This window comes from Eulemur rufifrons, chromosome 21 (assembly GCF_041146395.1).
Source record: "Eulemur rufifrons isolate Redbay chromosome 21, OSU_ERuf_1, whole genome shotgun sequence".
Taxonomy (NCBI): domain Eukaryota; kingdom Metazoa; phylum Chordata; class Mammalia; order Primates; family Lemuridae; genus Eulemur; species Eulemur rufifrons.
In genome coordinates, this window is record NC_091003.1 from 22710385 (window position 1) to 22852421 (window position 142037).

Consider the following 142037-nt stretch of genomic DNA (forward strand, 5'->3'; position numbering starts at 1 on the left):
GGTCCCATTCCAAGAGGGCCCCACACCCTGCAGCATCCCCTGTGCTGAGCTGAAGGTCAGGGCCAGGCTGATCCCTGGTGCTGTGGGGCTGAGCCTGGGGCAGCACCTGTGCAGAGAGTGAGCAGGGGGAGCAGGAGAGGGGTCCAGGCCATGGTGACACCCCAGAGCTCTGCCTCTGAGCCACAGCTGGGCAGGGACCTGCAGAGCTGTCTTATCACAGGAGGGGAGTCTCTTCATGCAAATCTACTTCCTTCCCTCTTGTCAACTGTTGGGTGGCTCGCTGGTGAGTAGAGGATGCAAATCCTTCTTTATTTTCCAAAGTGTCAGAGATCTTGTCATATCCCTGAGCCTGAGGGACTCACACTGGTAATTTCTCAAGTTTATTAAAGGGCCATGTGGGTGTCAGGAATGGAGAGTGGATTTCACCTAATAGAAGGGCCTGGAAGGAACCATCAGTCATGCTCTTTGCACCTGAGCTTTATCAGGGGACTTGGAACTCTTCAGGTCCCCAAAGCAAGGCCCACAGTGCCCCCTGGTGCCCACAGGAGAAATGCCATCGTACATGTGTCACTGGATCATGCACAATGTCTGCTTCTGAGCACTTACTGTGTGCCATGCACTGGTGAGTGACTTACAAGTGTGACCTCAGGAAGATTTTCACAGTGTGTGAGAGGAGGACTAGGAGCCCTGTGCCCAGGGCCCAACATTCATTGTGGATCAGTGTTGGGAGGTGAAATATTTTTCCCCAGGTGCCCCAGTCAGCAGAGAGTGGAGCCAGGATCCCTCCAGAAGACTCACCTGGGAGCCTGACCTTCCACCCTCCCTGCCCTGCCCCCACTGGAGCCCCGACTTCTCGTCCCCCTCATCCCAGGCCTCAGGGTCCCTCTAGATGTCCTTTGCTAGTGCTGCCATCACAGAGTACCGAACACCCAGTGGCCTAAACAGCAGAACTTACCTCCTGGCAGTTCTGAAGCTGGAAATCCAACATAAGGGTGTCTGTATGTTGGTTTCTTCTGAGGCCTCTCTCCCTGGCTTGCAGAGGGCGACCTTGCCATGACCTCACAGAGTCTCTGCTCTGCACAATTTTCTCTGCTGTCTCATTTCTGTGTGCCAAAAGTATCTTTTCTTAAGAAGACACCTGTCTGATGGATGTCCTCCTTGTCACTTAATCACCTCTTTAAAGACCCTGTGTCCAAAATTCAGTCCCACACTGTGGGTAGGAGCTTCATCATATGAATCTGAGGGGGTCACCATTCCCCAATAACCTTCTCCCTGTGGGCTCCCCAGAATCAGGTCTGTCTCACTTGTGAAATACATGCACCCCCACCCTAACTGCCCCAAAACCTTCACTAACTCAGCATCCACTGTGAGACCCAAATCTCATCTGAATATCATCTAAATAAAGTGTGGGTGGGACCCCAGGTCTGATTTAACCTATGGCTTTTAATAATAACAGTTCTGTGTAGTTTCACTTGCCCTCCCTGTTATCATGTGGGTTGTTTGGAAAAGTCAAAGCTCCCACTGTATTTGCTAAAATTGAAAGACATGGAGCAAGTAAGTTTCAGTATCTTATGTGAGTTAGATGCGGGGTCATTGTGTGTGTGCTCGCTTGATCTCATTACAGTAATAATCCAATGCCCGTGAAATTGATTTTCATAAGCAGTCACCATGGTATATCTTGGCAGTGTATGGAAAAGAGCCACAGTTGATACAGAAAATGAAATTTAAAATACCCAAAATTAAATTATTTGAAGGGGATAATTTGTCCCAATTAACTAAGACAAATCCTAGTCAGAAGCAGTAGAGTCAAAAGAGGGTGAATCCCCCATGTGCCTGTGAAACTCCGACTTCCAATTCTAGCCTTGAGCGTCAACGTGATGATGTGCAAATAAAGAAACCCGGCAATGGTCACGCAAACGCGCAGTGTTTACCTGGCTGACCTTGAGGTTTCCTTGTGGGCCGAGGGTGCCCTTGATAGGAAGGAAGGAGGGTGCACAATGACATGTCCTCATAACGAGGAGCAAGGGGGAGATTCTGTGTTCCTGCAAATGATGACTTGCAACATAAGCACATGCATGGAATGTCCTGCAGCCTTGTCATGAATAATGCCTGGGATATCCTGACAAAGATGTGCTAGAAATGGTGCATGTGACAATCTTACACGTGGAGCACCAGGACGGGGCCTCATCCTTCACTCCATCCTATGCACAGTCTCTAGGAAGCAGGGCTACACATTGGAACTTGGGCCTATATGATTTATTCAGGAATGTTCTCCAAAGAAACCAGAAAAGGAAAATGAGGAAGAAATGAGGAAGGGACAGAGGTGAAGTCTGGCTGCAGCCTGCTCCTCTAGGGAACTCTGAATGACGACTGCACCCAGCCTGTGTCCACCTTGGAGGGCAGGGAGTAGGGCTTGTGTCCCCTGTACCAGGCGCTCATTTGCTCTGGGTGGTGGTGGTTGAAGGTGTAACTTCCAGACACTCCTTCATGAGCCAACGTCAATTGAGAACCCCCGGCTCACCTCCAGGGGAGGCTGCTGGCTGGGAGACAGGCACGCCAGCTATACGATGGCACCAACAGCACAGCGAGTATTTTTGCATCAAGAAATGAGTACAGGTCGGACGTGGTGGCTCACGCCTGTAATCCTAGCACTCTGGGAGGCCGAGGTGGGCAGATCGTTTGAGCTCAGGAGTTCAAGACCAGCCTGAGCAAGAGTGAGACCCCCGTCTCTACTAAAAATAGAAAGAAATTATATGGACAACTAAAAATATATATATAAAAAATTAGCCAGGCATGGTGGCACATGCCTGTAGTCCCAGCTACTCGGGAGGCTGAGGCAGAGGATTGCTTGAGCCCAGGAGTTTGAGGTTGCTGTGAGCTAGACTGACGCCACGGCACTCTAGCCGGGGCAACAGAGTGAGACTCTGTCTCAAAAAAAAAAAAAAAAGAAAAAGAAAAAGAAATGATAATTTGCACAAGACATAACATTACCTTATAAAGCCAAAGTGAATATACTGGATAATACTCAAAAATAATTTCCTGACTACCCAAGATTTACCAGTGAAAACCCGAGCATGATTGCCCCGTGGGACTCCAAGCATGTCCACAGGAGACCCTTCTCTTCTTTTTGGGGCGACTTGTTTTTGCTTGCCTGCTTCTTTCTGGTGACTTTTGCAGTGCTCCAAGATCTGTGCCCCAAGCGCACGGGAATCCGCCCAGCTGCTGCGTGCAGGCCCTTTTTTCCTTTGAGGGGCACTGTCTTTGTACATTTATGCCTGGACTGCTGGGTTACCTTTGTCATTTCCCGCCCTGCTCACTCGAGGTCCTGGAGTTGCTCCTGAGTGTCGCCCCCGGGATGCAATGCAGACCTCGCGGGGCTGCGGGCTGCACCAAAGCCCTTCTCGCTGCCCACTGCGCTCTGGCGTCCCAGGCCATCGGCAGCCGGAGGCCACTGCTCTGTCCCCGATCCCCACTAGAGCAGGGATCCCGAGCCCAAGGGCGTCCTGAGAGCAGACCAAGGGCTTGTTACACCCTGACTTTTTTTCTCAGCCACGCAGATTTTGTCTTTGATCACTCCCTCTCCACCAGTCTAAGGCGGCGCCGTCTTAGCGCCAGGGACAGGGCAGCTGTGCTCCAGCCCTGCTTGGTGTCACTTTGCAGCGTGGACTCTGCTTGCAGGACATGGGCAGCCGGTCCCAGCCTCTGCAGCTCAAGCCCCATAAATGTGATTTTAAAATTTATTTTTGCTCACTTCTGCATTTATTGAATTTTTATTTATTTATTTGTCTTCTAAGACCTACTAAGTACTTACTGAAAGTGAATTTTTTTTTTTTTTTTTTTTTTTAAGACAGAGTCTCACTCTGTTGCCCGGGCTACAGTGCCGTGGTGTCAGCCTAGCTCACAGCAACCTCAAACTCCTAGGCTCAAGCGATCCTCCTGCCTCAGCCTCCCGAGTGGCTGGGACTATAGGCATGCATCACCATGCCCGGCTAATTTTTTCTGTATATTTTTAGTTGTCCATATAATTTCTTTCTATTTTTAGTAGAGACGGGGGTCTCACTCTTGCTCAGGCTGGTCTCGAACTCCTGAGCTTCAAACTATCCACCCGCCTCGGCCTCCCAGAGTGCTAGCTAGGATTACAGGCGTGAGCCACCACACCTGGCCTGAAAGTGAAATTTTTTAAATTTTTAATTAAAAGTGTAATGTGGGGATGCCTACTTTGGGTTTTGCTGTTGTTTTTGAGACAAGGTCTTGCTCTGTCTCCCAGGGTAGAGTGCCCTGGAGAAATCAACTCTGTTCACATCTCCTTCTCCTTTTCTGTCCTCAAATCTCCCTCTGCCTCCCTCTTATAAGGACACCTGGACACCTGTGATTATGTTCAGGGCCCACTGGATAATCCGGGATAATGTCCCCATCTCAAGATACTTAACCAGGCCAGGTGTGGTGGCTCATGCCTGTAATTCTAGCACTCTGGGAGATCGAGGCAGGATGATCACTTGAGCTTGGGAGTTCAAGACCAGCCTGGGTGAGACCCCCATCTCTACCAAAAAAAAAAGAAAAAAGTTAGCCAGGCCTGTAGTCCCAGCTACTCGGGAGGCTGAGGCAGAAGGGTCACTTGAGCCCAGGAGTTTGAAGTTACAGTGAGCTACAATACTGCCACTGCTCTCTAGCCTGGGTGACAACAAGACTCTGTCTCAAAAAAAAAAAAAAAAAAAAAAAGATACTTAATCACATCTGCAAAATCCCTTTTGCCATATAAGGTAACATCCACGATTTCCAGGGATTAGGGTCTGGATGCCACTGGGGGCCATGACTCAGGCTGTCACACCAGCCTTCAAGTCTTCCTGAGGCCCCCCCCAGGAAACACGGAGGGGTTGTTCCCAGGATGCTCTGCACAGCAGCACACTGACATGTTTCAGAAACAAAAGCTGTCCACATCTAATTTTTGAAAGCCGCTAAATACAACCTTCTTCCTTTTCTTAAAATAATGTTATGGACTGAATATTTGTGTCCTCCCCAAATTCATATGTTGAATCCTAACCCCCAATGCGATGGTGTTTGGAGGTGGGGCCCTTACAAGTGACTAGGTCATGAGACCAACGTTCGAGAGCACTGATCTACGAAAGATATTTACAAAAAAAGAAAGTAATGGTTTTTCCCAAGTGGTGAGATGTTCGGCTTATTCTTTCCCCTTTGTATGGTTATGTTGTTCTTGAATCTTGCCCATGCCACCCTAACTCACCTGGTATCTGCCACTGGTAACGGTTAGTACGCGGCCCCCACCACTCTCCCTCTGCTCATTCTCAGATGATTCTCTTACTTTTAACAGCTAAATCAGTCATGAGCACAAGTATTTATTTCTCTTCCATTGTAAAACTTTGTCCCTTTTATTGTTTTCTGTCTTTCTTGTCATAGTTTGCCAGAATAACTTTTGAATCATGATGTCAGTGTGCATCATGCTATCCACTGCAAATGAGCAAAAATGCAGAGAAATACAAGACACAGATAACACTGAAGTGTGTTTTTAGTCGGATGAGTCAAACCAAGCAGAGAACATGGGGCCCGACAGGGAATGAGGAGGGCTATGGGGGTGGTAGGGTTTGCCCGGAGGGGGGGGGACCTCTTCACAGTGGAGACCGAGAGACCTGGATCCATCCCCTGATTACAAACCCAGGCCTGCACCCCCAGCTAATGGTATTTGAACTGTCGTCAGCTCTGCCATTTCATTATTGTGGCTTATGTCTGGAAGATCTGCTTTCCAGAACACCACCAAAATCTATGAATAAAATAACAGACTGTCTTGAAAAGTAAAGGATGTCCTCTTAACTTCTGAACAGAATGCACAAGGCTTGTGTCTCAATAACTAGAGTCTCCTCTCCTAGTCCTCGTTATATACACAGTTACTGAGGATGCATCCTATGGTGACCTCGAATGACTCATACTCTTGTATAATCTTTTCTCCTTGAATTCAGAAAGAACCCGTAATTTTTTTTTTTTTTTTTTTTTTGAGACGGAGTCTTGCTCTGTCACCTGGACCAGAGTGCTGTGGTGTCAGCCTAGCTCACAGCAACCTCAAACTCCTGAGCTCAGGCAATCCTCCTGCCTCAGCCTCCCAAGTTGCTGGGACTACAGGCACCCACCACCACGCCCAGCTAATTTTTTTCTATTTTTAGTAGAGATGGGGTCTCGATCTTATTCAGGCTGGTCTCTAACTCCTGACCTCAAGCAAACCTCCTGCCTCAGCCTCCCAGAGTGTTAGGATTACACAGGCGTGAGCCACTATGCCTGGCCCCGTAATTCTCTTTTAACCAATCAATACGGCAAAGGTGATCAGTGTCTCTCCCTTGATTAGCACCTTGAGGAGCTCTGGGAGCTAAGAGTACTGACAGCCAACAGCCCCCCGAAAGCCAGTGCTTCAGTTATACAGCAGCAAGGAAGTGGATTCTGCTTGGAAGCAAGAGTCCTCCTCAGTTTAGCCTCCAGATGAGAACACAGCCAAGCCAACACTCTGATTTCAGCTTGGGAAGACCCTGAGCAGAGGACCCAGCTAAGTTGGGCCCAGACTCCTGATCCAGAGAAACCAAGAGATAGTAAATGGGTGTTATTTTAAGGTGCTAGATTTGTGGGAATTGGGTCAGATGGAGGTGGAGACAAGGTAGGAAGGAAAGGAAAAGAAGGTAGCAAGGAAAAAAGTCTGGATCACGGAGGATAGGAGTACCTGCACCCACACTGAGGAGCAGAAGGACATCTCCAGGTGAGGTAGCCCCTCAACTGTCTCAATGTGACGAGAAGCTGTTCTGCACACCCCAACCTTGCCACTGAAGAGGGAGACCGAGTCCGCAACCAGAAGCCACTGCACAGAGGAACTAGGGGGCTCTTATCTTCATTTTTGCAAAGCCAAGTCCCCTGGGAGTTGGTTTCTCCTTCCCACATCATTATAAAGAGCAACGTGAGTTGTGCAGGGTCCTGTTCCTACAATCCTGGGATGATGAGCGAAATGACAGCAAATGCCACCATCTGACCGCCTGACTGGGATGAAGCCCCAAAACACAGGTAGCTCATGGCAGGTTTGGCCTCTGTTCCTTGCGGGCTTGGAGCACCGTGGGTAAATGCTCCGGCTGTCCCAGGATGAACAGTGAATGCAGACCCTTTCTCAGGCTGCAGCCCAGGTCAGGGAGGCCCTGTTGCCAGACTTGGTGCCAGAGAACCAAGCTGGGACTCCTGAGAACTGACATCATAAATCAGGAGTGGGGGCAGTTCCTGGGTGTTGTTGGTACCAAGACATATGGTTATAATTCCCAATGTCACGGCTACTTCCAGTACAGGAGATGGTGACTGTTTGTCCCAAAGTCCCAGACATTATAGGAGGTTGAGTCAGGGCTGAGCCCAGGCCTCTGGGAGGAGAGAGAAATTCAGAGAAAGATGAGGTCAGAGTATGACCCCAGGTGAACCAGGGTGGAAGATGGAGGAAGGCTCAGCCCAGGCACCCAGGTGATCCCTTCTTTGGGGACACTGACTTGTGCTCTGAGTGAGGAGTGTGAGGGGACTGGAGTCCAGTCCGTGGTGGAGACGCCCCAGAGCCACCTCCTGAGACCCCAGCACTGGGACAGGACACTCAAGGCTCTCTTAGCCCCTCCCATGTCCTGAGATGCAGGAGGGGCCTCCATGCAAATCTGCCTCAGGAGCTCTGACAATTCTCAGCTGCTCTTTTGCTCCAAGCCCTTAAGGCATGGCACCCGAGGGAGTGTGCAGATGCCCTGGCGCAGGCTGGAAGGGTGTGGGGGGCATAAATCCCTTCCCCAAATTTTTTTGAGGCTGGATTAGAGGGACACAAGCTGCCAAGGCACCATCTGTTAGTGAGCACCTGGCTTTCTGGTGAGTTCCCCGACCTGCACACCCAGCCTTGCCTTCCCCTCCCGCACCTAGGTAGGGCCGTCCTGTGCTCTGTGTGCCCAGCGACTGCAGAAGGCCCAGGTCTGGGATGGAACGCTGCCACCCGCTGCCCGAAGGCTGCTTCCTTTCCCTCTGCGCTCCTTCACAGCTACCACAAAAGAATTTTAAAGTGGCAATTTCCCCCATCAGGACACACAGCCATGGGAACATAAACCAGCCACCCTGAATTCTCCCGAAGACCTTGCTCTCTGATGACTTGTGCATCTGCTTAATCCTGAGTCAGATTGGGGTTCAGAGGCCACTTCAGGCACATCCAGCCAGAGTAGCCCCACACTGGGGACAAGGGCCCTGCACCAGGACTTGACAGCCCCAAACTGCTTCTTGACCATTTTGTCTTGGGCCAGTGATTTGACGTTTCTACTGTCAGTGTCTTCATCTGAAAAAAAACCAAGACAGCATTAAGGTTCATGGACACCGTGCATTAGTCTGACTAGAAAATCAAAAGGCAAAGTGTTTCTGTTGGCTGGGCGTGGTGGTCAAGCCTGTAATCCTAGCACTCTGGGAGGCCGAGGCAGGAGGATCACTCAACGTCAGGAGTTCAAGACCAGCCTGAGCAAGAGCAAGACCCCGTCTCTACTAAAAATAGAAAGAAATGACCTGGACAGCTAAAATATATATATATAAAAAAAATTAGCTGGGCATGGTGGCACATGCCTGTAGTCCCAGCTACTCGGAAGGCTGAGGCAGGAGGATCACTTGAGCTCAGGAGTTCAAGACCAGCCTGAGCAAGATCGAGACCCCGTCTCTACTAAAAATAGAAAGAAATTAGCCAAACAACTAAACATAGAAAAAATTAGCTGGGCATGGTAGTGCATGCCTGTAGTCCCAGCTACCCAGGAGGCTGAGGCAGGAGGATTTCTTGAGCCCAGGAGGTTGAGGTTGCTGTGAGCTAGGCTGATGCCACAGCACTTTAGTCCAGGCAACAGAGCAAGACTCTGTCTAAAAAAAAAAAAAAAAAAAAAAAAAAAAAGTGTTTCTGTTAATTGACAAGGTCTCTATGATTTTTATACCCAGCATGGTTAGGTTGAGAGTTCTGGCTTCTTTAGCTTCAGTTTTATTTTAAGTGATCATAGAAAGAAAAAGAAAAAAGAAAATACAGAGGATGTTGTTACTTTGAGACAGGAGTCTGCCAACCTCCTCATTTGCTGGCAAATTAATAAACTCCTTGGCCGGGCGCAGTGGCTTACACCTGTTATCCTAGCACTCTGGGAGGCCGAGGCAGGAGGATTGCTTGGGGTCAGGAGTTCGAGACCACCCTGAGCAATAGCGAGACCCCATCTCTACTAAAAATAGAAAGAAATTAGCCAAACAACTAAAAATAGAAAAAATTAGCAGGGCATGGTGGTGCGTGCTGTAGTCCCAGCTACCTGGGAGGCTGAGGCAGGAGGATTTCTTGAGCCCAGGAGTTTGAGGTTGCTGTGAGCTAGGCTGACGCCACAGCACTCTAGCCCAGGCAAGAGGGTGAGACTCTGACTCAAAATAATAAATAAATAAACTCCTCTTTCCTTCTCCAAAAAAAAAAAAAAAAAATACATTTTGCTCTCTGCAGGGGTCAGCCCAGACTCAGCCTCTCTCAGTCCCAGGTGACCCTTTCAAATGCATCCCCCTCCCCTTCTTCTCTCGTTGAAGGCTTTTAAAGTGCCTGTCATCATCACTCTAATTCAGTTCACATTGACTCTCACTTTTCCAAAATGAAGATACCACTATTTTCATTTCTAGTAAAGGGAAAAAAAAACATAGTATGTTATAAACATAGTATGTTTGTGCCGCTCCCCCCAAATTCATGTGTTGAAGCCCGAATCTCCAATGTGACTATATTTGGAGATGGGGCCCCTAAGGAAGTAATTAAGGTTAAATGAAGTATTTAAGGTTAAAATAAGGGTGAGGTCCTGATCAGATAGGATCAGTGTCCTTATAAGAAGAGACACTGGGCTGGCGGAGGTGGCTCATACCTGTAATCTTAGCACTGCAGGAAGTTGAGGCAGGAGGATTGATGGGGCCAGGTGTTCAAGACCAGCCTGAGCAAGAGTGAGACCCTGTCTCTACAAAACATAGAAAAATTAGACATACGTGGTGGTGCACACCTACAGTCCCAGCTACTTGGGAAGCTGAGGCAGGAGGATCACTTGAGTCCAGGAGTTTGGGGCTGCAGTGAGCTACAATGATGCCACTGCCCTCTAGCACGAGTGACAGAACAAAACAATGTCAAAAAAAAGAGAGAGAGAGAGAGAGACAGACACCCAAGAGCTTGCCGGGCTCTCTCTCCACACAAGCACACAAAACACACAGAGGCCATGTGAGCACACCGCTAGATGGCAGCCTCCTATAAGCCAAGAAAAACGCCTTCAGCAGGACACCTTGACCTTGGACTTCCCAGCTTCCAGAACTGTGAGAAACAAACTTCTGCTGTTTAAGCCACCCAGACTATGATATTTTGTTATGGCAGCCCATGCAGACTAATACTAATACATGATAGAAAAAGTTCAAGAGAATACAGAAAAGCATTTTATGATAAACAATGTTTTCATTTTAGTGACCATCTTCTGGACATCTTGGCCCGCTTATCTAAGACGTTCACAAAAAGAAATACATATATCCCAGGAGAGTGTGGCCCTTGTAATCTTTACTCCCCATTCCAGGCCCAGCAGAGCCCCAGGAATATGGTGTAAGATTGTGAAGAACTCGAAGCAATGGATGAATGAATGTTATATTCATATACAATTTCACATGACTAGAATTACCTTAGATAATCATTCATGTGACCTGCATTTTGCTTCCAAATATTGCAGGCAGACATCATCGCTCGTAGAAAAGAAGGAAATCCTGCCATTTTCAACAACACAGATGAACCTGGAGGGAATTATGCTAGGTGAAATAAGCCAGACACAGAAAGACAAATACTATACGATCTAGTATGTGGAGTCTAAAAAAGCGCAACTTGTAGAAACAGAGAGGAGAATGGAGGTTGCTAGGGGCTGGGGGTCGGGGGGATGGAGAGATGCTGGTCAAAGGGTACAAAATTTTAGTTATAAGATGCTAAGTCCTGGGGATCTAATGTACAGCATGGTGACTATGGTTAATAACACTTTATTATTTTCTTGAAATTTGCTACGAGTGGGCATCTGAAGTGTCCTCACCCCCCCCACACCCAATGCTAACTATGAGTGGTGAAGGCTGTGTTAACTAATTTGATTGTAGCAATCATCAAACAATGTATATGTGCATTAAATCATCACGTTGTACACCTTGAATACATACAATTTTTATTTGTCATTATACCTCAATAAAGCTGGGAAAAAGTTAAATATTACAGGCATCTTACTGCTATCTGTGTGTCCTGTCCAAAAAAGCACCAGGAGCTTAGCAAATCACTTTATGTTTGCCCTCACACTGTTGCTCTTCAGTTCCAACTGCCAACGAAAAAGAACCACCGAGAGAAAAAATATCTTCAAATATGTTGAATTTATTCAGGAATTAGCAAAGAAGATTGTAACTCGAGATTCACAGCTATGGCAAGGCACAGACGCACGTGAGGAGGGGAGGATAAAGGGAAGCTTTTATTGGCAAAAGGAGAAGTTCACATAAGCTGCTTGGAAACAGAGATGACTGGTTTTGGAAACGCAAAGCTGGTCTCAGTTCATTGGTGGAGACGCTGTTACGGGGCAGGTCCCTTTTGAGAGCATCTTACCTGAATTACTGCAGTCCTGAAGAAAGAATTTCTGCTGGCAGGGTTATTTTAAAAAGTCCCTGATACAGTCTTTATCTCAGACATGTAAACATGAGCTCCCACTTTGTGCTCTCCGGGCTCTAGTTTACTAGGGTTTGACAAAAAGTAAGTTCATCCTGGGATCTGCAGTTTTCACACACCCATCACCATAAAGGAAAGGACCAGCTCCCTCTGGCTGAGTTGACGCCCTGAAGTCATCCTCCACCCTCTTCTCTCCCTCATCCCCTGCAACTTGCCCACGCCATGACTGCTTCCCATCTGTCCTCCTCTGCGGACCTCTACGACCATGCTTTGTCCTATGAGCCAGAATCAAGGTCCTGCTCACTCACTTCTCTCCCCTCCTCCACTTTTGCCCCCCTCCAGCTTGTGGTCCGCACATTAATTGTAGTGGAGCGACGGCAATCAGATCGTGAAAATAACAATGTACACTATTTAAATGGATCTCCTTCTCAAACCCCACACGATGCAATCCATCCGTTGCCTTCTCATCAGCCTCCCCTCCGCCTGATCAGCATTTCACTACATCAGGATTTGTGCAGCTTGCCCCCCTGCCCTGAGCTCAATCCCTTCAAGCTTCTATGGCTGCTTCCTGCTGGGGTCTCAGAAAAGGGGTCTCAAGCAACCCTGCCTGGAGTCCCCCTGCCTTTGTAACTTTCCTACCAGCCTCTCCTATTTCTGCAGAGAATCAGTTACAATTGCCACTTTAAAACAAGGGTCTTGTTGTTTTGTGGGTTTTTGTTTCATTTTGTTTTCACCCTAAACCTTGTAAGGCCACAGATTGCTAAATCCTTGAGTGTTGCATGCACTGCCCACTCAAGAACAAATGTTTGTTGAATGCATCAAGTAGAGAGGAGAGTGGGGGAGGCTGATAGTCTCCATTTCCAAGGTGAAAAAAACAGTTTTATATCAGCCCTGTGCTATGTGACAATCCCAGGTCCAAGAGGGATCCATGCAATGACTTCATTTGTATGTACCTATGTATTCATTAGTTCGTTCTTTCATCTGTGCAGCTGGGAACCTGAAGCTCTGTTAGTTCACAGCCGTGAGGATGTCTGGGGCAATGGCAGGGCAGATCTCCTCTTGCTCTTAGCTACCGTGGCCTGTGGCAGGAGACTTGGGGTCATTTAGATGACAGGGACACAGTATCACACCCCACTCCACGCCCTACCCCTTTTAGAAAACACAGTGTGTGGTGGCTGAGTACTACCCAGGCCTGACTGACAAAGCTAAATTCAAGGATTCCAAAAGATCCCCGGCCTCCCCCACCGAGGATGACCTTGAATAGGGCCTCCCTCCTCCCTTCACCAGGGAAGATCCTCCCCACCTCTCCAGAAACCTGACTTCCTCCCCCTAGAGGGAAGGGGCGGAAATGGGCGCCAAAACCTGGGCCTTGCAACAGTCACTGCTCATGCCAGGCTTCGGTGCCCCCTGCTGGCCCGGGACACAAGCTCGGGACTGGATCACAGTCTCAGCCCTGGTCGACCCTGCGCTTTGCGGGACCTCCCGGACCTCCAGGACTTCCCCGACCCGCTCCCTAGGCGGGACTTGTCCAAGGTATTGGTTGGTGACAAAGAGGAGAAGCCGTGAATTTGGGAAAAGCGAAGGCTGAAGTTCTTGGAAGGCTTGGGGGAGGGGAGCGGCACAAACACATTTATCTTCCGTGTAATCTCACGGACTGGGGGAGTGAGGAGCGCGGGAGGACTTAGAAAGTTCTAGAAAACCAAACCCCAGGGGAAGACCTTTGAGGAAAGCACACTTTAGGGAGAGGGCGATGTTAGCTGGGCGGAGTCTCTTTCAGCTCCTGGGGTTACATAAGTGGGTCAGGTCCAGAAGGTAGGGAACTTTGGGCTGGCCAAGCAGCGTCTTTTCTAGACGAGGGAGGTGGGGTGGGCCAGGACCCTAGCTCAGGGGACCCCGGGGCTAGCCCCTGCACCCCGAGTCCCGCGTCCCGCCAAGGGTAAGGGGACGCCGGAAGCACAGGCTCTGCCAGGAGGCGGGGGGGGGGGGGGGGGGGGGGGAGTCCAGGCCTTGATCTCTCCGTCCCCATCCCAGCCCCGCAATCCCCATCCCTGCAATCTGCATCCCACCCCTCCAACTTTTCGCCATCCTCCACCCCCACCCTCACCCCCACCCCCTTATGTTCCCTGGTGTAGCCATAGGCGCCACCCCTCTCCTGTCCCCTCCCCCTCTCCCCGTGTCCCCAACCTGTCCCCCCTTCCCCCTCCCTCTCTCTCCACCCTTCCCAGTCCTTGAAAACCCCCTTCCGCACTCCGTGGTCGATCCCCCTGGATCTCGTGAGATTTGGCCGGGAAGGAAAGCGAAGCCCGGATTGGTCGATGAGGTTGTCCCCCGCGAACCCCCCTCCCGCAGAGCCCGGGGAAAGTGCTGAATCACCATCTGGTTCTTTCCACCCAGCGGCGGCGAGAGCACGTGGCGGCGAGGTGCGCGGTTCGGGCAAAGACGTGAGTGCAAACCCCTGTTTTTCCACTTTCTCGCGGGGTGACCTTGGACTCCTCGCTGGTTACCACCCCCTTCCCAGAGCCCCAGTTTTCCATCTGAAAATGGGTTATCGCAGGATAGAGTGGAAGTGAAGACCGAACGAAAGAATCGTGCGCGCTGCGCGACTCGGCTCAGCCCGGGCGACCTGCTCCGAGGAACTGGCCACAGTTACGGGTTTTAGAGTTAATAATTCCGCAGACAGAGGCGTCTTTATGGTTTGATCTGAGCCGACTGGGTGTGCATTTGAAATGGGGAAACTGATCTAGGAATCGGCCCCCACGGGAGGTGCCGGCAGGTGGGGGCGGCGGCTCGGCAGCCAAGGTCTGGGCTTCCCGGACGGGGGCAGAAATGTAGCTGCGGGACAGTGGTCAGTGTCCTTGGAGGCAGGGCACTTGTGACCGGGCACTGATGCTCAGGTTTGGAGATAAAAAGATTCCGCCTAAAAGAGCAGGATCGAATCTCCAGTTTTCCGTTTCCCAGCAGTATGTGCAGAGGTTTGCACAGGAGGCCGCTGCTTCATAAATACGTATGTTAAAACAGTCTCCTTGTTTGGAGAGCATTTTGGTTATTGCTCTCAGATGTGTGTGGAAACGGGTGACTGAGAGCCGCAAAACCAAGTATTGGAGGGCCTGAGGCCAGACTAGATTGGACCAGAGTGGACGGAAGCCATCATCAGGTAAGGTGGTCCCCTGAGCCCTCTCGGGCACGCCGAGAAGCCCTGTCGCCTTCTGTCCTTGTTACCGAGGAACCACAGGGAACTGCAATCCTGAGATTCCTCACGGGAGAAGGAAGAAGCAGGAGCCGCCTTTATTTTCTCAAGCCATTTTCCGAAAGAGTATTTCATTTGTCCTGCTGTCTTTTTGTAAGAATCAACTAAGGTTGGATGTGGGGCCATGCGCAGGTGCTGTTGGTACTAGGACACCTGGTTATCACTCTCTGTGTTGCTACTGCCTCCAGAGCAGCAAATGGTGACTTTATGTCTCAAAGCCCCACATTCTGAGAATGGCCATGTCAGGGCATGCAGACAGCGGAGGTCAGGGTCATGGCCTCAGAGGAGCTTGGGAAGATTGAGAAGGGTCGGCCCTGGTCTGCCAGAAGGTCCCCTCCTTAGGATTTCTCCCCTGTGCAGAGAGCAAGGAGGATGAGGTGCCCCAGGGCTCCGCCTCCCATGGCCCCGGGGCTGGGCTGGGCTCCCCCCCCCCCTTCTCGTCCCTGCCTCAGGTGCCGGAGGGGGTCCCATGCAGACCCTGGGGGTGAGGCCTCACCAGAGAATTGGCTTCCTTGTTCCTGGCAAGGGGATGCAGGCTGGGGAGGTGTTTTCCCCCGGGGAGTTGCTCTGAGTCTGGTGCTGCAGGGAGACAGAGCAGCTGAGTGGAGATGCCTCAAGGCAGTGAGCGCAGGCCTTTCAGGATTTCCCGCTGGGAATATCGTGTCCCCTTCCCCATCCTCCTGGAACACCGGGCAGGGCCCACGGAACTCGGCTGAACTCAGACCTGCTGCACCCTTGGACTGCAGCCTTGAGGGACTTCACCTAAATGAAGCCTGCTGCTCTCATGCCTGACTTTTTCCATGGTGGCCACACACAGACTGAGAGTGAGGTGTCCCCGTTCTAACTTAGCTTCTCCAGGCACACGCACAGCAGGCTGGCACAAGTGCATGGCTGTAGGGAGCCCTGGACCAGGGGTCAGGGGCTGTGTTCCTGTGTCACCCTCCCATGGCCTACTTGGTGATTCAGGTCATGTGATTCACCCTTCTGAGCATCAGTTACTGCACCCGGAAAGGACGAATCAATGGAAACCCACTACCAGTGCTACACGTCTTGAGAGAACTAGTGATACCAGGAAAGCAAAATGTTTGGGTCACTTTTTTGGCTCTGCCAGACATGAGGAATTGTTTTACTCCGTCACTGTGATACGGAGTCCAGCTCCACCAGCTTCATGCTCACATCTGCCATCTCTCAGAGAAGAGTAAAGAAAGAAAAGTTATGATGAAGAGGATGAAGATGTCCCAGAGGAAGTGGCAGTGGCAAAAATCTTCACGTTAAAGGCACGCTCAGCTGGGCGCAGTGGCTCACGCCTGTAATCCCAGCACTTTGGGAGGCCGAAGACCAGCCTGGACAACACATCAAGACCACATCTCTACAAAAAATAGGGAAAATTAGCTGGGCATGGTGGGGCACGCCTGTAATCCCAGCTACCCAGGAGGCTGAGGTGGGAGGATCGCCTGAGCCCAGGAGTTCTAGGCTGCAGTGAGCTGTGATCCTGCCATTGTACCCCCAACCTGAGTGACAGAGCAAGACCCTGTCTCTAAAAAAAAATAACAATAAAAATAATTTTTAAATGGCAGTCTCAGAGTACTTTTTTTATGTCACAGCATAGCACAAAGGGTAAATTGTTGGAAGGTGATCCAAACTTAGAAAGCAGTGTAACAATTCACCAAGGCATAGAAAATGTACTCACTTCGACTTCGTATCGAAAGTTACTACTCTCGATGTTTGATACAAAGCAGGCCTGGTGTGGTGGCTCACGCCTATCTATAATCCTAGCACTTTGGGAGGCTGACGTGGGAGGATTGTTTGAGGTCAGGAGGTCGAGACCAGCCTGAGCAACAGTGAGATCCCATCTCTGAATAAATAAAAGTTTTTTACAAAGCAGCAAAAACATTTTGATTCTCAATATTTAAAATCACAGTGTACTCAATTAGTTTTTCTTTTTATAAATTTCTGTACACATTTATAACTAATAGTAAGAGTTCTCAGTGCTTTGACCAAAAAAAAAAAAAAAAAATTTTAATGGCCACAGAAAAATCTTAACTTTACCTGTGGCTTGTTAAAATTGCTTTGCACAATTCCCACTTGCACAGTCTTTTTTGTGGCCCAGCTCTGCCATGCAAAGCGAGGTCAGCCTGTGATTAATATATTTTTCAGGTTGTTTCTCATTGATCTTCTCAGTAGAATGTGAGGTCCAGGCCTCAGAGATACCCCGAGGGGAAGACCATGACATCTTCACTGGGTGTTCCTTCTGGTCACCCAGAATAACAGTTGATGTTCCCTGAATCAGTGAGAGGTTTTGAGTAAACTGAGGCAAGAGGATCAGCTGTGCCGGACACCTGCCGGTGAATGTCCACGGGGCTAACCTGCCCCAGTGCCCCTGCCACCCCTCCACAGGGACCCAGAGGATTTTTTTCAAGTCAAATGTGAGGCCGGTGCCCCTGAGACTCACTGCTACCCTTCTTTGTTCCAGTGGAAAGTTCCAGACAGCCCGACGCTCCCTGCTTTTACTCCCAGCCACCATGACCTTCCTATGGCTTGTAGATTTAGGGTCAGTAGGATGACAGGGACATGGTATCAGATTCCATTCTCTCTGGCTCTTTCCTGAAAAGCACAGTCCTTGCAGTCTGATAAGGCTGTGGTGAGGGAGGAGATGGAAGTGCAGAAGTCCAAGAGCGTAATCCTCCGGGGACAAATGCCAAGACTGGGCCCTCCCCCCACCAACCTCTCCTTCATCTTTGCCACCAGCATCTGTGCTCCCCTCTCTCCTTCCCCTCACCACCCCTATACTCCATTAGCCTGACTCTGGGCCCTTGGGGTGGGGATGAGGGGACAGCCACCCACCAGCACCTCACCCAGGCCAGGGCAAACAAATTAGGCCTTCAAGACACTCCCAGCCCCCAAATCTAGACTCATAGTGTCCCCAGTTTGACTGAGACACAAGTCCCCAGCCTTTAAGGGACACAGTTCCATGAGAGCCAGAAGTCCTGGCCACCTCCTCTGCTGTGATTTCTCTCCTTCCATCTCAGTCTTGGCTCCACATCTGCTCTTCTGGGCCATTCATTCCCTGCCTGGCGCCCTCTTCCTTCCCTGAGTCCCTCTGGTCCCCCCAGCCTGGAGTGAGTCGCCAGACTCTCCCCTCCCCAGCATGCCTCCAAAAGCACATCCCTTGGGATTAGCTGGCTGGACCCAGGGTGACCTTACCACGTTTCGGTCTGGAGATTACTGGCTCTGAAGTACCCCAGGCCCTATTGAGTACTAGAGAGGGGACAGGAAGGGCCAACAGAGACCTTAGATTTTTAAAAAGGCAACTAAGGCAAAATATGTCAGAGGTCTGACTCCAGAGATAACAGAGACTTCCTGGATCCCGGGTGGAATCTTGTCTGTTTAGCGTCTGAGACAGGACAGCTGCTGGTGTCAGGACTGGTCTCCAGGCCTCTCATCAGAAGACCACGGCAGTCAGGGTCTTCCTGCGGAGCCCAGGAAGGGGCGTCCTCCTGCGATTCCTCGTGCCTCTTTGGATCCAGAAGAGCAGCCGGGCTTTTTTCCCTACACCTTGTGGCTTGTATTCTCCAAAATAGCTCAGCAGGATTGGGAAGAATTCTTTGATTTCTGTAAATGCCAGTGGAAGGGTGTCTCCCAGCGTCTAGGCCACGTCCCAGGCAACAGAGGAGGTGAGCTGACGTCGCAGGGTTGCAGAAGGAGAGGACGGCCCAGGCAGCGCAGGCCGGCAGAGGCAGACCAGGAGCACGGAAACATGCTTTGGGATCCCCACTGGGATTCTGTGACTGGAAAAGGGCGTGCAGGACACCTTCAAGATGAGCTCAGAGGCTGTTCTGACCTATGCAGCCAACAAGGACTGTGAGAACCAGGACATGGCAGAAGTGTTCCCCAAATCCATGCCTGGGCCCTGGGAGTTGTGCTGGGTCCCAGATTTTTTTTTTTTTCACTATAGATGGGGTGTTGCTACATTGCCCAGGCTGGTCTCAAACTCTTGGCCTCAAGCAATCCTCCTTTGTCAGCCTCCCAAAGTGCTGGGATTACAGGCCTGAGCCTCTGTGCCCAGCCAACCTGTCTTTTCACTGCTCGCTGATACTGGGAGGAAGGACAGCACCCTCGCGCCAATGTGCTCCTTCCTCCAACGCAGCTGTGCTCCTTCCTCCAACGCAGCGTAGAGGTGGCCAGAGGAGCGTCCTCTGCCTCAGGGACAGTGTTCATCTTACACTTCATCGTGGTTTCTCTGGCCTCCGTGGGTCTCCTGGAAGCTGGGATCCCATAGAAACTTCCCAAGCTTTTGTAGGCTTGTGCAGTTTCCCTGTTTTCCCGTGGTTCACATGAAGTCTATCAGCCGGCTCTTTTGGAGCAGGTGGAGAGACGCAGATCCATCTAAACCCCTCACATGAGGGTACCCCTTACTCCCTGCATGGATCTGAGCAGATCCTTCCCCCGGCAGAGTCTCGGGTTCACCAGGCTGAAAATGAAAATGACCGTGAACTTTAGATTTTCCGTGAAGGTTATTTGAGGTTCTGAAAGAAAAGTGCTACCACCTTTTTTTGCACCCAGTGGTTGCTCAGTAGTCAGCGACATGGACGGTGACTTTGGTTACTAATCTCTGTCTCCTGCAGCCGATTAGTAAACTCGCCTGCTTCAGAGTTAATGTCTGTAGAACACAGTCCAGTTTAACACGGCGTTCACAAAGGCTGTTGTTGGTATTGAGGGTAGAAATTTGGAGAAAGCAGTTTCCAGAAAGATGCCAGAAGGGAGAACATCCTTCAGTGACTCCCAACCTCCCCACCCAGGCCAGGGCAGACGAAGCCGGGCCCTCGAAGCACTCCCAGCTGGATCCTGGCCAGTGGAATACAAGAATTGTGGGGGCATCACAGTGCATGGGGCGGAGAGTGGCCTGGAGAATCCTTTGGTGTTCTGAAACTTCCAAAGAACCAGTGTGTGAGCCAGCCCGGGATGGGAATCAAAACTTGTCAGCTCCTCAAATGCTAAATGCAGCTTCAAATTTTGTGAGGGAAAAGGTGTTGGTATGTGTGCACCGTGCTTGATATAGAGAGAGAAGAAAATGAAGTTAATCCATGGTGTGCCCGCTGGCATCTCCGATCTAAGTCTCTGTACCTGGGAAGCTGGGGGGATGAGAAGGAGCTTTATGAGGCTGCATTTGCCGAGCATCGAGGAAACATCAGTTATCACATACGCTTGGGAAGGGGCCATTGGAGATCATGTTCAGGGTAAAGGCCCCTGGAAAATGCCTGGGTCTGAGCTGTTGCCTGTGAACAATCTGGGTCTGGAAGAGGACGCCGAGCTCTAAAGACAAGGTCTTCTGGTAGCTTTGATGACAAGGATCTGTGCTTCGGTTCCATGCTTATTTCTCTCGCTGGCTCCAAGTTCCCAAAGAATCCGCAGCGCTCACCCCTCAGTGGCTTTCAGAGTTGAAGAAGTTGCTGTCCTGGGTCACCAGTACTACCCTATGGCCCCTCCCAGCCCACATTCCTAGATTTAATCTTCTTCAGCCTGTTTGGGAGAGGATCCTGACTTTCTGGAGGAAAAGCCCTTTACCCTACGTCAAGGGAGGGAGGAAGATTGGATGCCCCTCCCTGCCTCAGTGATGACCTTGGGTTTACTGAGCCTATCTGTTTCTTCCTTAGCCACGGCCCTCTTGAGTTCTCAACTCCATTTAGGCCAGAGTCTCTCAGCTGCCCCAACAGAGCATGCTTTACCTTGTCCTGGGTCATCCACTGGGTCCCATCACAAACTCCCACCCTTTCTTGCCAGGTGCTACTTGTAATTTTGACGCAACCTCCTTGACCTTCAAAGTCAGGAAGTCCAGGCACTCCTCAATTGGACCTCTGTCCTCCCTGACTGGGCACATGATTGGCTGTGTTAGGGAGCAGCAAGTATAGGTGACAATTTGTGACTTAGGGATTTGGGGGGTTTTTTTGGGTTTTTTTTTTTCCCCCTTTTTCTTTCCCTTCTGTGAATACACATACAATTCAATCAGTTGAATCTGGAGAAAGCAAAAAACAAATCAGGAGTCACTGGACGGAGATGAGGTGATGTAATCAGATATTGCTCTCCCCTTGGCAGCCTGGAGCTGAAAGGGGTGTGTGTGTGCCTGAAAGGGCCTATGGGAGCTTCTGAGGAGCCAGAGGACGGACCCAGAGGCCTAGAGCATTGGAGCCAATGCTGTGGAATCCCCCTGAGGTCTGAGCAGAAGGCTCCCAGCGCCACACCTGGGTCTGGTGCATCAGGAGCCTCAGGCTCCGGACTCTGCCATCACCATCAGCCAGGGTCTCCCTGGCCTTGCAGGCCAGCGCTGCATAGACGGTTCTTCTTTCTTTACAAATGAGCAGGTTTTGTGCTTTCCTCTGCATGTAATTTGCCTTAATACTGAACATGTTGTAGGTTATAGGACTTATTTTTTATTGATATATAATAGCACATATTTATGGGGTACCTGTTATAGTTTGATGTATACATATAGTGTGCAATAATCAAATTACGGTAATGAGGATATATAAACATGTATCATTTCTTTGTGTTGAGTACTAGACATTTTGATTTTCTACCATTTTACAGATGTTTAAAGTAGTTCTCAAAATAGCTTTTTTGGGAAATAGAAGACATTTAGCTGGGATGTTACTTAATTACATTTTAAATATTTAGTGCATAGTCATTAATTACAGCTTGTATGATTTATAGTTTTACGATTTTACCAGTTAGGCTTTTTTTTTTCCCCAACTAAAAGCTTAAAAAATAGAGTGGAGGCTTTTTCAAGAGATCTGGTATGCATTATGGTGATCATACTTAATGCATTGTATAGTTGAAAACTGCTAAGAAATTTTAAGTGAAAATTGCTAAGAGATTTTATATAAATATGTGCAGTAATATGTTAATTAGCTTAAGTTAGCCATTTTATAATGTATACATATTTCGAAGCAGGATGTTATATACTATAATGTATATAATTTTTTGTCAATTAAAAAAAATAATTATTTATTTATTTTTTAGATTGGGTCTAACTCTGTTACTCAGGCTGGCGTGAACTGCTGAGCTCAAGTGATCTTCAGATCCTCCTGCCTCAGCCTCCCAAGTAACTGGGACTACAGGCATAAGCCACCACACCCAGCTAATTTTTTTTATTTTTTTGTAGAGACGGGGTCTTGCTGTTTTGTCCAGGCTGGTCTCGAACTCCTGGCCTCAAGTGATCCTCCTGCCTCAGCCTCCCAAAGCACTGGGATAACAGGTGTGAGCTACAACACCCAGCCAAAAAGTAACATTTTGAAGAAAAAAAGGAGCGGAGGCTTTGTTCTACCGTGAAGTATTTCCTCTCCTGAATTCCATATCAAGATGGTAATTCCAATATACGTAAAACAGACACATTAAAATACACAGCTCAGAATTTGTTTTTTTAATCTCTTACTTCCAAATGCTATGTTATACTGTTACATTGCTTTTACAGTTTTTCGTTTAAATTTTTTTAAAGAAATATAATGGCCCCCTTTGGATTGATGTGCCTTATCTTTCTCATCTGGTTTATTGGAGCTGAGAAGGAGGCTGTCCAGGGCCACGTGACACTCTTGTTCCCATTGTCCTTGAATGATAATCAGGAACTTTTCCCTGAATAGGGTAGGGTGAGCTCTCAGGCTCCTGGGGACTCACTTCCCAGGGGGGCTAGAATTCGGTGGAGCAGTGGGTGGGCATGGGATGGGCCAGTGGTCATCCCGCCCTCTCCTCAACGCTTAGCCACATGCTCGTCCTGGTGCCGGCAGAGGCAGAGCTGTGGCTTTGGGCCACCGAGTGCAGAACGGAGTCAGGGTAAACTGACGACTCCCCTGCTGTTGCTAGTGCAGTGACTTTGGTCCTGAGTTGGTCCCTCAGAAGGGTGGGGAGAGAACGGAGTTGTTCACATTTGGCCTGAGAAGGATGCCTTGTTCCCCGCCAGTTTCCTCGGGATTCCTTCCGGAGCATATTCATCAGGATGAGCGTGTGGATGAGCCCACTGAGCCTGCTGGAGCTGGCGGGGCGGAGCCTGCTGCAGGATGAGGCCTTGGCCATCGCAGCTCTGGAGGAGCTGCCCAAGGAGCTCTTCCCTCCCCTGTTCGCGGTGGCCTTCTTCGGGAGACGCAGTGAGAGCCTGAAGGCGATGGTGCAGGCCTGGCCCTTCGCCTGCCTCCCTCTGGGGGCGCTGATGAAGGAACAGCGGCCTCCCCAGGAGGTCTTCCAAGCTGCACTGGACGGGCTGGATGGGCTCCTTGCCCAGGAGGTTCGCCCCAGGTGAGCCCTGGGCGTCTGAGCGAGACACTGGGGTCAGGAAGTGTGCAGAGCCAGAGGGTGGGCGGGAGGCTCTGCTGCCAGCGAGGAATCCCAGGGGGGCCTTACAGCCATTGCTGGGGTCACTCTGCAAATGGGCTTCTGGATGTGGCGCCATGATTAAGATGTAGAGGTGACTGAAGGAACATGCATAGATACACCTGCGTCCTTCCCAGTGGTACAGGAAGTGGGGACCAGGAAGGATCTTAGGATCCCAGTTGGAAAGTTTGGAGTAAAACTACAGCTCAGACATCTGGTTCTTGCCCAGATCCTGAGACACGTAACGTGGTTTTATTCTGAGTTGATCTTAAAATGTCTCAGCTGATTACCTGTTGTCCCCGCAGGAGGTGGAAACTGCAAGTGCTGGATTTGCGGAAGAACGCTCATCAGGACTTCTGGACTGTGTGGTCCGGAACCAGGCTCGGTGTGTGCTCGTGGCTCGAGCCAGCCGCGGCCCAGCCCGTGAGGAAGAAGCAAAAAACGGATGCTTCAAGCACGGTGGCGGCAGAGCAGCCCTTGCCTCCCCTGGAGGTGGTCATAGATCTGTCCCTCAAGGAAGGCACCCAAGACGCGTTGCTCACCTACCTCATTGAGAAAGTGAAGCAGAAGAAAGGTTTGCTGCGCCTGTGCTGTAAGAAGCTGAAGATACTTGCGATGCCCATGCAGAATATTAAGACGATCCTGAGCATGGTGCAGCTGGACTCCGTCCAAGAATTGGAAGTGAATTGCACCTGGAAATTGTCCACCCTGGGGAAGTTTTCTCCTCTCCTGGGCCGGATGAGTAATCTGCAGCGACTCTTCCTCTCCCACATCCACATGTCCTCCACGTCCCCGGAGAGGGAGGAGCAGCGTGTCACCCAGTTCACCTCTCAGTTCCATTGTCTGCAGCACCTCCAGGAGCTCTACTTGGACTCCATCTCCTTCCTCAAAGGCCGCCTGGACCAGATGCTCAGGTGAGGGATGGCGAGGTTTCTCTGTGGGCCACAGCAAGCCCTTCTTCATTGCAGTAAACAATAATGGGCATCTTCTGTATGCCAGCCGCAGACAATACAGGAGTGAATGTGTCACTGCAAGTCACATTGTCTTGTTCACTTCTCTGTCCCCAAGCAAGGTATTACATAACTACTAAGATAAAGGTATAGAGTAGGTATAGACTAGGATAGATGCTATTAACGGTGACTCTTTGCTAGGAAAAACCCTATAATGGGGCGAGGGTGGCTTTGGGATTCTTCCTTAGGAAGTGATGTCTAAAGGAAGATGACCAAAAGTAACTGAGCGAGGAGGGTGTGGAAGAGGGGAAAGCCCGTCACGTGTCAGTTTCAGGTTGTGAGCTCTGCACTCACTCGCTTTCTCATCCGGAGCCCCTCCCTCCAAACCTGCCTCCAGTTTCCTGTCTGTAAAGGTTTATTTTGAACTCCGGGTAAGGTAGTAGGTGAGAGAGGCAGGATTCTTGAGATGAAGGGAAGGAGGGGTGAGAAATCATAGCAAGTGATAGATGGGTTGCTGATGATACGGTGATCTAAGGCAGCTCCTGCAGCTGGGCAGCCCGTTTGGGATGTTGCCGACCTTGTCCTCGAATGTTTCCCATTCATGTTTCTCATCGGCACAGAAACAGAGGTGGCTGGGGCCCAAGCAGGGGCCAGAAGGAAGCACAAGTTGAAAGCGTTGTCAGTCGTGTCCCTGAACACTAAAACCCACTCACCGGTGCCTGCCTTGCTTGAGACATCAGGTCGGGCTCTCTCCATTCACACCACGCCTAACAGGTGTATGTTGGACTCTGCTTGGCAGATGAGCCAAGGAAGTATTTGCTGTTTCATTCACTTGACCCAGATGCACAGAAGATGAGTAATGGAAAGGGCTCCACCTGAACTCGCACTCACTTCAAGGCCGCGTGGCATCGTGTGGGTTGCCCATTCTCGGGAGGACTTTGGGTTTTGGTGAAACAGGCCTCTCTGCAGTCTGCCCACCCGCCTCCACCCTCCACCATTGCTCCCAGCACTGACCGCTCTGTTTCTCCCCAGGTGCCTGAGTAACCCCTTGGAGACCCTCTCGATAACTAACTGCCGGCTTGCAGAATCCGACTTGACCTGTCTGTCCCAGTGTCCCAACGTCAGTCAGCTGAAGGATCTGGGTCTGAGTGGTGTCATCCTGACCGATATAAGTCCTGAGCCCCTCCAAGTTCTGCTGGAGAGAACCTCTGCCACCCTCCGGGACCTGGACTTAGATGAGTGTGGGATCGTGGACTCCCAGTTCGTCGTCATCCTGCCTGCCCTGGGCCGCTGCTCCCAGCTTATGACCTTCAGCTTCTGCGGGAACCGCATCTCCATGGCCGTCCTGGAGAGCCTCCTGCACCACACCATCGGGCTGAGCAAGCTCAGCCATGTGCTGTACCCCGCCCCGCTGGAGAGTTACGAGGACGTCGAAGGTACCCTCCACCTGGGCAGGCTTGCCTACCTGCACGCCAAGCTGAAGCGGATGCTGCGCGAGTCAGGGCGGCCTAGCATGGTCTGGTTCAGTGCCAACCCCTGTCCTCGCTGTGGGGACAGGACCTTCTACGACCCGGAGCCCATCCTGTGCCCCTGTTTAATGCCTGCCTAGCTGGGTGCACTTGTCAAAAGCTTTATTCTGGGCACTTAGACACTGAAGCCCAGGATGTAAGTGCATCTTGAAGCAACAGAAGCCATAGTTTCAGACAATTGCTCACTGTGAGCAGGAAAAAGAAAAGCGATACGGGATGGGGACAGTTGTTGAGTTGATGGGATCTTTGGGGAGATGCATCCCATAGAGTTAGAAAACGAATCTGAATTTCTAGAGGGGAATTCAGGCTTGGGAGGCACATGTGGGTTTTATCCATGCATGGATGATTGTAAAGAAATTGTCAGAAATAAAGGGAACTTCAGTGTAAACCATGTGGTGTCCTCTTCGGTATTTTAACCTGCTTTTTCAGTTAAACCTCAGGAATCTCCAGTTACTGATGAAGAAGGCACTGAGCATCCGTGATGCTCACACACTAGACTGGGTGAGGTTCTGTTCCCAGATCCCAGATCTCGTGGCACCATGCGTCCTTCCCTCTATTTGGTTTTCTCCCTGGGGCTTCTGTGACCTCCTTGCTTATTTCTCTGGCTGTTCAGTGGATCAGAGCATTCAAGGTGCATCCTCAAGGCCTAGAACATACTAAGTGGCCAAAGTGAGCACTGCTGGAGGGAAGGGTTCTTTACGGGGCCCTCACTACTGACCCTGCTGAGACCCTGGACACAGTCCTGCAGGTTCCTAGTGGATACATAAGCCGCCATCCCCGGCCTGTGGCTGTGCCAGCATAGGGCTTCACTGTGCACAAGTCAGGTCCCCAGCACTGGAAGGGAATGTCCACCTGCAGATGAGCCAGAGCCTCTGGGCCTTCCTGAGCCTCACCAAGTCATGCGTCCCATCCCTCCAGACCCAGCCCTTTCTTGAATTTAACTAGTTGTGGCCAGTTACAGATATCTAATTCCTTTTATCAAAATACTAAGATCGGCCGGGCGCGGTGGCTGACGCCTGTAATCCTAGCACTCTGGGAGGCCGAGGCGGGTGGATTGCTCAAGGTCAGGAGTTCGAGACCAGCCTGAGCGAGACCCCGTCTCTACTAAAAATAGAAAGACATTATATGGACAACTAAAAATCTATATAGAAAAAATTAGCCGGGCATAGTGGCGCATGCCTGTAGTCCCAGCTACTCGGGAGGCTGAGGCAGTAGGATCGCTTAAGCCGAGGAGTCTGAGGTTGCTGTGAGCTAAGCTGATGCCACGGCACTCACTCTAGCCTGGGCAACAAAGTGAGACTCTGTCTCAACAAAAAAAAAAAAAAAAAAATACTAAGATCGTATTTGTTTAGGATTTGTATCCCACACGAAAGATAAGGCATCCTTTTGTGGGCCTATCAGTGAGAAAATGACTGTCTCCTTAAAAGATTCCCCCTCCCTCCTTATCACCTGACTCTACACAAGCAGGCCGCCCTGGATTTGAGGTCCCAGTAGCGAACAAACCCTTGCCAGGTCCTAGGGAGCACTTACGGGGAAGAAGATGACTGTTAGACTTGAGAGTTGGGGGTAGGTGGGGCCGCTCTGCAGCACAATCTATCCAAAAGCTCGGGAGCGGTCATACTGTGGGGTGGGACCCTGTGGCCACTGGGCAGTTGGCTTGGCTGCCTGCCACGCTCCCATGCCACTAGGCTACCTCACCTGCCTCGCTGCACAGCCCCCCAGAGAAGTGACCTGGGAGGAAGGCCACACACCAAGGCCCAGGGACAGGCTCCACGTGCGTGTCACCCTGATTAGGAGCATGCCTAGTCCTGTTCTCCTTCCGAGGCCTCTCACTCGGTACTGGCCACTCTTGTCCACGCTGCTGTCCTTGCTGACTGTCAGCAACTTCCTATCTTGCCACACAGAGCAGCTCCTGGCCGTTACCCTTCTTCCTTCTGCTCCCTACTCCCAGCCTCCCACCCTAAGCCCCTTAAGAAACAAAAATGGGCTTGTCAGCCTGTGGGGCACACTGAGAGAAGAGAAAATGCAGAAATCATTATAACCAATGGTATGCCAAAAAAACAGGGCCAGAAAAAGATCTCTCTTATTTTCCCAAGATACACCCTGTCCCAGCATCACTTGACATAGAACTGAGATACAGGAATATTTCCCAGAATTGGAAGCCAGCACGTGTGGGATTTGAGGAACAGTGTAGAAAATGGACAGGTCCTCCAGGGAGGAAAAACAAAGGCAAAACACGGTGTCACTTCAGCTTCGGGTCCCTCAATTGCAAAATAAGGATAATATGCGCCTCGTAAGGTTGCAGCGAGGTTCCCTGGGCTCATCTCTGTAAAGCACACATCAGAGTGCCCAGAACTTGGACAGTCCAGCACGCGATGCAAGTAAAGGAAGAAAAACACACATAAATGTTGCTTTTAGAGCAGGACGCCCTGTAGTTCTTGGGACTTTATATGACCTGGAGGAAAAACCCTATTCAGATTTCAGACTTTGGAATAAAAATATTCAAAGAGGCATGGTATCAATGCAATGAGTTTTTTAAAAGTTGAGTTTGGGCCGGGCGCGGTGGCTCACGCCTGTAATCCTAGCACTCTAGGAGGCCGAGGTGGGTGGATTGCTCGAGGTCAGGAGTTTGAGACCAGCCTGAGCAAGAGCAAGACCCCGTCTCTACTAAAAATAGAAAGAAATGATATGGACAGCTAAAAATATATATAGAAAAAATTAGCCAGGCATGGTGGCACATGCCTGTAGTCCCAGCTACTCGGGAGGCTGAGGCAGGAGGATTGCTTGAGCCCAGGAGTTTGAGGTTGCAGTGAGCTAGGCTGATGCCATGGCACTCTAGCCAGGGCAACAGAGTGAGACTCTGTCTCCAAAAATAAAAAAAAAAAAAATAAGAAGTTGAGTTTGGCTGCAGAGAGACCTGTTCAGTAAGGATAGTCATACAACAGTGGGGGCAGATGTTGCCTACCCATGGCAGGGGTGTCACATATATGAAGGCCTTGTTGATGGGGAGGCGGGGGCATGTCTCTAGGCAGTTATGAAGTAAGGCAGGAGGAGTATGGCACACACAATAGGTTGTTCGGTATTAACTGTCACCCTGGAGACACTGGATCTGTTTAGCAAACAAGCAGATTGGATTTATGACACTTGGGAAACATTGATATGAGAAGAAAATAGAACAGAGGCTGGGCACAGTGAATCAGGCCTGTCATCCTAGCACCCTGGAAGGCCGAGGCGGGAGGATTGCTTGAGCTCAGGAGTTCGAGACCAGCCTGAGCAAGAGACCCCGTCTCTACCAAAAATAGAAAAATTAGCCAGGCATTGTGGTGCATGCCTGTAGTCCCAGCTACTCGGGAGGCTGAGGCAGAAGGGTTGCTTGAGCCCAGGAGTTCGAGGTTGCTGTGAGCTAGGCTGACGCCACTGCACTCTACTCAGGGCGACAGAGCAAGACTTTGTCTCAAAAAAAAAAAAAAAAAAAAAGGGTGGAGGGAGGCAGATAGTTTGAACAATGAGAATAATAACTGTAATAGACTAAAGTACATCGAATGTTTAAATCCTTAAGTTCAGAGAAGGAGGTGGTGGTTATTTAAAAAAATTTAAAAATAAAGAAAAGAAAGAATAAGACTGAGACAGAATGGGGTCTAATGCATGCCCAGGGAATTATCCGGAGGCAGAAATGAGACGGAAGGAAGGCCTGAGGCCTGGGCAGAAAGGAAAGGTCACATAGTCTTAGGAAAGGAAGCCAAGGAAACCTCAACAATTCCCAAATGCCAGAAAAGACTGCTGACTTGGCCCAAAATTCAGATCAGCGTGAGGAAACTAGATTAGTCCTACTACGGCTACTACTTCTAAGGGGGCCTGTCCAGCTAGGTTCTGAGAGAAATAGCCCGGATTCTACATCTAACATGAAGTCATTGTCAGAGACACATTTTCATCATCTGTTCAATGTCATGTCTAACCAGCCATCTTGTAGTCTTGGGCCCTGAGACTTATGAAGAGAAACTGGCCAAGCAAGGGGTGTTAGATCCGGTTCCCCTTGGCCCCAGGAACAGAGAGGCAGAGTCACTGAGGCTGCAAAAAGGCAAAGGAGTTTATTAACTAGCCCCGGGCCAGGGTCCAAATTCCAGAGCACCAACGCCGTGGCCTCTCCAGGAACTAGGACCCCGCCCTGGGGTAAAGGTTAAGCTTTTATACTTTTCTGTATGCTAGTTTTCACACGACACGTTAGTCTGCACACGACACACTAGTCTGTACTTCATGCCCCTTCAGTTTATTTGTTCTTTTTTTTAGAAGTGGCTGATCGCGTTGGCTCCTGGTTTGTTGACTCTAAGCTTCGGGCTTTTCGCGCTGGCGCCAGTTGTAGTTAACATCATCCAGGGGAAGAGGAGGGTCTCTGACGGGGGAGGAGGGCTGTTGTTGCATACCTTCTAGTTTTTGGTTACAAGCGATACTGGGAACACACGCCCTGCACAAGCCGTTCATGCGCTGATCATGTCTTGCTCTTCTTATCTACTTAGTTGGTTGGAGGGCACCTGGATTCTCCAGCCCTTTATCAGGAAGCAACTTGCGGTTACCTCCCCAGGGCTTTGTTTTCCTTTACTTTAGTGAAGCCTGCCATGGCTCCACTTACACTAAGCACCAAGCCAGCAAGCCATATATACAGAAAGAGGACTAGGCTTCTCACATCCAGGAAGCCTAGCCTATCATGGAGTTACCTTTGCTCTTATCCCTGTTTTTCATTCTGATTAACTATATTTATCAAACGACTAAAAGCAAGCATAGTCACAGAAGCGAATAGCATCAGTTAGAATCAAAGAGAGCACACATTTTCCTACTATCAATTCCTGTTCTTCAGGGGGGTCCCCGTGGGTGGGTGAGCTGAATTCTGATTCGGATTCGTCCACCGCACCAGAGAGAGCAGAACATCAGCGTGGGGAGGAGTCAACCCCGGGGTTCTTGCAGGAGGGTGTTGGTCCAGGCATCTAAGAGGGCTCCATAGCCAGGGAGAGCCTGTGTTAGTGAGAAAGAGGGAGAACAAAAGGAGGGGTGACCCAGTATTTAGAAAAGCAACATTTAACATAAGATAAGGAGGCAGGACCTCTGCAGGCTGGAGAACAAAGCAGTTGCTGGCAGAACATTTGTTGGAAGTTTTCTTCAATGAATCTCCTTCCCATCCCCAGGAAAGTGGGACAGAGACATGGGTCCTTGAGTCTGTGATGAAGGAAACTGCAGGCTGTGGAGACGCAGGTTGTCAGCTGGGAGCACCCTGAGTTTGCCAGAGCTGGATTTCATGTGAGATGTGCCAGTGCCCAGCGGATCTTGTACCTGTCAGACCTCGTGTTGCTCCTGCTCCCACGGCCCTGATGAGCAACTGCATAGCTTTATTCTAGTCCACAGGCTATTCATTCATCGTTATATCACCCTTTGAAGGGAGGGATCTATATTTTCCTCATTTTACTTCTGCGTGAAGATCCATCAGCTCCATTTGCATTTGTCTTTTCTTTTTTTTTTTTTTTTTTTTTTGAGACAGGGTCTTGCTCTGCCTCCCAGGCTGGAGTGCAGTGGCACGATCATAACTCACGGCAGCCTCCAACTCCTGGGCTCAAACGATCCACCTGCCTCAGCCTCCCAGAGTGCTAGGATTATAGGCGTGAGCCACTGCGCCCAGCCTCCTGGGACTTTCTTATGGTAATTTATGGAAATGCAATTAAGGCAGCAGGGCCCGGGGAATAGAAGAGAACCTGAGATTATAGCTCCCTGTCTTAGTCTGTTTGCACTGCTATAACAAAATAGCTGAGACTAGGTAATTTACAAAGAACAGAAATTTATTTCTCACAGTTCTGGAGGCCGTGAAGTTCAAGATCAAGGTGCTAACAGATTCAGTGTTTGTTGAGGGCTGCCCTCTGGTTCCAAGATGAAGCCTTGTCGCTACATCCTCACATGGCAAAAGGGCAGAAAGGCAAAAAGGATGACCCTGTGTGAAGCCTCTTTCATAAGGACACTACTCCATCCCTGAGGGTGACCCCTCATGGCCTAATCACCTCCTAAAGGCCCCACCTCTTAATACTACCACATTGCATCTTAGGTCCCAGCATGAATTTTGGAGGGACACATTCAGACCATAGCTCTCCACTATTCCAGAACTTTTAATGTGGAAACAACAGATCCCATTTTTTGAGCATACACGTATTGAATCCCAAGAGCACACCTGTCGAGTATAAGTATATGGAGACTCAACCAGGTAATTTTGGCCATTTGGATTGAATATGCCCCCTTATAATAGTTAATTTGAGGTGTCACCTTGACCAGGTTAAGGAATCCCTAGAAACCTGGTAAAGCATTATTTTGGGGTGTGTCTGTGAGGGTGTTTCCAGAAGAGATCAGCCTGTGAGTCTGAGCGGACTAAATGGGGAAGATCTACCCTCAACACGGGCGGGCACCATTCAGTGGCTGGGATTGGAAATAACAAAAACAGAAGAAAGGTGAATGTGTCACGCTATCTGCTGGAGCTGGGATACGTACTTTCTCTCCTGTCTTTGGACATCAGAACTCAAAGCTCTCTGGTCTTTCAACTCCAGAATGTGCACCAGTGGCCCCCTGGGTTCTTAGGACTTCGTCAGTGGACTGAGAGTTACACCATCAGATTTCCTGGTTCTGAGGCCTTTGAACTTGGACTAAGCCATGCTGGCAGCATCCCAGGGTTCCAGCTTGCAGACGGCTTGTCATGGGACTTCCCAGCCTCTCTAATCACATGAACCAATTTTCTTAACAATCCTCTTTCAAATTATCTATACCGATATCTATTCTATTAGTTCTGTCCCTCTGGAGAACCCTAATACTATTGTCCAGATGATCATCATATTACGTACTCTCTTAGATACCTGGCTGGACAATAATTCATTTACAGTTCATTCTTTAGCTGCACTCAGCACTAGAAAGTATTTTTTATGGCCGGGTGTGGTGGCTCATGCCTGTAATGCTAGCACTCTGGGGGAGGCCAAGGCAGGAGGATCGCTTGAGCTCAGGAGTTCCAGACCAGCCTGAGCAAGAGCAAGACCCCATCTCTACTAAAAATAGAAAAAACTTAGCCGGACAACTAAAAATAGAAAAAGTAGCTAGGCATGATGGCGCAAGCCTGAGGCAGGAGAATCACTTGAGCCCAGGAGTTTGAGGGCTCAATACAGTGAGCTAGGATGATGCCACGGCACTCTAGCCCGGGCAACAGAGTGAGAATCTGTCTCAAAAAAAAAAAAAAGGTTTTTTTTTTTTTTTTTTTTTATTGATTGTGACATGAAGATTTGTGTAGAACATTCTCATTGGTTTACCATTGATTTCATTCTCTGAGAATGAAGAGAATCAGACACTGAAAGCTGCCAAACTCCTGGTGATCAAGCCAGATGCACAAAAATTCAGCCTTCTTCGCAAATCTTGGCTTATTGTCTTAAAAGAGGTGTTTATAGACTTTTAAGTGAAAAATTAGACCAGTCTATGATACAGATTATATGACTGAGCTTTTCCAGTTGAAGGTTATATACCGCTTGAGTGTTCTCATGACACGGCCGCTGGCTGGCTTCCCCCAGAGCAGGAGATGTAGGAGAGCAAGGCAGAGTGACTTGTGTAACCTAGGCTTGGAATTCACACACCCTCGATCCCTGGTATCCTGCTGGAGCCCTGCTCATTGTGAGGAGGGCAGGGACACCAGGAGGCAGGGGTCACAGGGGCACAAACTGTTTTGCATCCATTATTTCACTGACTGATCATGACAATACAGGGAGGTAGTTTACCATTTACGTCTGCGTCCCAGAACTTTGCATCACGTCTGGCAAATGGAATTTTTTGAGAGATGTACCTTAGGGACTAAGAGCCTAGGATCTACAGTCACACTGCTACGGTTCAAACTGGGGATGTTATTTACTGTGTGACTTTGGGCAAGTTTTTAAACATCTCTGTAGTCAACTTTTTTTTGTTGTTTTTTAATTTCTTGTAGAGACAGGGTCTCACTGTGTGGCCCAGGCTGGTCTTGAACTCCTCCTGGTCTCAAGTAATCCTCCTGCCTTGGCCTCCCAAAGGGCTAGGGTTACAAGCATGAGCCACCGCACTCAGCCAAGAACTTTTAAGCCATTATTAATGTATTTTCTCCATTAATCTTCCACTCTAGTCCACTTGCTCCATAGGATTTTGTGGTAATGTGATCTATTTTATTCTTGAAAGTCTTTCATTGTTTGCCCTCTCATATTTCTTTGTACCAAAATACATAAATAAATTAAAATTTTAAAATTGTTAATTATCTTCTGGAAGCATAAATCTCAATCTTTTGGATTGTGTTATCATTATAATTATTAATAATACAGAACTGATAAAATTATATAGACATATTATACATTTTTATAGATAATTTTTAGGCATACACAATAAAATCTTATTGGAAAAATAGCTTTTACTACTGCTATAAAAAAGAAAAGAAAAACCAAGATGATTCAGTTAGGAACACTTGTATAAGTTTTATTGCAATGTTTTTGAAAAGGGAAAACCTTAAAGCAAGCCAAACTGGAGATTCCCTCTTGGTGGAAACATTTCGTAGGAAACTAGAATGTTTAATAGTCATCCTTGTTACACCAAATCCAAAAAGGAAAAGGTTACATAAAAGTCAATAACTCCACTGCCAGGCATCTGGGGCAAGGGATGACTAATTTTCAAAAACAAATATATTTTTTTCTTTTGTTTCTACCTCTTAGAATTAAAAGAAATCAAATGTCTATATCTTAATCCCATTAAAGTTCCTCAGATAAGCATCTAAGCATTTTATCAGGAATGCGGACTTCTTCCCGGGAGGTTGTCAAGACGTCATGCAGACTTGAATCAGGGTTTCTTGACATTATTGACATCTTGGGCTGGACGATCCTCTGTGATGGGGAACTGTTCTATGCATTGGAGGATGTTTTGCGGTATCCCTGGCCTCTGCCCAGCTGATACTAGCTGTGAAACATCGAACTGTCACGACAATCAAACATGTCCTCAGACATGGCCAGATGTCCCCTACAGGGCAAAACTGCCCCCCAATTGAAAATCACTTCTCTAGAATGAGGCAGGGTTCAGCATCAATTCTGTTTCTATTTTTACTTTTTCTAAATGAAAATGCTGAGAAACATGTAAGTCGATAAGAACAGAAGTTTTGTTATAGCAGCTTCACTCACTCCCTGAAACTCCTGAACTATATACCAAAAAAATCAAAAGAATTATCATCCAGTCATTAAAGGCGTCATTCCTGTACTCACCACTGTTGCAAACTGTCCCATTGTTTGGTGCCCCTAGAGGATTTTACACCCTGGGCCACATACTGTGAAAAGAATCTGGAAGAGTTAAAGGAAAGGTTTGTTTTCCTGTGGAGTGGAAGGTGGGAAGAGGAACTCCCCTCCCCCTCACCATCAACAATAGCCTTTTCTCAGGTGGAGGGCACGGGGCCATGCAGGATCTGGGAAAGGACTACTCTCAATTCTAATCTAATTGGCCTCTGGGTTGGGGTGGGGTTGGGCACTGGTGTTTCACACAAAAGCTCTCTGGTCAATTTTAATGTGAAGCAAGATGAGAGCCACCGCCTTAAACCTATTAGATTACATGCCTTGGGCCATGCATGGTTACTCACACCTGTAATCCTAGGACTTTGGGAGGCCAGGGCGGGATGATTGCTTGAGGCTAGGAGTTCCAGAAAAAATTAGCCAGGTGTGGTGGTACGCACCTGTAGTCCCGGCTACTTGGAAGGCTGAGGCGGGAGGATCCCTTGAGCGCAGGAGTTTGAGGTTGCTGTGAGCTATTGATCACACCACTGCACTTTAGTCCGGGTGACAGAGCGAGACACTGTCTCAAAAAACAAACAAACAAACAAAAATTACATGCCTTATAAAAATGATACCGGATTGGCCCTCAGTATTTGTGGGTTGTATATTCTCAGATTCAACCACATGTGGATGGAAAATATTTTTCAAATAAATAATAGCAATACAACAGTAAAAAATATAAATTTGGAAAAATGAAGTATAACAACTATTTGCATAGAATTTACTTTGTAAATTAGGTATTACAAGTCATATAGAGATGATTTAAAGTATACAGGAGGATGTACATAGGTTATATGCAGATACTATTCCATTCTGTATAAGGGACTTGAGCATATGAGGATTGTGGTATCCAATCCCCCTTGGACACTGAGGGATGACTATACTAAAATACTACACTAACATATTTGGGGTGGGGATGGCAGTTTTGCTAGCTCAGATTGAGCTGCTACAACCACCGGAGATACTTCTGTGGGTGGTCAGGGACCACATCATTCTACATGTTCCACTAACCAACCATATGTTCAGAAACTAATGAATTATAAACTATACATCTTATTAAACCAGAGGTGAGTAACTGGCAATTCGCAAGTGAGATGAACACACAGGTGTGGTTTATTTGGCTTCATTGTGTATGTGTGTATATATATATATATATATATATATGTATATTCTAATAGATTTAGGGGGTGCAAATGTTTTTTGTTACATGGAATTGTATAGCGGTGAAGTCTAGGATTTTAGCATACCTGTCACCTGAATAGTGTACATTGTACACAATAGGTAATTTTTCATCTCACACCCCTCCCTCCCACCCTTTGTTTTAAAAATTACTTTTTAGCATTTTAAAATTGGGAGACAACATAAAAATTTAAATTTTCAATGTTGCTTGGAAAGTAGATCAGCTACACAGCATTGCCACCGGGCGGAATCAAAGACAACGGTGTAGCAACTAATATTTTTCAATGGCCCCTGAGCGCTTCCATTCTCTGAGGGCTTCTTCCACTTTTTCCTGACCTACTTCTTGCAGACGTGTTTGCTGCTTGGCTCTTACAGGCTTTTGAGTTTTAAGGACCCTGTTCTAAACTCTTCACTAACTTACACATATGAAAGTTGTCAGAATCAAAATGGAGTCATTAATGTTAAAACAAAACAAAACAAAACACGCAGACAAATAGAGCCGAGAAAGGCCATGAAGAGGGAGTTCTCAGGCTTGTATGTCTGATAACAAAAAACTATTACAAAAGACCTTGCAAAAACAACCTTGCCCCAAGGACATCACAACCTTACACAAAAAATACTTCTGTGTGGACATCTGCCCAGCAGCTGCCTGTCCATCCTCCGACTGGAGTTACCCTTGTTATTGATCTTTGTAGACGAGGATAATTATTTTAAAATGATTATGTAATCTTCCTTGTTTTTTCCTTTAAAATCTTTGTCTTCCTTTACCGCCATGAATATGCACATAGTTTACTATGGTACGCATATGCAAAGCTCTTTCCAAATAAACGTCATTCTCTTTCAGAGAGCCTCTCCCCAGTTGTTTAGGTTGAGACAAGAATGTTAGACTTAGGAGGGATTCTAGTACGGGACTTACAATAAGAATGACAGAATTTAAAAACATAAATATAAAGTACAAGAAGGTTAAGAATTGCTGCCTGCATGACATTAAATTTCAATAGGGAATATCAGTGTGCTGTGTCTTCTAGCTCTGTCCACTGAAACAATAAAAACTGAGCATACCTTGTGCCCAGATTCTTGGATTTAAAAAATTTTTAATTGACAAATGACAGATTGTATATTTTTATGATGCGCAACATGATATTTTATATATGTATTTGCATCTGGGATCACTTTTTTTTTTTTTTTTTTGAGACAGAGTCTTGCTCTGTTGCCTGGGCTAGAGTGCCGTGGTGTCAGCCCAGCTCACAGCAACCTCAAACTCCTGGGCTCAAGAGATCCTCCTGCCTCAGCCTCCCGAGTAGCTGGGACTACAGGCTTGCGCCATCATGCCCGGCTGATTTTTCTGTATATATTTTAGTTGTCCAGCTAATTTCTTTCTATTTTTGATAGAGACGGGGGTCTCGCTCTTGCTCAGGCTGGTCTCTAACTCCTGAGCTCAAACGATCCACCCACCTCCGCCTCCAAGAGTGCTAGGATTACAGGTGTGAGCCACTTTTAAAGAAGAAAAAAGAAATCTACATGTATACATTGTGGAATGATTAAATCAAGCCAAGTAACATATCAGTCACCGCATATATTTATCATTTTTGTGATGGTAATATTTAAAATCAAATCTTTCACCAATTTTCAAGTATACCATACATTATTATTCATTATAATCACCATGCTGTATATTAGGTCTCCAGACCCTAAGGTACAGCCTTCCTCTTGTCTAACTGAAACTTTATGCGCTTTAACCTAATTCTCCTCTCCCTTTCCCAACCCCTGGTCACCACCATTCTACTCTCTGCTTCTACGACTTTTTAAAATTCCACATATAAGTGGGATGATACAGTATTTGTCTCTCTGTGTCTGCCTTATAATTCACATAACATAATGTCCTTCAGGTTTATTCTTGTTGCTAGAAATGACAAGATTTCCTTGTCTTTTAAGGCTGAATATGGATGGGTGCCATGGCTCATGCCTATAATCCCAGCACTTTAGGAGGCCGAGGTGGGAGGATTACCTGAGGTCAGGAGTTCCAGATCAGCCTGGGAAAAATTACAAGACCCCATCTTTATAAAATATAAAAAAAATATTGCAGGCATTGTGGTGTGTGCTACAGCTACCAGAAGTTGAAGTGCGAGGATCGCTTGAGCCCAGGAGTTTGAGGTTACAGTGAGTTATGATTGAGCCATTGCACTCCAGCCTAGGTAACCTGGGTGACAGAGTAAGACTAGTCTGTCTTTTTTTTTTTTTTTAAAGGCTGAATATTATTTCATTGTGTATACACATTTTCTTTGTCCATTCATCCATGGATGCATTGATGGACACTTAGCTTGTGAAAATTCTGTAATGACCATGGGCATGCAGATACCTTTTCAACATTCTGATTTCATTTCCTTTAGATATATACCCCAAAATGGAATTACCGGATCATATGGTAGTTCTATTTTTAATTTTTTGAAGAACCCCAAACTGTTTTCCATAATGTCTGCACAAATTTACATTCCCACCAGCAGTGGACAAGAGTTCCCTATTCTCCACATCCCTGACAACAGTTGCTATCTTTTTTTTTTTAATAAAAGCCATTTTTACAGGTGTGAGGGGATAGTTCTTCATGTTTTTATATTTCCCCGATGATTAGTGATGCTGAGCATTTTTTTAAATACAACTGTTAGCCATTTGTATGTCTTCTTTTGAGAAATGTTACTTAGGTCCTTTGTACATTTTTAATCAAGTTATTTGTTTTCTTGCTATTCAGTTGTTTGAGTTACTTATATATTGTGGCTATTAACCCCTTTATCAGATATATGGTTACAAATATTTTCTCCCATTCTGTAGGCTGTCTCTTTACTCTGTTGATTGTTTCCTTTGTTGTGCAGAAGCGTTTTAGTTGGATGCAATCCCATTTGTCTATTTTTGCTTTGTTGCCTGTGCTTTTGGGGTTATATCCAAGAATTTGTGCCAATACCAATGTCAGGAAGCTTTTTCCTTATGTTTTATTCTAGTAGTTTAACAGTTTCAGGTCTTATATTTAAGATTTCAATCCATTTTGACATGATTTTTGTATATGGGATGAGATAAGGCTCAGGTTTCATTCTTCTGCATGTGGATGTCCAGTTTTCCCAGCACCATTTATTGAAGAGATTATCTTTTCCCCATTGTGTGATCTTGGCACCTTTGTTGAAGATCAGTGACTGTAAATGTTTGAATTCATTTCTGTGCTCTTTATTCTGTTTCATTTGTCTATATGTCTGTTTTTGTGCCAGTACCATGCTGTTTTTATTACTATAGCTTTGTGGTATATTTTGAAGTCAAGAAGTGTGATGCCTTCAGCTTTGTTTGTTTTTTTTTGTTTTGTTTTGTTATTTTTCCACGTGCCCAAGCCTCCAGGAAAGCTTTGTTCTTTTTTATCAAGATTGGTTTGGTAGGCTGGTTGAGGTGGCTCACACCTACCTATCCTAGCACTCTGGGAGGCCAAGGCAGGAGGATCGCTTGAGGCCTGGAGTTGGAGACTGGGCAACATAGCAAGACTCCCATCTCTACAAAAATAAAGATAAAAATAAAAATAAAATGCAAAATAAAAGGGCATGGGAAGAGAGACTGCCAGAAGCAGAAAGGAGCAAACACGTTTCCACACTTTGGCACCTTCTGACTCTCTTGGATTCCATTAGGGCAGAGTGAGTGCTAGTTCTCTGGGGAACCTGGGTTAGGCCCTGTGGCTGCAATGAAAAGAATCTCAGGAATAAAATTGAAGAAAGTGAGATTTCAGTCTGAAATTACTAGAAATCCCCAAGAAGTAAAGGAGAAAAATGAAACCAGGGTATCAGAAAAGCCCTCAGACCAGTTAATTAAAACTTGGAGTGACTAAGAGATCCAAAGTTTCATCAAACAATGGGAACTAACTTCTCCTTCCTTAATCCCTCTCTCCCTCCCTCTTTCTTTCTTTCTTTCTCTTTCTTCCTTTCCTTTGCTTTCTTTTCTTTTCTTTTCCTTTCCTTTCTTTTCCTTCCTTCCTTCCTTCCTTCCTTCCTTCCTTCCTCTCTCTCTCTCTTTCTTTCTTTCTTTCTTTCCTCTCTTTGTCTCCTTCCTTCCTTCCTTCTCTCTTCCCCTCTCTCTCTTTCTCTGTCTGTCTGTCTCTCTCTCTCTTTCAAGATGGGATCACACTCTGTTGCCCAGGCTGGAGCAAAGTGATGCAATCACAGCTCACTGCAACCCTCCTGGGCTCAAGCAATCCTCCCACCCTAGCCTCTGGCCTGCTGGAATTTTAGCCAAGAGCCACCGTGCCTGGCAGAACAGGAATTTCTTGAATGTGAAGACTTGAGGAGGATCAGGAATGGTCTAAAGCAATTATTCAGTGTCTCAAGCAGAGGAGCATAAAGAACTGGCAGCCACATCCCCAGATGGCGACAAGTTTGCAGGACTCCTACTGGACTGCTCATGAGGACAAGCAGAGGCCAAGGAACCAACGCTGGCCTTATCCTTAGGGAGAGGCCCTATGCAGGATTCTGGGATACAGATGGAAGCACAAAGTTGTTCAGTTTTTCCCTGTGTAGATGTGGGCATCCTTCCATCTCCTGAGTACCAGCCCCAGGTCTGCCACAGCCCGTTTGCTTTGAGGAGCTGCTGTCCGACTCCCCACTCACAATGGACCTGCAGGATCCTCATGCATCCAGGCAGCAGTTCTGGAACACGAACCCTCCATGGTTAGCTCCATGTGTTTCCTGCCATACTTCCAGCACCCCCCAGCCCCAACCAGCCCTTCTTTGGACCCCGAGCCAGATCCTGAACTTAAAAATAATTAGAACTTCGATCCTGATTCTGTCTGAAGAAAAACAGAATAGCATGATTGTAGGCACTGGTGTATGTCTCCTTCCTCTCCAGCCTAATGCAATGAGAATCAGAGGTGAAATAAATGAATGACCATGAGTCTCCAAAAAAAAAAAAAAAAAAAAAAGAGATATAAGAGCCGTGTTAAAGGAGCTTTTTTCTAGGACATTTGAAGCATTAAAAAAATAATGCAAATATCTGTTTATAATATTTTAAATTTAAAAAAATCCTCTTTTTTGCCAGACTGATACTCAAATAGAGGAAAAATGGATAGCTCCTCTTTACAGAAGAATACCACTCCAGAAATGTTGAAGGAATGTTAGAATTTGAAAATGGACATTCATAAAGCAGGAGATTAGCCAAAGTGTCACCCACAGGAATCTTTTTTTTTTTTTTTTTTTTAGACAGACTCTCGCTCTGTTGCCCGGGCTAGAGTGCCGTGGCGTCAGCCCAGCTCACAGCAACCTCAAACTCCTGGGCTCAAGCAATCCTTTTGCCTCAGCCTCCCGAGTAGAAGGGAATACAGGCATGCGCCACCATGCCCGGCTAATTTTTTCTATATATATTTTTAGCTGTCCAAATCATTTCTTTCTATTTTTAGTAGAGATGGGGTGTCGCTTTTGCTCAGGCTGGTCTCAAACTCCTGATCTCGAACGATCCTCCCGCCTTGGCCTCCCAGAGTGCTAGGATTACGGATGTGAGCCACCATGCCCGGCCACCCACAGGCATCTTTACATACTTTTCTACATGGACTTTAAGAACCTGGCCCAGATCCTTCAGGCAAACCCCTGAAGTCCCTGAGTCTGAAAGCACCAACTGGCCTGTCCAAGCTCGTTCAAGGACTACTTTATGAAGCTCCATTCACTCCAACAGCTTGAATTTAAAGCAAGGCCTGGTCTTGGGCTCCCAAGTCACTGACACCCTTCCTGCTTGAAGCTGCTGCTTTCCACTCTGGTTCGCCTGCCCCTGTGTGTGAACTTTGTCTCCACGTCTGAACTAAAGAAACTGCTGAGACACAGTAGAGCTTGAAGAGGCAAGATGGCCTGTGTATATGGCACCACTGGCTTGCTGCAAAGAGCTCCCCTGCTCATTTAGTCCTTTTATATACATTTCTTTTCATTCCTTAAGAGAACTTGCCATGTCAATTTGAAGGAGATGTTGCAGGCAACATACCATGGATTCCCAGAAAGGTATTGCCTTGGCAGGGGGAACAAATTAGCTCTAGACTGAGGTTTATCTGATCCCACCTAACTAAGCTTAAAAGTAAGCCTTAAAGAATTAAATGGATCAGAAATGATGTAACTGCATCACAGAAGAAAGCCCAATCATATTTAAAGAAATACAAAAATATCCAAACCTAATAAGGTAAAAATGCGCAATATCTGGCACCTAATAAAAAATTACCAGATTGGCAAAGAAGCAGAGAAATACAATCCATAATGGGAGAAAAACTGATCGATTGAAACAGGTCCAGAAGATGTCACAGGTGACAGAATTAGTAGACAAGGAGATTGAAACAGGCGTTATAACAACATCCCACATGTTAAAGTAAGAGGACAGATTGAGAATGTTAAACAGAGACATGGAAGATATAGAAAGATTCTCAAATTGAACTTCTACAGATGAAAACTACAATGTTTGCGATGAAGAAGACACTGGATGAGATTAACAGGGCATTAAACATCGGAGAGGAAAAGGTTATTGAACTGGGAGACAGCAATAGAAACTCGCCAAAACAGGAAAAAAAAAAAAAATACTGAAAAACAAAAGTGAACTGTGGGACAACTTCTAGAAGCTCAATAATACGTATGATTGGAGCCTCTAAGGGAGAGGAGAGGAGAGAGAGGGAGTTTTAGTCCACTTGACTTATGCTGCCACAACAAAATGCCATAGGCTGGGTGGCTTAAACAACAGAAATTTATTTCCTCACAGTTCTGGAGGCTGGAAGTCCAAGATCAAGGCTCCAGCTGATTCAGTTGCTATGAAAGTCTCCTTCCCAACTTCCAGAAGGCTGCCTTCCCTGGATGCCCTCACAGGGCCTTTCCTCAGTGCACAGAGTGAGCTCCTGGTGTCACTTCTTGTAAAGACACTAATCCTATGAGATTAGGGTCCCACCCTTATGACCTCATTTAACCTTAATTATCTTCTAAAGGCCCTGTCTTGAAATATAGCCACACCGGGGGCTAGGGTTTCAACATAAGAATTTGTGTGTGTGTTGGGGTTATTGGGGTGAGAGGGAAACAGCACAGATAGTCCATAAAAGAGAAGGTAGTAGAAACACAAAATCGAAGATATAATGGCAGAAGATTTTCCAAATTTGATGAAAACTAAAATATAAACCACATTTATGTCATTTCATTGTATTAAAAAAAAAAATCCTGTGACCTCTCATCTCATTCAGCATAAATCCTAAAACCTTTACTTTGACCAACGAGATCGTATCTGCTACTGCCACGTCCCCTCGCCATGTCACTGACCGCATCTTCCCCTCTCCCCTCTAGCTGGAGCCACACTTGCTTCCCTGCTCTTCCTCTTAGAGGCCAAGAAATGTCTGTGCCTCTGGGCCTTTCCTCTGGCTGGAAGAGTCTCCTTTATTCATCTTTCTTCTCTCCTTTCTTTCTTCCTTTGATGGAACTGTCTGACGATCGACGATTCCAACTGTGAGTCCATTTGACTGGGCACCTCTCCTCGCCTGCCCCAAATTTACCTTCCAGTTCTCTGTTTGTTTCGTAAACACAGCAAATTGGTGCAAGCGGCATTCTATCACTGACCCACACCCATTCCTGACCCTCAATCCATTTCCTATTCTCGCCCCTTAAATGAATAAGTCATTCAAGCTTTCAATCACTTGAGAAACACATAACGATTATGGCAAACTTTAATCACTAGAATTACTTGTTTGGAAAACGGGGCTGGTCTGAAAGAGTCCTGTAGACCATAGGGGCCCGGAGGGAGCGTCCCAAAATCAGAGGTGTCGCCAAAGAGACTGATGGAGAATCTCTCTGACAGAGATTAAAAAATGAGGATGTTTCACCACATTCTGTGACCTTAAGAGGCATTATAAGTAATTTAGTCCACATGGTACCCCGTGCCACAAGGATAAATCTTGTAAGAGAACGTAGATATTTTATTTACTAGAAAAGATACGTCTCCTGTAGCAAACTTATATTCAGACCATGTGATTTTCAAAAAATTTATTATTTTATTTTTTTTGCTGATAAGCAATGAAACTGCAAGACCATGTGATTTTAACACTACTAAATTAGTTGGTGAGAATGGCTTGGCTGGAAGAGCTAAATGAGGTCTAAGTTTGGGGCTTTTACGACTGAGCAAAAGGAAGGAAGACGAGAGAGCAGTACTGTCCCTCAGTTTCAGCACTTGCCACAAGCGTCAGTTCCACAAACCTCTGTCTCAGTGGAAGCGCCTGCTTCATACCGGAGCCAGCCCCTGACCACAGCCCACGTGTTCTGGAATCTTCCCACCAGGACTCTGCTTCTGGAAGGAAGGAGGAGTGGATGTCGTGCTGGAGAAGCGACAAACCTATTTGCTGCCCAAGGAACAGCCCAGGGAGGAGATTTGGGGGTTGGGTCCAGACTATCCAGTCCTCCTTCCAACTTCGGACACAGCGATGACAGAGGCGTGATCAGCCGGGAGGCCCTCCCCTCTGTGGTTCCAAGTTCCTGGGACTCTCACACCACACATCTGGGTCACTTGCAAATAACAGAGGGATCTGGTCGGTTTCCCGGTTTGAACACTTCCACCCCACCATCCTGGTTATGACCCTTTGCTGAATCTGTTTCTAAATCCAAGTTCATCCACATACATTCCATTTACTCAACCAATATTCTTTTTGATTTTGTTTTTGTTTTTTTGAGACCAGGTCTCCCTCTGTTGCCCAGGCTGGAGTGCAGTGGCACGATCATAGCTCACTACAGCCTTGAACTCCTGGGCTCAAGTGATCCTCCAGCCTCAGCCTCCCGAGCAGCTGGGACTACAGGTGTGTGTCACCATGCTCTGTGGAGATTCTTGACTAATGGCTGCTATGTTGCAGGTTCTTGATAGGTATCAGTGAATAGTACAGAAAAAAATTTGCTCTCTTCACAGAATGTAAATTCCATCAGGAGAGGCAAGCAAAAAACAAAACAAGCTAGTAATGACCTACTCTGTGAGAACAGGATGAAAATTGAAGAAACACAAAAAATACATAGCAGGGCAAGGAGGACAGGGGATGCTATTTTTCATTTTTAATTAAATTAATTAGCTTTTTTTTTTTTTTTTATAAAGATGGGGTCTTGCTCTTGCTCAGGCTGGTCTTGAACTCCTGACCTCAAGTGATCCTCCCGCCTCAGCCTCCCACAGTGTTAGGATTACAGGCATGAGCCACTATGCCTGGCCTTTTTCATTTTTATTTTATTTTTTATAGAGGACAGGGGATTCTAGGTGGGGGAAAGTGGTTGTTTTAAATAAGGTGATCTTTATTGAGAAGCAGCTTTGCCACAAAAACTTGGAGGATGTGAGGAAAAAAGCCAAGAGGATGTCTGAGGGAAGAATATTCCAGAAATAAGGAACCTGTGCAAAGGTCCTTGCAAAGGTGCCAAAAGGACAGTGTGGCCAGAACACAGTGGCAAAGGGCAAAGTAACAGGAGACCCTGAGGGTTTGGGAGCTTTGCGGTCAGACAGCTTAGGCCCACGGTCACTGCAAGGACTTTGCACTGTCTAAACCTTGTCACTTCATTTTATCCTGCTTTCTCGCAAGGCCCTGTTACCTGCAACGCCTACAGACAGCGTTTCCCTAGCCGCCAGGCAAGATTAAAGACTCTGGGCTTCACTCCTCGGGGCTTTTGTTTGTTTGTTTTTCCTTTTTCCAGAGACAAAGTCTTGCTCTGTTGCCTGGCTGGAGCGCAGTGGCAGGGGGCACAGCTCACTGTAGCCTCTAACTCCTGGGCTCAAGCTATCTTGCTTCAGCCTCCCTAGCACAGGTGCACACCACCACACCGGGCTAACTTTTTTATTTTTTGTAGAGACTGGAGCCTTGCTATGTTGCTTGCTCAGGCTGGTCTTGAACTCCTGGCCTCAAGTGATCCTTCCGCCTCAGCCTCCCAGAAGTGCAGGATTATAGGTGTGAGCCAACATTGAGGCCATGACAGGCATGAAAACAAATTTTTTTTGCTAGAACGAACAGTAGAAGGAAAAAAGGCATTTTTTTCTTTTTCTTTTCTTAATTTTAATTTTTTTTGACAAGTCAAGCACAGCAGTGAGAAGTGGGGAAGAGCAGAACAAGTATTTCAATCTGTAACTGACTGTGAACAATCAAGCGAGATAACTCACTACCTTTGGACCAGCTAGGGATTTTTTTTTTTTTTTTTTTTTTTTTGACACAGAATCTCGCTGTGTTGCCCGGGCTAGAGTGCCCTGGCGTCAGCATAACTCACAGCAACCTGAAACTCCTGGGCTCAAGCGATCCACCCGCCTCGGCCTCCCGAGTAGCTGGGACTACAGGCATGCGCCACCATGCCCGGCTAATTTTTTCTACATATATTTTTAGTTGGCCAGATAATTTCTTTCTATTTTTAGTAGAGACGGGGGGCGGGGGGCGGGGGGGGGGTCTTGCTCTTGCTCAGGCTGGACTCGAACTCCTGACCTCCAGCGATCCACCCACCTCCGCCTCCCACAGTGCTAGGATTACAGGCGTGAGCCACCACGCCCGGCCCAACTAGGGATTTTTACTTACATCAGGATATGGTACTTTAGAACATTTTAATTTGGAAACTGGTTTTTGTTTTAATTTTTGCCTTGCTTGCATCGGAATGAGTGGAAATACCAATATTTCTTGCCTGTCAAGGGGCTCTGGAAGCTCGCTCTTTCCCCGGGATCTATACCGCAAGGCAGTAAGGGCAGTGGGAGGGAAGGCCTGAGATTCTATCAAGAGGCTTCTAGGGCGCCCCTAGGAATGGTGACAGAGGTGGGGGGAGGAGAGAGGGGAGTGAGGTAGGGGGAACAAAGATATGACCTAGGGCCCTGGAGAGGGATTAAGAGGGAGTGGGCTGCTGCCTAGAGACAGCTGTTGAAAGACCCACAGTGAGGACCGTGCTGGGCACCCAGAAATCCCATGGGAGCTGAGTCCTCAAGTGCCAGCCGCTGGTGCACTCTGGACAAGGGCAGGTTTGAGCTCTCCGCAGCTGGAGGGATCTGTGACGGCGTCCCGCACCTGGGAAGACATCTGCCCCTTTAACCCCCTCACTTCTGCTTGAGCTCGGTTGGTACAGCTATGTGGGCCGCCCCCACACCCCACTCCTGCTGACCCCTAATAGCTCGGGGGCCCAGGTACCCTGAAGGGAAGGTGGTGGGATCTGAACCACAGAGTGGGAAGGTACGACTCCCACCACCAGGCGAACCAACCTGGAAGGCAGCCCCGGCCCTGGCCCTGAAGCCACGCCCTCATTTTGTCCTTTGAATAGCAATTGGCTGAAAGGTTTTGGCAATGACTGCGAAAATCCAATCAGTGCACACCGGCTCAGACACGTGATTGGGAAAAAAAGACTGACATGTAACGGGCTTAAAAGGAGCGGGACCTTCTGCTCCAGCCTCAGAAAGGGCTTTGGCGAGCAACCCCGGGCTTGCATGCACGCGGGAAGCAGCGCTGCTGCGCTGGGGACAAATTTCTCCCGCAGGCGGAAACAAGGGCGTTCCAGCTTCGCCCTCCCTCGTGGCGCGGAGTGGAAAATACTGATCCGCACTGAATCGTCTGGAAAGGCACCTTTAGGAACGGGTGAGCTAAGAAATTTGGTGTCTTCCGTTATGCTCCTCTGGAACCGGGGTTGGCAAACTTTCTGTGGAGCACTAGACAGTAAATATTTTAGGCATTTGGGGCTATGCGGTCTCGGGTGCAGCTATGGAAGTCTTTTATCCACGGTTTTGTTTCTCGTGGTTTCAGTTACCTGCGGTCCGAAAATATTAAGTCGAAAATTCCAGAAGGAAGCATCCGTTCTAGATACTGCTCTGTTTCTGAGTAGCATGATGAGATCTTGCTGGAGTCACGGTTCCTCCCGGCCTGGGGCATGGATCCACCCTTTGTCCAGCGACTCCATGCTATGTAGGCTCCCTGCCCTTGAGTCACTGAGGAGCCATCTCAGTCATTAGGTCAGATCAAGTGTGGCAGTGTCACAGTGCTGGTGTTCAAGGAATCCTGATGTTACTTAATAATGGCTCCAAAGCACAAGAGTAGTAATGTTGGCAATTTGGATATGCCAAAGATAAGTCGTAAAGTGCTTCGTTTAAGTGAAAAGGTCATATGCTGAGGTTGCTAAGACCTACAGTACATTAAGATATTTTGAGAGAGAGACTACATTAACATCACTTTCATTACAGCATATTGTTATCATTGTTTTGTTATTAGTTGTTAATCTCTTACTATGCCTAATTTATAAATTAAACTATCATTGGTACATATATATAGGAAAAAATGAGTATATAGAGAGTTGTGCACTATCTGTAGTTTCAGACATCCCCTCGGGGACTTGGAACATATCCCCTGAGGATGGGGGGAAGTATTGTACTTCCCTGTCTTTTTTTTTTTTTTTTGCACAGGGTCTAGTTCTGTTGCTCGGGCTGGAGTGCAGTGGCTTCATGGTAGCTCATTGCAACCTTGAAATCCCAGGCTCAGGTGATCTTCCTACGTCAGCCTCTCCAGTAGCTGAGACCATAGGTGCGCACCACCATGCCCAGCTAATTTTTTTTTTCCTATTTTTAGTTGCTCATCTAATTTATTTTTATTTTTAGTAGAGACCGAGGTCTTGCTCTTGCTCAGGCTGGTCTCGAACTCCTGACCTCAAGCAATCCTCCCACCTCAGCCTTCCCGAATGATAGGATTACAGGTGTGAGCCACCATGCATGGCCATATTTTTCTAGTTTTTGTAGAGAGACATGGGGGTAGGGTGGGATCACTGCTGTGTTGCTCAGGGGCTGGTCTCAGACTCCTGGCCTAAAGTGATCCTCCAGCCTTGGCCTCCCAGAGTGCTAAGATTAGAGGTGTGAGCCACCATGCCCACTTCGACTCTGTCTTACAAAAGTAGCCATGGGCAATAGCACTAAACATGATCATGTCTGTGTTCCAACAAAACTTTATTGTGAACACTGAAATTTTGAATTTTACATAATCTTCATGTGTCACAAAACATTTCTTTGGTTTTTCTCATTCCCCCAAAGTAAAAACACATGAAAGTTAAAAAAACTTAATAATGAAAGCAAAGGGAGAAAAAATCCTTAAAATGTAAAAGAAAATTCTTAGCTGCTGGCTGTACAAAAACAGGTGGAGGGCCTATTTGCCAATCTGTGTCTTAAACCATTTTTTGCCAAAAGGCAGCTGGCATCCCCTTAGTGAACTGCAAAATAGTTTTAGTGGGCTGCAATCAGCTTACAAAAAAAAATGTTTTACACTGACGCTAAGATGCTTTCAATTGTAACATATGTTATTTCTTTTTCTTTTTTTCTTTTTTTTCACATCAGATAGGTAAAGTGCTGACTAGGTAACAAGGTTTGAAGGAGGCACACCTCACACACAGTGAAAACCCAATCATGCTTATGAACTACAAAAAGATCCAAGAGACATTATTTTTGATACTACTATAAAATAAAAATATAAGCTGCAAAACAATGTATAAAATTTATTTCACATGGATGAGGCGCTATGAGGAGGTGCAATCTGATTTCAGAGATGTTAAAATGGAACTACAAGCGTGCACCTCAGAATCAACGACATGTGCTAATGGCATAGAAGGTATCAGAGCCTATCCCTTGTGGTGAGGCGAGAGTTTCAGAGTATTTGAGAAAATTTCTGTTTCAATATATACGCATAGTTTACCTTCTCCCTTGCAGGATAGTGTTAAATTGTTTGGATTTGGATTTCATTAAATGCTTGGAGAACCTGGAATTAATGGGTTAGAGGCTGTTGTATACCCAAACGATCATATTTATAACAGCTACTACTTAGTTATTTAACAAAGAGTTAGCATATAGGGTACAACAGACATTGCTCTAGAAGCTGAGGATACAGCAGTAAACAGAACACAAGTCCCTCACCTCATGTAGCTTATAGTCTAGTGGGCAGAAATAGAAAAGAAGCAAGACATTTTATATATTTCATCATAGGCAGTGATAAAATACAAGTGGAAAAATAGCATTGGGGCCAGGCGCGGTGGCTCACACCTGTAGTCCCAGCAACTTAGAGAGGCTGAGGCTGGAGGATCCCATGAGCCTGGGAGTTTGAGGTTACAGTGAGCTAGGTCATGGCACTGCAGTCCAGCCTGAGCAACAGAGTGAGACCCCGTCTCAAAAACAAACAAATAAAAAGGTAAACCTTTAAAAAAAATGTTATCTCAATGTTTTAAGGGAGGATTAAATAAAGTCTCTTGAAATAAATACTGACTGTTATCACGTGGTTGCACTTAGGTGGCAATTTCTAAAAAGGCAGCTTTGGAAGTTGAAGGGACCACTGGCTTCAAGCAAAAAGTAATTTGAAAATGGCAAGTGTCGTCTCGTGTGAGGAGGAACAAGGATCACAACCGCTGAAGAAGAACGTAAGGGAATCTAAACAGAGAGACAAGGCTGAGGAAGATGATGAGGTGATCTTTGTTGGGGTGGAACATGTAAATAAAGACCCTGAAGTTCTCTTTGTCGGGATGATTTCAGATTCAAAACCCATCATTTCAAACATTTTGAACAGAGTCACCCCGGGCTCAAAAAGAAAGAGAAGCTACCTCCCTCCCGATCCTGCTCAAGGGTCGCAGCCTGCAAATCACAGGACCCCTAGGGCACAAGCCATGGTGCCAATATCCCAGTCGGAATGGAGATCGACAGATGGTCCTCTTACTATTGAGTCTTCATCTAAACCTGGGTGTGAAATGAGCTCACCACAAGTTCTTCCTGAGAATTCCTCGGCTTTGCTTGCCCCAAGGACTCAGTGTCCAGTTGGAGCTGTGCTCTCTGCAGGAGGCAAAGATGCGAGTCCTTGTGATGCCAAACAACTTTCCGCTTCGGAGACAAACAGCAGGAATCCCCAAAGGGCTAAACTCAGGGATGGAATCCCAGGGGTACATTCTTTAGCTGTGGTCCCTTCAGGTCTCCCTCCCAGAATGACAGGTACGCCCTCACAGGGTTCCTGCAGCACGTCAAGCTGTGTTCCGAATGGAGCATCATTTCCCTGGGCTGACGATAACAAAAAGTCACATTTCAGTCTTACGGATGGAGCAAATGGTTCTGAAGGACTGGTAATAACAGACTTTTCAACTCTAGCAAGGCAAAACCAGACCTTTGACCCCGAGAAAGGAAATCTGATCATGTTACTTAGTGACTTTTACTACGGAGAGCATAAAGGAGATGGGACGTCAGAGCAGAAGACTTATACAACCTTTAAATGCCACAGCTGCTTGAAAGTTCTAAAAAATGTTAGGTTTATGAATCACATGAAGCATCATTTGGAATTTGAGAGGGAAAGGAGCGACAGCTGGGAAAACCACACCACCTGCCAGCACTGCCACCGGCAGTTTCCCACTCCCTTCCAGCTGCAGTGTCATATTGACAGTGTGCACACTGCCCAGGGGGCCACAGCTGTGTGCAAAATCTGTGAGCTGTCATTTGAAACAGATCAGCTCCTCCTACGACACATGAAGGACAACCATAAGCCTGGCGAAATGCCCTATGTGTGCCAGATTTGCAATTACAGATCGTCGGTCTTTGCTGATGTGGAAACGCATTTTAGAACGTGCCACGAAAACACTAAAACTTTGCTTTGTCCGTTTTGTCTCAAGATTTTCAAAACTGCATCGTCGTACGTAAATCACTATTGGAGGCACTGGAACAAGAGAGTCTTTCGATGTCCCAAGTGCCGACTACAGTTTTTGACTTGGAAGGAAGAAATCGAGCACAGATCCAAGAATCATCAAACATTTAAAAAGCCTCAGCAAATGCAAGGGTTGCCTCCTGCAACAAAAGTTACTATTCAAACTTCGGTTCAATCAGGATCAAGAGATGCAGCTTCCATTACTGTGAGCAACACTGACCGTGGCCTGTCACCTATAAAATTAAAATGATGGCTGTGAACACTAACTAGAGTTTCCAGATCCCTTGCAACAAGAGTTCTGGCTAAAGATATTTCCTATCCCCCTCCAGGAATTCTGAAAGGCAGAAGTGAGGCTAGGCCACCTGTACCTCTGTGGCTGAAAGCAACGTCATCAACTGTCAGGTTTTATTTACAGTGACATCTCATCAGCTCCCTACTCAATAAGTAGCTCAGAAGTCTGCTCCATGCCCCTTCCCAGTCAAAATCCTCCCCACAAAGCACTCAGTATTCTGACCTCTACCATCAGAGGTTAGTGTTCCTGTTTTTGAACTTTAAATAAATGGAGTTACACAATAGATTCTTGTCTTTGGCTTGTTTCACATCACGGAGATTCAAGATGCACTCTTGCTGTGTGTAGCAGTAGCACATTTTTTCTTTTTCTTTGCTGGGTAGAATTTTCCTGAGTGTATATAGTGTAGTTTTATATATTTGTTTGACTCTTTGTGGACTTTGAGGCAGCTTCTTTGCCTATTTTGGATGGAGCTGCTATGTGCTCGTCCATGTCTTTAGGTAGACATGTAGTCATTTCTCGTGGGTATATGTAGCTATGAGAAGTGCTGGAACTGCATGTTTTCAGATTTTTAGTGTAGATACTGCCAAATACTTTTTCAAAGTGATCGAAACAATTTTCATTCCTGTCATCAATATTGGGAAGGACACTGCTGCTGATCCAACCGTTGGTACTGTGACAGTGCTTTTAATTAGTGTCCTCTTGAAGTTGTAGTGGTATAACATTGTGGTTTTAACTTGCATTTCCCTGATGGGTATTAACAATCTTTTTTTTGAGACAGAGTCTTGCTCTGCTCAGGCTAGAGTGCCATGGCATCAGCCTAGCTCACAGCAACGTCAAACTCCTGGGCTCAAGCAATCCTACTGGCTCAGCCTCCCGAGTAGCTGGGACTACAGGCATGCGCCACCATGCCCGGCTAATTTTTTCTACATATATTTTTAGTTGGCCAGATAATTTCTTTCTATTTTTAGTAGAGACGGGGGGGGGGGGGGGGGGGGGTCTCGCTCTTGCCGAGGCTGGACTCAAACTCCTGACCTCGAGCGATCCACCGGCCTTGGCCTCCCAGAGTGCTAGGATGACAGGCGTGAGCCACCACGCCCGGCCCAACTAGGGATTTTTAGTTACATCAGGATATGGTACTTTAGAACATTTTAATTTGGAAACTGGTTTTTGTTTTAATTTTTGCCTTGCTTGCATTGGAATGAGTGGAAATACCAATATTTCTTGCCTGTCAAGGGGCTCTGGAAGCTCGCTCTTTCCCCGGGATCTATACCGCAAGGCAGTAAGGGCAGTGGGAAGGCAGGCCTGAGATTCTATCAAGAGGCTTCTAGGGCGTGGCTAGGACTGGTGACAGAGGTGGGGGGAGGAGAGGGGGGAGTGAGGTGGGGGAACAAAGATATGACCTAGGGCCCTGGAGAGGGATTAAGAGGGAGTGGGCTGCTGCCTAGCGACAGCTGTTGAAAGACCCAAGTGAGGACCGTGCTTGGGCACCCAGAAATCCCATGGGAGCTGAGTCCTCAAGTGCCAGCCGCTGGTGCACTCTGGACAAGGGCAGGTTTGAGCTCTCCGCAGCTGGAGGGATCTGTGAGCATGTCCCCGCACCTGGGAAGACATCTGCCCTTTTAACCCCCTCACTTCTGCTTGAGCTCGGTTGGTACAGCTATGTGGACCGCCCCCACACCCCACTCCTGCTGACCCCTAATAGCTCGGGGGCCCAGGTACCCTGAAGGGAAGGTGGTGGGATCTGAACCACAGAGTGGGAAGGGAGGACTCCCACCACCAGGCGAACCAACCTGGAAGGCAGCCCCGGCCCTGGCCCTGAAGCCACGCCCTCATTTTGTCCTCTGAATAGCAATTGGCTGAAAGGTTTTGGCAATGACTGCGAAAGTCCAATCAGTGCACACCGGTTCAGACACGTGATTGGGAAAAAAAGACTGACATGTAACGGGCTTAAAAGGAGCGGGACCTTCTGCTCCAGCCTCAGAAAGGGCTTTGGCGAGCAACCCCGGGCTTGCATGCACGTGGGAAGCAGCGCTGCTGCGCTGGGGACAAATTTCTCCCGCAGGCGGAAACAAGGGCGTTCCAGCTTCGCCCTACCTCCTGGCGCGGAGTGGAAAATACTGATCCGCGCTGAATCGTCTGGAAAGGCACCTTTAGGAACGGGTGAGCTAAGAAATTTGGTGTCTTCCGTTATGCTCCCCTAGAACTGGGGTTGGCAAACTTTCTGTGGAGCACTAGATAGTAAATATTTTAGGCATTTGGGGCCATGCGGTCTCGAGTGCAGCTACGGAAGTCCTTTATCCACGGTTTTGTTTCTCGTGGTTTCAGTTACCCGCGGTCCAAAAATATTAAGTCGAAAATTCCAGAAGGAAGCATACGTTCTAGATACTGCTCTGTTTTCTGAGTAGCATGATGAGATCTTGCTGGAGTCACAGTTCCTCCCGGCCTGGGGCATGGATCCACCCTTTGTCCAGCGACTCCATGCTATGTAGGCTCCCTGCCCTTGAGTCACTGAGGAGCCATCTCAGTCATTAGGTCAGATCAAGTGTGGCAGTGTCACAGTGCTCGTGTTCAAGGAATCCTGATGTTACTAATAACGGCTCCAAAGCACAAGAGTAGTGATGTTGGCAATTTGGATATGCCAAAGATAAGTCGTAAAGTGCTTCCTTTAAGTGAAAAGGTGAAAGTTTTCCACTTAAGGAAAGAAAAAAAAAATCATATGCTGAGGTTGCTAAGACCTACAGTACATTAAGATATTTTGAGAGAGAGACTGCGTTAACATCACTTTCATTACAGCATATTGTTATCATTGTTTTATTTTGTTATTAGTTGTTAATCTCTTACAGTGCCTAATTCATAAATTAAACTAATATTGGTGTATATATATACATATATATATATGGGAAAAAAATAGTATATGGAGAGTTCTGCACTATCTGTAGTTTCAGACATCCCCTCGGGGGCTTGGAACATATCCCCTGAGGATGGGGGGAGGTATTGTACTTCCCTGTCTTTTTTTTTTTTTTTTGAGGCAGGGTCTACCTCTGTTGCTCGGGCTGGAGTGCAGTGGCTTCCTGGTAGCTCATCGCAACCTTGAAATCCCAGGTTCAGGTGATCTTCCTACATCAGCCTCTCCAGTAGCTGAGACTTAGGTGCTCACCACCATGCCCAGCTAATTTTGTTTTTCCTATTTTTAGTTGCTCATCTAATTTATTTTTATTTTTAGTAGAGACGGAGGTCTTGCTCTTGCTCAGGCTGGTCTCGAAGTCCTGACCTCCAGCAATCCTCCCACCTCAGCCTTCCCGAGTGATAGGATTACAGGTGTGAGCCACCATGCACGGCCAGATTTTTCTAATTTTTGTAGAGAGAGGTGGGGGGTAGGGTGGGATCACTGCTGTGTTGCTCAGGGGCTGGTCTCAGACTCCTGGCCTAAACTGATCCTCCAGCCTTGGCCTCCCAGAGTGCTAAGATTAGAGGTGTGAGCGACCAAGCCCACTTTGACTCTGTCTTACAAAAGTAGCATGGGCAATAGCACTAAACATGATCATGGCTGTGTTCCAACAAAACTTTATTGTGAACACTGAAATTTTGAATTTTACATAATCTTCACGTGTCACAAGATATTTCTTTGGTTTTTTTCATTCCCCCAAAGTAAAAAAACACAGAAGTTAAAAAAACTTAATAATAAAAGAAAAGGAAAAAAAATCCTTAAAACATAAATAAAAAAATTCTTAGCTGCTGGCTGTACAAAAACAGGTGGAGGGCCTATTTGCCAATCTGTGTCTTAAACCATTTTTTGCCAAAAGGCAGCTGGCATGCCATTAGTAAACTGCAAAATAGTTTTAGTGGGCTACAATCAGCTTACAAAAAAAAAATGTTTTTCACTGACCCTAACATGCTTTCAATTGTAACATATGTTACTTATTTTTCTTTTTTATTTTTTTCCACATCACATAGGTAAGGTGCTGACTAGGTAACAAGGTTTGAAGGAGGCACACCTCACACACAGTGAAAACCCAATCATGCTTATGAACTACAAAAGGATCCAAGAGACATTATTTTTGATACTACTATAAAATAAAAATATAAGCTGCAAAACAAAGTATGAAATTTATTTCACATTGATCAGGCGCTACGAGGAGGTGCAATCTGATTTCAGAGATGTTAAAATGGAAATACAAGCGTGCACCTTAGAATCAACGACATGTGCTAATGCCATAGAAGGTATCAGAGCCTATCCCTTGTGGTGAGGCGAGGGTTTCAGAGTATTTGAGAAAATTTCTGTTTCAATTTATACGCATAGTTTACCTTCTCCCTTGCAGGATAGTGTTAAATTGTTTGGATTTGGATTTCATTAAATGCTTGGAGAACCTGGAATTAATGGGTTAGAGGCTGTTGTATACCCAAACGATCATATTTATAACAGCTACTACTTAGTTATTTAACAAAGAGTTAGCATATAGGGTACAACAGACTTTGCTCTAGAAGCTGAGGATACAGCAGTAAACAGAACACAAGTCCCTCACCTCATGTAGCTTATACTTTAGTGGGCAGAAATACAAAAGAAGCAAGACATTTTATATATTTCATCATAGGCAGTGGTAAAATACAAGTGGAAAAATAGCATTGGGGCCGGGCACGGTGGCTCACACCTGTAGTCCCAGCTACTTAGGGAGGCTGAGGCGGGAGGATCCCATGAGCCTGGGAGTTCGAGGTTACAGTGAGCTAGGTCATGCCACTGCACTCCGGCCTGAGCAACAGAGTGAGACCCCGTCTCAAAAACAAACAAATAAAAAAGTAAACATTTAAAAACAATGTTATCTCAATGTTTTAAGGGAAGGTTAAATAAAGTCTTTTGAAATAAATACTGACTGTTATCACGTGGTTGCACTTAGGTGGCAATTTCTAAAAAGGCAGCTTTGGAAGTTGAAGGGACCACTGGCTTCAAGCAAAAAGTAATTTGAAAATGGCAGGTGTCGTCTCGTGTGAGGAGGAACAAGGACCACAACCGCTGAAGAAGAAAGTAAGAGAATCTAAACAGAGAGACAAGGCTGAGGAAGATGATGAGGTGATCTTTGTTGGGGTGGAACATGTAAATAAAGACCCTGAAGTTCTCTTTGTCGGGATGATTTCAGATTCAAAACCCATCATTTCAAACATTTTGAACAGAGTCACCCCGGGCTCAAAAAGAAAGAGAAGCTACCTCCCTTACGATCCTGCTCAAGTGTCGCAGCCTGCAAATCACAGGACCCCTAGGGCACAAGCAATGGTGCCAATATCCCAGTTGGAATGGAGATCGACAGATGGTCCTGTTACTATTGAGTCTTCATCTAAACCTGGGTGTGAAATCAGCTCACCACAAGTTCTTCCTGAGAATTCCTCCGCTTTGCTTTCCCCAAGGACTCAGTGTCCAGTTGGAGCTGTGCTCTCTGCAGGAGGCAAAGATGCGAGTCCTTGTGATGCCAAACAACTTTCCGCTTCGGAGACAAACAGCAGGAATCCCCAAAGGGCTAAACTCAGGGATGGAATCCCAGGGATACATTCTTTAGCTGTGGTCCCTTCAGGTCTCCCTCCCAGAATGACAGGTACGCCCTCACAGGGTTCCTGCAGCGCATCAAGCTGTGTTCTGAATGCAGCATCATTTCCCTGGGCTGACGATAACAAAAAGTCACATTTCAGTCTTACGGATGGAGCAAATGGTTCTGAAGGACTGGTAATAACAGACTTTTCAACTCTAGCAAGGCAAAACCAGACCTTTGACCCCGAGAAAGGAAATCTGATCATGTTACTTAGTGACTTTTACTACGGAGAGCATAAAGGAGATGGGACGTCAGAGCAGAAGACTTATACAACCTTTAAATGCCACAGCTGCTTGAAAGTTCTAAAAAATGTTAGGTTTATGAATCACATGAAGCATCATTTGGAATTTGAGAGGGAAAGGAGCGACAGCTGGGAAAACCACACCACCTGCCAGCACTGCCACCGGCAGTTTCCCACTCCCTTCCAGCTGCAGTGTCATATTGACAGTGTGCACACTGCCCAGGGGGCCACAGCTGTGTGCAAAATCTGTGAGCTGTCATTTGAAACAGATCAGCTCCTCCTACGACACATGAAGGACAACCATAAGCCTGGCGAAATGCCCTATGTGTGCCAGATTTGCAATTACAGATCGTCGGTCTTTGCTGATGTGGAAACGCATTTTAGAACGTGCCACGAAAACACTAAAACTTTGCTTTGTCCGTTTTGTCTCAAGATTTTCAAAACTGCATCGTCGTACGTAAATCACTATTGGAGGCACTGGAACAAGAGAGTCTTTCGATGTCCCAAGTGCCGACTACAGTTTTTGACTTGGAAGGAAGAAATCGAGCACAGATCCAAGAATCATCAAACATTTAAAAAGCCTCAGCAAATGCAAGGGTTGCCTCCTGCAACAAAAGTTACTATTCAAACTTCGGTTCAATCAGGATCAAGAGATGCAGCTTCCATTACTGTGAGCAACACTGACCCTGGCCTGTCACCTATAAAATTAAAATGATGGCTGTGAACACTAACTAGAGTTTCCAGACTCCCTTGCAACAAGAGTTCTGGCTAAAGATATTTCCTATCCCCCTCCAGGAATTCTGAAAGGCAGAAGTGAGGCTAGGCCACCTGTACCTCTGTGGCTGAAAGCAACGCCATCAACTGTCAGGTTTTATTTACAGTGACATCTCATCAGCTCCCTACTCAATAAGTAGCTCAGAAGTCTGCTCCATGCCCCTTCCCAGTCAAAATCCTCCCCACAAAGCAATCAATATTCTGACCTCTACCATCAGAGGTTAGTGTTCCTGTTTTTGAACTTTAAATAAATGGAGTTACACAATAGATTCTTGTCTTTGGCTTGTTTCAAATCAGGGAGATGCAAGATGCACTCTTGCTGTGTGTAGCAGTAGCATATTTTTTCTTTTTCTTTGCTGGGTAGAATTTTCCTGAGTGTATATAGTGTAGTTTTATATATTTGTTTGACTCTTTGTGGACTTTGAGGCAGATTCTTTGCCTATTTTGGATGGAGCTGCTATGTGCTCGTCCATGTCTTTAGGTAGACATGTAGTCATTTCTCGTGGGTATATGTAGCTATGAGAAGTGCTGGAACTGCATGTTTTCACATTTTTAGTGTAGATACTGCCAAATACTTTTTCAAAGTGATCGAAACAATTTTCATTCCTGTCATCAATATTGGGAAGGACACTGCTGCTGATCCAACCGTTGGTACTGTGACAGTGCTTTTAATTAGTGTCCTCTTGAAGTTGTAGTGGTATAACATTGTGGTTTTAACTTGCATTTCCCTGATGGGTATTAACAATCTTTTTTTTGAGACAGAGTCTTGCTCTGCTCAGGCTAGAGTGCCATGGCATCAGCCTAGCTCACAGCAACGTCAAACTCCTGGGCTCAAGCAATCCTACTGGCTCAGCCTCCCGAGTAGCTGGGACTACAGGCATGCGCCACCATGCCCGGCTAATTTTTTCTACATATATTTTTAGTTGGCCAGATAATTTCTTTCTATTTTTAGTAGAGACGGGGGGGGGGGGGGGGTCTCGCTCTTGCCGAGGCTGGACTCAAACTCCTGACCTCGAGCGATCCACCGGCCTTGGCCTCCCAGAGTGCTAGGATGACAGGCGTGAGCCACCACGCCCGGCCCAACTAGGGATTTTTAGTTACATCAGGATATGGTACTTTAGAACATTTTAATTTGGAAACTGGTTTTTGTTTTAATTTTTGCCTTGCTTGCATTGGAATGAGTGGAAATACCAATATTTCTTGCCTGTCAAGGGGCTCTGGAAGCTCGCTCTTTCCCCGGGATCTATACCGCAAGGCAGTAAGGGCAGTGGGAAGGCAGGCCTGAGATTCTATCAAGAGGCTTCTAGGGCGTGGCTAGGACTGGTGACAGAGGTGGGGGGAGGAGAGGGGGGAGTGAGGTGGGGGAACAAAGATATGACCTAGGGCCCTGGAGAGGGATTAAGAGGGAGTGGGCTGCTGCCTAGCGACAGCTGTTGAAAGACCCAAGTGAGGACCGTGCTTGGGCACCCAGAAATCCCATGGGAGCTGAGTCCTCAAGTGCCAGCCGCTGGTGCACTCTGGACAAGGGCAGGTTTGAGCTCTCCGCAGCTGGAGGGATCTGTGAGCATGTCCCCGCACCTGGGAAGACATCTGCCCTTTTAACCCCCTCACTTCTGCTTGAGCTCGGTTGGTACAGCTATGTGGACCGCCCCCACACCCCACTCCTGCTGACCCCTAATAGCTCGGGGGCCCAGGTACCCTGAAGGGAAGGTGGTGGGATCTGAACCACAGAGTGGGAAGGGAGGACTCCCACCACCAGGCGAACCAACCTGGAAGGCAGCCCCGGCCCTGGCCCTGAAGCCACGCCCTCATTTTTTCCTCTGAATAGCAATTGGCTGAAAGGTTTTGGCAATGACTGCGAAAGTCCAATCAGTGCACACCGGTTCAGACACGTGATTGGGAAAAAAAGACTGACATGTAACGGGCTTAAAAGGAGCGGGACCTTCTGCTCCAGCCTCAGAAAGGGCTTTGGCGAGCAACCCCGGGCTTGCATGCACGTGGGAAGCAGCGCTGCTGCGCTGGGGACAAATTTCTCCCGCAGGCGGAAACAAGGGCGTTCCAGCTTCGCCCTACCTCCTGGCGCGGAGTGGAAAATACTGATCCGCGCTGAATCGTCTGGAAAGGCACCTTTAGGAACGGGTGAGCTAAGAAATTTGGTGTCTTCCGTTATGCTCCCCTAGAACTGGGGTTGGCAAACTTTCTGTGGAGCACTAGATAGTAAATATTTTAGGCATTTGGGGCCATGCGGTCTCGAGTGCAGCTACGGAAGTCCTTTATCCACGGTTTTGTTTCTCGTGGTTTCAGTTACCCGCGGTCCAAAAATATTAAGTCGAAAATTCCAGAAGGAAGCATACGTTCTAGATACTGCTCTGTTTTCTGAGTAGCATGATGAGATCTTGCTGGAGTCACAGTTCCTCCCGGCCTGGGGCATGGATCCACCCTTTGTCCAGCGACTCCATGCTATGTAGGCTCCCTGCCCTTGAGTCACTGAGGAGCCATCTCAGTCATTAGGTCAGATCAAGTGTGGCAGTGTCACAGTGCTCGTGTTCAAGGAATCCTGATGTTACTAATAACGGCTCCAAAGCACAAGAGTAGTGATGTTGGCAATTTGGATATGCCAAAGATAAGTCGTAAAGTGCTTCCTTTAAGTGAAAAGGTGAAAGTTTTCCACTTAAGGAAAGAAAAAAAAAATCATATGCTGAGGTTGCTAAGACCTACAGTACATTAAGATATTTTGAGAGAGAGACTGCGTTAACATCACTTTCATTACAGCATATTGTTATCATTGTTTTATTTTGTTATTAGTTGTTAATCTCTTACAGTGCCTAATTCATAAATTAAACTAATATTGGTGTATATATATACATATATATATATGGGAAAAAAATAGTATATGGAGAGTTCTGCACTATCTGTAGTTTCAGACATCCCCTCGGGGGCTTGGAACATATCCCCTGAGGATGGGGGGAGGTATTGTACTTCCCTGTCTTTTTTTTTTTTTTTTTGAGGCAGGGTCTACCTCTGTTGCTCGGGCTGGAGTGCAGTGGCTTCCTGGTAGCTCATCGCAACCTTGAAATCCCAGGTTCAGGTGATCTTCCTACATCAGCCTCTCCAGTAGCTGAGACTTAGGTGCTCACCACCATGCCCAGCTAATTTTGTTTTTCCTATTTTTAGTTGCTCATCTAATTTATTTTTATTTTTAGTAGAGACGGAGGTCTTGCTCTTGCTCAGGCTGGTCTCGAAGTCCTGACCTCCAGCAATCCTCCCACCTCAGCCTTCCCGAGTGATAGGATTACAGGTGTGAGCCACCATGCACGGCCAGATTTTTCTAATTTTTGTAGAGAGAGGTGGGGGGTAGGGTGGGATCACTGCTGTGTTGCTCAGGGGCTGGTCTCAGACTCCTGGCCTAAACTGATCCTCCAGCCTTGGCCTCCCAGAGTGCTAAGATTAGAGGTGTGAGCGACCAAGCCCACTTTGACTCTGTCTTACAAAAGTAGCATGGGCAATAGCACTAAACATGATCATGGCTGTGTTCCAACAAAACTTTATTGTGAACACTGAAATTTTGAATTTTACATAATCTTCACGTGTCACAAGATATTTCTTTGGTTTTTTTCATTCCCCCAAAGTAAAAAAACACAGAAGTTAAAAAAACTTAATAATAAAAGAAAAGGAAAAAAAATCCTTAAAACATAAATAAAAAAATTCTTAGCTGCTGGCTGTACAAAAACAGGTGGAGGGCCTATTTGCCAATCTGTGTCTTAAACCATTTTTTGCCAAAAGGCAGCTGGCATGCCATTAGTAAACTGCAAAATAGTTTTAGTGGGCTACAATCAGCTTACAAAAAAAAAATGTTTTTCACTGACCCTAACATGCTTTCAATTGTAACATATGTTACTTATTTTTCTTTTTTATTTTTTTCCACATCACATAGGTAAGGTGCTGACTAGGTAACAAGGTTTGAAGGAGGCACACCTCACACACAGTGAAAACCCAATCATGCTTATGAACTACAAAAGGATCCAAGAGACATTATTTTTGATACTACTATAAAATAAAAATATAAGCTGCAAAACAAAGTATGAAATTTATTTCACATTGATCAGGCGCTACGAGGAGGTGCAATCTGATTTCAGAGATGTTAAAATGGAAATACAAGCGTGCACCTTAGAATCAACGACATGTGCTAATGGCATAGAAGGTATCAGAGCCTATCCCTTGTGGTGAGGCGAGGGTTTCAGAGTATTTGAGAAAATTTCTGTTTCAATTTATACGCATAGTTTACCTTCTCCCTTGCAGGATAGTGTTAAATTGTTTGGATTTGGATTTCATTAAATGCTTGGAGAACCTGGAATTAATGGGTTAGAGGCTGTTGTATACCCAAACGATCATATTTATAACAGCTACTACTTAGTTATTTAACAAAGAGTTAGCATATAGGGTACAACAGACTTTGCTCCAGAAGCTGAGGATACAGCAGTAAACAGAACACAAGTCCCTCACCTCATGTAGCTTATACTTTAGTGGGCAGAAATACAAAAGAAGCAAGACATTTTATATATTTCATCATAGGCAGTGGTAAAATACAAGTGGAAAAATAGCATTGGGGCCGGGCACGGTGGCTCACACCTGTAGTCCCAGCTACTTAGGGAGGCTGAGGCGGGAGGATCCCATGAGCCTGGGAGTTCGAGGTTACAGTGAGCTAGGTCATGCCACTGCACTCCGGCCTGAGCAACAGAGTGAGACCCCGTCTCAAAAACAAACAAATAAAAAAGTAAACATTTAAAAACAATGTTATCTCAATGTTTTAAGGGAAGGTTAAATAAAGTCTTTTGAAATAAATACTGACTGTTATCACGTGGTTGCACTTAGGTGGCAATTTCTAAAAAGGCAGCTTTGGAAGTTGAAGCAAAAAGTAATTTGAAAATGGCAAGTGTCGTCTCGTGTGAGGAGGAACAAGGATCACAACCGCTGAAGAAGAACGTAAGGGAATCTAAACAGAGAGACAAGGCTGAGGAAGATGATGAGGTGATCTTTGTTGGGGTGGAACATGTAAATAAAGACCCTGAAGTTCTCTTTGTCGGGATGATTTCAGATTCAAAACCCATCATTTCAAACATTTTGAACAGAGTCACCCCGGGCTCAAAAAGAAAGAGAAGCTACCTCCCTTACGATCCTGCTCAAGGGTCGCAGCCTGCAAATCACAGGACCCCTAGGGCACAAGCCATGGTGCCAATATCCCAGTCGGAATGGAGATCGACAGATGGTCCTCTTACTATTGAGTCTTCATCTAAACCTGGGTGTGAAATGAGCTCACCACAAGTTCTTCCTGAGAATTCCTCGGCTTTGCTTGCCCCAAGGACTCAGTGTCCAGTTGGAGCTGTGCTCTCTGCAGGAGGCAAAGATGCGAGTCCTTGTGATGCCAAACAACTTTCCGCTTCGGAGACAAACAGCAGGAATCCCCAAAGGGCTAAACTCAGGGATGGAATCCCAGGGGTACATTCTTTAGCTGTGGTCCCTTCAGGTCTCCCTCCCAGGATGACAGGTACGCCCTCACAGGGTTCCTGCAGCGCGTCAAGCTGTGTTCCGAATGGAGCATCATTTCCCTGGGCTGACGATAACAAAAAGTCACATTTCAGTCTTACGGATGGAGCAAATGGTTCTGAAGGACTGGTAATAACAGACTTTTCAACTCTAGCAAGGCAAAACCAGACCTTTGACCCCGAGAAAGGAAATCTGATCATGTTACTTAGTGACTTTTACTACGGAGAGCATAAAGGAGATGGGACGTCAGAGCAGAAGACTTATACAACCTTTAAATGCCACAGCTGCTTGAAAGTTCTAAAAAATGTTAGGTTTATGAATCACATGAAGCATCATTTGGAATTTGAGAGGGAAAGGAGCGACAGCTGGGAAAACCACACCACCTGCCAGCACTGCCACCGGCAGTTTCCCACTCCCTTCCAGCTGCAGTGTCATATTGACAGTGTGCACACTGCCCAGGGGGCCACAGCTGTGTGCAAAATCTGTGAGCTGTCATTTGAAACAGATCAGCTCCTCCTACGACACATGAAGGACAACCATAAGCCTGGCGAAATGCCCTATGTGTGCCAGATTTGCAATTACAGATCGTCGGTCTTTGCTGATGTGGAAACGCATTTTAGAACGTGCCACGAAAACACTAAAACTTTGCTTTGTCCGTTTTGTCTCAAGATTTTCAAAACTGCACCGTCGTACGTAAATCACTATTGGAGGCACTGGAACAAGAGAGTCTTTCGATGTCCCAAGTGCCGACTACAGTTTTTGACTTGGAAGGAAGAAATCGAGCACAGATCCAAGAATCATCAAACATTTAAAAAGCCTCAGCAAATGCAAGGGTTGCCTCCTGCAACAAAAGTTATGATTCAAACTTCGGTTCAATCAGGATCAAGAGATGCAGCTTCCATTACTGTGAGCAACACTGACCCTGGCCTGTCACCTATAAAATTAAAATGATGGCTGTGAACACTAACTAGAGTTTCCAGACTCCCTTGCAACAAGAGTTCTGGCTAAAGATATTTCCTATCCCCCTCCAGGAATTCTGAAAGGCAGAAGTGAGGCTAGGCCACCTGTACCTCTGTGGCTGAAAGCAACGCCATCAACTGTCAGGTTTTATTTACAGTGACATCTCATCAGCTCCCTACTCAATAAGTAGCTCAGAAGTCTGCTCCATGCCCCTTCCCAGTCAAAATCCTCCCCACAAAGCACTCAGTATTCTGACCTCTACCATCAGAGGTTAGTGTTCCTGTTTTTGAACTTTAAATAAATGGAGTTACACAATAGATTCTTGTCTTTGGCTTGTTTCACATCACGGAGATTCAAGATGCACTCTTGCTGTGTGTAGCAGTAGCACATTTTTTCTTTTTCTTTGCTGGGTAGAATTTTCCTGAGTGTATATAGTGTAGTTTTATATATTTGTTTGACTCTTTGTGGACTTTGAGGCAGATTCTTTGCCTATTTTGGATGGAGCTGCTATGTGCTCGTCCATGTCTTTAGGTAGACATGTAGTCATTTCTCGTGGGTATATGTAGCTATGAGAAGTGCTGGAACTGCATGTTTTCAGATTTTTAGTGTAGATACTGCCAAATACTTTTTCAAAGTGATCGAAACAATTTTCATTCCTGCCATCAATATTGGGAAGGACACTGCTGCTGATCCAACCCTTGGTACTGTCACAGTGCTTTTAATTAGTGTCCTTTTGAAGTTGTAGTGGTATAACTTTGTGGTTTTAACTTGCATTTCCCTGAAGGGTATTAACAATCTTTTTTTTGTTTGTTTTTAAGATAGAGTCTTGCTCTGCTCAGGCTAGAGTGCCATGGCATCAGCCTAGCTCACAGCAACCTCAAACTCCTTGGCTCAAGCAATCCTCCTGCCTCAGCCTCCCAAGTAGCTGGGACTACAGGCATGCACGACTATGCCTGGCTAATTTTTTCTACATATATTTTTAGTTGGCCAGATAATTTCTTTCTATTTTTAGTAGAGACGGGGTGGGTTTCGCTCTTGCTAAGGCTGGACTGGAATTCCTGACCTCGAGCGATCCACCCGCCTCGGCCTCCCAGAGTGCTAGGATGACAGGCCTGAGCCACCACGCCCCGCCCAGCTAGCGATTTTTACTTGCATCAGGATATGGTACTTGAGAACATTTTAATTCGGAAACTGGTTTTTGTTTTAATTTTTGCCTTGCCTGCATCGGAATGAGTGGAAATACCAATATTTGTTGCCTGTCAAGGGGCTCTGCAAGCTCGCTCTTTCCCCGGGATCTATACCGCAAGGCAGTAAGGACAATGGGAGGGAAGGCCTGAGATTCTATCAAGAGGCTTCTAGGGCACGGCTAGGACTGGTGACAGAGGTGGGGGGGGGGGAGTGAGGTAGGGGAACAAAGATATGACCTAGGGCCCTGGAGAGGGATTAAGAGGGAGTGGGCTGCTGCCTAGAGACAGCTGTTGAAAGACCCAAGTGAGGACTGTGCTTGGGCACCCAGAAATCCCATGGGAGCTGAGTCCTCAAGTGCCAGCCGCTGGTGCACTCTGGACAAAGGCAGGTTTGAGCTCTCCGCAGCTGGAGGGATCTGTGAGCACGTCCCGCACCTGGGAAGACATCTGCCCCTTTAACCCCCTCACTTCTGCTTGAGCTCGGTTGGTACAGCTATGTGGACCGCCCCCACACCCCACTCCTGCTGACCCCTAATAGCTCGGGGGCCCAGGTACCCTGAAGGGAAGGTGGTGGGATCTGAACCACAGAGTGGGAAGGGAGGACTCCCACCACCAGTGGAACCAACCTGCAAGGCAGCCCCGGCCCTGGCCCTGAAGCCACGCCCTCATTTTGTCCTCTGAATAGCAATTGGCTGAAAGGTTTTGGCAATGACTGCGAAAATCCAATCAGTGCACACCGGCTCAGACACGTGATTGGGAAAAAAAGACTGACATGTAACGGGCTTAAAAGGAGCGGGACCTTCTGCTCCAGCCTCAGAAAGGGCTTTGGCGAGCAACCCCGGGCTTGCATGCACGCGGGAAGCAGCGCTGCTGCGCTGGGGACAAATTTCTCCCGCAGGCGGAAACAAGGGCGTTCCAGCTTCGCCCTCCCTCGTGGCGCGGAGTGGAAAATACTGATCCGCGCTGAATCGTCTGGAAAGGCACCTTTAGGAACGGGTGAGCTAAGAAATTTGGTGTCTTCCGTTATGCTCCCCTAGAACCGCGGTTGGAAAACTTTCTGTGAAGCACTAGGTAGTAAATATTTTAGGCATTTGGGGCCATGCGGTCTCGAGTACAGCTACGGAAGTCCTTTATCCACGGTTTTGTTTCTCGTGGTTTCAGTTAGCCGCGGTCCAAAAATATTAAGTCGAAAATTCCAGAAGGAAGCATACGTTCTAGATACTGCTCTGTTTCTGAGTAGCATGATGAGATCTTGCTGGAGTCACGGTTCCTCCCGGCCTGGGGCATGGATCCACCCTTTGTCCAGCGACTCCATGCTATGTAGGCTCCCTGCCCTTGAGTCACTGAGGAGCCATCTCAGTCATTAGGTCAGATCAAGTGTGGCAGTGTCACAGTGCTCGTGTTCAAGTAATCCTGATGTTACTTAATAATGGCTCTAAAGCACAAGAGTGTTGATGTTGGCAATTTGGATATGCCAAAGGTAAGTCGTAAAGTGCTTCCTTTAAGTGAAAAGGTGAAAGTTTTCCACTTAATGAAAGAAAAAAAAAATCATATGCTGAGGTTGCTAAGACCTACAGTACATTAAGATATTTTGAGAGAGAGACTACATTAACATAACTTTCATTACAGCATATTGTTATTGTTTTATTTTGTTATTACTTGTTAATCTCTTACTGTACCTAATTTATAAATTAAACTATCATTGCTATATATGTATATAGGAAAAAAAGAGTATATAGAGAGTTCTGCACTATCTGTAGTTTCAGACATCCCCTCGGGGGCTTGGAACATATCCCCTGAGGATGGGGGGAAGTATTGTACTTCCTTGTCTTTTTTTTTTTTTTTTTTCTGAGGCAGGGTCTAGCTCTGTTGCTCGGGCTGGAGTTCAGTGGCTTCACGGTAGCTCATTGCAACCTTGAAATCCCAGGCTCAGGTGATCTTCCTACGTCAGCCTCTCCAGTAGCTGAGACTATAGGTTCGCACCTATAGAAATATGCCCAGCTAATTTTTTTCCTATTTTTAGTTGCTCATCTAATTTATTTTTATTTTTAGTAGAGACGGAGGTCTTGCTCTTGCTCAGGCTTGTCTCGAAGTCCTGACCTCCAGCAATCCTCCCACCTCAGCCTTCCCGAGTGCTAGGATTACAGGTGTGAGCCACCATGCACGGCCATATTTTTCTAATTTTTGTAGAGAGAGGTGGAGGGTAGGGTGGGATCACTGCTGTGGTGCTCAGGCTGGTCTCAGACTCCTGGCCTAAAGTGATCCTCCAGCCTTGGCCTCCCAGAGTGCTAAGATTAGAGGTATGAGCCACTAAGCCCACTTCGACTCTGTCTTGCAAAAGTAGCCATGGGCAATAGCACTAAACATGATCATGGCTGTGTTCCAACAAAACTTTATTGTGAACACTGAAATTTTGAATTTTACATAATCTTCACGTGTCACAAAGTATTTCTATGGTTTTTTTCATTCCCCCAAAGTAAAAAAACATAAAAGTTAAAAAAACTTAATAATAAAAGAAAAGGAAAAAAAAATCCTTAAAACGTAAAAAAAAAATTCTTAGCTGCTGGCTGTACAAAAACAGGTGGAGGGCCAATTTGCCAATCTGTGTCCTAAACCATTTTTTGCCAAAAGGCAGCTGGCATCCCCTTAGTGAACTGCAAAATAGTTTTAGTGGGCTGCAATCAGCTTACAAAAAAAAAATGTTTTTCACTGACCCTAAGATGCTTTCAATTGTAAGATTGTTATTTCTTTTTCTTTTTTTCTTTTTTTTCACATCAGATAGGTAAAGTGCTGACTAGGTAACAAGTTTTGAGGGAGGCACACCTCACACAGTGAAAACCCAATCATGCTTATGAACTACAAAAGGATCCAAGAGACATTATTTTTGATACTACTATAAAATAAAAATATAAGCTGCAAAACAAAGTATGAAATTTATTTCACATTGATCAGGCGCTACGAGGAGGTGCAATCTGATTTCAGAGATGTTAAAATGGAAATACAAGCGTGCACCTTAGAATCAACGACATGTGCTAATGGCATAGAAGGTATCAGAGCCTATCCCTTGTGGTGAGGCGAGGGTTTCAGAGTATTTGAGAAAATTTCTGTTTCAATTTATAGACATAGTTTACCTTCTCCCTTGCAGGATAGTGTTAAATTGTTTGGATGGATTTCATTAATTGCTTGGAAAACCTGGAATTAATGGGTTAGAGGCTGTTGTATACCCAAACGATCATATTTATAACAGCTACTACTTAGTTATTTAACAAAGAGTTAGCATATAGGGTACAACAGACTTTGCTCTAGAAGCTGAGGATACAGCAGTAAACAGAACACAAGTCCCTCACCTCATGTAGCTTATAGTCTAGTGGGCAGAAATAGAAAAGAAGCAAGACATTTTATATATTTCATCATAGGCAGTGGTAAAATACAAGTGGAAAAATAGCATTGGGGCCGGGTGCAGTGGCTCACACCTGTAGTCCCAGCTACTTGGGGTGGCTGAGGCAGGAGGATCCCATGAGCCTGGGAGTTTGAGGTTACAGTGAGCTAGGTCATGCCACTGCACTCCAGCCTGAGCAACAGAGTGAGACCCCATCTCAAAAACAAACAAATAAAAAGGTAAACCTTTAAAAAAAATGTTATCTCAATGTTTTAAGGGAGGATTAAATAAAGTCTCTTGAAATAAATACTGACTGTTATCATGTGGTTGCACTTAGGTGGCAATTTCTAAAAAGGCAGCTTTGGAAGTTGAAGCAAAAAGTAATTTGAAAATGGCAAGTGTCGTCTCGTGTGAGGAGGAACAAGGATCACAACCGCTGAAGAAGAACGTAAGGGAATCTAAACAGAGAGACAAGGCTGAGGAAGATGATGAGGTGATCTTTGTTGGGGTGGAACATGTAAATAAAGACCCTGAAGTTCTCTTTGTCGGGATGATTTCAGATTCAAAACCCATCATTTCAAACATTTTGAACAGAGTCACCCCGGGCTCAAAAAGAAAGAGAAGCTACCTCCCTTACGATCCTGCTCAAGGGTCGCAGCCTGCAAATCACAGGACCCCTAGGGCACAAGCCATGGTGCCAATATCCCAGTCGGAATGGAGATCGACAGATGGTCCTCTTACTATTGAGTCTTCATCTAAACCTGGGTGTGAAATGAGCTCACCACAAGTTCTTCCTGAGAATTCCTCGGCTTTGCTTGCCCCAAGGACTCAGTGTCCAGTTGGAGCTGTGCTCTCTGCAGGAGGCAAAGATGCGAGTCCTTGTGATGCCAAACAACTTTCCGCTTCGGAGACAAACAGCAGGAATCCCCAAAGGGCTAAACTCAGGGATGGAATCCCAGGGGTACATTCTTTAGCTGTGGTCCCTTCAGGTCTCCCTCCCAGGATGACAGGTACGCCCTCACAGGGTTCCTACAGCACGTCAAGCTGTGTTCCGAATGGAGCATCATTTCCCTGGGCTGACGATAACAAAAAGTCACATTTCAGTCTTACGGATGGAGCAAATGGTTCTGAAGGACTGGTAATAACAGACTTTTCAACTCTAGCAAGGCAAAACCAGACCTTTGACCCCGAGAAAGGAAATCTGATCATGTTACTTAGTGACTTTTACTACGGAGAGCATAAAGGAGATGGGACGTCAGAGCAGAAGACTTATACAACCTTTAAATGCCACAGCTGCTTGAAAGTTCTAAAAAATGTTAGGTTTATGAATCACATGAAGCATCATTTGGAATTTGAGAGGGAAAGGAGCGACAGCTGGGAAAACCACACCACCTGCCAGCACTGCCACCGGCAGTTTCCCACTCCCTTCCAGCTGCAGTGTCATATTGACAGTGTGCACACTGCCCAGGGGGCCACAGCTGTGTGCAAAATCTGTGAGCTGTCATTTGAAACAGATCAGCTCCTCCTACGACACATGAAGGACAACCATAAGCCTGGCGAAATGCCCTATGTGTGCCAGATTTGCAATTACAGATCGTCGGTCTTTGCTGATGTGGAAACGCATTTTAGAACGTGCCACGAAAACACTAAAACTTTGCTTTGTCCGTTTTGTCTCAAGATTTTCAAAACTGCACCGTCGTACGTAAATCACTATTGGAGGCACTGGAACAAGAGAGTCTTTCGATGTCCCAAGTGCCGACTACAGTTTTTGACTTGGAAGGAAGAAATCGAGCACAGATCCAAGAATCATCAAACATTTAAAAAGCCTCAGCAAATGCAAGGGTTGCCTCCTGCAACAAAAGTTATGATTCAAACTTCGGTTCAATCAGGATCAAGAGATGCAGCTTCCATTACTGTGAGCAACACTGACCCTGGCCTGTCACCTATAAAATTAAAATGATGGCTGTGAACACTAACTAGAGTTTCCAGACTCCCTTGCAACAAGAGTTCTGGCTAAAGATATTTCCTATCCCCCTCCAGGAATTCTGAAAGGCAGAAGTGAGGCTAGGCCACCTGTACCTCTGTGGCTGAAAGCAACGCCATCAACTGTCAGGTTTTATTTACAGTGACATCTCATCAGCTCCCTACTCAATAAGTAGCTCAGAAGTCTGCTCCATGCCCCTTCCCAGTCAAAATCCTCCCCACAAAGCACTCAGTATTCTGACCTCTACCATCAGAGGTTAGTGTTCCTGTTTTTGAACTTTAAATAAATGGAGTTACACAATAGATTCTTGTCTTTGGCTTGTTTCACATCACGGAGATTCAAGATGCACTCTTGCTGTGTGTAGCAGTAGCACATTTTTTCTTTTTCTTTGCTGGGTAGAATTTTCCTGAGTGTATATAGTGTAGTTTTATATATTTGTTTGACTCTTTGTGGACTTTGAGGCAGATTCTTTGCCTATTTTGGATGGAGCTGCTATGTGCTCGTCCATGTCTTTAGGTAGACATGTAGTCATTTCTCGTGGGTATATGTAGCTATGAGAAGTGCTGGAACTGCATGTTTTCAGATTTTTAGTGTAGATACTGCCAAATACTTTTTCAAAGTGATCGAAACAATTTTCATTCCTGCCATCAATATTGGGAAGGACACTGCTGCTGATCCAACCCTTGGTACTGTCACAGTGCTTTTAATTAGTGTCCTTTTGAAGTTGTAGTGGTATAACTTTGTGGTTTTAACTTGCATTTCCCTGAAGGGTATTAACAATCTTTTTTTTGTTTGTTTTTAAGATAGAGTCTTGCTCTGCTCAGGCTAGAGTGCCATGGCATCAGCCTAGCTCACAGCAACCTCAAACTCCTTGGCTCAAGCAATCCTCCTGCCTCAGCCTCCCAAGTAGCTGGGACTACAGGCATGCACGACCATGCCTGGCTAATTTTTTCTACATATATTTTTAGTTGGCCAGATAATTTCTTTCTATTTTTAGTAGAGACGGGGTGGGTTTCGCTCTTGCTAAGGCTGGACTGGAATTCCTGACCTCGAGCGATCCACCCGCCTCGGCCTCCCAGAGTGCTAGGATGACAGGCCTGAGCCACCACGCCCCGCCCAGCTAGCGATTTTTACTTGCATCAGGATATGGTACTTGAGAACATTTTAATTTGGAAACTGGTTTTTGTTTTAATTTTTGCCTTGCCTGCATCGGAATGAGTAGAAATACCAATATTTGTTGCCTGTCAAGGGGCTCTGGAAGCTCGCTCTTTCCCCAGGATCTGTACCGCAAGGCAGTAAGGACAGTGGGAGGGAAGGCCTGAGATTCTATCAAGAGGCTTCTAGGGCACGGCTAGGACTGGTGACAGAGGTGGGGGGAGGAGGGGGGAGTGAGGTAGGGGGAACAAAGATATGACCTAGGGCCCTGGAGAGGGATTAAGAGGGAGTGGGCTGCTGCCTAGAGACAGCTGTTGAAAGACCCAAGTGAGGACCGTGCTTGGGCACCCAGAAATCCCATGGGAGCTGAGTCCTCAAGTGCCAGCCGCTGGTGCACTCTGGACAAGGGCAGGTTTGAGCTCTCCGCAGCTGGAGGGATCTGTGAGCACGTCCCCGCACCTGGGAAGACATCTGCCCTTTTAACCCCCTCACTTCTGCTTGAGCTCGGTTGGTACAGCTATGTGGACCGCCCCCACACCCCACTCCTGCTGACCCCTAATAGCTCGGGGGCCCAGGTACCCTGAAGGGAAGGTGGTGGGATCTGAACCACAGAGTGGGAAGGGAGGACTCCCACCACCAGGGGAACCAACCTGCAAGGCAGCCCCGGCCCTGGCCCTGAAGCCACGCCCTCATTTTGTCCTCTGAATAGCAATTGGCTGAAAGGTTTTGGCAATGACTGCGAAAATCCAATCAGTGCACACCGGCTCAGACACGTGATTGGGAAAAAAAGACTGACATGTAACGGGCTTAAAAGGAGCGGGACCTTCTGCTCCAGCCTCAGAAAGGGCTTTGGCGAGCAACCCCGGGCTTGCATGCACGCGGGAAGTAGCGCTACTGCGCTGGGGACAAATTTCTCCCGCAGGCGGAAACAAGGGCGTTCCAGCTTCGCCCTCCCTCGTGGCGCGGAGTGGAAAATACTAATCCGCGCTGAATCGTCTGGAAAGGCACCTTTAGGAACGGGTGAGCTAAGAAATTTGGTGTCTTCCGTTATGCTCCTCGAGAACCGGGGTGGCCAACTTTCTGTGAAGCATTAGATAGTAAATATTTTAGGCATTTGGGGCCATGCGGTCTCGAGTGCAGCTACGGAAGTCCTTTATCCACGGTTTTGTTTCTCGTGGTTTCAGTTACCCGCAGTCCAAAAATATTAAGTCGAAAATTCCAGAAGGAAGCATCCGTTCTAGATAATGCTCTGTTTCTGAGTAGCATGATGAGATCTTGCTGGAGTCACGGTTCCTCCCGGCCTGGGGCATGGATCCACCCTTTGTCCAGCGACTGCACGCTATGTACGCTCCCTGCCCTTGAGTCACTGAGGAGCCATCTCAGTCATTAGGTCAGATCAAGTGTGGCAGTGTCACAGTGCTCGTGTTCAAGGAATCCTGATGTTACTTAATAATGGCTGCAAAGCACAAGAGTAGTGATGTTGGCAATTTGGATATGCCAAAGATAAGTCGTAAAGTGCTTCCTTTAAGTGAAAAGGTGAAAGTTTTCCACTTAAGGAAAGAAAAAAAAAATCATATGCTGAGGTTGCTAAGACCTACAGTACATTGAGATATTTTGAGAGAGAGACTGCGTTAACATCACTTTCATTACAGCATATTGTTATCATTGTTTTGTTATTAGTTGTTAATCTCTTACTATGCCTAATTTATAAATTAACCTATCATTGGTATATATATATATAGGAAAAAAAGAGTATATAGAGAGTTCTGCACTATCTGTAGTTTCAGACATCCCCTCGGGGACTTGGAACATATCCCCTGAGGATGGGGGGAAGTATTGTAATTCCCTGTCTTGGTTTTTTTTTTTTTTTTTTTCTTTGAGGCAGGGGCTAGCTCTGTTGCTCCGGCTGGAGTGCAGTGGCTTCATGGTAGCTCATTGCAACCTTGAAATCCCAGACTCAGGTGATCTTCCTACATCAGCCTCTCCAGTAGCTGAGACTATAGGTGCTCACCACCATGCCCAGCTAATTTTTTTTTTTTCCTACTTTTAGTTGCTCATCTAATTTATTTTTATTTTTAGCAGAGACGGAGGTCTTGCTCTTGCTCAGGCTGGTCTCGAACTCCTGACCTCCAGCAATCCTCCCACCTCAGCCTTCCCGAGTGGTAGGATTACAGGTGTGAACCACCATGCACGGCCAGATTTTTCTAATTTTTGTAGGGGGGGGGTAGGGTGGGATCACTGCTGTGTTGCTCAGGCTGGTCCCAGACTCCTGGCCTAAAGTGATCCTCCAGCCTTGGCCTCCCAGAGTGCTAAGATTAGAGGTGTGAGCCACCATGCCCACTTCGACTCTGTCTTGCCATGGGCAATAGCACTAAACATGATCATGGCTGTGTTCCAACAAAACTTTATTGTGAACACTGAAATTTTGAATTTTACATAATCTTCACGTGTCACAAGATATTTCTTTGGTTTTTTTCATTCCCCCAAAGTAAAAAAACACAAAAGTTAAAAAAACTTAATCATAAAAGAAAAGGAAAAAAAATCCTTAAAACGTAAAAAAAAAAATTCTTAGCTGCTGGCTGTACAAAAACAGGTGGAGGGCCTATTTCCCAATCTGTGTCTTAAACCATTTTTTGCCAAAAGGCAGCTGGCATCCCCTTACTGAACTGCAAAATAGTTTTAGTGGGCTGCAATCAGCTTACAAAAAAAAAATGTTTTTCACTGACCCTAAGATGCTTTCAATTGTAACATATGTTACTTATTTTTGTTTTTTTATTTTTTTCCACATCACATAGGTAAAATGCTGACTAGGTAACAAGGTTTGAAGGAGGCACACCTCACACACAGTGAAAACCCAATCATGCTTATGAACTACAAAAGGATCCAAGAGACATTATTTTTGATACTACTATAAAATAAAAATATAAGCTGCAAAACAAAGTATGAAATTTATTTCACATTGATCAGGCGATATGAGGAGGTGCAATCTGATTTCAGAGATGTTAAAATGGAAATACAAGCGTGCACCTTAGAATCAACGACATGTGCTAATGGCATAGAAGGTATCAGAGCCTATCCCTTGTGGTGAGGCGAGGGTTTCAGAGTATTTGAGAAAATTTCTGTTTCAATTTATACGCATAGTTTACCTTCTCCCTTGCAGGATAGTGTTAAATTGTTTGGATTTGGATTTCATTAAATGCTTGGAGAACCTGGAATTAATGGGTTAGAGGCTGTTGTATACCCAAACGATCATATTTATAACAGCTACTACTTAGTTATTTAACAAAGAGTTAGCATATAGTGTACAACAGACTTTGCTCTAGAAGCTGAGGATACAGCAGTAAACAGAACACAAGTCCCTCACCTCATGTAGCTTATAGTCTAGTGGGCAGAAATAGAAAAGAAGCAAGACATTTTATATATTTCATCATAGGCAGTGGTAAAATACAAGTGGAAAAATAGCATTGGGGCCGGGCACGGTGGCTCACACCTGTAGTCCCAGCTACTTAGGGAGGCTGAGGCGGGAGGATCCCATGAGCCTGGGAGTTCGAGGTTACAGTGAGCTAGGTCATGCCACTGCACTCCGGCCTGAGCAACAGAGTGAGACTCCGTCTCAAAAACAAACAAATAAAAAAGTAAACATTTAAAAACAATGTTATCTCAATGTTTTAAGGGAAGGTTAAATAAAGTCTTTTGAAATAAATACTGACTGTTATCACGTGGTTGCACTTAGGTGGCAATTTCTAAAAAGGCAGCTTTGGAAGTTGAAGGGACCACTGGCTTCAAGCAAAAAGTAATTTGAAAATGGCAGGTGTCGTCTCGTGTGAGGAGGAACAAGGATCACAACCGCTGAAGAAGAAAGTAAGAGAATCTAAACAGAGAGACAAGGCTGAGGAAGATGATGAGGTGATCTTTGTTGGGGTGGAACATGTAAATAAAGACCCTGAAGTTCTCTTTGTCGGGATGATTTCAGATTCAAAACCCATCATTTCAAACATTTTGAACAGAGTCACCCCGGGCTCAAAAAGAAAGAGAAGCTACCTCCCTTACGATCCTGCTCAAGGGTCGCAGCTTGCAAATCACAGGACCCCTAGGGCACAAGCCATGGTGCCAATATCCCAGTTGGAATGGAGATCGACAGATGGTCCTCTTACTATTGAGTCTTCATCTAAACCTGGGTGTGAAATCAGCTCACCACAAGTTCTTCCTGAGAATTCCTCGGCTTTGCTTCTCCCCAGGGACTCAGTGTCCAGTTGGAGCTGTGCTCTCTGCAGGAGGCAAAGATGCCAGTCCTTGTGATGCCAAACAACTTTCCGCCTGGAGACAAACAGCAGGAATCCCCAAAGGGCTAAACTCAGGGATGGAATCCCAGGGGTACATTCTTTAGCTGTGGTCCCTTCAGGTCTCCCTCCCAGAATGACAGGTACGCCCTCACAGGGTTCCTGCAGCACGTCAAGCTGTGTTCCGAATGGAGCATCATTTCCCTGGGCTGACGATAACAGAAAGTCACATTTCAGTCTTACGGATGGAGCAAATGGTTCTGAAGGACTGGTAATAACAGACTTTTCAACTCTAGCAAGGCAAAACCAGACCTTTGACCCCGAGAAAGGAAATCTGATCATGTTACTTAGTGACTTTTACTACGGAGAGCATAAAGGAGATGGGACGTCAGAGCAGAAGACTTATACAACCTTTAAATGCCACAGCTGCTTGAAAGTTCTAAAAAATGTTAGGTTTATGAATCACATGAAGCATCATTTGGAATTTGAGAGGGAAAGGAGCGACAGCTGGGAAAACCACACCACCTGCCAGCACTGCCACCGGCAGTTTCCCACTCCCTTCCAGCTGCAGTGTCATATTGACAGTGTGCACACTGCCCAGGGGGCCACAGCTGTGTGCAAAATCTGTGAGCTGTCATTTGAAACAGATCAGGTCCTCCTACGACACATGAAGGACAACCATAAGCCTGGCGAAATGCCCTATGTGTGCCAGATTTGCAATTACAGATCGTCGGTCTTTGCTGATGTGGAAACGCATTTTAGAACGTGCCACGAAAACACTAAAACTTTGCTTTGTCCGTTTTGTCTCAAGATTTTCAAAACTGCACCGTCGTACGTAAATCACTATTGGAGGCACTGGAACAAGAGAGTCTTTCGATGTCCCAAGTGCCGACTGCAGTTTTTGACTTGGAAGGAAGAAATCGAGCACAGATCCAAGAATCATCAAACATTTAAAAACCCTCAGCAAATGCAAGGGTTGCCTCCTGCAACAAAAGTTACTATTCAAACTTCGGTTCAATCAGGATCAAGAGATGCAGCTTCCATTACTGTGAGCAACACTGACCCTGGCCTGTCACCTATAAAATTAAAATGATGGCTGTGAACACTAACTAGAGTTTCCAGACTCCCTTGCAACAAGAGTTCTGGCTAAAGATATTTCCTATCCCCCTCCAGGAATTCTGAAAGGCAGAAGTGAGGCTAGGCCATCTGTACCTCTGTGGCTGAAAGCAACGCCATCAACTGTCAGGTTTTATTTACAGTGACATCTCCTCAGCTCCCTACTCAATAAGTAGCTCAGAAGTCTGCTCCATGCCCCTTCCCAGTCAAAATCCTCCCCACAAAGCAATCAATATTCTGACCTCTACCATCAGAGGTTAGTGTTCATGTTTTTGAACTTTAAATAAATGGAGTTACACAATAGATTCTTGTCTTTGGCTTGTTTCAAATCAGGGAGATGCAAGATGCACTCTTGCTGTGTGTAGCAGTAGCACATTTTTTCTTTTTCTTTGCTGGGTCGAATTTTCCTGAGTGTATATAGTGTAGTTTTATATATTTGTTTGACTCTTGGTGGATTTTGAGGCAGATTCTTTGCCTATTTTGGATGGAGCTGCTATGTGCTCGTCCATGTCTTTAGGTAGACATGTAGTCATTTCTCGTGGGTATATGTAGCTATGAGAAGTGCTGGAACTGCATGTTTTCAGATTTTTAGTGTAGATGCTGCCAAATACTTTTTCAAAGTGATCGAAATAATTTTCATTCCTGCCATCAATATTGGGAAGGACACTGCTGCTGATCCAACCGTTGGTACTGTGACAGTGCTTTTAATTAGTGTCCTCTTGAAGTTGTAGTGGTATAACATTGTAGTTTTAACTTGCATTTCCCTGATGGGTATTAACAATCTTTTTTTTTGAGACAGAGTCTTGCTCTGCTCAGGCTAGAGTGCCATGGCATCAGCCTAGCTCACAGCAACGTCAAACTCCTGGGCTCAAGGAATCCTACTGGCTCAGCCTCCCGAGTAGCTGGGACTACAGGCATGCGCCACCATGCCCGGCTAATTTTTTCTACATATATTTTTAGTTGGCGAGATAATTTCTTTCTATTTTTAGTAGAGACGGGGGGGGGGGGGGTCTCGCTCTTGCCGAGGCTGGACTCGAACTCCTGACCTCGAGCGATCCACCGGCCTTGGCCTCCCAGAGTGCTAGGATGACAGGCGTGAGCCACCACGCCCGGCCCAACTAGGGATTTTTAGTTACATCAGGATATGGTACTTTAGAACATTTTAATTTGGAAACTGGTTTTTGTTTTAATTTTTGCCTTGCTTGCATCGGAATGAGTGGAAATACCAATATTTCTTGCCTGTCAAGGGGCTCTGGAAGCTCGCTCTTTCCCCGGGATCTATACCGCAAGGCAGTAAGGGCAGTGGGAAGGCAGGCCTGAGATTCTATCAAGAGGCTTCTAGGGCGTGGCTAGGACTGGTGACAGAGGTGGGGGGAGGAGAGGGGGGAGTGAGGTGGGGGAACAAAGATATGACCTAGGGCCCTGGAGAGGGATTAAGAGGGAGTGGGCTGCTGCCTAGCGACAGCTGTTGAAAGACCCAAGTGAGGACCGTGCTTGGGCACCCAGAAATCCCATGGGAGCTGAGTCCTCAAGTGCCAGCCGCTGGTGCACTCTGGACAAGGGCAGGTTTGAGCTCTCCGCAGCTGGGGGGATCTGTGAGCACGTCCCGCACCTGGGAAGACATCTGCCCTTTTAACCCCCTCACTTCTGCTTGAGCTCGGTTGGTACAGCTATGTGGACCGCCCCCACACCCCACTCCTGCTGACCCCTAAGAGCTCGGGGGCCCAGGTACCCTGAAGGGAAGGTGGTGGGATCTGAACCACAGAGTGGGAAGGGACGACTCCCACCACCAGGCGAACCAACCTGGAAGGCAGCCCCTGCCCTGGCCCTGAAGCCACGCCCTCATTTTGTCCTTTGAATAGCAATTGGCTGAAAGGTTTTGGCAATGACTGCGAAAGTCCAATCAGTGTCCACCGGCTCAGACACGTGATTGGGAAAAAAAGACTGACATGTAACGGGCTTAAAAGGAGCGGGACCTTCTGCTCCAGCCTCAGAAAGGGCTTTGGCGAGCAACCCCGGGCTTGCATGCACGCGGGAAGCAGCGCTGCTGCGCTGGGGACAAATTTCTCCCGCAGGCGGAAACAAGGGCGTTCCAGCTTCGCCCTCCCTCGTGGCGCGGAGTGGAAAATACTGATCCGCGCTGAATCGTCTGGAAAGGCACCTTTAGGAACGGGTGAGCTAAGAAATTTGGTGTCTTCCGTTATGCTCCCCTAGAACCGGGGTTGGCAAACTTTCTGTGGAGCACTAGATAGTAAATATTTTAGGCATTTGGGGCCATGCGGTCTCGAGTGCAGCTACGGAAGTCCTTTATCCACGGTTTTGTTTCTCGTGGTTTCAGTTACCCGCGGTCCAAAAATATTAAGTCGAAAATTCCAGAAGGAAGCATCCGTTCTAGATACTGCTCTGTTTTCTGAGTAGCATGATGAGATCTTGCTGGAGTCACGGTTCCTCCCGGCCTGGGGCATGGATCCACCCTTTGTCCAGCGACTCCATGCTATGTACGCTCCCTGCCCTTGAGTCACTGAGGAGCCATCTCAGTCATTAGGTCAGATCAAGTGTGGCAGTGTCACAGTGCTCGTGTTCAAGGAATCCTGATGTTACTAATAACGGCTCCAAAGCACAAGAGTAGTGATGTTGGCAATTTGGATATGCCAAAGATAAGTCGTAAAGTGCTTCCTTTAAGTGAAAAGGTGAAAGTTTTCCACTTAAGGAAAGAAAAAAAAATCATATGCTGAGGTTGCTAAGACCTACAGTACATTGAGATATTTTGAGAGAGAGACTGCGTTAACATCACTTTCATTACAGCATATTGTTATCATTGTTTTATTTTGTTATTAGTTGTTAATCTCTTACAGTGCCGAATTCATAAATTAAACTAATATTGGTGTATATATATACATATATATATATATATGGGAAAAAAATACTATATGGAGAGTTCTCCACTATCTGTAGTTTCAGACATCCCCTCGGCGGCTTCGAACATATCCCCTGAGGATGGGGGGAGGTATTGTACTTCCCTGTCTTTTTTTTTTTTTTGAGGCATGGTCTACCTCTGTTGCTCGGGCTGGAGTGCAGTGGCTTCCTGGTAGCTCATCGCAACCTTGAAATCCCAGACTCAGGTGATCTTCCTACATCAGCCTCTCCAGTAGCTGAGACTTAGGTGCTCACCACCATGCCCAGCTAATTTTGTTTTTCCTATTTTTAGTTGCTCATCTAATTTATTTTTATTTTTAGTAAAGACGGAGGTCTTGCTCTTGCTCAGGCTGGTCTCGAAGTCCTGACCTCCAGCAATCCTCCCACCTCAGCCTTCCCGAGTGGTAGGATTACAGGTGTGAGTCACCATGCACGGCCAGATTTTTCTAACTTTTGTAGAGAGAGGTGGGGGGTAGGGTGGGATCACTGCTGTGTTGCTCAGGCTGGTCTCAGACTCCTGGCCTAAAGTGATCCTCCAGCCTTGGCCTCCCAGAGTGCTAAGATTAGAGGTGTGAGCGACCAAGCCCACTTTGACTCTGTCTTACAAAAGTAGCATGGGCAATAGCACTAAACATGATCATGGCTGTGTTCCAACAAAACTTTATTGTGAACACTGAAATTTTGAATTTTACATAATCTTCACGTGTCACAAGATATTTCTTTGGTTTTTTTCATTCCCCCAAAGTAAAAAAACACAAAAGTTAAAAAAACTTAATCATAAAAGAAAAGGAAAAAAAATCCTTAAAACGTAAATAAAAAAATTCTTAGCTGCTGGCTGTACAAAAACAGGTGGAGGGCCTATTTGCCAATCTGTGTCTTAAACCATTTTTTGCCAAAAGGCAGCTGGCATCCCCTTAGTGAACTACAAAATAGTTTTAGTGGGCTGCAATCAGCTTACAAAAAAAAAATGTTTTTCACTGACCCTAACATGCTTTCAATTGTAACATATGTTACTTATTTTTCTTTTTTTATTTTTTTCCACATCATATAGGTAAAGTGCTGACTAGGTAACAAGGTTTGAAGGAGGCACACCTCACACACAGTGAAAACCCAATCATGCTTATGAACTACAAAAGGATCCAAGAGACATTATTTTTGATACTACTATAAAATAAAAATATAAGCTGCAAAACAAAGTATGAAATTTATTTCACATTGATCAGGCGCTACGAGGAGGTGCAATCTGATTTCAGAGATGTTAAAATGGAAATACAAGCGTGCACCTTAGAATCAACGACATGTGCTAATGGCATAGAAGGTATCAGAGCCTATCCCTTGTGGTGAGGCGAGGGTTTCAGAGTATTTGAGAAAATTTCTGTTTCAATTTATACGCATAGTTTACCTTCTCCCTTGCAGGATAGTGTTAAATTGTTTGGATTTGGATTTCATTAAATGCTTGGAGAACCTGGAATTAATGGGTTGGAGGCTGTTGTATACCCAAACGATCATATTTATAACAGCTACTACTTAGTTATTTAACAAAGAGTTAGCATATAGGGTACAACAGACTTTGCTCTAGAAGCTGAGGATACAGCAGTAAACAGAACACAAGTCCCTCACGTCATGTAGCTTATAGTCTAGTGGGCAGAAATAGAAAAGAAGCAAGACATTTTATCTATTTCATCATAGGCAGTGGTAAAATACAAGTGGAAAAATAGCATTGGGGCCGGGCACGGTGGCTCACACCTGTAGTCCCAGCTACTTAGGGAGGCTGAGGCGGGAGGATCCCATGAGCCTGGGAGTTCGAGGTTACAGTGAGCTAGGTCATGCCACTGCACTCCGGCCTCAGCAACAGAGTGAGACCCCGTCTCAAAAACAAACAAATAAAAAAGTAAACATTTAAAAACAATGTTATCTGAATGTTTTAAGGGAAGGTTAAATAAAGTCTTTTGAAATAAATACTGACTGTTATCACGTGGTTGCACTTAGGTGGCAATTTCTAAAAAGGCAGCTTTGGAAGTTGAAGGGACCACTGGCTTCAAGCAAAAAGTAATTTGAAAATGGCAGGTGTCGTCTCGTGTGAGGAGGAACAAGGATCACAACCGCTGAAGAAGAAAGTAAGAGAATCTAAACAGAGAGACAAGGCTGAGGAAGATGATGAGGTGATCTTTGTTGGGGTGGAACATGTAAATAAAGACCCTGAAGTTCTCTTTGTCGGGATGATTTCAGATTCAAAACCCATCATTTCAAACATTTTGAACAGAGTCACCCCGGGCTCAAAAAGAAAGAGAAGCTACCTCCCTTACGATCCTGCTCAAGGGTCGCAGCCTGCAAATCACAGGACCCCTAGGGCACAAGCCATGGTGCCAATATCCCAGTGGAATGGAGATCGACAGATGGTCCTCTTACTATTGAGTCTTCATCTAAACCTGGGTGTGAAATGAGCTCACCACAAGTTCTTCCTGAGAATTCCTCGGCTTTGCTTTCCCCAAGGACTCAGTGTCCAGTTGGAGCTGTGCTCTCTGCAGGAGGCAAAGATGGGAGTCCTTGTGATGCCAAACAACTTTCCGCCTCGGAGACAAACAGCAGGAATCCCCAAAGGGCTAAACTCAGGGATGGAATCCCAGGGATACATTCTTTAGCTGTGGTCCCTTCAGGTCTCCCTCCCAGAATGACAGGTACGCCCTCACAGGGTTCCTGCAGCGCATCAAGCTGTGTTCCGAATGGAGCATCATTTCCCTGGGCTGACGATAACAAAAAGTCACATTTCAGTCTTACGGATGGAGGAAATGGTTCTGAAGGACTGGTAATAACAGACTTTTCAACTCTAGCAAGGCAAAACCAGACCTTTGACCCCGAGAAAGGAAATCTGATCATGTTACTTAGTGACTTTTACTACGGAGAGCATAAAGGAGATGGGACGTCAGAGCAGAAGACTTATACAACCTTTAAATGCCACAGCTGCTTGAAAGTTCTAAAAAATGTTAGGTTTATGAATCACATGAAGCATCATTTGGAATTTGAGAGGGAAAGGAGCGACAGCTGGGAAAACCACACCACCTGCCAGCACTGCCACCGGCAGTTTCCCACTCCCTTCCAGCTGCAGTGTCATATTGAAAGTGTGCACACTGCCCAGAAGGCCACAGCTGTCTGTAAAATCTGTGAGCTGTCATTTGAAACAGATCAGGTCCTCCTACGACACATGAAGGACAACCATAAGCCTGGCGAAATGCCCTATGTGTGCCAGATTTGCAATTACAGATCGTCGGTCTTTGCTGATGTGGAAACGCATTTTAGAACGTGCCACGAAAACACTAAAACTTTGCTTTGTCCGTTTTGTCTCAAGATTTTCAAAACTGCACCGTCGTACGTAAATCACTATTGGAGGCACTGGAACAAGAGAGTCTTTCGATGTCCCAAGTGCCGACTACAGTTTTTGACTTGGAAGGAAGAAATCGAGCACAGATCCAAGAATCATCAAACATTTAAAAAGCCTCAGCAAATGCAAGGGTTGCCTCCTGCAACAAAAGTTACGATTCAAACTTCGGTTCAATCAGGATCAAGAGATGCAGCTTCCATTACTGTGAGCAACACTGACCCTGGCCTGTCACCTATAAAATTAAAATGATGGCTGTGAACACTAACTAGAGTTTCCAGACTCCCTTGCAACAAGAGTTCTGGCTAAAGATATTTCCTATCCCCCTCCAGGAATTCTGAAAGGCAGAAGTGAGGCTAGGCCATCTGTACCTCTGTGGCTGAAAGCAACGCCATCAACTGTCAGGTTTTATTTACAGTGACATCTCATCAGCTCCCTACTCAATGCGTAGCTCAGAAGTCTGCTCCATGCCCCTTCCCAGTCAAAATCTTCCCCACAAAGCAATCAATATTCTGACCTCTACCATCAGAGGTTAGTGTTCATGTTTTTGAACTTTAAATAAATGGAGTTACACAATAGATTCTTGTCTTTGGCTTGTTTCAAATCAGGGAGATGCAAGATGCACTCTTGCTGTGTGTAGCAGTAGCACATTTTTTCTTTTTCATTGCTGGGTCGAATTTTCCTGAGTGTATATAGTGTAGTTTTATATATTTGTTTGACTCTTGGTGGATTTTGAGGCAGATTCCTTGCCTATTTTGGATGGAGCTGCTATGTGCTCGTCCATGTCTTTAGGTAGACATGTAGTCATTTCTCGTGGGTATATGTAGCTATGAGAAGTGCTGGAACTGCATGTTTTCAGATTTTTAGTGTAGATACTGCCAAATACTTTTTCAAAGTGATCGAAATAATTTTCATTCCTGCCATCAATATTGGGAAGGACACTGCTGCTGATCCAACCGTTGGTACTGTGACAGTGCTTTTAATTAGTGTCCTCTTGAAGTTGTAGTGGTATAACATTGTAGTTTTAACTTGCATTTCCCTGATGGGTATTAACAATCTTTTTTTTTTTTTTTTTTTTTTTTTTTTTTGAGACAGAGTCTTGCTCTGCTCAGGGTAGAGTGCCACGGCATCAGCCTAGCTCACAGCAACCTCAAACTCCTGGGCTCAAGCAATCCTACTGGCTCAGCCTCCCGAGTAGCTGGGACTACAGGCATGCGCCACCATGCCCGGCTAATTTTTTCTACATATATTTTTAGTTGGCCAGATAATTTCTGTCTATTTTTAGTAGAGACGGGGAGTCTCGCTCTTGCCGAGGCTGGGCTCGAACTCCTTACCTCGAGCGATCCACCGGCCTTGGCCTCCCAGAGTGCTAGGATGACAGGCGTGAGCCACCACGCCCGGCCCAACTAGGGATTTTTACTTACATCAGGATATGGTACTTTAGAACATTTTAATTTGGAAACTGGTTTTTGTTTTAATTTTTGCCTTGCTTGCATCGGAATGAGTGGAAATACCAGTATTTCTTGCCTGTCAAGGGGCTCTGGAAGCTCGCTCTTTCCCCGGGATCTATACCGCAAGGCAGTAAGGGCAGTGGGAAGGCAGGCCTGAGATTCTATCAAGAGGCTTCTAGGGCGCGGCTAGGACTGGTGATAGAGGTGGGGGGAGGAGAGGGGGGAGTGAGGTGGGGGAACAAAGATATGACCTAGGGCGCTGGAGAGGGATTAAGAGGGAGTGGGCTGCTGCCTAGAGACAGCTGTTGAAAGACCCACAGTGAGGACCGTGCTTGGGCACCCAGAAATCCCATGGGAGCTGAGTCCTCAAGTGCCAGCCGCTGGTGCACTCTGGACAAGGGCCGGTTTGAGCTCTCCGCAGCTGGAGGGATCTGTGAGCACGTCCCCGCACCTGGGAAGACATCTGCCCTTTTAACCCCCTCACTTCTGCTTGAGCTCGGTTGGTACAGCTATGTGGACCGCCCCCACACCCCACTCCTGCTGACCCCTAATAGCTCGGGGGCCCAGGTACCCTGAAGGGAAGGTGGTGGGATCTGAACCACAGAGTGGGAAGGGACGACTCCCACCACCAGGCGAACCAACCTGGAAGGCAGCCCCGGCCCTGGCCCTGAAGCCACGCCCTCATTTTGTCCTTTGAATAGCAATTGGCTGAAAGGTTTTGGCAATGACTGCGAAAATCCAATCAGTGCACACCGGCTCAGACACGTGATTGGGAAAAAAAGACTGACATGTAACGGGCTTAAAAGGAGCGGGACCTTCTGCTCCAGCCTCAGAAAGGGCTTTGGCGAGCAACCCCGGGCTTGCATGCACGCGGGAAGCAGCGCTGCTGCGCTGGGGACAAATTTCTCCCGCAGGCGGAAACAAGGGCGTTCCAGCTTCGCCCTCCCTCGTGGCGCGGAGTGTAAAATACTGATCCGCGCTGAATCGTCTGGAAAGGCACCTTTAGGAACGGGTGAGCTAAGAAATTTGGTGTCTTCCGTTATGCTCCCCTAGAACCGGGGTTGGCAAACTTTCTGTGGAGCACTAGATAGTAAATATTTTAGGCATTTGGGGCCATGCGGTCTCGAGTACAGCTACGGAAGTCCTTTATCCACGGTTTTGTTTCTCGTGGTTTCAGTTACCCGCAGTCCAAAAATATTAAGTCGAAAATTCCAGAAGGAAGCATCCGTTCTAGATACTGCTCTGTTTCTGAGAAGCATGATGAGATCTTGCTGGAGTCACGGTTCCTCCCGGCCTGGGGCATGGATCCACCCTTTGTCCAGCGACTCCATGCTATGTACGCTCCCTGCCCTTGAGTCACTGAGGAGCCATCTCAGTCATTAGGTCAGATCAAGTGTGGCAGTGTCACAGTGCTCGTGTTCAAGGAATCCTGATGTTACTAATAACGGCTCCAAAGCACAAGAGTAGTGATGTTGGCAATTTGGATATGCCAAAGATAAGTCGTAAAGTGCTTCCTTTAAGTGAAAAGGTGAAAGTTTTCCACTTAAGGAAAGAAAAAAAAAATCATATGCTGAGGTTGCTAAGACCTACAGTACATTGAGATATTTTGAGAGAGAGACTGCGTTAACATCACTTTCATTACAGCATATTGTTATCATTGTTTTGTTATTAGTTGTTAATCTCTTACTGTGCCTAATTTATAAATTAAACTATCATTGGTATATATATATATATATATATATATATGAAAAAAAGAGTATATAGAGAGTTGTGCACTATCTGTAGTTTCAGACATCCCCTCGGGGACTTGGAACATATCCCCTGAGGATGGGGGGAAGTATTGTAATTCCCTGTCTTGGTTTTTTTTTTTTCTTTGAGGCAGGGTCTAGCTCTGTTGCTCCGGCTGGAGTGCAGTGGCTTCATGGTAGCTCATTGCAACCTTGAAATCCCAGACTCGGGTGATCTTCCTACGTCAGCCTCTCCAGTAGCTGAGACTATAGGTGCTCACCACCATGCCCAGCTAATTTTTTTTTTCCCCTACTTTTAGTTGCTCATCTAATTTATTTTTATTTTTAGCAGAGACGGAGGTCTTGCTCTTGCTCAGGCTGGTCTCGAACTCCTGACCTCCAGCAATCCTCCCACCTCAGCCTTCCCGAGTGGTAGGATTACAGGTGTGAACCACCATGCACGGCCAGATTTTTCTAATTTTTGTAGAGGGGGGGGTAGGGTGGGATCACTGCTGTGTTGCTCAGGCTGGTCCCAGACTCCTGGCCTAAAGTGATCCTCTAGCCTTGGCCTCCCAGAGTGGTAAGATTAGAGGTGTGAGCCACCATGCCCACTTCGACTCTATCTTGCCATGGGCAATAGCACTAAACATGATCATGGCTGTGTTCCAACAAAACTTTATTGTGAACACTGAAATTTTGAATTTTACATAATCTTCACGTGTCACAAAACATTTCTTTGGTTTTTCTCATTCCCCCAAAGTAAAAACACATGAAAGTTAAAAAAACTTAATAATGAAAGCAAAGGGAAAAAAATCCTTAAAATGTAAAAAAAAATATTCTTAGCTGCTGGCTGTACAAAAACAGGTGGAGGGCCAATTTGCCAATCTGTGTCTTAAACCATTTTTTGCCAAAAGGCAGCTGGCATCCCATTAGTGAACTGCAAAATAGTTTTAGTGGGCTGCAATCAGCTTACAAAAAAACAATGTTTTTCACTGACCCTAAGATGCTTTCAATTGTAAGATATGTTATTTCTTTTTCTTTTTTTCTTTTTTTTCACATCAGATAGGTAAAGTGCTGACTAGGTAACAAGGTTTGAAGGAGGCACACCTCACACACAGTGAAAACCCAATCATGCTTATGAACTACAAAAAGATCCAAGAGACATTATTTTTGATACTACTATAAAATAAAAATATAAGCTGCAAAACAAAGTATGAAATTTATTTCACATGGATGAGGCGCTATGAGGAGGTGCAATCTGATTTCAGAGATGTTAAAATGGAACTACAAGCGTGCACCTCAGAATCAACGACATGTGCTAATGGCATAGAAGGTATCAGAGCCTATCCCTTGTGGTGAGGCGAGGGTTTCAGAGTATTTGAGAAAATTTCTGTTTCAATTTATACGCATAGTTTACCTTCTCCCTTGCAGGATAGTGTTAAATTGTTTGGATTTGGATTTCATTAAATGCTTGGAGAACCTGGAATTAATGGGTTAGAGGCTGTTGTGTACCCAAACGATCATATTTATAACAGCTACTACTTAGTTATTTAACAAAGAGTTAGCATATAGGGTACAACAGACATTCCTCTAGAAGCTGAGGATACAGCAGTAAACAGAACACAAGTCCCTCACCTCATGTAGCTTATAGTCTAGTGGGCAGAAATAGAAAAGAAGCAAGACATTTTATATATTTCATCATAGGCAGTGATAAAATACAAGTGGAAAAATAGCATTGGGGCCAGGCGCGGTGGCTCACACCTGTAGTCCCAGCTACTTAGGGAGGCTGAGGCGGGAGGATCCCATGAGCCTGGGAGTTCGAGGTTACAGTGAGCTAGGTCATGCCACTGCACTCCGGCCTGAGCAACAGAGTGAGACCCCATCTCAAAAACAAACAAATAAAAAAGTAAACATTTAGAAACAATGTTATCTCAAAGTTTTAAGGGAAGGTTAAATAAAGTCTTTTGAAATAAATACTGACTGTTATCACGTGGTTGCACTTAGGTGGCAATTTCTAAAAAGGCAGCTTTGGAAGTTGAAGGGACCACTGGCTTCAAGCAAAAAGTAATTTGAAAATGGCAGATGTCGTCTCGTGTGAGGAGGAACAAGGATCACAACCGCTGAAGAAGAACGTAAGGGAATCTAAACAGAGAGACAAGGCTGAGGAAGATGATGAGGTGATCTTTGTTGGGGTGGAACATGTAAATAAAGACCCTGAAGTTCTCTTTGTCGGGATGATTTCAGATTCAAAACCCATCATTTCAAACATTTTGAACAGAGTCACCCCGGGCTCAAAAAGAAAGAGAAGCTACCTCCCTTACGATCCTGCTCAAGGGTCGCAGCCTGCAAATCACAGGAACCCTAGGGCACAAGCCATGGTGCCAATATCCCAGTCGGAATGGAGATCGACAGATGGTCCTCTTACTATTGAGTCTTCATCTAAACCTGGGTGTGAAATGAGCTCACCACAAGTTCTTCCTGAGAATTCCTCGGCTTTGCTTTCCCCAAGGACTCAGTGTCCAGTTGGAGCTGTGCTCTCTGCAGGAGGCAAAGATGCGAGTCCTTGTGATGCCAAACAACTTTCCGCCTCGGAGACAAACAGCAGGAATCCCCAAAGGGCTAAAGTCAGGGATGGAATCCCAGGGGTACATTCTTTAGCTGTGGTCCCTTCAGGTCTCCCTCCCAGGATGACAGGTACGCCCTCACAGGGTTCCTGCAGCACGTCAAGCTGTGTTCCGAATGGAGCATCATTTCCCTGGGCTGACGATAACAAAAAGTCACATTTCAGTCTTACGGATGGAGCAAATGGTTCTGAAAGACTGGTAATAACAGACTTTTCAACTCTAGCAAGGCAAAACCAGACCTTTGACCCCGAGAAAGGAAATCTGATCATGTTACTTAGTGACTTTTACTACGGAGAGCATAAAGGAGATGGGACGTCAGAGCAGAAGACTTATACAACCTTTAAATGCCACAGCTGCTTGAAAGTTCTAAAAAATGTTAGGTTTATGAATCACATGAAGCATCATTTGGAATTTGAGAGGGAAAGGAGCGACAGCTGGGAAAACCACACCACCTGCCAGCACTGCCACCGGCAGTTTCCCACTCCCTTCCAGCTGCAGTGTCATATTGACAGGGTGCACACTGCCCAGGGGGCCACAGCTGTGTGCAAAATCTGTGAGCTGTCATTTGAAACAGATCAGGTCCTCCTACGACACATGAAGGACAACCATAAGCCTGGCGAAATGCCCTATGTGTGCCAGATTTGCAATTACAGATCGTCGGTCTTTGCTGATGTGGAAACGCATTTTAGAACGTGCCACGAAAACACTAAAAGTTTGCTTTGTCCGTTTTGTCTCAAGATTTTCAAAACTGCACCATCGTACGTAAATCACTATTGGAGGCACTGGAACAAGAGAGTCTTTCGATGTCCCAAGTGCCGACTACAGTTTTTGACTTGGAAGGAAGAAATCGAGCACAGATCCAAGAATCATCAAACATTTAAAAAGCCTCAGCAAATGCAAGGGTTGCCTCCTGCAACAAAAGTTACTATTCAAAATTCGGTTCAATCAGGATCAAGAGATGCAGCTTCCATTACTGTGAGCAACACTGACCGTGGCCTGTCACCTATAAAATTAAAATGATGGCTGTGAACACTAACTAGAGTTTCCAGACTCCCTTGCAACAAGAGTTCTGGCTAAAGATATTTCCTATCCCCCTCCAGGAATTCTGAAAGGCAGAAGTTAGGCTAGGCCACCTGTACCTCTGTGGCTGAAAGCAACGCCATCAACTGTCAGGTTTTATTTACAGTGACATCTCATCAGCTCCCTACTCAATGCGTAGCTCAGAAGTCTGCTCCATGCCCCTTCCCAGTCAAAATCTTCCCCACAAAGCAATCAATATTCTGACCTCTACCATCAGAGGTTAGTGTTCATGTTTTTGAACTTTAAATAAATGGAGTTACACAATAGATTCTTGTCTTTGGCTTGTTTCAAATCAGGGAGATGCAAGATGCACTCTTGCTGTGTGTAGCAGTAGCACATTTTTTCTTTTTCTTTGCTGGGTAGAATTTTCCTGAGTGTATATAGTGTAGTTTTATATATTTGTTTGACTCTTGGTGGATTTTGAGGCAGATTCTTTGCCTATTTTGGATGGAGCTGCTATGTGCTCGTCCATGTCTTTAGGTAGACATGTAGTCATTTCTCGTGAGTATATGTAGCTATGAGAAGTGCTGGAACTGCATGTTTTCAGATTTTTAGTGTAGATACTGCCAAATACTTTTTCAAAGTGATCGAAACAATTTTCATTCCTGTCATCAATATTGGGAAGGACACTGCTGCTGATCCAACCGTTGGTACTGTGACAGTCCTTTTAATTAGTGTCCTCTTGAAGTTGTAGTGGTATAACATTGTGGTTTTAACTTGCATTTCCCTGATGGGTATTAACAATCTTTTTTTTTTTTTTGAGACAGAGTCTTGCTCTGCTCAGGCTAGAGTGCCATGGCTTCAGCCTAGCTCACAGCAACGTCAAACTCCTGGGCTCAAGCAATCCTCCTGCCTCAGCCTCCCGAGTAGCTGGGACTACAGGCTTGAGCCACCATGCTCGGCTCATTTTTTCTATATATTTTTAGTTGGCCAGATAATTTCTTTCTATTTTTTAGTAGAGACGGGAACTTGCTCTTTTCAGGCTCGTCTTGAACTCCTGAGTTCAAAGGATCCTCCCGCCTCGGCCTCCTGGAGTGCTAGGATTACAGGCGTCAGCCACCTCTGTATATGTGCCTGGCCGGTATTACAATCTTGAGAATATTTTTATATGGTTATTGGCACTTTATTTTGTCCTCTTTTAAGTGTCTATTCAAGTCTTGCTCCTTCTCCCTTTTTTAAAAAATTGAACTTTCAACTGGGACGAGAATGAGAGAACTGCTGAGGCACTAGAAATGTCTTGTATTTCACATGGAGGTCTATGAGTCATCTCAAATTGATTTTTTATTTATGGTGTGATAAATCAAGGCATCAAGGTTAATTTTTTCATATGCATATCCAAATCAACCAGCACTGTTTACAAAAAAGACCAGTCCTTCCCCCACTGTATTTCAGTGGAAACTTTGTGTGAATCAAGTATGTCTGTATATGTGTTTCTGGACTTTATTTCATTCCATTTGTCCAGTTTTCTATCTTGTGCCACACTATCTTAATTATTGTAGCTTTGCAAAAGTTTTGCATAATTCTCTATATCTGCTAGTTTCATTTCTCTAGGTTTGGGGTTAAGAATTGCCTTGGCTACTCCAGGTGATTTGTTGAATGGAAGTGGTTATCATGAATGTCCTTGTCTTGTTCTCAAACTCAGGTACAATAGTTCACCATTAATTATGATGTTAGGTGTAGGGATTTTTTGTAGCTACCCACTGACTGCAGGGAAATTGAGTTATAAATCAATAATAGAAAGAGCATTGAGGCCAGGCGCGGGGCCTCACGCCTGTAATCCTAGCACTCTGTGAGGCCGAGGCAGGTGGATCGTTTGAGCTTAGGAGTTCGAGACCAGCCTGAGCAAGAGCGAGACCCCATCTCTACTAAAAATAGAAAGAAATTATCTGGACAACTAAAAATATACATAGAAAAAATTAGCTGGGTATGGTGGTGCATGCCTATAGTCCCAGCTACTTGGGAGGCTGAGGCAGAAGGATTGCTTGAGCCCAGCAGTTTGAGGTTGCTGTGAGCTAGGCTGATGCCACAGCACTCTAGCCTGGGCAACAGAGTGAGACTCTGTCTCAATAAATAAATAAATAAAAGAACATTGAAAAGACCCCCAAAATTCAGAAATTAGGCAATAGGATACTAAACAGGGCTGTCACTAGGGTGAGCCTAAGGTGCAAAAGTGCCTCTTTAATGTGCCCCAGACTCCTTGCTTTTCTCATACTAGTCCTGTTCCTGGTTCCAAATAATCCATAGCTCCTCCAAAAAACTAGTGGAAAAAGGAAAATATTGAACTGAGTGACATTAAAAACAATCACAAAATTTATGGGATGGAACTAACAGTTCTTGGAAATTTATATTTCTAAATGCATATATTTGAAAAGAAGAAAGTTTGACAAACAGAATGATCTAAGTCAGTGGTGTCCATAGAACTTTCTGCAATGATGGTAGTGTTCTACATCTGCTCTGTCCAATATGCTACCTGTGACTACTGCGCTGTTGAAATGTGGCTAGTGTCACAGAGATACTGAACTTTTATTTATTTTTGATTAATTTAAAATTAAAGGGGGGAGAAACAAATCTTCCTTACTAAAGAATTCAAAGTAATTTGTGCAGATACTCTTCCCTTATTGAAATCTTGTCCCCCTTCCTGAGCATAGGCAGAATTTAATTACTTGCTTCCAAAGAATAGGGTGTGAAAGGGGGGAAAAAGTCACTTTACAGTGGAGAAGCCAGAGTAAGTCATATTGATAGCATGTAACCCTGATAATAAGTGATCAGAAGGACACATCATGTCTGTAATATTCTTCTAAAAATACATCACTACAGTGTAACTGTGAGAAAAAACATCAAGCCCAAATTGAGACACATCTGCAAAATACCTGACCCTTACTTACTAAAATTGTCATTTGTCATGAAAAACAAGGAAAGTTTAAGAGCAGAATAGGCTAATGGTACATGAGTGAGTGCAGTTCAGTATCCTGGATGGGAATCTGGCACAGAAAAAGGATTAGTGGGAAACTAGTGACATTTGAATAAAGCCTGGAGCTTAGTTAATGGTGACTTATTTATTTATTTAGAGACAGAGTCTCACTCTGTCGTCCAGGCTGGAGCGTGGTGGTACGATCATAGGTCACTGCAGCCTCGAACTCCTGGGCTAAAGCAATCCTCTTGCCTTAGCCTCTTGAGAAGCTAGGGCTACAGGTGCACACCACCATGCCCAATTATTTTTTCTATTTTTTGTCTCCCTATGTTGCCCAGGCTGGTCTCGAACTCCTGTCCTCCCAAAATGCTGGGATTACAAGCATGAGCCACCACGCATGGCCAATGGTAACTTATTGATAGATATTGGAATTATTGTGAGGCCAAAAGGTCATTTCACGTCCATACATTTTAAACATTGCAAATATCTTCTCTACATCTATGATGTCTTAATTTTGATTGTGTTATACTTCACTGAACAGAAATCTTCAAATGCAAGGTATTAATAGTATTTTGACTGTGTGATTTGACCATAGTGCAGCCAAATTAAAAACTGGTAGATGATGCCAATGCCTTACAAGCAGACAAAAAAAAAAAAAAAAATTGCCAAATAGCTTTCAAAAATCCCAATGATTTGGAAAATAAATGGCATATTACTATATAGTTCTTGTGTTAAAAAGAGAATCACTGCGGAAATTAGGACATACTTGGAATTGAAGGATAATGAACATATTACCAAGGAAAAATTCTAGGACATAGTTAAATCGATACATAAAGGTAAATTTATAGCACTAAATGCAAGAAGAAATAAAAAAGAATTTACAAGTAATCTAAGCATTTATCTCAAAAAGGTGTAAAGAAGAACAACACAGCAAACCTGTGGAGACAAGATGGAAGTAATAAAGATTGGAAGACATAAATGAAATAGAGAAGAAAATAACATTATAGATTAATAAAGCAAATGCTGTTGTTCCCCCCCCCCCATTTATTTTTTTCCTCAAAAGATTACTAAAATAGACTTTTGGCAGAACTGGCCAGTTAAAAAAAAAGTTAAAAGCTGCAAATAAACCAAGAGTGAGCAAATTTTTTCTGTAAAGGGCCAGATAGTAATTAATCAACTTTGCTGTTGCAGAAGAGAAACAGACATACCCAATACCTCAAGAATGGACATGGACGTTTCAATAAAACTTTATTTATGAACACTGAAATTTGAATTTCATGTAATTTTCACATGCCACAAAATTCTTTTTTTCAGCTATTAAAAAAAAAATGTTTTGATCACGTTGCACGCGGCACAAAAACAGATGGCAGGCTGGATTAGATTGGCCCCAAATGGACTTCAGGAGGGTGAATGTAAGGCTCAGTGGTTTGGTCAAGTTCTTAAGCATGGGGCAGTCAGCTAGTGTTTTTTTGTTTTTTTGTTTTTTTTTTTTGAGACAGAGTCTCACTCTGTTGCCCAGGCTAGAGTGAGTGCCGTGGCGTCAGCCTAGCTCACAGCAACCTCAAACTCCTGAGCTCAAGGGATCCTCCTGTCTCAGCCTCCCGAGTAGCTGGGACTAGAGGCATGCACCACCATGCCCGGCTAATTTTTTCTATATATATTTTTAGCTGTCCATATAATTTCTTTCTATTTTTAGTAGAGATGGGGTCTCGCTCTTGCTCAGGCTGGTCTCGAACTCCTGAGCTCAAACGATCCGCCCACCTCGGCCTCCCAGAGTGCTAGGATTACAGGCGTGAGCCACCGCGCCCGGCCAGCTAGTGTTTTTATGGAAAAGGGCTCACAGTTGAGGATTATGACAGCTAGATTCCTGGTGGGCAAACTATCCCCTGATCCTACCCCGGGATCTGAGCCCTGGCTGGCTCTGGGACCTTGACCAGGGGCATTTCCTGCTGCCCTCCTCCCTCTCAGCCTCACCCCGGGCTTCGCGGTCGCCACAAGGGGCGCCAGAGCGCGCGCGCGCATGCGCCCCACTCGGAGCCGCGCCGACCTTGCGCCCGCACCTGACGGCCAATCACAGGTCGCCCTGGGCGCGCGTGCGGCGGCCGCGGCGTCCACTGCGCCTGGGGCCTGAAGAGGCGTCATTGCCGCCGGCTTCGCCCCGGGAGCGCCTCCGGGGCGGGTGTGTGGCCGGCAGCTCCGGGACAGCGGCCGACCGGGACTGGTGAGCACGGGGATGTGGCGCGGCTGGCGCGTTCCCTGAGGGGAGACGGGAGGGACTGCACGGCGGGCCGCAGCCCTGCGGGGTCCCGACCCTGCGTTGCCGCAGCGGCCTTTCCAAGTGTCGCGCCCTTCTGAAAGGGCGTGCAGGCCAGGCGGCCCCCGGCGGGTCCTACGACACGCTCCCGAACAGCCCCTTCCCTAATCTCAGCAGTCGCCACTTTCAGCCACCTCCTCTCCCCAGCCCGGGGCCAGGCCCAGCCCTGGCCTCCCGGAGGAGGGACCTATCATGGCTCCTGCTGCCCTCCCCTCCCCCGCCCCTCAGTGGTCTCCTGTGGCGCTTTGCGCATTTGAAAATCTCAAGCCCGTTTTGCAGCCTCAGACCCATCCCCGTTCTGGAAATGTGTAGGCTCAGACCCCTTAAGACATTTAAATCTGTTGGTGTCTCTCCCCTACTGCAGCATTTTCTTTTTGTTTACTGCGTGTCTGCCAAGAGTCTGATGCAGCAGCGCCCCGGACCCTAATGAAGTCCCCCTTGAGCGCCAGGACCCAGGGTGATTTGGAGGCTTTTGGTTAGGACGTTTCTCAGTGGGGGAGTTTACCGAGGTAGGGTAGATTGGAGATTTGGGGGGGAAAGGAGTTCAGTTTTCTTTTCTGGTTAAGGGATGCTTGGTAAATATCCAAATGGCAATGTCAGGTAGGCAGCGGGATATAAAACATTCTTGTAACGTGTAAGTAATCCTAATCCTTGTCTCTGGTTATCTCAAAGATGTGACCCCCTTCTGCCCGGAATACCTCAAGTTCTTAAAAGTTTCACTGTACGCCTGAGGTAAGAGGAGAGAGGTCTCTATCATAGGGACCAAGGTTGTATCTTTTTTTCCTTGAATTTTGCTTCCTTGTCCACGTCTGTGCTAAAACATTGCTATTTAGTGATCGTGAGGGAATCTGAATTTGTATGGCAAATTCAGGCCAATTGTTGGTTTAGATAATTCTGGAACCCTCTAAATTGCTTCCTTGAGAAAGGAGAAGGTGGTGGTGGCACTCTTTAACTTGAGCTCTTGAAAGGAAAAAGAACGACTGAGCGCCATCAATGTTAGGTAAAGCAGCCTTCTTTGACCGTATCATGAGGCTGAAATGGGTCCATACACATACCCTAAGATTTCAGCTAACATATTAAAGTGGTTCATCCAGGGTAAATGTGTATTTGTTAAAAACGTTCCAGGGGTTAGTTTGTTCATATCTATACCCTTTTTCTTATGGACTGTATTTCATGAGGTGCATGCAACTGGACGGAGGAGGCCATCTCAGTTCATGCCATGCCAGTAGGCGAGATAGGTAAATTCTGTGCCCAGCAGTTTGTGAATACAGCTCAGCGAGACCCATCATATTAGTTACCTATAGCTGTGTAACAAATTGTCGCCAAATTTAATAGCTTAAAAGTAACACATTTTTGTTACTTCATAGTTTTTGAAGGTGTGGAATCCAAGAGTGGCTTAGTTGGTTGTGGCTCAGGGTCTCTTGTGAGGTTGCAGCCAGGCTTTTGCCTGAGTGAGCAGTCTCTGCAGACTGGACTAGGGCCGCATGATCTGTTTCTGAGCCTGCACACTTGAGTGTTGGCTGGAGGCCTCAGTTCCTCACTCTGTGGGCCTCTCCACGGGGCTGCTTGTATCATGGCAGCTGGCTTCCCCCAGAGTGAGTGATTATATCCAACATGAAGTGCAGAGTCTTTGCAGCCTAATTTCAGAAGTGACATCACTTCTGCTGTATGTGCTTGGTCCCACAGGCCAACCCTGTTACAGTGTGGGAGAGGGGGCTACCCCACAGTGTGAATACCAGGAGGTGGGATTCCGTTTTGGGGTCATCTTGAAGGCTGACTACCGTACCAATTTATCCACCATTCTAACCCTTCTCCATTATGATCTCAGGCATTGTCCTGTTACTGTGGGTGAATAATTTGACTTCTTGCTAAGTCCAAAACCTCTTCGTGTACACTGTTTATTCAAGGATATTGTTCCAGCAGGACTCCTCTTTGGGATTAAGTTTTCTGTCTCTCCAGATCATTAACATAGCAAACATACTGATTGTACTGTCACTTCTAAAATGTCTGTTGTTTGATGCTATGTTCCCCTTCAGCTTATTTTATTTTGTATTTGCTTGTCATTATAGGAAAATTTCTCCAGAGTTGTCTATATTTGCTGTCTCTTACTCTTCTCCCAATCTCCCTTAAACTCATTATTGTCAAGGTCACCAGTGAATTCCATATTACTTAATCCATTTGTCAGTTTTAGTTAATGTCATTGATTTTATTCCTTTAGCAGCATTTATCAGAGTTCATTTTCTCCTCCCTGAAAATAATTTTTCATGTGGATTCTGGATGCTTCTCTTTCTTTCTTCTCCTCTCACCCGAATGGCTGTGAATAACTGTTCCATTTTTGCTCTCCTCTCATCTCCATGTCCTCTAACCAATGGAATGCTCCAGGGCTTGGATCTCAGACCTCTTTCCATGGGTGATCTCATCCAGTCTGGTGTTTTAAATAATGCTACATACTGAAGACTCCAAAATTTAGATACTTACCCCAGCCCTCTCCCTGAGCTCTGGTCTCATAGATTTACCTGCTCAGCATCACCTTTTGTCTACCATCCTCCTCTCATTCACATCCCAAATCCAGTCCATCAGTGAACCTTGTGGGGCATTCTAGATTTTTTTTTCCCCTTTGAGATAGAATCTTGCTTCATCGCCCAGGCTGGTCTCAAACTCCTGGCCTCAGGTGATCCCTTTTCGTTGGCTCACCTGTGTTAGCCACTTGATCAGTCCTTGCATGTATTAAGTGCTCCAGTCGCAGAGCCTTTGTATTCATTTGCTTTTGCGTTTGTTGGAGTACTCTTTCCCACATGCTCATATCTGTGTCATACACATATTCACCTGCTGGCCATTTCTTACTTTATTTTTTTCCCTAGCATTTCTATAACCATTTTACTTTTGTATTCTCTGATTACCCCTACTGGAATGTCAGCTCTCTGAAGAGAAGGACTTTGTTTAGATTACTCCCATCTCCCCAGACCAGCACTTGGCACTTGGTAGACTCACCAAACTTTTGTTGAATGAATGGTCTTCTCAAATTCCTCTCGAGTACCACCTTGACACTCCCCCTCCCTCTTTTCTTTGTGGTCACGAGACCGTCAAAACTGTACAAATGCTTTATCATTTGTGTGTGATTTCTCTGTTTCTCAGTTTCTTTTAGACAGGGATATGTTTTAGTTCTATGATTTAATACATTTTATAGCTATAGTTCACGAAAAATAGTGAACATCAAACATAACCAGACTTAAATGTTTGGCAACGCACAGAATCTCATATGATGCTCTTTCTGTGGTAAAAATTTCTCCCTTATTTCTTTTCTTTTCTCTTTCCCTTTTCCCTTCCCTTCCCTTTCCTTTCCCCTTTCCTTTTTCCTTTTCTTTTTCCTTTCCTTTTTCTTTTCCCCTTTCCTTCCTCTTTCTTTCGACAGAGTCTAGCTCTGTTGCCTGGGCTACAATGCCACGGCATCAGCCCAGCTCACAGCAACCTCCAACTCCTGGGCTCAAGCTATTCTCTTGCCTCAGCCTCCCAAGTAGCTGCGACTACAGGCACGTGCCACCACACCTGGCTAATTTTTTTTTTCTATTTTTAGTAGAGACGGGGTCTCACTGTTGCTCAGGCTGGTCTGGAACTCCTGAGCTCAAGCAGTCCTCCTGCCTCGGCCTCCCAGAGTGCTAGGATCACAGGCGTGAGCCACCGAGCCCGGCCTCTGCCTAATTTCTTAAAAACCTCTTCCCCCCCCCCCCCAAGAGTTCTAATGCAGCAGTATTACCTTAAGGTCAGTTTGATATGTCAAAAAATAGTGATTTTCAACTTTTGGCTTTTAACACTTAGTAAATGTGAGCACAAGCTATTTTAATCTTATCCTTTGTTAGCTCCTTATGCTTGTAAACTACATGTATACCTAGGTACATTCCTCATGCTTTCCCTTAAATGTATAAATTAATCAGTCATTCGAATAATCCTGAATAATACACTTCTGAGAGGTTAGCTTGAGCATTAGTGTTGTATAAGTTTGAAGACAAAATATGAATGCTCTGAAGTCTTACCAGGATTTTCCCCCCGTGGTCCTCCCAATGGCAGAGAGATACAAGTTACGTAGGGATTCATGACAGGGCCCATCAGGCCTGTATGCACTGTGCTCTCACAACTTCACAACTTCCAGATTCCTTATAACTAGGTTGACTGTATATACTTTACCATCTAAACCAACGTATTATTAAGAGTGAAAAGTGGTGCTATTAATACATGTACAAGGATAGCATGTTAAACTGGGACTGTCCTGGTCAAACCAGCATATTTGATAATCCTACCTAACTAATTTGGTCTTCTAAGTCCTTAGTATCAGAAAAATGTTCATGCTGCAAATTATAACTTTTCCATCTCTGGAAGGGTATGACTCGTACTATAAATTTATAAATTGACCACCTGATACTAGCTTATTTCTCTTTGCTGGTAGATTAGCTTGTGTTGTTACCATTATCCTAATTACTTAATCCTTGGGTTGTGTGGTTTTTGTTGTTGTTTGTTTTTTTTTTTTTTTTTTTTTTTTTTTGTGAGGGGGGTTCAATTTGTTTTTTCCTTTTTTTTTTTTTTTTTTTTTGAGACAGAAAACTCTGTCTCCTTGAGTAGAGTGCAATGGCATCATAACAGCTCACTGCAGCCTCAAACTCCTGGGCTTGAGCGATCCTCTTGCCTCAGCCTCCTGAGTAGCTGGGACTATAGATAGGCCATAGACTATAGATAGCCATGACACCTGGCTAATTTTTCTATTTTTAGTAGAGACAGGGTCTCACTCTTGCTAAGGCTGGTCTCGAACTCCTAAGCTCAAGTCTTGGCCTCCCAAAGTGCTAGGATTACAGATGTGAGCCACCGTGCCCGGCCTTAACCCTTGTCATGAATAGAGTCTCTTGAGGGGCTTTGAAAATTTAGCATTGGTTGTTGGGACGTGGGGGTCACACCAGCCTGTAAAATTCACACTTTGCAGAATGAAATTGGGTGGTTTGTAGTATATTTACAAAATTATACAACCATCAGCAATATCTAATTCCAGAACACTTCACCAACCTTAAAGAAACCTGTGTCCATTAGCAGTCACTCCTTTGTCCATTAACAGTCACTCCCTATATTACTTTCCTGTGGCTTAAAACAACAAAAATTTCTTCTCCCTTAGTTCTAGAGGCCAGAAGTCCAAAATCAGTTTCACTGGACCTAAATCAAAATATTGGCAGGGCTGTGTTCCCCCAGGAGACTCTAGCAGAGAATCCATTCCTTGCCTCTTCCAGTTTGTAGATGGGACATTCCTTGGCTTGTCCCATCACTCCAGTTTTTGCCTCTGTCTTCATATCACCTCCTACAGTAGGTGTGAGATTTCCCTCTGCCTCTCCCATAAGGTCACTTGTAATGGCATTTAAGGCCCCTTTATAATGCAAGAAAATTTTCTTAAGAATTTTTTCAAGATTCTTAATCACATCTGCAAAGATCCTTTTTCCAAATAAGGTTAAATATAAGGTTTCAGGGATTAGGACTTGATATTTTGGGGGCCATTTTTTAACCTGCTGTACTCCCTATTCCTCTTTTCCTCCCAGTTGATGGCAACCACCAGTTTATTTCTGTCTGTGTGGATTTGCCTATTCTGGACATTTCATATAAGAGGAATCATATAAAATCATATGGCATTTTGTGTCTGGCTTTATTCACTTAGCATATTTTCAAGGAACATCATGTACATGTATCTGTAATTCATTCCTTTTTATTCCATTGTATGGATATACCAGAGTTCATCCATTTGTCAATTAATTTACATTTGGATTGTTTTCACTTTGTGGCTGTTATGGATAATGCTGCTATAAACATTGATGTACAAGTTCTTGTGTGAGCTTATATTTTTATTACTAATTCTCTTGGGTTATATACCTAGGAGTAAAATTGGTAGGTCCTATGGTAACTCTATATTTAATTTTTGAGCAGTTGCCAAACTGTTTTCCAAAGTGGCTGTACCAGTTTACATTGCCATCAGCAATATGTGAAGGTTTTGGTTTCTGCACATTCTCTGTGAAACTTGTTATTGTTTTGGTTATAGCTAATCTAGTGGGTATGAAGTAATATCTCACTGTGATTTTTTTTTTTTTTTTTTTTTGAGACAGAGTCTTGCTTTGTTGCCCTGGGTAGAATGCAGTGGCATCATCATAGCTCACTGCGACCTCACACTCCTGGGCTCAAGCAATCCTCCTGCCTCAGCTTCCCAAGTAGCTGGGACTACAGGCTCATGCCACCATGCCCAGCTGATTTTTCTATTTTTAGTAGAGACGGGGTCTTGCTCTTGCTCAGGCTGGTCTCGAACTCCTGACCTCAAGCAATCTTCCCGCCTCGGCCTCCCAGAGTGCTAGAATTACAGGCGTGAACCACGGCACCTGGCCTCCACATTCTTAATTACAGTAGCTTTGTAGTAAGTTTGAAATTAGAAAGTGTGAGTCTTCCACTTGTATTGCTGTTGTTCTTTGAGATTGTTTTGGCTGTTCTGGGTTCCTTGCAACTTGAGATGGTTTCAATTTCTGTGGAAAAGCCAGCCAATTTTGAGAGTGTTGCCATCTTAACAATATTGAATTTTCTCATCCATGAACATAGGAAGTCATTCCATTTATGGGTCTTCTTTAATTTCTTCAACCATGTATGCGGTATAATTCAATGTTTTCCCATGTAAAGTCTTCATTTCTTTTGTTAAATTTATTCCTAAGTATTCTTTTTTATTTTTTGAGATGGGTTCACTCTCACCCTGGGTACAATGCAGTGGCATCATCGTAGCTTGCTGCAACCTCTAACTCCTAGGCTCAAGCGATCCTCCTGCCTCAGCCACCCAAGCAGGTGGGATTACAGGTGTGCACCATGATGCCTGGCTAATTTTTCTGTTTTCTTAGGAGCGATGGGGTCTCATTCTTGCTCAGGCTGGTCTGGAACTCCTGACCTCAAGCAGTCCTCCTGCCTGGGCCTCTCAGAGTGCTAGGATTACAGGCATGAGTCACCTCACCAGGCCTATTTTATTCTTTTTGATGCTAATGTAAATGGAATTGTTTACTTAATTTTATTTTCAGAGTGTTTATTGCTCGTGCATAGAAATGTAATTTATTTTTTATATTGATCTTATATTCTACAATCTTGCTGAATTTATTAGTTCTAACATGTTTTGTGGATTCCTGAGGATTTTCTATATATAAAACTTATGTTATCTGCAATGTAGTTTTACCTCTTCCTTTGCAATCTGAATGCTTTTTGTTTCTTTTTCTTATCTGATTGCCCTGCCTGTAGAACCTCCAGTACAGTGTTGAGTTGACGTGGTGAAAGTGGACATCCTTTTCTTGTTCCTGATCATGGCGGCAGGAGTGGGGGAGCTTTCAGTCTTTCACCATGAAGTATGATGCTTGCTGTGGGTCTTTTACAGATACCTTTGGTTAAGAAAGTTCCTTTCATTTCCTAGTTGTTTTGTTTTTTAAATGATGAAAGGATGTTAGAGTCATGTTATTGTACATCCGCTGCCTTTATCTAGTTCTAACACATTTCAATCATTCCAGAGTAAAACCTTTGCCCTTTAAGCAGGTTCTTTCCATTTCCCCTCCACATCCCCTGGCAACCAGTAGTCTTTGTTTAATCTCTATGGATTTATCTATTCTGGATATTTCCTGTAAGTGAAATCATATAGTATGTGACCTTTTGTGTCTGGCTTCTTCCACTTTGCGTGTTTTCAGGGTTCATTGATGGTTGTAGCTTGTATCAGTGCTTCATTCCTTTTAATGGCTGAATAACTTTCCATTATATGTATGTACCGTAATTTGTTTATCCATTCATCCATTGAAGGACATTTATGTTTCCACCTTTTGGTCATTATGAATAGCTGCTATAAACGTGTGTACATGACTTGTTTGTGTACCTGTTTTCAGTTCTTTGGGGTATATATTTAGAAGTGGACAAACAGGGTCATGATAACCTTTTGGGGAACCACCAAACCGTTTCCACAAAAATCCTCTGATTTTTACAAGCCTTTTACTTTCCAAGATCTGAAAAACTAGATTTTGACAGTTATTGATAGTGTTCTCTTTGCTTTTTTGAAAGAGCAGCTATTTTTAGATCTTTATTCCACCGTTCCTACTGAACTTCACTTTGTTGCTGGGCATTTAACAAATTGCCACTCAAGGTTTTTTGTTTTTTTTTAAAGTTTTCTTTTTTGTGGTCCTCCACAGACCCTTTTAAAGTTGTTCTCTACTCACCTAATAATTCCAAACCCTTTATGCACTGAATATTGGTGAAAGAATTTGCCTGTGAACTAACAGATCACTTTTAGATTGAACTGCCACCCAGCTGAAATCTCCTTTGTAGATTCCTTCTGCTCTTTGAAGGAAGGGAAGGAAAAAGGAAAATGGTTAATTTTCTCTGCTTCTTGGGAGTAGATCTCATGCAGGACTCTAACCATGCTGTTCTGAGAAAAGGCTTCCCCAAAATATTGGTTCCCATGATAAAATATAGCCATAGGCATTCTTCTGAATTTCCGCATTATAGGGCTCTCACAGTTCCTATAAGAGTACCTCAGTGGCTCCCAGACTTGAAGAAAATTGGCTGTTTCCCAGGTTTGAACATTTCTTACCCCTTCTCTCAGTCCATCTTTCTTTCTATTTTTTTAATTTATTTTTATTTTTAAAAAATATTTTTTAAAAAATAAAGGTTTATGTGGAGGGGTGCTCAGTGTCCTTATTTTTTTGTTGTTGTTGAGACAGAGTGTCACTCTTTTTACCCTGGGTAGAGTGCAGTGGTGTCATTCATCATAGCTCACTGCACCCTCCAACTCCTACGGCTCTAAGCGACCCTTCTGCCTCAGCCTCCCAGGTAGCTGGAACTACAGGCACATGCCGCAACGCCCAGCTGGTTTGTTTTTTTTTTCCTCTCTTTCTTTTTGGTAGAGATGGGGTCTCACTCTTGCTCAGACTAGTCTTGAATTCCTGCCCTCAAGCAATCAGGCCTCCCAGAGTGCCAGGATTACAGGTGTGAGCCACCTCCCCTGGCCTCCTCTTTGTTTTTCTAATTTATTTCTAACTCCTTCTGGATTACCTTTTTTCTTTAATGAATATGTAAGTGGTTATTGTGTGCCAGACACTGCTCTAGGCACCTGAGAGAGGTCAGTGAACAAAACAGACAAAAATGAACAACAAAACAAAACAAAACTCCAGCAGAAGGAACTGACAGTGCAACAGCGTAAGAAAGATTGTAAGTATACTAAATATACAGATTCTCTGGTGAAATAAAGATGATGCTATAGAATTAGGGAAAAAATAATAAAGCAGGATTAGGGGATTGGAAGTTGGGGAGATAGGAATATTCTAATTTTATTTATTTATTACTATTATTTTTTTTAAGAGATGGCATCTTGCTCTGTTGTCCTAGCTGGAGTGTACTGGCTCAGTCTTAGCTCAGTGAAGGCTCAAACTCCTGGGCTCAAGTGATCCTCCTACCTCTGCTTCTGTAATTTTAGATAGTGTGTTCAGGGTAAGTCTCATGGAGAAGGTAAATTTGGACAGGGACTTGAAGGGAATAAAATGTCTCTGTGTTAGCCATGGGGACAAAAGTGTCAGGCAGAGACTCTGAAGGAACAGCAAGGAAGCTACTGTGGCGGGATTGGAATGAATGAAGGTTAGAATAGTGAGAGAATAGGTCAGAGAGATAGCAAGAGTGGAAATAGTAGTAAGGATCTGTACATTCTTGATTTTTCTGTCATCTTATCTATAGAAATGGTCATGTCTTTTGATAAGGAACAACCTTGGTCTAATAGTTACTCCCTTCCTAGACTCCTAGGCTGGTTTACACCTTGTTTTACACTCTGCCATCCTGAGATTATTTATGACAAGGTATTTATTAAAAAATATTTATGGAAAATTATTTTTGTTTTGCTTAGTTGCCCTAGGTTGGAATACAAATGTTTCCTATAGCTTTAAGGATCCTATAAAGCTCCGAATCCTGTAAAGCATTAAATTCAAGCTAGCAAATGTGTAGAGTTACTGGGGGAGAAGGGACAAGAGTGCTGTAGGTGGAGAGTGAGGAGGGTAGGGCAGGAGTTTGCAGGAGCACAGTGGGGTGAAGAGAATGACGGGCAAGGGAAGATGGTGGGGATAGGTACTGTGGAGTCCTGGTGGCCTAAGGTCTGATTACTGAAGTTACTCAAGAAGAACTGATGCCTGAAAAAAGATAGTGTGTGCCTATAACAAAGACCCATTAGAAGTGCCATTGTTTGAATGTACAGAAATAATGGGAGGTGGGTCATCATGCACTGGCTTCTCAGCTGTCTTTGGAATGATGCCCTCCCATTGACTTCTCCCGTATCCCTTAGTGACTTCCTCGGTGGGACAATGAATTGATTTTTGAGAACAAATCCCTTAAATCTAATAGGTCTTTGCACCAACCTCCCCACCCCAATATCTTAAGATTCTGGTAAATTGGAAAATAAGGGTTCATCTATTTATCCATTGATGGGCATTTGTGGAGAAGGGACTCTGGACAACTAGAGAAGAAGTAATAAGAAAACTTCCATGTTCTAATGCTACTCTTGTTCTGAATGAACTCATTCACTAACTTACTAGATTTATTTCTGATGCTTGCTCTACTCCTCATTTTTCATCTTGAATGATTGCTTGGATGGAGAGTTAATCAGTATGGACAACAGCCAGAAATCCAACCAAGGTCAGCTGAGTGGAAAATCCAGCAATGTTACTGGAACCCAGTTTAATTTTTTTTTTTTTAAACAGGAATTTATTTCTCACATTTTTGGAGGCCTGGAAGTTTAAGATCAAGTTGGTAGCCAGTTTAGTTCCCAGTGAAAGCCCTGTTTTTCTGGTAGGCTGGTAGATGACTGCCCTCTTGCCGTTTCCTCACATGGCAGAGAGAGCGAGTCGAAGCAAGGTCTGTAGTGTCTCTTCTTATAAGGGCACTAATCCTATCATGAGGGCCCCACCCTCATGACCTTACATAAACCTAATTATCCCAAAAGCTCCATCTCCAAATATCATCACTTTGGAGGTTATAGCTATGAATTTTGGGGGGGGAACACATTTCAGTCTATAGCATAATCTAAAATATATTCTCTAGAACTGGAGGACTCACTTAACACTTAGGAATAGAAGAGTGATATAATTACCGTGGTGTTTTAAGTTCCATTTAGTGGTGATGTGTTATATAAATTTGAAGGCCACAAAGAAGAGAGCAATTTGGAGTTTAGTACAAATGTACAAACACAAAGTAACCAGTAGACCTGAACCTAGAAGTTGGGGCCTGGGATTGGGAGGAATTAATAGGAATGGAAATAAAAGGCAGTTGGAATGAGCAATGCCCTAAAAGTTATTTAGAATCACTTATAAGGTACTTCAGCATTTGATGGGAGGTGAGGGAGGCTTGAATAGGTTTAAAAAATAGATGAGAGTAAAAAAAAAAAAAAAAAAAATGAATGCAATGAGACACTTTAATTCTTAGAGACTAAGTAATTAGCAGCACCATCATCAGAAATAGGTGTACATTAAGTCAGAGTTCTAGTGGCAAGAACGCAAAACTAGAACTCAGAGATTATGCATTTTAGTGTGAACTCTGTCTACAAACCCTCCATATAACTTTAGGTAAATCATAAACATTTTGGGCTTTAAAAATTTATCCTCAGATAAATGTGATGGCCATATTAGTTGTCAGATTATTTTATGATTTTTGTGATATTGGAGAATATTAATAATTTTGATTTAGAATTTTTTCTCTAGACAGGATGTTAGGGGATGCATTAAAAATTACCTCAAAGATCCAACTATTATGTACCTATAATAATTTAAATTTAAAAATTAAAACAAAATGACCTAGAAGATAGTTACTAGAAATGTAGAAGTGATCCTGAGAAGAAGGTTGGATTTGGGCAGGGGTTCTGCCATGGGACATTTGTTAAAACCTGGTTCCATTTTTGGTTGCCACAACTGGGGTATTGCCACTGGTATCTAGTAGACAGAGGCCAGAGAGGCTGCTAAACATCCTACAATGCACCCAATAGCCCGTTACAAGAAAGAATTACCAGGTCCAAAATGTCAATAGTGCTTAGGTTGAGAAACACTGGGCTGGGCAGCATCATCCTGGAGTTAGGTGATTGAAACTGTATATGCATTTATATATATAGACATTTTAGTTAACTCCAAAGAGTGATGTTTTCAAATCTGCCTTCTATTTTTTCTGGCATTACAAATACACTAGTTATCTACTTGATCTTAGTTTTAAAGTTGCAAATCATTATTCATTGACACACCAGTCTGCATGCTTTATGCATTTACCACTGTGTACTCAGTGCTTGGCATAGTACCTGACCAGAATTGGGCAAACAAACTACAGTTTTAGAATAAGTGAGGAAAAGAATAAATAATTTTCATTATGTTTAATATTGTGGTTTTAAATTCTCTTCCAAGGTGATACATGTGTTTATAAGAGTAAATACTATCTATGTATTTAAAAATTAGATGCTGATATCTTTTTAAAATTAATACAATATGCCTGGCACATATTAGATGCCAGTTTAATTTTTATGGGTTGGATTATGCTGGTTTGAAAGGTCTACACTGCGGTACAATGAATCCTGATATGTTTTCAGAAATTGGTTAGTTATGAACCATAGAGTACGTACATTTTGCTAGCTTTAGACCAGTTTTTCAGATCACTAGTAGAGTAGTGACCCATTGATGAGACTTAATTGATTTTGTGGGTCATAGTTAATTTAAGAAAAATGAAGTAGAAAATATTAGAATGTATCCCATGTAGTAAAGGCAATTATTACTTATGTATCTGTGTTTGTGTAATGGGATTCTAGATAACTTTTTTTTTAACTGTTGGTTGTGGTTGTGTGTTTGTAGAAAGCTGGCAGCTGTAAGTCCTTTAATGGCCTACAGAATGTCCCACTTGGGGAAAGGTCTCAGAGTAAATTCATAGAAATGTGGGATTAATAGAGCATAATCTTCTCTATAAACAAAGGATCTTATTAAGGAGAGCTACTATTTGTTGATTCATTTAACAAATTCTGTAATTGTTGAGCGCCTGTCCTATGCCAGACACTGTTGTTTGTGCTGGGTATACAACAGTTAACAAAAGATACAGTCCCTGCCCTTTGGAGTTTACATTCTACAGGATGGAAAATAGAAAAGAATGAAGATAAATAAGTAAAGATTATAATATGTTAAATGGTGATAGGGCTTGAAGGTGAAAAAGAAGGGAAGAGAAATTAGGAATGTGAATTATACATTGGTTGGAATATTTGAGAACCTCACTGAGAAGAATACTTGGAATAGAGTCCTGAAGGCAGTGAGGAGCTGGCCATGCAGGTATCTGAATGAAGATCATGCATATTTGAGGGAACAAGGTTCCTGAGCAAGGTAGAGCTTAGTGTGTTGAAGAAATAGGAGTGTGCTGGAGTGAAGTGCGTGAAGGAGAGGAGTATGAGATAACTGCGGGGTGGTATGTGGGGTTGGTGGCCTGCTAGGCATTGGAAGGACTTGGCCTTTTACTCTGAGTGAATCAGAAAGCCATTCGAGGGTTTTGAGCTGAGTGGTGCTATAATTTGACTTGGTGTAACAGAATCACTCTGTCTGCCACGTGGAGAAGAGACTTAGGTGGACTAAAGTAGGAAGCACTGTTGTATTTAAGGTCATTGGGAAGTCAGGACTGGAGAGAGGAATTTAGGAGACACGAGTGAATGGATTATAATTAAGGCCATGAGTTGGGATGAGATTATCAGAGTTTATTCCTAATTTGTCTGCCTGGCATGTTCTAAGCATTTGACATAACACTATGCTGTTTGTTGGCTATGTGTCAGTACTCTTACTCTGTACATTTAATACCTCTTTTCTATATTAATAATTATGAAATTAGTATTATGAACCAATGGAGATATGTGCATTTAATATAATTTTCTTCCAGTTCTACTACAAAACAAACTGCCATTGAATAGTTGGTGCTTTTTAAAAACAGCTGTTAGAAGGGCAGGGTGTGGTATCTACTACATCTGTAATCCTGGCACTCTGGGAGGCCAAAGTGGGAGGGTTGCTTGAAGCCAGGAATTCCAGAGCAGCCTGAGCAAGAGCAAGACTCCATCTCTACAAAATATAGAAAAATTAGCCAGGCTCAGTGGCACATACCTGTAGTCCCAGCTACTTGGAAGACTGAGGCAGGAAGATTGCTTGAGCCCAGGAGTTCAAGGTTGCAGTGAGCTATGATGAGACCATTACACTCTAGCCTGGGCAATAGAGTGAGGCTCTGTCTAAAAAAAAGAAAGAAAAATAGAAAGAAAAATTGTTACATTAAGTTTAAGAAATAAGAATTTTTGCTTTTAAGATACCAAAATACATTTAAAAGTAAAAGACTTGCTAAATATGATGCAGTTTGTGTGTGGCAGTGGGAGACTGAGGATTCCAGCTTAATTTTGTTTAATCTTCCCCAACTCCACTGCCCTTGTTTCTAAGCACTGCACAGTGGTGCCTTTGTAAAAATACTTGTCCTTTCCATATGATTTTGCCTAGTGATTAGTTGCTGGAGGATTTTTTTTTTTAAACGGAAGAGATCATGATCCGTATAGGGCAAAGCTATGATTCTGGAGTCATAGGGATCTGAGCTTACAGGTTTTAAACTGATATGTATCATCTTTGAATTTCAGTTACTTTGTAAAATAGCAATGTTTATAATTACTTTAGTGTTTTGGAGGAGAATTAAATAAGATAATGCATTTTTCTGTACTTACTGATGTATAGTGTGTTTGTACTTAGGTGGCAGTTTATATAAAGGAAGCACTGGGACTTGTGGCCACACCCTTCAAGAATAAAAAAATTAGAAAATGGAACAACCATATATGTTATGTGACGAAGAACAAGAGCCAGAACCACAGAAGAACATAAAAGAAACCAAGCAAGTAGATGATGAAGATGCTGAGCTAATCTTTGTGGGGGTGGAACATGTAAATGAAGATGCTGAGCTCATCTTTGTTGGGGTGACTTCAAATTCAAAACCAGTTGTTTCAAACATTTTGAACAGAGTCACCCCGGGTTCATGTTCAAGGAGAAAAAAGTATGGTCGCCTTAGGAAAGATGCTGCTCACAAATTGCAGCCTACAAGTCAAGTGATGCCTGCATCAGAAGCAGTGACTGTCTCGCCAGCTTCTCAGTCTGGATCAAGATCAACAGATAGTCCCATTATTATTGAGCCTTCGTCTAAACCTGATTGTAAAAATAGTTCACCACAAGTCGTGCCTAATAGCTCTTCAGAATTACATTCTCCCTTGATTACATGCACAAGCTCATTGCATCATCCAGTAAAAAAAGCACTTTCGGTAGAAGGTATGAGTGAAAGTCCATGTGTATCAAAGCGACTTTCTACTTCTGAAGTAAACGGCGTAAGTCCCAAAAGGGCTAAACTCAGGGATGGAATCACAGAGGGAGCTTCTTCAGCTGTGTCCCCTTCAGGTATCTTTCACACGGTGAATACTCAGCAAAGTACACCCTCAGACAATGTTCATACCTCATTAAGCCATGTTCAGAATGGAGTCCCTTTTCCAACAGCTTTTCCAAAGGACAGTATGCATTGCAAGCCTATAAATGCAAATCTTGCTAGGGAAAAGGGATTGGCACAAACAGACTTTTCAACTTTAGCAAGTCAAAACCAGACCTTTGATCCCAAGAAAGGAAACCTGATCATGTTACTTAGTGACTTTTACTACGGAGAGCATAAAGGAGATGGGATGCCAGAGCAGAAGACTCACACAACCTTTAAATGCCTCAGCTGCATGAAAGTGCTAAAAAATGTTAAGTTTATGAATCACGTGAAGCACCATTTGGAACTTGAGAGGCAAAGGAGCGACAGCTGGGAAAACCACACAACCTGCCAGCACTGCCACCGGCAGTTTCCCACTCCCTTCCAGCTGCAGTGTCATATTGAAAGTGTGCACACTGCCCAGGAGCCCGCAGCTGTCTGTAAAATCTGTGAACTGTCATTTGAAACAGATCAGGTCCTCCTGCAACACATGAAGGACAATCATAAGCCTGGCGAAATGCCCTATGTGTGCCAGATTTGCAATTACAGATCGTCGGTCTTTGCTGATGTGGAAACGCATTTTAGAACGTGCCACGAAAACACTAAAACTTTGCTTTGTCCATTTTGTCTCAAAATTTTCAAAACTGCAACACCATACATGTGTCATTATAGGGGGCACTGGGAAAAGAGCGTACACCAGTGTTCTAAGTGCCGGCTACAGTTTTTAACTTTCAAGGAGAAAATGGAGCACAAGACCCAGTGTCATCAAATGTTTAAGAAGCCTAAGCAACTAGAAGGATTGCCTCCTGAAACAAAAGTTGTTATTCAAGTGTCCCTGGAACCTCTGCAGTCAGAATCAGTGGAAATGGCGTCCATTACTGTGAACACATCTGACTCTGAACCATCACCTCCCGTGTCTAAAAGTAGAATTTCAAAAAAAAAACCCATCAATGCTACTTGCAGTAAATCTAAAATATTTCAAACCAAATAAAACTCTCCCATAAAAACAAAAAATACAAACCATACATTAATTTTTCAATAGCATCAAAAATAATGTAACTAATGGATTATATGTTCTTTAAAAAATTGTGGTCTACAATATTTGATCTGAATTTTGAGGTATTATTTAAAAATACATTATCTGTTTTTCATGTTAACTGTATCTGGTTTAACACATAAAAAGTGTTTGTGTGTATGTGTGAGTGAGAGAGAGAAAAAAACTATTTATGATTTTGGTATTTCGTGTTACTCCTAAGCTTGAAAGTTCTCCTATTAATATATATAGAATTCTTAGAGTTTTCGAAATAATTTTCAACTTTTTCCATGTGTTAAAGACTTCACTGTTAACTCTAGTCAGACTGGAATGGATTTGTTACGGCCTGGCCCATTTGCTGCTAAACTCCTAGAAGTGCCTCTGCTGTGCTGACATAAACTGATCTGGTTCTGAAAGCCTGCTGTGCAGTTGAGGGAGAAGCTGTGGAATGAACAGAGACCAGGAAGGCGAGGTTAGTCAAGGGAGAGTCCCGTTTGAGGGATAGGCACACATTTACTCTGGTCTTGGAGCCAGTGCAGAAGGAAGACTGCTTCAGAGTGTCTTTACCTAATCCCAATCCAAGAACATCTGGGGAAGCAAAACCATTCAAAGTAAAATGCCTGTATTTGGTGAGGGGCTGCTGCAGAAATCAAACAGCTGCTGTGTATCCACTGGTTTCCGGTGAAGAAGCAGTGGTAATTAACAGCATGAGGCTTGGTGCTGGCAGAATTCCTGTTGTGTAATCTAACGGTGGATTCATGCCTTCCCCTCTTCCTCTTAGCTAGTTGTTAGTGGAGAATGAACTGGCCATATCCCTCTCAGCCACAGCAGTAAAGCAAGTTAAATTTCCCAAGGGAAAAGAGTCCTGGCATCCATAGTTTGAACTCTATTGGACCCAGCATTTGAACTGAAAAGGGCCAAACAAATGGTATCTGTCCAGTTCGTGGACCAGCCTAAATTTAGTTCTCCCATTGTTAAGCTGGAATGGGATTTGTCAAAGAACAGTAGGTATAGTGACAAAAACAGCCCAGGGTGACTGACTAAAATTAAACCCATGACAGGTCTTTATATTTTTCTGTGCATGTGTCTCTTAACCCTAATTGAACATGTGAAGCTTGCAATTTTGTATCTTGTCTTGGATGTGAATGTATTATAGCTAACAGTTATTCTTTTGTTTTATGTATAATTTCCCAATTTATCACACTAATACTGTTTAGGTCTTACTTGACACACACCGGTGTGCAAGGTATGTCCCATTTACTTCAGTAAGTATTAAGTCTTAGAGTTAATATCCTTTGTCCAATCTAGCCTATCTATACTATAGGGGAACATTTTTACCAAATGCCCTTGCCAAGGGCTCTTTCACAGAGTTGTCGAGTACCTTTTGAGTATGGGTTCCTGAACATCAGTGGCCTTGGCTGCCTCTGTGGTTCCCAGGGTTGTCTCCCTGGACATGTTCTAGTGCCATCCTTGGTTCCTCCACCCCCAACCCAGGTGCCTGGTGCCCAGCAATCTCTGTTCAGCACTTGAGGAATCTAGCATCTTGGCTGTAGACAAAGGTCTGCAGAAATCTTTTTTCCTTGCTTTCTGCTCCTTAAAGATAACTTATCTCTCCCCACTCCTTTTTTTCCTCCTCAATATAGTTAAATTTGCTAAGCTTTCACAAAATTCTGGAAAGAGATAATCATCAAAGGCATAGTATCCCTCTTAGAACTAGGGAAGGAAGAACTACAGACAACAAAGAAGTTGTGAGTATAATGTCCACATTTTAGATAATTTCCTGACTGTAGATTCATAGATTGTTATATTTATTTGCCCAATGCTTGCTTAATTGATCGGCACCTTGAACATTTTACTAGGCCTTTGCAATTCCTTTGCTTGGGTCAAGACAGTTTGCTAAAATTTCAGCTTAAACCCTTTCTTTAGGTGTAGAAAGGCTGTTTGTGTGTGTGTGTGTGTGTGTGTATGTGCCTGTGTATGTGTATATTCTTTCCACTTGTTCAGATCTCAGGTGGATACTCCTGTGTATAAATAGATCTGCAGATTTTTGCATACTTATGTGTTTCTGTGGTAAAAATATGAAATGCTTTAGTTCTGTGTTTTTGTGATTGCTTGGTATTAACACTGTTACTGCTGTTTGCTATTTCATTAAAGCATGCTCCTCAGGAGTACAAATTGTCATTAATTGCCAAGTGTAGGTTCCAGTGATCTGGCCCCTTCCTACCTCCTCTCTTTTCCATTTTCTGCCATGCTTCACTGCCATTTTTCCCCTGATGGACTGTTTTGACACACTGGCCTTGTTATTCCTTAAGCAAATCACACTTTTTCCTGATCCAAAGACTTTGCACATGCTATTCTCTTAGAATGCCCTTCCCTAGGCCTGCTGCTTGCTACCTCACTTGTGTGACACTTCTTTTGGTTCCTTGAACTTCACCAAGGTTCTTAGAATGACACAATGAAATCTCCCTTCTTTTTTTTGTAACCTTACTTTCTCCTCCTCAAAGGCACTTTACCTTTCCCCACTCTCCCTTTTCCAGTCTAGTTAAATTTCCTAGATTTTCATGGAAAAGCTGGGAAGAGATCATCATCAAGGGCTTTGCTTCTGTCTTAGAATTGAGCTAGCTTAAGTCAATTTCTGTGCCTGCAACCGAAAGAAAATTAATATAGTGAGTTGAGTTCTTTCAGGAGCTTTCTCTGTTTTTCTATTGATACCTCTCTATTTTTTTAAGACAATGTCACTTTGTTTTGTTTACAAATATATTGAATATGTCAAGATTACTATTTTGTGATTAGCCTTTGTGAATTTCCATGTCTATTTTGCTTGCTTCTGTCAGATAAAATTTATTATTTTATTAATGTTGCCAAAAATTGTAAGTAAAATAGCAATTATTGTAATAAAGTGTTTTGTGAAAAAATGTTTTTGCTGTATTGTCTTTCTGTCAGTAACATGATATGTTTCTAGTTTTATTTAATTTTTATTCAGAACCACTGTGTAAAACTCTTTGCCTCCTGGAGAGTTGTGTTTGTTTTTAATCTTACTGCATTGGCCGGAACTTTGTTGATATGTATGATGGGGTTAATGGGTTTTCTAGTTCTTGGTTGTAATGAGAAATGATTTACCACTAAAGGTAATGAGTATATTGCTTAAAGACTTTCTATTTCCATTTTTAGAATCTTTAAAGGGAATTGCTTAATTTTATTGGGTAGTTTACAACATCTGTTGAGACAGTCGTTAACTTTTTCTTTACTAATTTAGCTTTTTACTTGGCTGCATTCACAACTCTCCTCTTAGAAACCTTCCATTCTTGAAGCAAAAGTAGTTCCACTTGGGGTAGAGTGTTATTTTTATTACTTGTAATCCTATTCCCTTTCTCATTTCTAATATTAAAGTGTATTTCCTCTTCCTCTCATTAAATTTTTCTGGGTTTTATCAATGTTTCTGACTTACTTTTTCCAAGACATAACCTCTGATTTGATTTGTTATCTCAACTAGTTTTTGTTCTCTGTCTTTATTCATTATGTCCCTTCTGTTTTCTTTACCATTGTCCCTTTTTTGGTGATCTTTTATTTTAAAAGCTTTATTTTTTTCTTTAATAGAGGATCTAAGACTTTGCCTATCTCTGTTTACAGCTTTGCCTGAATCCCAAATATTTTGATGCATGTTTTAATTTTTATTTAAGTTTTCATTCTCAGTACTTTAATTCCAAAACTTTAAAATTTTGCAGGCCGAATGTTTTAGTCTTTTATTTTTATTTATTTTTAATTTTTTTTTTCCTCGAGGCAGAGTCTCACTCTGTTCCCTGGGCTAGAGTGCCGTGGCATCAGCCTAGCTCACAGCAACCTCAAACTCCTGGGCTCAAGCAATCCTTCTGCCTCAGCCTCCCAAACAGCTGGTACTACAGGCATGCACCACCATGCCTGGCTAATTTTTTGTATATATTTTAGTTGTTTGGCTAATTTCTTTCTATTTTTTAGTAGAGATGGGGTCTCGCTCTTGCTCAGGCTGGTCTCGAACTCCTGAGGTCAAACGATCCATGAAAAAGAATGAGGAAACACTAAATGCAATTGAGTTTACTTAATGTTACAGTGATTACTTTCTTCTTTGAAATGTTCTATAAATAATTGAGTTATTTTGTCTTTGAAAAGCATTCACCATATAAACAGAAGAAGAAAAGTAAATTCCATTTCAGTGGGTAGCCCTTCTTAGACTCTTTCCTTCCTGGTTACAAGATTGAAATGGAACAATTACCAGTGTGTGGCAAGACTGCTACCAAGACACAAGAGTCTGTCTTAGCTTGAGTGCAAGCATTAGCAAATTATGGCCTTTAGGCTAAGTGTTTTAAGTTTTTAAAGCATTGCTAAAGAGAGAAAGAGAGCCAGAGACCCATATGTACCCTGCAAAGCTTAAAATATTTACTACCTAACACTTTATGGGAAAAGTTGGCTGACCTCTACTCTAGGTTATGAGTTATGACTTAGATTTATCTGTACATCTCCCTGTATTCCTGCGTGTGGGTTAGTGGCTTAGAAGCATTTTGGATGTGAATGGGAGTGGGCTCTGTAACTTCCTGATTCTGCCCAGTGATAAGGAGTCCAAAGCAGTGGCAAAAGATAAAATGTCTAGAAAATGACAAAATAGGAAATGTCTGAAGGGTGTGTGTGTATACATGTCAATGCCTCAATACCATTTTTCCATGTTTCTTTTTTTCTTTTTCTTTTCTTTTCTTTTCTTTTTTTTTTTTTTGAGATGGAGTCTCACTCCGTTGTCCAGGCTAGCGTAGCTCACAGCAACCTCAAACTCTTGAGCTCAAGCAATCCTTCTGCCTCAGCCTCCCAAGTAGCTGGGACTACAGGCATGTGCCACCATGCCTGGCTAATTTTTTCTATGTATTTTTAGTTGTCCAGCTAATTTTCTGTTTTTAGTAGAGACACGGGGTCTTGCTCTTGCTCAGGCTGATCTCGATCTCCTGACCTCGAGCGATCCTCCTGCCTCAGCCTCCCAGAGTGCTAGGATTATAGGCGTGAGCCACTGCGCCTGGCCTTTGCATGTTTTTTGATGAGTGGGATTGTGTGCTTCTTGAACAGGGGAGAGTATTAATTAATTATCTTTTGCTGCATAACAAATTGCCACAAAACTAACAGCTTAAAATAAACATTGTCTCACACAGTTTCTGAGTGTCAGGACTCCAGGAACAGCTTAGTTAAGTTGTTCTGGCTCAACTCTGACTGCACAAAGTTACAGTCACTTGAAGGCTTAACTGGGGCTGGAGGATCTGTTTCCAAAATGGCTGTTCACAGATGACTGACTCTAGTTCCTTCCTGGTTGTTGGGAGAAGGCCTCAGTTCCTCTGTGTGGGCCTCTTTACTGGGCTAGCGGAGTGTTCTCAAGACATGGATAGCTGGCTTCTGCCAGGGTGAGTGATCCAAGAGAGTGAATGAGGAGGCTGAAATGCCTTTTGTGACCTAGTTTCAGATGTTACTCTGTCATTTCTAAAATAAGCTATTCATTAGAATGAGTCACTAGGTCTAGTCCGTGTGTCAAGGGGAGAGAAATCAAGCTCCACCTCTGAAGGGAAAAGTCTCAAAAACTTTTTGTACATAATTTAAAGCCATCAGGGTACATGTTTTGCCACAAAATTACACACCTCCTACGTGCAGAGTGTACTCCTCCCAAGGCTTCCAGAAGTTTTATTCATTACAGCATTAACTTGAAGTCCGCGATCTCGTCACCTAAATCAGATCCAGATGTGGAACAGGTCCCTTGGGTAGTATTCCTTATGGGTAGCATCTCAAGTACAATTCCTCTCGATCTGAAAGCCTGTGAACTACAGAGAAGTTATCTGCCTACCTATGTCCCCATCCCACTTACAGTAGGGGGACAGGTATAGGATAACTTCTATAGACACTGCTGTTGAGAAAAGATTGGGTGTGAGGATAGAAGTCATATAGGAATCACCAGTCAGTAGCAATTCTGAAATCCCAGCAGGCACATGTTAGCAGTTCATTGCTTAGGACTCAATGCCTGGAAGTTCTGTTGGCTCTTGGCTCTGACCTCTGGATTCGATTCTTGGTTTTTCCCTATAACATACTTTCTTTTTCATAGATGAATGTACATGGGAGAGCTGAATAGTTTTCTCAGCCTGCCTCCTGCCTGTAGAAGGTAGAGGTCCAGAGACCTCTTGACATTTTATACTCTTTCTCGTCCCTTCAGTCCAAGCTAGTGACATTTCTCCAAATATATTCTCTTAATAACCTTGTCTCCTGTTAAGCTAACTGGTGTTTACTCCAAAGAACTCTAAAGCCACAACCTGTACATATCTTCAAGGTAAGACCTTTTCTATCTTGGTTTTCTGTTGAGATAGCTGAGAGATGATACCATTAAGATTCTTAGAAGCACTACTGTTGGAGATCATGTCTGGGGCACACCCTTAAACTCAGAGGGCCTTGGTTTGATTGAATGGTATGGTAGTCCCCTCTTACCTGTGGGGGATATGTTCCAAGATCCCCAGTAGATGCCTAAAACTGCAGATAGTGCCAAATCCTGTATATACGATGCATGAATTTCTTTTTCCTTCTTTACAATTTCATGGATAGAAGACTTTTACATACTGTAGATCTTAGCAACCTCAGCATATGATCTTTTATGTTGAGAACTTTTACCTCTTCACTTAAAGGAAGCACTTTATAGTTTCCCTTTGGTAAATCAAAATTGCCAGCATCACTACTCTTGAGCTTTGGGACCATTATTAAATAACATAAGGGTTATTTGAACACACCACTGTAATACTGCGACAATCTGATAACTGAGACAGCTATTAAGTGACTAATGGGTGGACAAGGTATACAGCATGGATATGCTGGACACAGGGATGATGTATGTCCTGGGCAGGGTGGAGCGGGACTATGCTAGATTTCATCATGCTGTTCAGAATGGCACTCAAGTTAAAACCTATGAATTGTTTGTTTTTGGCATTTTCCATTTAATATTTTTGGACCATAGTTAACTGTGGGTAACTGAAACTGTTGAAAGAGAAACTGTGGATGGAGAGGGGGACTGCTGTATTCTGAAGCATCACCTTTCATCTTTCTGGACCTTAACAAAGGATTTTACAGTCATGCTGTAATGTGAGGATAGGATTTTTCACCTTTATGCACCTTTCTTCAGTGCCTTGGATATGATCTTTGTTTGGCAGCAGTTAATTTTAGCATCTTTTGCCATCTGGAGAGCAGGAATTTTTAAAACCAGCAAGTACTGGATGTTTGTTGTTTAACAGTCCTTCCCTTAGTTTATGTCTTTCCCCTCACACTTTACTATAAGCAGCAAGAAGGAACCAGGCAGCACTTTCAGCATTCTGGCTGGAAATCTCCTTAGCGAGATGGCTCAGTACGGTAGGTACATTTCTACTTTTCACATAACTGCAGGTGAGAGTGTTACTAAACTTTCTGCCACTACACAACTACATAACCCCTTTCTCAATTTTCTAATAACATTTTCCTTACTTTTAAGCTACACTGGAGCCTTCTTAGAGTCCAGCTTTGTACTCAGGCTTGTGCGAGCACTCTGCTTGAAGTCCATCCAGCCCACTGCCCAGTTCCAAAGCCACTCCCATATTTTAGCTATTGCTACAGCAGCACCTCCCTTCCAGGTACCAACAATCTGTATTAGTTATCTATTGCTCTATGTTACTCCAAACTTAACAGCTTAAAACAATAAGCATTTATTACCACTTAGTTTTTGAGGGGCAGCTTCTTTCATGAGGTTGCAGTTAAGATGTTGGTTGGGGACTTAATCATCTGAAGACTTGAGTAGGGCTTCCAAACTCACATGGGTATTGGCACGAGGCCTCAGTCCCTTGTCATATGGTCTTCATGACATGTCAGCTTGCTTCCTACAGAGTGAGTGATCCAAAAGAGAACAAGGAAGGCATTGTGATGCTTTTTATAACCTAGCCTTGGAGGTAAAATAACTTCACTTCTGTTATATACTCTCAGTCATTCAGACCAACCTTGATACTATGTGGGAGTAGACTGTGTACAGATAGGAATACCAGAGAGTGGGGAATCACTGGGGACTGTTTTGGAGGCTACCACATGGAAAATGGAACATTAGAAGTTTTTATGACATGCCAAAGGAATGCAGATAAAAGTGAGTTAATGGTCATGGTGTTAACTTCCCACTCCCTGGTGTGCCATTGTGGCTGACACTGCCCAGTCTGAGATGGGATTCTTTTAGAAGTAAATTCATTCATTTTAAAACTTTGAATATATTATATATTCATATTATTCAAACATCAAAAAATATGAATCTCAAATTTTTTAGCCTTCAGAATAGTTATTTTTAAAATAACTATATTATGCACAGTTTTATGCACCTTTTTTTTGGATAATGTAACATGTTCACACTTTCTGCCATATAAACTGGAAAACTGTTGCCTCATAAAATGAAAGGGCTAATTAAAAAATGTTTCTGAAGTGTTTCTAAAGATAACTAAGAGAAATTTCTAATGCACTATTATAAAATTGTTATAAAGAAAAAAACTATCCATTTCACAAAGAATGAAAATAGCTGCTTAATAAATAAATACAAAATACTCAGTCTCAATAGCAAACATAGAAATGGAAATTAAATTCTAGAAATTGTAAAGTCTGCTGCCAGTAACAGTGTGTTGAAAGGAGTTTCAATTGGTATAAATCTTTTTGGAAGGTATTTCAATGTATTAATAAAAAGGCAATAGTATATTCTTTCATAGGATGCTTTTACATATCCAATAAAAATTCACAGAATGAGTGTTAATATACATCCAAAAATTTAGCATATGAGAAAATTCATCAGTGGTTAGGTTGTACTAATAGAAAGTGGATATAATTTAAATACTGAAAAATTGAACATATTTGTACTTCCATTTAGTTAGCTGCACAATATACTTTTTAAATGATTACTGTAACATGAAGGAAAACTAGCAGCACAAAAATTTATGTATACATTGTGATCTGAACTATGTGATCTGAACGTGAAAGGAAAAAGAGTAAAATAGTAAATTTCAACCTCTGAAATATTTTGGTCTTTACAAGGTAGGAACAAGTACTCCTTAAACAAAATACTTTCAGATTTTATGCAGTGAACTTGCATTGTTTTGAAATTTTTATATAAAATGAGGAGCTTGTTTTGTTTGTTTTTTTTTTTTCATAATTACATTTCAGATGCTTTTTATTTGGAAAAAATAATCTGACCATAAACTTTTCATCTAGTATACTTTGTGTTCTTCCCTATGGATTGGAAAAATATTTTGGTTCTGTTTTCCCTAGACCCCCCTTCTTCCAAAGGAAGGCAAAAGGATCACTCCAAAGGCTGGTCTGAAATCTCCATGAAACTGGGCAGTGAGTGAGGAGGAGGAATCTAGACCATGGTGCTGAAGTTCCAAGGACCTACAGCTGTTATTGGACCCTCTAATGGCTCTTTTATGCTCTCCTCACCTCTTTGCATAAAGGTTAAGTGTTCGTGTGATAAATGATGCAAATCTAAGCCTTTTACCTCTCTCCCCTCTGCCTTTTCTGATCTTTGTCCCAAGGAGCAGCTCTGTTGTCATGGAAGGCCTGGGGTGGCTATGAGCTCTGGGTTTGCCCTGTGGGAAGAAACAGCTGCTGTAACCTCTTGCAGGACCCATGAGCAAGTGTCCAGGACTGTGGTCCTCAATGCCTGGTCCGTGGCCTGTTGGGGACTGGGCTGCAGAGCTCCACTGCACCCCTTCACCCCATGTCCATGGAAAAATTCTTCCATGAAACGTAGGAAGAGGGTGAGGGTGAGGGGGAAGGTGCATAGCAGGAGGAGGTGAGCAGAGGGAGAACAAGCAAAGTTTCATTTGCAGCCGCTCCCCATCACTGGAATCACCAACAGAGCTCCCCCTCCACCCTCCATGTCCCTGATACCAAAAGGTTGGGGACCCCTGGTCCAGGGTACATTAAATTTGAACAACCTGACTGAACTTTCGTCAGGATTCAGGGAAGATCCCCAGCACCTCCTTGTCATACCCCTCTCATTAATTTAACTCTTTTGACATTTCCACTGTATTTCTCAGGTCAACTTGGCATTCATTGCCTGTCTCTTTACTCAATGCTGTTTGTACTTCTTCCTGTCATTATTATTATTATTATTTTTTGAGACAGAATTGTGCTCCATCACCCAGGGTAGAGTGCAGTGGTGTCATCATAGCTCATTGTAACCTCAAGCTTCTAGGCTCAAGCTATCCTCCTGCCTCAGCCTCCCGAGTAGCTGGGACTACAGACACTTTACAGTGCCCGGCTCATTTTTCTATTTTTAATAGAGACAGGGTCTCACTCTTGCTCAGGCTGGTCTCCAACTCCTGACCTCAAGTGATCCTCCCGCCTCGGCCTCCCAGAGTGCTAGGATTGCAGTTGTGAACCATTGTGAACCAGCCTTTTAATTATCTTTGAGTGATAGGACTTTGGAAAATATATAAATTTTTAATTTAAAATTTTAATTTTATTCATTTCTTCAGTTGTAACAGTTATTTCTAGCCAACATATCCATTTTAGACAATAGAGAAATATATAGAATAGTTTAAAAGATCATATATAAGTACATTAAATCACCCACATAGTCCAGTCTCTCATCACTCCCAGTCACTTCCAATGAGGCACTTCCAAGTTCCTTGTCCTTTTAGGGTGCCTCAGGGCCAGCATAAAAGGAAGGATTGTTCAGATGTTCGTGCTTACTCTTTCTACTTTGGGCTCTTCCACTACTGCTCTTGGAATGAGAGAAACTTCACCAAATGTTGATCTTTCTCTTAGTTAAGTTGGTAAAATTGATGACTTCTCCCTGCAGGAGAGAGACCTGCCATTCATGCATACAAGCCTGCGTGTGTTCATTCACTAACCAATATCTAACGTCTGCTGTATGCCAGATGTATCAGTCATATATTGCTACAGAACAATCACAAATATCAGCATTTATTACTCACACATGTGTTTATTTGGAAGCCCAGTCTAAAGGGCCAGAAACCACCCAGAACAAGGTTGTCTTAGTAATGAGAGTAGCAAAAGAGGACACACCAAATGGTGCGAGAACATTTTAAGCTTCAGCTTGCATAAGGTCCACTAATGTCCCATTGTCCAACGTGAGCACGTGGGCAAGCACAATGTCAAGGGGGATGCGGAGCATACTCCTGTAGGAGAACTGCAAAGTCACATGACCAAGATACATGGATACAGGGAGGTGTAATGTTCGGAGCCGATAATTCAATCTAGTAAACCAGCCATTGTGCCATACTTGGGGCATTTAGCCATGTCTGCATGGGTAAATGGGCAATTAAAATAGATGCTACATAAGGTAAGTACAGCATGGTATGTGCATAGTATTCTTCCTAGGAGCCTGGATCAGACTTGGTTTTCTGGTCTCAAGATACAGTTGTATGTAGAACTTCTTTTGTTTGGAAAAGCCAACATGCTCAAGAGGAGCCATGGAACTTCCTTTCTATGTTCTAGTATCTGCATTTACTTCCTGGTGGTAATGACATAATCTTTATATACAAATATTTATATCCAGTACTTGGCCTTGTAAATGAACCCTCTCATTGAGTTCTCATATATGCTATATGTGTGTGTGTGTATTATTTTCATACCTGTCTATTAAAAGAGATTATACTGATACCCTGTATTTAACTTCAGCACCCAGATTCATTCTAGCCTTAGTCATTTCCATGGAAAACTAGCTCCCATTAATCACAATGTATTTTCTTATTTGCTCAGTTCTAGAAAGCACATTACATAGATTCATAATTGCTAACTCATACTACTTGTATAAACAAACAAACCTACTCAATAATATAGCCAGCAGTAGTACTTAGTATCCTCAGACACAGTCTCTAAGAGGGTGAAGGCAGCTTTTTGCCCAAGGAGGGAGCTTGAGAACCAGGAGAGGGGTCCATGAGAGAGAGTGTGTGTGTATGTGTTTAAAGAGATGAGGTCTCGCTTTGGTGCCCAGGCTAGCCTTTTTTCCTTTTCTTTTCTTTTCTTTTTTTTTTTTGCCCTGTGCCCCTCCCCCAAGGCTATCCTCAAACTCCTGGGCTCAAGCCATCCTCCCATCTCAGCCTCCTGGGTGGCTTAGACTATAGGTACATGCTACTCTGCCTGGCTCCCATATGTGTTTACTGTTTGTCTCATGAATCAGTTCCCTGGGGACTCCTTCACGCTTCTGCTGGAATCAGTATGGATAGTGACCACTGTTGACTATTCCAGTTTGGAGTCATAGGTGATAGTGACTGTCTGTCCTAATGACATGGTCATCGAGGGCTCCTAAGTCACCATCTCCTGCAAATTGTATGCTGAAATGAAAACATACATTTTAGGAATGAGAAAGCCAGGCAGAGGGATTACTCCAAAGACTAGTCTGTGAAATCCCCATAAACCTGGGCAGTGTGAGAGAGGTGGGAAGAGGAGGAGGAGGAAGAGAGTCCAAGCCATGGTACATACAAAGTGCCAAGGACCCACGGGTCCCACAGATGAGGCTGAGCTCTCTACTGGCTCTTGCATTCCCTCCTAAATGCTCTGGATGAGAGGTGTGTGTGTGGTGCAAATCTTTACCACTCCTTGCAGCTGTGTTCTCAGCTCAGCAAGCAGCTCCAATTCCAGGAGACAAGCTGGGGAGCTTGTGACCTCTGAGTTTGCCTGATGAAGCAACCTTTTATACTGGCCAGTAAGTTCAGAGCCCCTTAAATTGGAAGCCCTTAGTTATAGACTATGCTTATCTCTGGAGGAAAGCACAGTTCCTCCTGGTGTCTTCCTTAAGAGAATCTAAATGGTGATGGGAGATAGGGAGGGTGAGTAGTTGTCCATTCTTTTATTCAACGAATGGGGTTTTCTTTGTTTTTTCCTTTGAGACAGAATCTCACTTTGTTGCCCTGGGTAGAGTGCAGTGGCGTCACTGTGCAATGTCAGTTATAAGGAGTTTGCAATGTCAGACTCCTGGGCTCAAGTGGTTCTCCTGCCTCAGCATCCCATGTAGCTGTGTGCACCATGGCCTCCAGCTAATTTTTCTATTTATGGTAGAGACATGGTCTCACTCTTGCTCAGGCTGGTCTCAGACTCCTGAGGTCAAGCAATCCTCCTGTCTCAGCCTGCCAGAGTGCTAGGATTATAGGTGTGAGCCACTGCTTCTGGCCAAGAAATATTGTGTTGTTTTTTTTTTTTAATTTTTCCTACAACTTGTGGCTTATCTTTTACTTTCTTATTGGTATGTTTTGATGAAGAAAAACTTTTTATGAAATTTAATTTATCAATTTTTTCTTATATCCTTAGCATCTTTGTGCCTTGTCTATGTTAAGGCCATGAAGATATTAAGTTTTTTTCTAGTAGCATTGTTTTGGCTTTCTAGTAGTTTTGTTGTTTTTCTAGTAGCTTTGTTATTTTGGCTTTCACATTTGTGTCTATAATCCATCTTGAATTAATTTGGCATACGGTGTGAGATAGGGAATCAATTTTCCCCCACCTCTTATACAAATATGCAGTTGCTCCAGTATCATTTACTGAAAGGACTTTTTCCCTATTGAATTTAATTGGCACCATTGTTGAAAATCAAGTGACTGTACATGTGTTGGTTTATGTCTGAACTCATTATTATATTTCATTGATCTATTTGTCTATCCATAGACCAGTCCCATATGGTCTAAATTACTGTAGCTTTATAGAAAGTTTGAGATTACTATGGCTAGTTTAGGTCCTTTGCATTTTCATATAACTTTATTTATTTATTTATTTATTTTTATTTTTTTCCATATAACTTTAAAATCACTTAATTTCTGTCAACCCACTGGAATTTTGATTAGGCTTGGTTTGAATCTATATACCAATTTGGAGATATTTAATATCTTAAAAATATTGAGACAATTTTACTTCTTCCTTTTCAATTTTTATGTCCATGTTTTTGAACCAAATTAAATCTCCTATTTAGTTCAAGATTTACCTTGATGAGGAATAAGGGATGAAGATGGTCTTATATAAACATGTTCGCATAATTTTCTTGGCACATTTTAATGGCTTTTCATGAAGGAAGTTTTCAGTAACATATTGTACTTTCTATGTAGCAATAAGTCATTAAACAATGACAGCTCAAGCTGGCACTTTCTGTGAGAAGATGGATATATTTCTGTGTGAATGGTAAGTATGTTTTAGATTAATGGCTATTAGTCTTTGACATGTACAATCTCTGAAAATGAGTACAATTTTCCATTTCTCAACAATAACTTCACGAATCATGAAGGTCAGGGAAACAAAGAATCTCAAAAGTATGCTTGTCATGTTGTTCCTTGATATAGAAACTATTCCAGTGTATTTTCATGAATTGAGTACATTTCAGTGATATCTTTTAATTGCTCAGAAAGCTTAATTCTCAAATTATTGAAAACGTAAGTAGCATACAAATAAATGTGAGCACATGCCAAATTTTATGTATCCCATTAATGAAGGAGCAAACAGAATGGCAAATCTGAGTCAAGAAGGATATATGGAAGTGGGATTTATGTAGTCGGTGAAGAAATAAAATTGCTAAAGTAGATTTGCAAAGTTAGATATTAAGATGGTCAAGGCCAGGCGAGGTGGCTCACGCCTGTAATCCTAGCACTCTGGGAGGCCGAGGCAGGTGGATCGTTTGAGCTTAGGAGTTCGAGACCAGCCTGAGCAAGAGCAAGACCCCGTCTCTACTAAAAATAGAAAGAAATTATCTGGCCAACTAAAATATATATAGAAAAAATTAGCCGGACATGGTGGCGCATGCCTGTAGTCCCAGCTACTCTGGAGGCTGAGGCAGTAGGATTGCTTAAGCCCAGGAGTTTGAGGTTGCTGTGAGCTAGGCTGACGCCATGGCACTCACTCTAGCCTGGGCAACAAAGCAAGACTCTGTCTCAAAAAAAAAAAAAAGATGGTCAAAATCCTAAAACTCTAATCTTTGGGATTATCTTCTCCACTTTTCATCTGTTTTACTAAATTCACCAGTTGTAAAATATCTGGTCCCTAATCAGTTCTTAGATAGACAAAATTACAAATTCTGATAGAATCAGATGAGACTATTTAAAATCTCTAGCATGACATTTTAGGGTCATACAATTATTTTTTGTTTTCTTTTTTCTTTCCTCTTTTCTTTTTTTCCTTTCTTCTTTTCTTCTTTCCTTGCTTTCTCTTTTCTTTCTTCCTTCCTTTCCTTTCTTCTCCTTTCTTTTTTCTTTTCTTTTTCCTTCCTTTTTTCTTCTTCCTTCCTTTCTTTTCTTCTTGTCCTCTTTTCCCCCTTTCCTTTCTTCTTTCTTTCTTTTCTTTTCCTTCCTTCCTTCCTTTCTTTCTGTTTTCTTATTTCTTCCTTTCTTTTCTTCCTTTCCTTCTTTCCTCCTTCCTTCCTTTCTTTCTCTTTCTTTTCTTTTTTAATCTTTTCTTTTCTTTCTTTTCTTCCTTTCCTTCTTTCCTCCTTCCTTCCTTTCTTTCTCTTTCTTTTCTTTTTTAATCCTTTCTTTTCTTTCTCTCTTTCTTTCTGTTTCTTCCTTTCTCTCTCTCTCTTTTCTTTTCTTTCGATGGGATCTCGCTCTGTTGCCTGGGGTGGAGTGCAGTAGCACACTCCGAACTCATTGCAACCTTGAATTCTTGGGCTCAAGCAATCTTTCCACCTCAGCCTTCCAAGTAGCTAGGACTGCAGGCCCTTTTTGTTGTGTTTCTAAATTTTGGATTATATTTTCACGAAAAACACTTTAAAAAATATTTTGAAATAATCATAGACTCACAGGAAATTACAAAAATAATACATAGAGTCCAGTGTATGGTTCATCCATCTCTCCACAGTGGTGACATGTAGTATACCTTCATAGCTAGGAAATTGACATGGATACAGTATTGTTAATTATACTACAGACCTTACCCAGTTTTCAGTCATTTTCATTCATTTGTTTGTATATGTGTGTGTGTAGTCCTATGCAGTTTTATCCCATGTCCAGATCCATGTAACTACCACCATAATCAAGATACAGAACTGTTCTAACACCACAGAGGAATTACTTCATGCTATCCCTTTATATTAATATATTTGCACTCACCTCCCATCTCTGTCCCCTGGCAACCACTAACGTAGTCTCCATTTCTGTAGTTTTATCAAAACATTTTTATCGTGAACGAGATACATATTTATTGCTGATAGTGTCAGAAATACACAAAAATTTTAAAAAAACGAAAGAAACATTTGAAACTACTCACAGACCCTGATTGCTATGACTTCTGATGAGGCCCTTTCAGGACTTAGTCATTATAAGATATTTTGAGGAACATGAAAGAAATGCTATTCCACAGGCCCAGAATTCACACACCTAGTCCTGGACTCTTTATTCAGCCTTGTGGGTGGGGCTGTCCACAAAAATGGAGCAATCAATGGGTGCACCCTGAGAGCAAAACCTGCCATTCCAGCAAACATTCATGTCTGAGTTTACTCAATCAGTGAAAACTCATTGGCTCTTGTATTGGAAGTGTTCTTTTAGGGACCAGCAGAATATATCAGAGCAGAATGGCAGCAGTTGCTGTCATGAAGCGATTTACAGTCTAGCAGCACAGCCACCTCTGAACCATCTCTGAAATGAGAGGTTACGATTGTTTGGATTTTCCTGGGGTACATAAGAGTGATTCCAGTCATGAAGCTGGTGCTGTAATAGAACCTTTGGAACCTAGAGAGTTTACATATTGATTCATCCATTCGCTCAACTTTATAAAATTATTACTACTGACCAAACATAAGATGCATTGGAAATAAATTCTACCCTCTTGGAATTTAGAGTCTTTCCAGTCTTGGAGACTGGAAAAAATTTAGAGTTAGATAGAGAGTATAAAAATTAGATCAGAAAATGTTACTGTAAGACTTGATGAGTGGGGATAAATCTTCCTGGAGAGGTCAAGGAAAGCTTTCCAGAGGAGGTAAAATCTGAATGAGATCTGGTATTTGAGAAAGACTACCATGCAGATAGATACCATGGTGGTGTTGGGTCAGTTGGATGGTCCACTCTGGATGAGAAGTCATCCTACATAGAGGATCAGAGACAAGAAAGAAAAATGTAATATGAATAACTAAAAGTAACATGGCTTGGCTGGGTGATAGTATATGACTGAGGACTGAGAATGCCTCGATTAGAAGTTTGAAATTGATGTTTTAGATGGTGTGTGTGACTTTTGAAGGGAGAAGTTTCAGAAACATACTTATAGCTTAGAAAAACACTCTAAATATGGCTTGAAATGTGGATTGGAGGGCCCTGAATAGAAAGAAAGGAAAAGGAAAGTAAAGCCAAGAGCTGGGAGAGAAAGGTGGGAGAGAGTCCTATCATGGGACTTACAGGAGAAGGCATTTTCAAGAATAATTCAACATCTGGTGAAGGGGCAAGTAAGATTAAAAAAAAATACACCTGTGAAGTCGTCAATTAGAAAATCCTTCCTGACATTAACCAGAACATTTTAGGAGCTAACTAACTAAAGGGTAACTCTTTTTGCAGAGGCGTGAAGGGTGAATGGGAGAACCCTGGGCAGTACAGCAAACTAGCATGAACTACTAGATCACAGCTCCCAACTCATCCATGGAAGAACCTCAGAAGAGAGGGGCAAGCATGGGTTTGTGGCAATAATATAAAAAGAAAGAAAGGAAAAAAAGGGGGACAAGGTGGGGAATCAGAGCAGTAGAGACTTTGTGTGCATGTGGAAAGCAGTATCATGGGGCACAGGACTAGGGGACCAGGCTGCCTTCGTGAGGGCAATGGCTAGCAAAAGAGCTTTGGCTTTGGCTCTTTTCTCCCTCCCTTGCTGCTCTGGCTGGATTGCTGCCTGTTGGTTCACCACTGAGAAATTGAAAAAAAAAAAAAAAAAAAGGCAGCTTGGGTCAAATTGAGTTTGCAGCGTAACAGTAGGGCAGCAGGGATCAATAGCATAGCAGGCAGTGACTGAGCATTTCCTCTTCTCTCCTCAGCCCCCTCTAGGCCTTAGGTTTACAGGAAAAAAAAAAGATAAAGAAGTTGTATAAATCAATCTCAGAAAGATATGGAGAGAGATTGGGGATGGGGGCCTGTGGTCACCCAGATGGGGCAAAACAACAGAAGAGGGTGGACTTCACCATAAAATCTGTGTTCCTTGGATATCACCTGCCCCCACTTAATTTCAGAGGAGTAACATAGAGTAAGGTTTGGGCTTTAGTGCTTCCTCCTTATATGCCATCCTAATCTGAATAAGCTGACATCCTGTGGATCTGCCACAAAAGTAAACAGACACCCATAGAAATGCACAGACTGGCCGGCGCGGTGGCTCACTCCTGTAATCCTAGCACTCTGGGAGGCTGAGGCGGGTGGATCCTTTAAGCTCAGGAGTTCGAGACCAGCCTGAGCAAGAGCGAGACCCCGTCTCTACTAAAACTAGAAAGAAATTATCTGGACAACTAAAAATATAAGAAAAAATTAGCCGGGCATGGTGGCACATGCCTGTAGTCCCAGCTACTCGGGAGGCTGAGGCAGGAGGATCACTTGAGCCCAGGAGTTTGAGGTTGCTGTGAGCTAGGCTGACGCCACGGCACTCTAGCCCAGGCAACAGAGTGAGACTCTGTCTCAAAAAAAAAAAAAAGAAAGAAAAGAAAGAAAAGAAAGGCACAGACTACAGAGACGCATCAACTGAGCATTTTTACCATGAATCAAAATTAATAAAGCAGAATATCAAGATTTTAAAATAAGTATGGCCGGGCGCAGTGGCTCACGCCTGTAATCCTAGCACTCTGGGAGGCCGAGGCGGGTGGATCGCTCGAGGTCAGGAGTTCGAGACCAGCCTGAGCAAGAGTGAGACCCCGTCTCTACTAAAAATAGAAAGAAATTATATGGACAACTAAAATATATATATACAAAAAATTAGCCGGGCATGGTGGCGCATGCCTGTAGTCCCAGCTACTCGGGAGGCTGAGGCAGTAGGATCGCTTAAGCCCAGGAGTTTGAGATTGCTGTGAGCTAGACTGACGCCACGGCACTCACTCCAGCCTGGGCAACAGAGTGAGACTCTGTCTCAAAAAAAAAAAAAATAAAAAAAATAAAAAAATAAAATAAGTATGATATTCTCAAAGATACAAGGAAGGATAACGGTCATAAACTATTAAGAGAAGAATCTGGTGAAACAAAAGACTTAGAGTGGTCCTCAGTGTCCTGCATAGCTTTTTCCCCCACCTTTTCAAATCTTTGCTGAAACGTCATCTTAATGTGGCCTCTACTGACCAGATTAAAGCTGTATCCCTGTGCCATTGCTTGTTCCCATTTTCTGCTTTATTTTTACCCATAGCACTTATCAACTTCTAAAGTACCGCATAATTTATCTTTCTTACCTCTTTCTCCCCATTAGAATGTATTCTCCATGAGTGTATTTGTCTATATTTGACTATATTCTCAGCGCCTAGAATATCACCTAACTCAACGTGCATATTGAATAAATACTTTAATTGAATCAATAAATGAAGATGGGGCAAGAGACATGAGAATTAAGGGTAAGAAATTAATGTCCAGATTTATTACATGAAGAAGCAAGGGCAAAAAGTAAAAGAAGGAAGGAAGGTAGAAACAGAGATGGACGGAAGAAGAGAGAGAGGGAAGAAGAGAGGGAGGGAAGAAAGAAACAAAAATAGAAAATATGTTTATATCAACCCAGACCTAAAATAACAAAACTATGTATGGAGTGAGGATTCTGTGGGTTTGGGAGTGGAACCAAAAATAATTGAGAGCTTTCTGAAGTGATTGCTTTTCTTGGGGGAAAATGAAGATATTGATAAATTTAAATTGCAAATTAAAACCAGAATGAGATACCAGTAAGCACCACTAGACTGGCTAAACTTTGAAAAACTTACCATGTGAACGACTAGGGCAACTAGAACTCTCCTCCCATGGTTGTAGGAATGCAGAAATGACTCAGCAGTCCCACTTGGAGGTGTTTACCTTACAGTAATAAAAACATACATTCACAAAAAGACCTATAGTGTTTTTTCCCAGCAGTTTTATGTATAGTAACCCCAAACTGGAAGCAATCTACATACTCATCAATGCGAATGAATAAACAAATGACAGTAAATTCATACAATGGAATTATATTCAGGAAAATCATATTGATACCTACACGACAAGATGGATGAATATGAAAAGCATTATGTTAAGAAGCCATATATAACGGGCTGCATACTCCATGATTCTATTTACATGACATTCTAGAAAAAACAAAACTAGCAACAAGAAAAGAGATCAATGGTTGCTAGGGCTTAGGAAAGGTGATTAGCGGCAAAGGGACGTGAGGGCACATTTTCGGTAAGAGAGTCTTGTATATCTTGATTGTGGCAGTGGTCATACAACTAGGTACACTTGTTAAAATTCGCTGCACTGATCACATAAAAAGGTTCTGTTTTATTGTATGTAAAATGTATTTCAATAAAACTGTCTAAAATTAAAAAATAAAAATGATTGAAGAACAGAAATTGATAGTAGGAAAATGTGTGCTCTCTTTGATTCTAACTGATGCTATTCGCTTCTGTGACTATGCTTGCTTTTAGTTGTTTGATAAATATAGTTAATCAGAATGAAAAACAGGGATAAGAACAAAGGTAACTGCATGATAGGCTAGGCTTCCTGGATGTGAGAAGCCTAGTTCTGCTTCTGTATATATGGCTTGCTGGCTTGGTGCTTAGCGTATGGCAGGCTTCACTAAAGTAAGGGAAAACAAAGCCCCGGGGAGGTAACCCCAAGTTATTTCCTGATAAAGGGCTGGAGAGTCCAGGTGCCTTCCAACCAACTAAGTAAATAAGAAGAGCAAGACATGATCAGCGCATGAATGGCTTGTGCAGGGCGTGTGTTCCCAGTATCGCTTGTAACCAAAAACTAGAAGGTATGCAACAGCAGCCCCCCTCCCCCGTCGGAGACCCTCCTCTTCCCCTGGATGATGTTAACTACAACTGGCGCCAGTGCAAAAAGCCCAAAGCTTAGAGTCAACAAACCTGAAGCCAACGCGATCAGCCACTTCTAAAAAAAAGAACAAATAAACTGAAGGGGGATGAAGTGCAGACTAGTGTGTCGTGTGCAGACTAGTGTGTCGTGTACAGACTAGTATGTCATGTGCAGACTAACGTGTTGTGTGCAGAATAACGTGTCGTGTGCAGACTAACGTGTCGTGTGAAAACTAGCATACAGAAAAGTATAAAAGCTTAACCTTTACCGCAGGGCGGGGTCCTAGTTCCTGGAGAGGCCACTGCGTTGGTGCTCTGGAATTTGGACCCTGGCCCGGGCTAGTCAATAAACTCCTTTGCCTTTTTGCAGCCTCAGTGACTCTGCCTCTCTGTTCCTGGGGCCAAGGAGAACCGGATCTAACATGATAGAAAAACACACACATGCATTGAGTGTTTCCCAGTTAGCCAGGGACACTCTTGTTTATGCTGACTTTTCTGGTATAATTATTAGTTATGTCCTCAATAAATATTTGCAAAATGAATAAATTCATGACGATGATAAATATCTTTAGTTATTGGAAGGTACGAGGCTTTTATTTTTAGAATTATTATTAGAATAAAATGAAAAATTATCTACATATTCACCATGAACGGAATATGTAAATACATTGGGGTGTATCCATTTGAAAACTCTGTGTGAAAAATATTGAGAATTTAAAACAGTCTCAGTGTACTAGTAAGCAAATAAGGCAGGGTGCCAATATACATTTCTATTATGAGCCCAGATCTGCATCAAGGCCGAGCATGCTGGCTCACGCCTGTACTCCCAACACTTGGGAAGGCCAAGGTGGGAGGATTGCTTGAGGCAGGAGTTTGAGACCAGACTAAGTAGCATAATGAGACCCTGTCTCTACAAAAAATTTAAAAATACTTTAAAAATCTGTAACAAAACATGTATACATTATCAAACCACTCACACGGATGTAGATACGAATGGGTAGAAAAAAATCATTCACATAAACTGAGAATGTCTAGTGAGAGAAAAAGATGGAAAATTCCTCAATTCATTATTTGAATTCACCACGACTCAAATACCAGAACCTAGTCATACAAAAAAAAAAAAAAAAAAGACAACACTGGGAAAGGGGAGGTTCTCAGCCCAGTCTTGGGTCCTGGAATGGGAAATTGCGTGTGTATACATGAGAGTTAGAGAGGTGGGGACTGTGGGAATTCCGAGCGCAGGCTAGACTATATATCTGTTTTTACTGAATATTCTACATCCCCACCAAGGGCTTTACCATCCGCTGGGGCCTGATGAACTCAGAATCTTTCACTAAGACCTTTGCAACAATTGCAAGCCACGTGCTCAACAGGCTGAATTCTTCCTCTAAAGTATTGTCCTATGTAAACAATGTGAATGCCTTTCTTTCTTTTAAGCTGAAAGACCCGGGAGATCTTCATCTTCCGTCCATATCTCACCGAAGACATGTTCCCCAAGCCCTGCCAAGCATATTCCCCGGCTGAAGGAGATGCCTGAGGCTGGCAGGTAAGTCCTTGTGAGAACAGTCATTAAGCATTCCTTTGACACGCCCTACCAGAGACCCCAGCATGTCCCCACGGAGGTGCTCCCTGTCCACAGGCAATGCCTCAGTCTCCTTCTACACAATTAAACTAAACTTTTGGATCCTAATTAGTCAATCTCTGTATTATCTATTGCTGTGTAACAAACAATCCCCAAATTTAGTGACTTAAAACAAGGATTATCTCACAGTTTCTGTGAGTTAGGAATCAAGGGGTTGCCTAGCTGGGTGTGTTCTGGTTCAAGATAGCTGTTAGTTGCAGGCAAGCTGTCAGCAAGAGCTGCATACATCTGGAGGCTTGGCTGGGGTGGTAAGATCTGCTGAGAAGTTCACGCAGCGGCTGTTGGCAGGTCTTGGCTCCTCACCGTAAGTGCTTCTCCCAGAGTTGCCCAGGACTAAGTATGTCCCCCTCCACCCCAGGGCAACCGATCCAGGCCAAAGCACCCAAGACAGGCCAGTCTTTATATCCTCATCTCAGTCGTGATATCCCATTCACTGCTGTGTTAAGTGTTCTACTTATTAGAATCCAGTTGTTAAACAGATGGGTTGGCCTCTGTATATTGGCCCTTATGTTGTTTACGTCTTCACAGCAGGCTGGGACCATTAAGTTAAGCCTGCCAGTATCAAAATTAAATTTTTACATATATAAATGCTTTAAATATAGACCAAGTGAGCCATTTAGAGCCTACTTGCTTTGTGCGCCCTATGAAATGGCACTCACTTCTGCTAGCCATAGGTGAGAAAATCCCTGGGGTATAAAAGACCGCAACCTGCTGCTACGGTTCTTAGCTCTCTGACCCAGAGATTCCTGGCTGTGCTGTGGGGTAACATCTCCTAGACATGCAAGCCCTTCTCCCCAAGGAGGTCCCTTTCCTCCTCCCTTTCTGGGTTGTGCTCTGTGCTGCTGTCTCTGGAAGGTCTCTTGCTGGGAAAAACTTTCCCCTCTCACCAACCTGTCCAAGTGCAGCCCAAATAAAGCTGCTTGTGTGCTGCTGCCCTCTCCTGGTCATGCCTTTTTCTTAATCAGCCCCCAAGTCCTTGCAGTCACTCGGTATAGCCCACACTCAGGGCATTTACAGAGGGTGTGAATAGGTGGAGGTGGAGTTATTTGGGAGCCATCCTAGTGGTTGCCTAACACAGTCCACCCTCTGGCTCCCACAGATTCATATTCCCCCCAGATACCAGACATATTTCCTAGGACTTATGTTCATGTTTGTACACAAGTACAGGAAGTGCTGAGGAGCAGAGGGTGAGACTGAGCCAGGGTGTTTTTGTCTGACTTTCCCATGCGCATCTGTCACTGTGGAAATGGCTGCTGAACCACAGAGCACAGTAATACTCAGCCTCGTCCTCAGGCTGGGCCCCCATGATGGTGAGGGCAGCCTTGTCTCCAACCAGGGAGCCTGAGAATCGGGCAGGGACGCCTGGGACTCGGGAGGTGGTACCACCTATTAGACCCTGGGGTGCCTGGTTGGACTTCTGTTGGACCCAACTGGCATAGTTGCTGGTGGTGACAGCCCCAGTGCTGGAGCCGCAGGTGAGTGTGACTGTCCCTCCAGGAGTTGTGGACAGTGAAGTTTCCTGAGTCACCACAGCCTGGGACGTGGCTCCTGAAAACAGGTGAGAGACCAAATGTTCAGGAGAAAAAACAGGAGCATGAAGGTTCAGTGTTGCCTTCCCCGCCCCCCACCAGCCCAGAATGTCCCCCTGACCTGTGCATTGAGCCAGAAGTGTGAGCAGGAGAGGAGCCCAAGCCATGGTGTAGACAGCTCAGCGCTGTGCTGTTCTAGACTGTTCCCCACAGGGGCAGCCCCGACACCCTCACTATAACCCCTAACACCCTGGGGTGGGGGAGGCTTTCATGCAAATGATCCCCCCTCCCAGGGGGACTCAGCAACTTGGCCAGGTCACAGCTGTGGACTTGTTACACGTAAGTGATCACGTATAAATGGGACCCAGGACCTACTGGAACTATTTCACAGGTGACTTGCTTTTCCAGGGCCCAGCCCACAGCCCCCTCTAGTGTCCAAAGTGGAAATACCGCTGATGGAAGGATGCACTCCTGCAGGTCTTTCCCTGTTTGCAACCCATCTTCCCTTAGGTGGGGAGTTTTTAGTTCTCTCACACGGTCAAATTCAGTGCTTGTGATTCCCCAGGCAGGAAACTGGGTGGAGGAATTTGGGGAAGGAGAGGCCAGAATCAGTCACTGCCTCTTTTCTTTACTCCAGTTCATACACTTTGACATCCTTGTTGAGTAAAGGAGCTTAGATCTTGGGTTCTCCTCATGTCTTAGCTTAGGTTTCTCAGGAACCCAACTAATATGTGTATATCTAGCTACATAGGTAGTTGACTTTCTACCAGAGCCTGGTAGCATTCCACAATTTCATTTCCTTCCTTCCTTTTCTTTCTTCCCTTTCTTTTCCTTTCCTTTCCTTCCTCTTTCCTCTTTCTTTCTTTTTTTTTTTCTAGAAGGAAGATAAGGTAAGGAATCCACAATTTATTTCTAAATGGTGTTCAGTTCTCTGCTGCTCCATTATGGTTTTTCTTTTAGGGCTTGTCAAATACGTCACGTGTATGTTTGTGTGTGCGTGTGTGTATCTGTGTCTGCTGGGTAATATAGCTCAAAGGTCAGGGCTTCATGTAACATAGCTGCAGAGCACTTGCCTTCTCTGCACCCACGTAAGCCGAATAGCCTCTCTGTCACCTGGTGATTTGGTGGAACAGTATTCCCATCGGTGGAATACAGGCTTCCAGAAGGTGAAGAGGCCTACTAAGTGTGTACTTCTCTCTTAAGGGTGGGAATGTGAGATGCAACAATTTGTTTTACTCTGGAGGGAACATCCTGTCATGTCACAGACTTTTGGCTCCCTAGAAACCTCACTGATACGATGGGCCCCTGAAACTTCACAGTGTTTGTCTCTTATCTAGAGCATTTGTTGTACCAAGGTCTGTAGTGTACTTGCCACCTCTTGCCCATCTGGTTTGATTAATATGATTTCTTCAGTGTAATGGATTGGCATAGTGTCCTACGGGACGTCTAGGTATCCTAGGATATGTAGGCATAGCGGAAGAGTCAATGTATTCCTGGGACTAAATCTTAAAAGTATACTTTTGTCCATTCCATGAGTATGAATTGCTTTTTATTTTTTCTCCTGATAGAAATGGGAAAGTATACACCAGGCCAATGGCTCTATACAGTATAACTCTCCTACTTTGGGCTCCTCAGGCGACAGTCTCTGAGTTGTTTTCCTGCAGGGATTTTATTGGAAATGACCTATAAAGAAGGGAGGAAGAGGATGCCAAAGAGGGAGAAATTGATCTGCAATGGAGTTGTAATGGAGCTCTCAGCTGGGCCCATGTGGATTTATGGAGCTGGGAAGGTCCTTCAGACTTACTACAAATTGCGGCAGGGCATCGGTTATACTCCTGCAACAAGCAGTCCTTTCATGTGGCTGCCCCTGGGTAAGGGGTGCAATTTTGGGCAGGTCAGTGCATTTAATCACAGGGGAACTCTCAGAGAGTTATCAGCAGCCAACATTCCTAGCAGCTGGAGAAATGAGAGTCTTGGTCTTGTAGGAAAGAACTGGGCGTCACACTAACATGTCCATATACCAGGTTCCTGGAGGAAAAGGATAGGCAGGGAGGGCTCTTTTCCTTCAGGGTATGGGGAGAGCATGGGGACAGGCAAGATGCATAAAAGAAAGGTATCAGAAAATGGAGGCTTCTGGCAAAGTTCTGTGTGTAGATCTGTGGACCCCTGTCCTCTCCAAGAGGAAGGTTCATGCCAGACTAGTAGGTCACCTTGTCCCCATGGAGTGGGAAGAACCACCAGAGGCTGAGGTCCTCTACACCCTTGAAACTCTTTGAGCTTCTGCATTTGTAGAAGAGGAGTCCAGGTTGTCCAGAGGCTTCTGCCTGGGCTCAATAGCTGAAGGCCTGCTAGCAGCTCATTCACTGCTGATCTCTAGGGTCAAGACTTTTGTACCTCTCACCAAGCTCAAGGTGACCCCGGCTCAAAGAGCCCCAGATCTGTAAAGTGAGTCATGAGTAGACAGAGAAAACAGCACCGCATCTCCAGAGACACCGAGGCCAGTGGTAGAAGGAGCAATATAGTATCTGAAGGCAGTAGGACAGAGTGTCAGAAGTGCTGGAGGAGACAGATTATAACTAGCTTTTAAAAAAAGAATATATGAAAATTTTATTATGGCACAAAAAATCCTCTTATAACTAAGGAACATTATTTTTAGAAACATATAAGGAACATGTGTTTGCTGAAACCCAAATAATCAAGTTAAGGAAACATTTCAAAACACACAATAAAATATAGAGACAGGATTTTGAGAAGAGTGAAAAAAGACTTGGTAACTATATCCTGGTGTCCTTATGTAGGGATAATGAGAATTTCAGAAGAAAAAGTAACTCATGTATTTTAGGAAATATTGGATAAAAAAACAGGATAAATTTACCTGAGTTGAAAAGGTTTTGATTCTGTATATTTAAAAAGGCCAGTGATCCAACTGGGTCCATCAAAACTCCTTGCTGGGATTAGAGATCCTGGAGTAGCAGATAGAAATACTTTCATCCCTTTGTGTCAATAGCTGCGATCGTGTCAGTCTGGCGTGGTATGTAGCTAAGCGTTCTGCATTTCACTAATCACTGAAGATGTGTACCTTTCATTGTGCTTATCAGGCATGCACATAGCTTCTTTGGTGAAATGTGTATTAAATATTTTGTACATTGTAAATTGATTTATCTTCATTTTGAGTTATAAAAATTTTTTTAAATATGTTCTGAATACGAGTTCTTTTTTTTGTATTTGATTTTTTTTAATTTCAGAATATTATGGGAGTGCAAACATTTTGGTTGCATATATTGCCTTTGCCTCACCGAAACCAGGACTACAAGCGTGCCCTTCCCCCATGCAGTGTGCTCCGCATCCATTAGTTGTGTTTACCCACCCCAACTCCCCTCCCACCTGACCGGCACCCAGTGAATATTACTACCATGTGAGCACCTTAGTGTTGATCAGTTAGTACCAATTTGATGATGAGTACATGTGGTGCTTGTTTTTCCATTCTTGTGATACCTCACTTGGAAGGGTGGGCTCAAGCTATAACCAGGATAATATAAGAGGTACTAGTTCACCATTGTTTTTTGTAGTTGAGTAGTACTCCATGGTATACATAGACCACATTTTATTAATCCACTCATGTATTGATGGGCACTTGAGTTGTTTCCACATCTTTCCAATTGTGAATTGTGCTGCCTTAAACATTCGAGTGCTGATGTCTTTATTATAGAATGTCTTTTTTTCCTTTGGGTAGATGCCTAGTAGTGGGATACAAGTTCTTTATCAGATAAATGGCTTTCAAATATCTTGTTTCAGTTTGTGGCTTGTTTTTCCGTTTTCTTAATTTTGTATTTTAAATCTTTTTTTTTTATTTTAGCATATTACGGGGTACAAAAGTTTAGCTTACGTATATTGCCCTTGCCCTCTCCTTTAAATATTTTTATGAGCAAAAGCTTTTGCTCTTCTTGATAAAGTCCTAAAATAAATGAATGTTTTCTTTATGAATTCATTCTTTTTTGTCTTATCTATGAAATTTTTGCCTAATGCAAGGGCACAAACATTTTCTTCTATGTTTTTTCTAGAAGTTTTAAAATTTTAACTCTTCTATTCAGGATTAGGACTATGACCTTTTTTTTTTTTTTTTTGAGACAGAGTGTCGCTTTGTTGCCCAGGCTAGAGTGAGTGCCGTGGCGTCAGCCTAGCTCACAGCAACCTCAAACACCTGGGCTTAAGCAATCCTACTGCCTCAGCCTCCCGAGTAGCTGGGACTACAGGCATGCACCACCATGCCCGGCTAATTTTTTTTTTTTCTATATATATTTTAGTTGGCCAGATAATTTCTTTCTATTTTTAGTAGAGACGAGGTCTCGCTCATTGCTCAGGCTGGTCTCGAACTCCTGACCTTGAGCGACCCACCCGCCTCGGCCTCCCAGAGTGCTAGGATTACAGGCGTGAGCCACCGCGCCCGGCCTGACTATGAACATTTTTGAATT

At 44.4% G+C, this 142037-nt stretch overlaps 6 protein-coding genes and 10 pseudogenes across 8 annotated transcripts; 9 read left to right on the plus strand and 7 right to left on the minus strand.

Annotated features, from left to right (window-relative positions):
• The first annotated feature begins 22935 nt into the window (after positions 1-22935).
• On the plus strand, positions 22936-25865 carry LOC138401613 (melanoma antigen preferentially expressed in tumors-like). The gene is made up of 3 exons (XM_069497140.1): positions 22936-23231; positions 23612-24220; positions 25289-25865. The coding sequence occupies exons 1-3, from the start codon at positions 22936-22938 to the stop codon at positions 25863-25865; spliced, it is 1482 nt and encodes a 493-aa protein (XP_069353241.1).
• A 23745-nt stretch (positions 25866-49610) lies between these two features.
• LOC138401963 (small nucleolar RNA U13) lies at positions 49611-49708 on the minus strand (annotated as a pseudogene).
• A 921-nt stretch (positions 49709-50629) lies between these two features.
• On the plus strand, positions 50630-52254 carry LOC138401614 (zinc finger protein 280A-like; annotated as a pseudogene).
• Positions 52255-56184: 3930 nt separating this feature from the next.
• LOC138401965 (small nucleolar RNA U13) lies at positions 56185-56282 on the minus strand (annotated as a pseudogene).
• Positions 56283-58004: 1722 nt separating this feature from the next.
• On the plus strand, positions 58005-58772 carry LOC138401615 (zinc finger protein 280A-like). The gene has a single exon (XM_069497141.1). It carries the CDS (start codon positions 58020-58022, stop codon positions 58770-58772), a length of 753 nt encoding a protein of 250 aa, XP_069353242.1. The 5' UTR covers positions 58005-58019.
• A 3983-nt stretch (positions 58773-62755) lies between these two features.
• On the minus strand, positions 62756-62853 carry LOC138401966 (small nucleolar RNA U13; annotated as a pseudogene).
• Positions 62854-63757: 904 nt separating this feature from the next.
• Positions 63758-65383, plus strand: LOC138401616 (zinc finger protein 280A-like; annotated as a pseudogene).
• A 3911-nt stretch (positions 65384-69294) lies between these two features.
• Positions 69295-69390, minus strand: LOC138401962 (small nucleolar RNA U13; annotated as a pseudogene).
• A 902-nt stretch (positions 69391-70292) lies between these two features.
• LOC138401618 (zinc finger protein 280A-like) lies at positions 70293-71918 on the plus strand (annotated as a pseudogene).
• A 3907-nt stretch (positions 71919-75825) lies between these two features.
• Positions 75826-75923, minus strand: LOC138401969 (small nucleolar RNA U13; annotated as a pseudogene).
• A 1722-nt stretch (positions 75924-77645) lies between these two features.
• On the plus strand, positions 77646-78413 carry LOC138401619 (zinc finger protein 280A-like). The gene has a single exon (XM_069497142.1). It carries the CDS (start codon positions 77661-77663, stop codon positions 78411-78413), a length of 753 nt encoding a protein of 250 aa, XP_069353243.1. The 5' UTR covers positions 77646-77660.
• A 3980-nt stretch (positions 78414-82393) lies between these two features.
• On the minus strand, positions 82394-82491 carry LOC138401968 (small nucleolar RNA U13; annotated as a pseudogene).
• A 1721-nt stretch (positions 82492-84212) lies between these two features.
• Positions 84213-84980, plus strand: LOC138401620 (zinc finger protein 280A-like). The gene has a single exon (XM_069497143.1). The coding sequence runs from the start codon at positions 84228-84230 to the stop codon at positions 84978-84980; it is 753 nt and encodes a 250-aa protein (XP_069353244.1). The 5' UTR covers positions 84213-84227.
• A 3982-nt stretch (positions 84981-88962) lies between these two features.
• Positions 88963-89060, minus strand: LOC138401964 (small nucleolar RNA U13; annotated as a pseudogene).
• A 1722-nt stretch (positions 89061-90782) lies between these two features.
• LOC138401621 (zinc finger protein 280A-like) lies at positions 90783-96746 on the plus strand. The gene is made up of 2 exons (XM_069497145.1): positions 90783-91521; positions 96490-96746. Exons 1-2 carry the CDS (start codon positions 90798-90800, stop codon positions 96744-96746), a joined length of 981 nt encoding a protein of 326 aa, XP_069353246.1. The 5' UTR covers positions 90783-90797.
• LOC138401397 (zinc finger protein 280B-like) lies at positions 96650-116229 on the plus strand. Of its 3 annotated transcripts, XM_069496762.1 has the most exons (3): positions 96650-96742; positions 97508-97567; positions 111628-116229. In XM_069496762.1, the coding sequence occupies exon 3, from the start codon at positions 111696-111698 to the stop codon at positions 113376-113378; it is 1683 nt and encodes a 560-aa protein (XP_069352863.1). In that variant the 5' UTR covers positions 96650-96742; positions 97508-97567; positions 111628-111695; the 3' UTR covers positions 113379-116229. The 3 variants fall into 3 exon arrangements, with proteins under 3 accessions (XP_069352863.1, XP_069352864.1, XP_069352865.1); XM_069496763.1 differs by lacking the exon at positions 97508-97567; XM_069496764.1 differs by lacking the exons at positions 96650-96742; positions 97508-97567 and adding an exon at positions 100567-100595.
• Positions 116230-142037: the final 25808 nt, after the last annotated feature.

Excerpts from the sequence above, each read along its gene's own strand:
- LOC138401397 (XM_069496762.1), top strand. The coding sequence starts at position 111,696 with ATGGAACAACCATATATGTTATGTGACGAAGAACAAGAGCCAGAACCA.
- LOC138401619 (XM_069497142.1), top strand. The coding sequence starts at position 77,661 with ATGTTACTTAGTGACTTTTACTACGGAGAGCATAAAGGAGATGGGACG.
- LOC138401621 (XM_069497145.1), top strand. The coding sequence starts at position 90,798 with ATGTTACTTAGTGACTTTTACTACGGAGAGCATAAAGGAGATGGGACG. Across the intron at positions 91,522-96,489 it reads TACTGTGAGCAACACTGACC|CCTCACCCCGGGCTTCGCGG; the intron begins GTGGCCTGTCAC and ends CCTCCCTCTCAG.
- LOC138401615 (XM_069497141.1), top strand. The coding sequence starts at position 58,020 with ATGTTACTTAGTGACTTTTACTACGGAGAGCATAAAGGAGATGGGACG.
- LOC138401620 (XM_069497143.1), top strand. The coding sequence starts at position 84,228 with ATGTTACTTAGTGACTTTTACTACGGAGAGCATAAAGGAGATGGGACG.
- LOC138401613 (XM_069497140.1), top strand. The coding sequence starts at position 22,936 with ATGAGCGTGTGGATGAGCCCACTGAGCCTGCTGGAGCTGGCGGGGCGG. Across the intron at positions 23,232-23,611 it reads GCCCAGGAGGTTCGCCCCAG|GAGGTGGAAACTGCAAGTGC; the intron begins GTGAGCCCTGGG and ends TTGTCCCCGCAG. Across the intron at positions 24,221-25,288 it reads CGCCTGGACCAGATGCTCAG|GTGCCTGAGTAACCCCTTGG; the intron begins GTGAGGGATGGC and ends GTTTCTCCCCAG.